Source organism: Mucor mucedo (assembly GCF_025094135.1).
Source record: "Mucor mucedo strain NRRL 3635 chromosome Unknown EV154scaffold_92, whole genome shotgun sequence".
Lineage (NCBI taxonomy): Eukaryota > Fungi > Mucoromycota > Mucoromycetes > Mucorales > Mucoraceae > Mucor > Mucor mucedo.
Window position 1 is genome coordinate 1 of NW_026252376.1, and position 144,179 is coordinate 144,179.

Here is a 144,179-nt window from a genome sequence, read left to right on the forward strand (position 1 = left end):
GCCGTGGTTATTCCATAGTTTTGTATGAAAGCTGCTTTAAAATCGTGGTACAATATAGCTGTGTTTGCGTTGTCTAAAACAAAATCATCCAACCATGCTCTCTGTTCAACTGACAGGCAATATACGATTAACCGTCTCCAATGAGTGTCCAACTTCAAATCATGGGCGTTTAGTATGTCCTCGAACCTCATTAGGCATTCCTTGAGGCTGTTGAAACCAGTGTCAGAATTGGTGGCTGTGTTCCACTTAAATAAGGGCATGTTGTTCGGTACTGTAGAGCGCTTGTCTCCGTTGTTGTCTGCATCACTTTCCTTATCTGAATCTGATGTAAGATTTTGTGCTTCCAAAATTGTCTTCAACACTGATTGTCTTGATTTCACTTCTTGGTGTAAGCTATTTACCATATTGATATCTTTGTTTTTGGCGGAAGTAGCTACGACCAATTTAATGATTAAAGCATTCGTCTCTACTTTGAAATTGTGGAGGACTTCCGTGACATCCATGAAGTTGTCGAGATCCAGATCTGCGAGGGATTTCATATTGGCTGTATCTAGATCCATGTTACTAGAGTTGATGTTGGTGGTCGTTGTGGCTGAAATTTTGCCTGACGCACTGTCATTGATGTCGTCAGCTGATGTGTTGGCATCGTCAGAGACATCCAAAGAAGTAGTAGTAGTAATGGGTTCAATGACACCATTGTTACTAGAATTTGTACTGGCAGCTCTAGACCGCGTAGCGATGGTAGCGTTGAGCATAGGGTTTGTCATTGACAACAGTTTTTTTTTTTTTTTAAAAAATTAAAAATTGGTGGAAAAAGGGGTAACAAACGATAGTTTCAAATTATTATACTCTTCACAAAAAAAAATGTTCTATCAAACAAGATAGACAGTTTATAAGATAAAGAAAAAGGTAATTGTGAGACTGGGTAAATTGAATATCGTTTTATTATTGAATTAGAGGATGGTTTATATAGGAATTGACAAAGTCCTTTCGGTACTTGTCAATTAATAGAGCAGGCTGAGAGAATGATTTATAATGTGAACATATTGCAGTAAGCATGTGTGGACCATGCGTGCATTGTAAGCTGTGATATTATTTATAAGTTGTTTTTATCATTTGTTAATGCAGATGTTGCGTGTAAACCGCGTGTACGTGAGGTGACACAAAATAACTATTTCGAGTTTCTTCGCTAAAGTAACTCACAGAATAGTGCTTGTATACACTACGAGATATTTGTGTATACAACATCGAGGAGGAGGGGGACACCATGTTGTCGTGCCAAATCGTAACAAACAAGATCATGTTGACCCAATTGTAATACCAACACCACCAAGCAACCAAAATATGTCAGCAGCTCATCCCCATCAATCACCTGTGGTAGATTCATCAGATGACAAACCTGAAGTGGTGAATCAACAAGCAGATGCTTCGAGACGGGCGGGTCACACAAAAACCCAAGATGAAGAAGAAAAATGGTTCGAGGCTATGGAGGCAAGTAACATGGACGAGGTAGTTGATTCAAATACCGAGGTAAAGCAAGATACCATCAAGCAATACGATCCACTATCATCATCGTATAGACCGGATGAAGAGAAGGGAGCTACTGGTAGTAATGATTTTCAGCATATCCTAGATGGATACGAAAGTATATCTTCTGGTGACAATATCATCGATGAACACATTTCTGAAGCCAGCTCGCAAGGTCTAGAATCGACCCATTCATCACCCAAGAGTAAGCCAGCTAGGAGAGAAACTACTGAGGACAGCATATCACACACTCAAGCAGCACCAGTAGCAGCACAAGTTGAGGAAAAGCCCGTAGCACAAGTAGCCAGCTCATCAAAGGAAAAACTAGTTACACCTGGTAGTCCACACGCAATTAAAATGCAAAGTAGTGTCGATTTTTTAAAACAAAAACAGGCCAAGAAACGTGTCACACCTACAAAAATAATGCCAACCAAGGCCACTCCAGTAGCAGTACCTATTTGTGTACCCACAAACTACCCAAGTCAACCGAAAGAAAAATTCAAATTGCCAAAGGAATCAAGTTTCACCTACAGGTCAAAACCGCTATTGCCAGCAAAATTCCATGGTAATTCAGCAAGTATGGGCACTCCAAAGAAGTTTTTAGCCAAGCCAACTACAAACTACAAGGACACAACTAGTAATGAGTGGGGACACTCAATGGTCTCGGAAGGGGGTATTGTCGGTCCTGAAGATCCACAGGTCATAGCAAATATACCGCGTAAGCTACAGACGCGTCCTAGATTTAAGCCAGTAACGCCAGCGCGTTATAAAAGACAGCGGCTATTGAATCTCGTCCTTGTTCCGGCTCGGCCCTATTAAATAGTACAGTATAAATACCAAATGCGCATAAATAAATAAAATCATCTTTCGTCTTACTTAAAATACGACTGTACTCATAGTAGTATCTTCCTGCTATATATAGTACGCGTTTAAATAGTAGCTCTATACCTACGAATAAAAGACTGACAGTATGTCAGGCCAGCCAATAGACCAGCACTTAAACATACTAAGCCTGAGTCACTCCTACTTTGGAGAAGATCAGGACTAGTTTGATATATTTATCTTTCATGCTTCTATGGATTTTTTTTTAATTTTTTTTTTTTTTTTTTAAGCTCTAAAAAAGTTTTTGAAAAAGCCAAATCACGTGCCCTCACGTGATATTCACGTGAATATCACGTTTCAGTTCTCTGATTGGCTGAAATTATTTTGACTTTAGAAGATTCTTACAAGCATGTAAAATAAAATCAGACCTTTTTATCCCAAAGATATAAACCTAACAAATTACCATACCACCCTAAATTACAAGAAAGCTATTTATAAGCCTTTTATGAAGGATTTGCATCTTAAAGCACGAAATTCTCAATTTCCTGAAAAATGAGCCCAGACTTTCTTTATTAAATATGATTCCTTATTTTTTTGCCTACCGTTCTATAGTAGTTTTATATTTTTCGGTTAAGATTCTATTGAGATATGGCTGTTTTAAAATTACACGGCTTATTTCTTTTTTTAAGAGAGTCTCCTTCCGCGCATAAAAATTGCGCTGAAATTGTGGGGTACTTTCAACTCCGCTGATACTATTAACCTTTCTGGGCCATTGTTTTCTTTTCCCCTTTTTCGCTTCTTTTTTTTTTTATAAATCATCTTTTTATAAATCACTTTTTTATAAATTATTATTAACAAACTAAACAATGGGACCTATTAAAAACACGAGTGCTTACCGCGATTGCAAATGCTCAGAATGCAGAAAAGGCCCCAATGGCTACAAAACAGTTACACGTAACACTCTTTTGAACCATACTAAAGCTGATAAACGTGCAGCTTTAATTCTTGCAAGTATGGGTCTCGGAAATATTTTGACGCATTCACCTAAATTAAACCCTTTCTTTTTTTTTATTTGTTAGGTGACATGGAAGTTGATTCCAGCAACACTTATGGTAAACGATCTTATTTTTTATTTCATAAACATAAGCATAGTTTTTAACGAGTTCTTTAATTAAACACAATTATTATACCAGCCACTACCCCATTTGCAGTTGCGTCAAACCAAGACAACGATGACACCGAGAATGAAAGTGGCGAAGAAGATTTAGGCCAAGAATCTGATGAGGACGATGTTAACGAGGACATTGAACCTGAAGAAGGTAGAAGCGACGTTAAGCCCATTGTAAATATATGCGTTAACTTTTTTTTAAATAGATCCCTTTGTTGGGTTTTCCAACAATGCTCATCTTCCTACCGATCCTTTGGCGTTTATTTTCTTTTGACCGTGTTCTTGTTTCACGGCAAGTATTTAACCGACGAAGGTTGTGAGCTTTTGATGGTGATGCTCAATATTGCATTAAAGCTTGCCAACAGCGAGTACAAATTCCCTGTTCGTGCCGAGACATTTGTTTCTTGGTGTAATCTTGGTGCCACTGTGTATCATGGAATGAAAGAGCACGTCAGCTGTACCGTATGCCATGCCGTTCATCCTTATGACACCGAAGTTGAAAAAAATCGATTGATTGGAAAAAACTGCTCTTCAGTCGAACCTTTTCCTGGATCAACTCGCTGTGGCAATAAACTTTTCTCTGTCAATAACAGAAGCGTACTGAAACCAATTCGATCATTTTATTACAACTCACTTGTATCAACATTACAGGCATTTTTTTTGCGTGAAGGGTTTGTGGATGATGTGAGAAGATGGAAGTCAAGAACTGTTATTCCAGGAATTATGTCGGATGTTTATGATGGAAGCGTATGGAGGGACTTTAAGATGGATCCTACTGACGATATGCCATATGTCCAACAATCTGATTTCAATTTGATGTTGACAATTAACTGCGACTGGTTCCAATTGTATACAAACAGCGTATATAGCTGTGGTGGAATTTATTTAACCATTCAGAATTTGCCTCGCGACGTTAGAAATTTGAGAAAAAATGTTGTTCTTGTTTGTCTTCTTCCTGGTCCTGGAGAGCCAAAAACATTTCAAATGAATCATTATTTGCGTCTTCTTGTTGATGAATTGCTTTTGTTGTCCAATGGTGTTGAAATACAAACGAGAAATCACGGTATTGTTACTGTCAAAGCTGCATTGACAATGGTTGCTTGTGACCTTCCAGCAACAAGAAAAGTGATTGGTATGACCTCTCACAATTCAACCAATGCCTGTAATTACTGTACCCATCTGTTCGAATCAATTCCAGGTCATACTCACCGAAGAAATTATGCAGATGCGCCTCGAAATGATGATTGGATTGTTCGTGATCCAGTCACTCATCGTTTGGATGCCGAAATTTGGAAACGTGCTACCACTGCCACCGCTAGAACCAACTTGGAAAAGGCAAACGGTGTCAGATACAGTGAATTACTTCGACTTCCGTATTTCAATCCCATTGAATTTGTTGCATTCGATATTTGCCACAACACCTTCATGGGAACGGCAAAAAGAATGATGCGTAACATCTGGCGTGAAGAAAATAACTTGGTAAACAACCGAACAGAGCCATTGATTACCAAGGATCATTTAAAAGAGATGTCAAAGTCCAGCTCCCAAAACTTTGTGCTCCCTTTTGGATACGACGGCCTTTCGATGAGTAGAAAAATGACGGTCGGTGATGTCGGTTTTGGTCATGTCAAGAGTGACGAGTTTAAGACTTGGGTTTTGGCCATGTCGCCATACTTGTTATCGATGAGGCTGCCTAAGGAATACTATGACAACTGGATGGATTTTGTTGCAGCAAATGTTTATTTGTCTAGTCCGATGATCTCGCTGGAAGAAGTTGACCTTATGCACCACCATATGAAAAAATTCTTGAACGATTTTGTAACGACGTATAACGATCCAACTCTTTTCGTCAGCAATATGCACTTTCACAGTCATTTGCGTGAAAATTTGTTACGTTTTGGCCCCGGTCCATCATCTTGGATATTCAATTTTGAGCGATACAACTGTGATATAAAGTCCATCAAAACGAATCGTAAAGGCGCGGTAGAGAAGACATTTATGTTGAAGTTCTTACGTGCAGTTCATGCCAAAGACTATTACTCGACGCTGAACTCACACTTGATACTTGCATCGGATGACAACAAAAAAATAGAGAGATTGTTTTCGGGTGGAAATATTCACGGGTACGATGATGTTCATCCATGGGTAGAAAATGAGTACGTGGATTCCCTCAATGCTTTTTCACTTTACGAATTTTTGGCAATCAACCACGGCCATCATTTATGTTACGGTTATGAGCAGCTGCCACCAAGCGCACTCCGACGTATGAAGGTCAAGGATGCGATCCTAATGGATCCTGCAATTTTTAATCACTTGTTGGACTATTACACCGAAGTGTACAATTGCACCTACTCTGCTCCCACCACGGACAGAAACGTGTATCCTTTTGTGACACTGGATTTGTTCGGGTCTGTTTACAAGTCAATTGAATCATCTTGTACGAACGCACGTGGATCATACATCCGTGCGTTCTACCGCTTAAATTATGACAATGATATCATCATTGAAAATGAGACAGTTGGGGATCGTGCTGCTCGGCATTACAAATGCCTGTCAAATTCTGGTGTTCTTCGACCTGCGCAAGTACTGATGTTTTTTCGTCATTCTGCAGATGTTTTGGGAGATGATAATGTTGTCGAAAAAATAATGCACACGTTTGCCCTTGTGAGGTAATATGTACTGTCTTTTATTTTACTTAAAGTTTCTAATGCATGATTTTTTAATTAGATGGTTTAAGGAATCAGATATTCAATTGGGCTCTTTCGCTCATCATAATATGAGCGTTTATGCAAACGAATTTGAAGACATGTCTTACGAGTCCATCATTCCTGTTCATGTCATCCACTCTCCTATTGCTATCAAGATATCACATTTGACTAATATCAACATCATCACTAATTTAGCTCAAACATTATTCTTTTAAATTCTGGTAACATGCAATTTTTTTTTATAAACCTTACAATATATATTTTTCTTTCACATCATTTTTAGGAATGAGATAGCATCAAAGATGTTTTTATTAAGGCGTATGTATTATTGGAATAATTCAAGAATATTTAACTCGTATTGAAGGAGCCTCTCTGTCTATGACTTTGCGGTAATGAAGAAGCATATGGCATCAATTTGTCTTAATTATATATCACCGTTACTGCACCCTAAAATACAGACAACAAAAATCGTCGATTTGGGGTCTGCGGGAGAAATCACTTCGTTTGGCAACTTGGAATGAACAGTTACCATGTAATTCACTTTACACGTGTTGGGTCGCTTGTATTAAATACTGGTGTTGTGTTGAATGAACGCCTGTGATTCCTACAATTACGAAAATTATTAGGGTGACTACATGTAAGAGCGTTTTGGGGAAAGGTATTTGTATACGATTGGGAAACGCAAAGTAGAAAGTCGGGTTCTGCTTCTACAGTTTCAAGATCTGGAGATTCATGTGTTGACTGTTGGCCATGTTAATGTTCGTGGTAATGTCGAATGGTGGACCTGATTTAAACTTGTAAGAAAATAAAACTTGAAATAGTAATAAAGGAGACTAATATTTTTTTCATGCAGTTATCTGAAACATGATGTACATCACCTGCCTAATATGATTAAAGTCAAGCGTATTTTGCTTTAAGGTAATAAAAATTAATACCGCTATTCAATTAATTCATCAATGAAGGTGAGAGAGTATTTTTTAAGGTGTCGTTGATATAACATATTTTAACACGATACATATTTAGAAAAAGAAGAAAAAGAATGATTTATTAATCAAATGCCATCTCGGACGCCCCAACTTGGCAAGCGGCCAATTTGTTCAAAAGGAACAGACAATGATGGTACCTGTCTGATTCTACGAGGTAATGGTCTTCCAACATTTCTCTGCCCAGAAGGAGAATCCAACTCATCAAACATTTCGTTCAGCTATTGTATCATAACCCAAAGGTACGTTAGATCATTATGCTTTTTTTTTATTTAATACTCATTCTTTTTATTTTTACCTGATCGGATCTCCAACTGGGACGAAGGCTGGTGTAAGAAAGGGCTTGACCTTGATCATTGACTTGATCATCCTCATCCTCAGACATGTAGCCTTTTACAAGAAAAGCCCTGCAACTTTCTTTGGGATGAAACTTTTGAACAATGTCTGCCTCATACTTCAAAAAGTTGTCCTTTCTTCTTTTGAATTTCTGTAAAAAGGTAAAATTAGATTTACAATGATGTCAATTAAATATTGTACTTACGGCAGTCAGTCTTGCAGCTTGATTCTTCTTACGTGCAAGCTCTCCAAGTTCTTCTACACTGTGAGTGCGTCTCTTGCGGTCCGCAAACTTCAACCCCTCGAAGTTTCTTCTGATTCTCGTCTTGACAAGTTTTGTTTTCGTCAAGGTCATCTTGTGAAGAGGACGAGCAGGATTAAAGGCTTCTGCCTCCTTCAGTCTAAACCGCTCAAGGATATACTGAAAAATAGGGAGATTAATCCCCTTCATCACAGTGGTTGTGAAATCCCAGCCGTGAAGGCCCTTTTCAGTAATGCAGTCTTGATAATACTGACGAATTAAGGCCTACACGTAACAAAATTAACGACCATTTTTTTTTATCACGTTAGATTTACTTACACATTGTTCAGGGTCATTACCAGTTTTGGTGACATTACTTACAGCGGCAACCGTAGGATTCTCCAAAGCATAAATTCGAGTTTTGAGCCCTGCAATTTCTTGGGCCACAGTATCCGCTCTTGGGCCTCTACGAGCAGAAAAAGAAGCAGTTGCAACGTAGAGAGATGAGTTTGTTGAGGGTTCCATTGATTTGTTTAAATAAAAAAAGGTAAAGGGTATTTTATTTTATTTTCGTTTTCCTTTTAAATGAATAAATGGATATTGTGATCAGTGTATCACTGTCAAAAAAAAAAAAAAAAGTGATTTTTGACACTTGGGGTTGCCTTAATAAGCCAGATCATAACAATCTATAAACCCTAATTTTTTTTTTTTTTATTCTCATTCTTATCTAGGAGGTTTTTTTTTTCTTTTTTTTTTTCCTTTTTCCTTTTTTTCTTAACACTTTTTTTCGCAATGGTTTGCAGTAACTAGTAAGTCTTTAACTCTTCCTTATTATTCTTGTAAGTAACATTGCTCAATTATAGCTTCTAATTACAAAGAAACACTCCACCACACAGGTCCATGTTATAAAAAGTAAGAAAACTCCTTGCCCTTTTTTTTTTCTTTTTTTTTTACTAATGCTTTCTTTTTTTGTTTGGTTTTTTACATTTGTAGCAATAAAACTCTAGTTATGGTATTCTAGAAGCTCCATTGCCAACTGGGTCACTCTCCAAAAGCATGCTGTCTGTCAATTAGGCCCTAATTAGAAGACTGCTGGTTATGCATGTACACGGTCAAGGAGTTACGGCTTGTTTCTTATTCCAAGGGTATGAAAAGAAATACGCGTTTCTTTTCTATTACGTGCTGATAATAACAACTCTGTAGTTTTTTTAGGTCTACATGTACACGTTGTATTTGGTTTCCTCATTTAGTTGTATAAAAGGTACGGTCTATTACCCATTGACAGCCAATGAGACCATTGCTAATTATTTGAATAGTCTCCTATTCCTTCAAGTCTCTTATCAAGAATTTGTATATCTCACAACGTCTCTTAGTGGTATGATACCCATTATTTTATGTTGTTCCGTTTGTTTATTTTTTTTTTCGGGTAGATACTTCCATTGTGCTACGTCTAGTACCCCCATCTCTATCAATACCAAGCCCTGTCTGTCTGCTGTTTCTATTAGCGTTTACTTTGGGTAGGGCATACACATCATGTTGTATCTTGCAATTACTTAACATGTCTATTTAGAATGACAAGCGACCCCATGTCCCATCTCTCTCTCTGTACCAAGCGCGCAATGGTTTTTTGTATGTGACACATTCGGCTTCTCCTTCTATTCATCTCGGGTAAGACATGCATATCACCCATAAGTGTACGTGTTATTAATTATTTGAGTCATAGATTACTGCTTTCTTTATAAACGTTCAAGTCCTTGCTGATGCTCATGCTATAGTATATATGGGTTGTCTTATAGTCTTTTGGGGTAATGTTTACAGGCCATCTTATATAAGCAATGTATTTAAAAAAAATTAAACTATAGACCACGGCACCTCTCCACTTGCTAGTTGACTCCGGGTATCGCATCATAAAACGCCAAGGAAGACACGGTTTCTGGACTGTAAGTAAGACATGCATCATCGTCCGTAGTCAAGTTTACTGAATTCTTTTTCCCTTACCTTTTTAGATAGTGCCGTGCCGTCTAAAATCTCTTTTCTGTCGTATACAGACTCCCTTCTTTCTATTCTGTTCTCGTTTCTCTATTAATGGATCGTGCTGTGATGCCTCAAATTCTATCAAATAAAATCACTTTTCTGACCATAAATCCAATATTTTTACCCTATCCAATTTGTATAGCCCTCCAATCGCAACAGTAGTAGTGATATGGATTTAGGCATATGAGCTATTTTTGAACCAATAATAAAAAACGAAATGTAAACAATCTGTAAAATAAAGCCAATAACGTTCCATCATCTAAACTATATGACGAATATGAAACCAATGATACTATAGCATTACTATGAGCAATCAATAATTGACCCAGTAGTATACATCCATCTATAAAATGAAAACCAATAGATGGAGAATAAAACTCCTGAACTACACCATGATCATTAGATATTTTAACATGAGATCCACCATGATCAGGGTTTATTTATGCAAGATTACATATAAATTTATGCCTGAGAAGCAACAAGCTCATCATAAAATTAAGCCCAAACAAGAGTGCATTTGTACCTTACCTTTGCAAAGATCAATGCAAATTTAACCCATAGAAGTAAATAGATCAGGGTTTTTCTAGGCCTAGATAGGGATAGTTTAAATATCTATCTAGAGACTAGATAGATACTATTGGGGTACGCATCTAGGGAAATGATCTGCATAAAAATTGTAAATATCTAGATGTGCACAAAATAAATATTTTAGATCTTTTGTCTAACCGGGCACAAGATAGACATAAAAATCAGGAAAAATAAGGCCTCCTTCGGGGGAGTGAGTTTAAACCGGTTAACCCGGGCCGGAGAAAAAGACCAAAGAATCAAGTGGATAAAATAGGTTCTGAATCTAAAAATAAATAAAATAACTTTCTTTTCCTTTTTTAAACCAAAGTATAAGTTCCCTACTGACTGATATCTGGAACACATCAGTTTTCGTATTCAGCCTAAGCAATATCGAAGACTGACAAGTATGTCAGTCTTTTATTCGTAGGTATGGAGCTACTATTTAAACGCGTACACACGACATAATGGCGCGTTATGTTAGCAACGTACATGTTTGATATGAGTAAAAATATTTGAGGATTTATATTGATTTGAACGAAGTTCTCGTATAACTAGTGATTGGGGTTAATAACTACTTTTTAAATTCTACTATGTTGTAGAAATAATTAAAAGGTATATTTTTGCAAGCAAAATTATTCAAATTGAATAATTTTTGATGGAGCTATGAACGATAGTAATATTAACAGCATGTAATTTTTGTTTGGGGCGAGAATTTTTGATGTAGGGGTAGATAGGATTATTGTTCATCCCGGAGTTTAAAAAAAGTTTTTTTTTTTTTTTTTTTTTTTTTTTTTTTTTTTTTTTTTACCGCGTACGGTTGATTTCTCAGAGTATGTCATTGTATGCGTTATAACTTTTTGGATTCCTCACTATATTAACATGCATTACACTGCGGCGTAATAAAAAGAATAATTTAACCCTCAAAGTGACTTCCAGTGCGCTGTATTAGTAGAAACCCCATGCCTATTTTTTTTTTTTTTTTTTTTTTGGGGGGGGAGGCGGGTAGCATTTTGAGCTGCGCTTTTTTTTAATTTATAAAAAGCCCAAGTGAGAATCGAAAAGTCTTAAAAATTAAGTGGGTGTTGACTGAGAATCGAAAAGTCTTACAAATTAAGTGGAAAAATAATCACTTAACTATGTGTTCGTTTTATGAATGCTGTTAGTCATAATTTCTGAAATTCAAGCTTGGTTTTACTTTCTTTTCTCGTATCTATTTAGCATGAATTCGTATTGGAATATTTTGTAATTATGTAAGACATATTTATTGGGCAAAAGATGGTTCATCATAAGTTGTTGATATCATCACAGAAGCGAATCCATAGTACCAGGTTTTTATTTAAAGCAGTATTTATAATTTGAAACAGTCAGCACACAACATCTTAAGAATACATTGGAAGACTTCCAAAACTCCAAAATTTAATTTTTAACCGGGATTTAAATATTTTCTCCTTTTTTTGGATTTGTGTAACCATTTTTTAACTTGATTTTAATTTAAAAATTTACAGCCAAAGTTTATTGAGGCCCCCCCCCCTCTACCAAGGTCAAATTTTAACTTTTTTAATTTTTTTAACTTTTTATTTTTTTCTTTGGCGCTTATTCTGTTCATTACCCTCAGAAGAATGACTTTCTTCGGCGGGATTTATCTAAGCATAAAACAATTAGGAACTTTGCCATACAAAGAATGAGTGCTTTTATCGTTCTTACCTTCGCAAGTATTTGACCAAGAAGTCCCCTCATATCATTCACCTATTCCATTTATATAGTTAGATAATCTCATTCAATAATAAGTAATGCGAGAATATAAATTGTTACCTGGCTGCTCATCAGCTCCAAGCTGCTCTCCAACGATGTCAGACGACTTCCATAGACGTCATTACCACCGGCACCAGGAGAGTCTTCTGAGCTCGGACCTTCCATGGTCTTGATGGCCGCAGACATGTAATGAGCAAAAGTGTCTGTGAAATCTTGCAGATTACTTGCCTGCGCGGCCCTCGTCTTTCTTGGTATGGGTGTCGTACGAGAGACCGAACGAGGAGAGGAAGCGTGTTGATCGTCAGCAGCTGCATTCTCCACAGCCTGCTCTTCGATTGTTGGAAAGTTGTTTCCTCCCCCCACTGCCGTGACCACAGTCTCTGCCTCCACATCACCATCTTCGAACTCATCATCAATTCCTCCTAGCTCAGCTTCGGCCGTTTTAAGCTTGATCAGCTCTTCGATCTCCCTTGCCTTTACACTCAAAGGTCCCCTACTTGGAGTACCTAGTGGATGATCAACACTTATTGTTAATAGTTGTAAAAGAGTATCATCAATTAAACCTTTACATACCTGTAGGTGACTTCGCATTTTTGAATCTCCCAAAAAGCGCCTTGAGTGACTTGGAGTCACGGTCGTAGACTTGTACGGCCACTTGATTGTTTCCGGTTCCATTTTGGCTGGCAACTTCAACCATTCTCTTCTTGAAAAAAACTTGTACAAGCTCCCATTCATCAGCACCAGTAGGTAACTTATCCTGAACAGCTTCGAGTAAAACGTCTTGCTCGATGGCTGAAAATCTGTTTGATCCGCTTTTGTTTCCCATTTTGTATGAATAATTGGTTTTTGTTTGATGTGAATTTATAAAAGTAATTATAATAAAAGAACATGTAAATATGATATCAACCATCTCTTAAATACTAAATACTTTCGAGACAGTCCCAAACAAAGCATTCTTTTCATAAATTATATTGTTTCATATATTAAAACAGGGACAGAAATTGATTAAACTATAAAGATTACTTTTATTTATTCGATTCTTTTTTCATATCTTCCTTTAATACAATAAACAAGTATGCCGTCAAGTAAAAAACAAAAATTCAATTTAATTACTACTGCTGCTTTTTCGGCTGCTGTTATATGCCATCTGTACCATTTGGAGTTAAACCGCTGTATTGCGGACCAATCCTACATAAACTCAAGAAGCTTGCGTAATCCTTCCGAATCTGCTGCAACAGCATTAATTAATGGTCGTGATCGCAAATCTTTCCTGTGCCATTTGGGATTGACAGTGGAAGCTTTCGAAAATTTGTATGAAGAGTTTAAGCTACAATATCCTAATGAGTGTCCAACTGGACGGCCTCGTGTTCTTGATGCCAAAATGGTTCTTGCTTTAGTCTTGATGTGGCTCCATAATACAATGAAGCAAGAGACGTTGGGTATGATTTTTGGTGTTCCTGCTGCAACTGTTAGTAGATCCAAGAACATGGGTATTGAAACGCTTTTAAAGGTGTTTAGATCAAAACCAAATGATCCACGATGGAAGATTGGATGGCCCTCTTCAAGCGAAAAGGCCGAGTTTAACGAAATGGTTTTGTCAAACACAACCAATGATTTCGAAAGAGGAGTTCTCACAGGTGTTTTTGGTTTTGTTGATGGACTCAACCTTAGGATCCAACATCCTGAAGATCCTTTGGAGCAAAATGCTTATTACAATGGATGGAAAGGCGACTGTTTTGCTTCTCAAGTAATCGTTTTTACTCCAGATGGATGCATTTGTTATGTCAGGTAGAAAATGAAAACAGTTTTGTTTACAAATGAATACTGATAAGCATGATTACATATATAGATACAACTGTCCTGGTTCATGGCATGACGCACAAATTTCTATTCCTTTATATAGAGATTTGCTCTCTCGTCGATGCCCTGAGCCTTTCAAGATCCTTGCTGACTCTGCTTTTCCTTGCAAAAGGGAATTCGCATCAAAGGTATTGAGCGTTCCCAAGGAAAATGCAATAGGTTTGAACCGAGCTGATCGCGAAACACAAAAGAAGCACGCAGTCATCACCAAACATAGACAAGCCGTTGAATGGGGAATGAGATGTCTTCAACAGTCGTTTGGAAGGCTCCATATGAAGCTTCCATCACACAAACAGGAAAGAAATGACATACTTACTGTTGTGTGGAGATTGCATAACTTCCGAACAAGGCTTGTTGGTATAAACCAAATTCGAACGGTATACTACGGTACATGGAACTACAGAAGAAATGTTCTCGAAAATAGAGTTCGAAGTAATTAAAAAATTATTGTGCAGTTTAATTAAAATTAATTTTTGTCTAAACGTTTTGGAAGCCTTAACGATTTTAATCGGAAAATGCTTTAAGCGAAGTTTAAATTAAAATTAAAATCAAGGGAAAAAAGTTTTGGAAGTCTTCCATTATCCCGAGCCTTTCGCTTAGTTTTTATGCAGTAAGATTGAAGTGAATTAAAAATATTGATATGTCTGATCATAAATCATCAAGTATTACACTCCTCTTCAGTTGAATACGTTCTCACGTTGTAGTCATATCATTTCTTTTTCTTACTGATAATAATGGGCTTTTACTCTACACTAGTTATCAATCTGACATCTTTATCCTCTTTATTTTATAACGAACTGATAAAATTCTAGACTCATAGAGATTATCGTTATTAAATCCTGCGAAATTAGCTCTCGAACTTTACTGCTGGTCAAAGGCTGGGCATTTAAAAGTTTCAAGACAGATACAGTCGTCCGGTCGTGACGAGAGTAAGGAACATTAGGTGTTATTAGGCCTGTTTTGAAACTGTAGCTGCATTTGGAGACAAAAGGCGTTTTGATTTTCTAAACTTTTTTATAATGCTGTTAAAATGGAAGCTCCAATTATTTACGTTTTTGGGTGTAAAGTACATGCTTCTTCAAATCCAATGCAAAGGTCAATAAATTTGTGTTTGTTAAACTTGTAGTGTTCGGGGCTGTGTGTTGTCGATTATAAACATGAGCAAAGTAATGTATGATGTTGGACTAGAAATCATTAAGAAAAAAAAAAAAAGAAAAAAAAAAGGTAAATAAAGACAGGAAAAAAAGAAGTCATATTGGGGGTGTGGGGGGTCAAGCCCCAAAAAAAAAAAAAGTTTGTTTATCTGGCCATAATTATGAATTTTCGATTTTTATCAAAGGGTAATTTCTTTAACATAAAAATACAGAGACGTCTCAAAAAAAATTCCCCTTCTAATGGTGCTAGTTTGGTAAAGATAGCTTCAGAATTGATGGTTTTACATGTTTTTTAATAGATGGGGGGTGTCTCTGTGTCTGGGTTTTATTTTGATTTTGATTTTTTTTATGCCTATGAATGGATACGATAAATTGTCAGTTAATGTTATTTCCCCATACTTTAAATATCCCACGTATATAAAAAAAAATCTCATTCTAATGGTACTACTTTCATCGCGATAGCTTTAAAACTGATGTTCTTGCACGCTTATTATAAATGGGGGGATTGTTCTGAGTTCCAAAAAGTATTGATTTATTAAAAAAAAAGAAAAAAAGAAAAAAAGAAAAAAAGATGATACTACCAGCTCGAAATCGTGAGCCAAAGTCATGGTACAAGACTGATCTCGGGACTCCTAATGCGTAAAGCTGTGATCTACGTCGTATCAAAATTTGGTCATGAAAGGTCAAGTTCCCGTCAAATAGACGGTGGATGTGAGATGTCGGTTTCGTCGTTTGTATGATGGATATGATAATAAAGTTGGATAATACATTATCAGAAAAACAACGCAGTCTTGTTGATGATACATTCACTAGATTATTCAATAGGAAAGATAACTGTCATCAGTGTATAAGCGCCAATAGTGATGTTCATTTTTTATCCTTATCCCAATCGTCATTCCTCCAAGTAACTATAGTGACGCTGATCTGTTTATAGATAAGCAATATTTTATAGACATGGTCTGAATCCGTCGTAATGCCTCACCCAAAATAATGTTATTCAGTCTACTCATTATCCTAATCCAAATACCTAGTTAAAGAAAAAGAAAAAACAAAAAGAAAAAAGGGTGGTTACCTTTCTGCTTCTTACTGATGATATCGCTGCCCATCTTTTGCAATATCGACAATCCGCTCTTTATCATATAGATATTTCTAACTTAATTATCGCACCTACGTTGACTTGGATATACATTATCTAAAGAAAAAAAGAAAAAAAGAAAAAAGAAAAAAAGAGTAAAGAAAAAAAGAATGAAGAAAAAAAGAAAAAAAAAAAGGAACAAGCTTTTAATTGCGTCGAGTATAATAGCGTTGGGAATAATAATCTTACAGAATTTAAAAGAAGCAATCATATCCTCCCCACGATTACACAAGATGTAATTGTTTATAGAAAACTAGAGGTTTTCGTTTTTTTATACGGAGAGTTTTAAGCGCCATTTATACCTAATATTTTTAGCCTGCCAAATCAATAAATGAAACATAACCTTTCCCAACACATGTGTCGACTTTAATCATTGATATAAATTATATTTCAAAGTGCTCACAATTTTAACCCCCTTTTACACATTTATACATTTTATCTATTTTTCTCATAAGCACTAAACATGGCCCCTCCAAAACGGCCATGCTTCTGTGATACGTGCACGGCGGACGCAGATTATGTTATGGTCTGCCAGTCAACTCTCAGACGACATTATGGGAACACTGATAAACGTGTTTGTGAAGAACGACGTAAACAATATTTAATGTCGAACGGAATAACACAAGGTATGTATCTTAAATACACCGTAAATACAACATACACATAAACTGATCTTTTTTTTTTTTTTTTTTTTTTTAATAGTTGATTCTATGAACCGTAATTATGGATCCACTTCTGTCGATGCGGAAGGCGACAGCTTAATGAATGATCCACATGGAGCGGATGATTTTGATGAACATTGTGACGAAGGTAAGACTTGTATATATTCACAGTTTTTTATATCCACCAATATACTAAAATTGTCTTACAAAAAAAACAATAGATATTATACTGGAATCTGAATATGTAAGCGACACTGAGTCCGAGGATAGTACCAACGAAGATGAAGACACTTCTGGTAATACGTCTGGTGATACTCCTGGTGAAACTTCCGGCACTGCTTCTGGTGATACTTCGGATTCACGATTATTTCCTTCGGAACCTCTCGCGTTTGTGTTCTATCTTATGATGCTCTTTTTAAACGCCCATCTTACTGAAGATGCCAGTGAAATTATCATGGGTTTTTTAAATGTCGCACTTGAATTAATGGAGATGAGCTATAGATTTCCACGAAAAAAGTCTACGTTCGAAAACCGATCTGGTGTGAATAGCTATTTGTTCGACGGTGTCAAACAATACGTTGATTGTTTAAAGTGCCACAACCTTTATTCAATTGAGCACGACCAGCTCCGCCGTCAGGCTAACTTTAAATGCAAATCTGCTACCCGTACCGATCAACTGGGTAATGTTTCACGAACATGTGGCGAACCTCTGTACACTGTCACAAAAGCTGAAACGTATCTACCAAGGGCAGTGTACATGTACAATTCAATCATTGAAACATTACGAAAGTTCTATATGCGCGATAATTTTGCCGATTCCGTCAAGGCTTGGAAATCAAGAAATCTTAAAGATGATGACCATTACTATGACGTGTATGATGGTGATGTTTTCAAGAGCTTCAAGATAGACGAACAAGATACGACTCCGTTTGTTGATCAGTCCGACCATAATCTGATGCTTTCTATTGGTGTAGATTGGTACCAAAATTACACCTACAGTTCTCATTCTACCGGTGCCATCTACTTGTCAATCCTTAATTTGCCAAAGCAAATGCGTGACACAAGACCGTACGTTATGCTTGCAGGGTTGATGCCAGGTCCGAAGGAAAGCAAGTTGGATGAAATCAACAATTATTTGGCTCCTCTGGTTGAAGAACTGATGTTATTAAAAACTGGTGTTACTATGTCCTTGCCAGATAATACGTCTGTTTTTGTAAGAGCTGCACTGACTCTCGTAGTTGCAGATCTTCCTGCCGCCGCCAAGCTATGTGGTTTTTCTTTCTTTAACAGCATTTGTGCTTGTCGGAAATGTGATCGGCGTTTCCCTGCTCTCGTACCTGGCCTTCCTGGTCGTGATTATTCTGGCTGGGAAGATCACAATTGGCCTCGTCGTAACAAGGCAAGCAACTTGAGGTATGCCAAGGAGTGGAAACGTGCTACTACCGAAGCTAAAAGGGTCTCTCTGGTTCAGGAGAATGGTACAAGATGGTCTCAGCTGCATTTGCTTGACTATTTTGACCCTGTTCGTTTTACAGTCTACGATAGTATGCACAATCTTTACATGGGCACAACTAAACGAATCTTGTCAATGGTCTGGATCAAAGAAGGTCATCTCACCAAAAATCATTTAAAAGAGATGGCTTTAATGAGTGACAAGATTATTCTTCCGTTTGGTTATGACTCTGGTTCAATCGCGACAAAGATACTGGTTGGAGATGGATTTTCGTACATGAAAGCTGCAGAATATATGGTGTTCACCGTATGTCTGTCTCCCTTGCTCCTGAAGGGACGTCTTCCTGTTGACATGTATGCAAACTGGATGTTGTTTGTCGAAGCGGTACAGCTCATGTCAACAACCAGCATTTCGAAGGAAAATGTTACCAAGGCTCATGGCCTGTTACGAAGTTTTTGCATCGGCTTCACCAGCTTGTATGGTAAAGAGAGTTTATATCCAAACGCTCACAACATGTTACACTTGGCTGAAGGAATAAAAGATTATGGCCCCTTATGCTCTCATTCGGCCTTCTTTTATGAACGATGCAATAAGGACCTCAAGAATGTCAGTACAAACAAAAAGCCCAAGTTTGAACACACGGTCATGTCGACTTTTTTGAAAACTGTCCATCATGTCGACCTGACTCGGACATTCCCTTCATTGGGTCTTGGTAACAATTTGGATACAAGGTTGAAGAATTTGTTTATCGGTGTTGATATTCATGCCACCCGGCAGTATTATGTGGAACATATCTTGAAAGCGGAAATCTTACAGTTCATATCTACTTTCGATATTTTTGCGTTCCTAGCATACGGCGACACAACGAGTCCAAGTGAAGCCTATGGTCATGAAGTGCTGCCCCCAACCACTATCCGGCATTTAAAGTTCAACAAGAAACCATTTCGACTGTCATATGCCCAATTTGGTCACCTGGTTGATTATTATCGCTCTATATCAGTGGAACTTGATAATTGTTTATTGAACGGTACTCAACCCGCAAGTAGGGTAAGCAACTTGATGGTAAAGTTCAATACAATCAGCATCATGGGTCACAAGTACAACTCAAATGAAACAGCTTCAGCCCGAGGTAGTTTTATAAGAGCATATTACAACCCCAACGTTGCTGGTATGTCTCCTCAGTTGCGGCCTGCTCAGATTAAATTTTTCTTCAGACATGACGTACGTCTTCATGTCGTAGATGACATTTATGTCGTCTCCACTTTCACCTTTGCTTTTGTTCATTTTTACAAGCCCCACCAAACGCTGATCACCACGTTCAATTCGATCAACAGTGGAGTTTTTCAAAATACTTTTGAAGACGAGTCTGAACTTTGTATCCTTCCAATTGCAAACATTCACTCACCTATTGGTATGTACTTTGATGTTTTGTCTAATACTAATATATTTTTTACTGTTCATAGAAAATTAATAGAACAATAAAGTTGTTTTATTTTTTTAAATGTATTTTTAATTTTTTTTTTTTTTTTTATACAGCTTTGGACCAAGCAGGAAGTTTTCTCTCAATATCAGGATGCAATGCCGTTACAACCACAGAATCAACTCTATCCTTTTCACCCCATTTTCTTGTTGCTTCATTGTCATGAACTTTGTCAAGTCTTTTGAAGAAATCATTCAACTGAAAAGGAAGGTATCACAAATGTTAGTAATTTTTAAAAATTGTCATATTAATTGGACTTACATTCTTGGATCTCCAAGTTGGCACCTGACGATCCAGCAATGTCTTATCGCCGGGAACGTCCTCTTCTTCCGACTGGCATTCGTCTACCAAAACCTTCAAACATTCGGCAGCCGTTGCGAAAGCAGGTGTTTCCTCAGGATGGCTTTTGTAGATGGCCAATCTACGAGCGAGTTTCTAACAAGAAAAAGGTACTCTTTAGCAATTTTTTTTTATATTATTTATTTTAAAAGTATCACTTACTCTACTTCTTCTCTCATCAACCCTTTTCTCAGCCCTCTTGAGCTGAATCACGTCGGGGGGGGGCTGGCATCATTCTTGGCCTTGACCTTCTTGTTGTTCAGGAAGGACAGAATGACACCTTCCACGATTTTCTTACCTCTTTTCGTGAACTCAGTCTTGTTTGACAGGAGAAATCTGTCAAAGTACGCAGATTACTTGCAATACTTTATGATTTGATCACGAACATGGCTGTTGTCCTTGACCATTGAGCCATTCAAATTGAACGGCATGTTGTCTTGGTTGACGCAACGTTCATATGCATGATGAAACAAACGCTGTAATATTTGTTAATAATCATTCAAACATACATATTTTAATTTATCTTACACCGAGCTCGGTTTGCTTGCCTCTATTCATCTTGGCAACTGGTCCAGCAGCGGGGGCTTGGTCTAACTTGCGCTGCAGATCGGCAACACAGGCAGACAAGCTGTTTACCTTTGCGGCGAGAGCAGCGTAATCTTGCTCTCCTTGATTTTTCTTTTCAAGACGGGACCTCTAGGAGAAGCTGTCAAGACGACGTCAGGTCTTTTTTGGCGGGGAGTATTGTTGTTGCTCATTGTTAATGTTTTATGTAAAATACAGGCTTATTATTTCCAGGGATGATGATCGACTTTAAATGCCAAATTTGGTGTGACCTTGCTTTTTTAAAGGATGATAAAGTTTTTTTTATTTTTTTATTTTTTTTTTACATCTCTTCTTCGACATTTCTATTTCTTTTTCTTTTCCGTAAGTTCATAATAATGCCAGTTTGCTAAGTTCAGTGTGTCGATCGAAAGAGGTAACAAATATACTCACGCTTATACAAGCCATGTTAGTTTCTTCTAATCTGTGTTCGCCCATTTCAATTAGTAGCATTCCTTACCACCCTTCTTAAAAAACTGCCGTCTAATTTCCAGACAACATTGTTGGGTAAGACTCTATTATTTGTCCGTATGCAAAACTAATTCAATTAACAGTAAGCCATGTTTCCATTTTCTATTTTCCCTCAAGCTTTTTTTTCTCCCTGGCTCACAGATAATGGTACATTTTACATGACTCATTCCTAGCTTTACATTAACACCAATACCTTGTAGGCATAGAAGTCAAAGAAGTCGTCTCCGCTTTTTGAGCAGCTTAAAATCTACGTCATTCCCCGTAATCTTGAATAGGTATTGAGAAATTCGAGAGTGATAATACCGAATTAAGAAAAAATGTAAAATTTAACAAAGTGAAATTATCAAACTGCAAAAATAAACTAAAGCTTTATTAAACAAATAAAAGGGGGTCTTTATATACACATTATTTCAGACATTGATCACAGATGGGCTGATGACGGTTATGGGTAGATTTATCCAGATAATACTCGGATGTAATGATCCCATATAGAAAGACCATAATGAGATGTCAATAACAATAACAATAACATTCATTCTTAAACTGTGTATGTCTTGTAGCACAACATTCAGGGGAAAATGTAGTTCTTATTAAAGATAGCTGTGGCACCTCAACGTGGCTGATGTAACCTTCATATGTTTTCATATTATGTTATTATTTAAATGTATGCCTTATACTTGTATGAAGGATCATATGAGATCAAGCCTGTACATAAAGTAAATGATCAGTATTTAATATAAAGTACCAATAAGAATTATATTTAGGATTATCAAATGAAAGATTTAAGAAGTGTAGATAGAGTCATATATTAAGTATATAGCCTCGATCACGACAGGTATAATATTGTAGCGAGTTTTTTTTTTTTTGTTTTCTTTTATTTATTTATTAACCTCATCTTTTAGAAAACAATACACGATACGTATGTTTCAAGGTAAAGCTTCAATAATAGTAAACATACCAATCTTGAGCTAATTTTAAACAATAGATCTTTTTATGCATTTTTTAGTGGAACTATGTGGACCATGTTCCGTCACGGACCTAATTGCAATTCTGATGGCTACCTTGTTTCTTATTAACACAGCTGGTACGTTTGTATGTAAGAGTGGATGGATCGATATAAATTTGGACGACAAGGAAGATCGATGATGGTTGGATCAATGGTTTGTGTAATCAGACATCATTGCCGACAATGAGTGATGCGATAATGGATTCACGTAAGGTGTTTGTAAGTGGGATATTTTAGAGGTATGGACGACACAGTGCGTGGACACTTAAAACCAATGGATGGATGCTTCAAATCAATGAATACACGCTTGAAATTAATGGATGCATGCTTAAAATTGATGGATGCATGCTTAAAATTAATGGATGTACAGTAATTACAGTGATACGAATGGATACAAGGTGATACAAATGGGCGATCCCTATTGTTCTAAATGCAGGGTATGTGTATTCGATTGCAGCCAATTTTCTATTTTTTTTATATAAATAAATCGTTTTTTCATCGTAATCCGTCCAATATGCTTTATTTAAATGTGCCTTCCAAACCAATAGTATAGATTTATGTAATAATTAAGACCCCATTATTAATATTAAAGACCAATAGTATAGATTTATATAATAATTAAGACCCCATTATCATTCCTAAAGACCAATAATAAAGATTTATATAATAATTAAGACCCCATTATCATCCCTAAAGACCAATAATAAAGAGCTATTTCTATTATAAACTGTTCAGAATCAAGGTATTAGACCAATAATAGACGCCATATAGCTCATATAATAGATAAAAAACTACATGCAATGAAATACGATACTGGCAATACCAGACAAAACATTATACATGTATACCTTGGAATGCAGCAATGTAATATACGATATCATATATCCCACAAGCCTAGTTATGTCCTCATACCAAACATCATCTCAGTGTTTGCCGCAGACTCCGTCGTGTGCTCGTGGAATACATAGTATTCTTGGAGCCATTTCGTAAACATACGACATATTATTGGTCGCGTTCATTTAATATATAATTCCATATATCATCGTACTAACTTTTATATCGTGTGCACCACTAGGCCTTTAAAGGAAATCAGGAGATGTTCGTTACATCGAAACATTAAGATTATCAGGAAAACGAAAAAAAATTTTTTTTGGCCCTAGAAATTTTTTCATGAACAAAAAAAATCACGTGATTCTCACGTGTTTTGCCTCTGATTGGCTGACAAAGTCATGACTAGAGAGTACTCTTACTTTTGAGCGCAGAAAAAAGAAATCCGGCCCTGCTACCCACACTATTTGAATCTGACCAGCTAACCACACCACTGTGAGCTACCAAAGTGTCATTTTACAAACTACCTACACTGCTGTGTGCCATGGGCAACAACTCTCAGCACCACTGGTAACATTTTTTTTTTTTTTTTTTTTTTTGAAGAATAAAAATGCGTTCATGTCACATACGGCTTTCGCTTTCATATTGCCCCAGGAAAAGCTGTACAAAAATCGTGCTTACTGCTTGCTTAAACTCGTATAGAATCATCGTTTATTATTTGGTAAAACGTATTGAAAACGTCGTGTAGTTTATTGTAAATGATAGTTTTGCTTGTAAAATAATGTTAAAAATAGACGTTTCCCCTGTCTTGAGTTATTACGATAGTGCTGCTATACGTGCAATTAGTTATTTTATCGCTTGTTTTACAATTGGAAAAGAAATAAAATGGGTAAAGAGAAAATTTTTTTTTCATGAGGTTTTAACCCTCCGCTAATATAAGTGACCTGTTTTTGACATTTGCACAGCAAAAAAAAATATGGCTTTTTTCTGTAAAAATTATGTCCTTGAGAACATAAATTTATGTTCAGAAATATGGTAAAAAGTGTCAATTTTAATGTCTTTTTATTACCATTATTTTACCATATTTTTTACAATATAGTTATGTATACGTAAGTTCCATGTAAATTATGATACTTTTATGTCCTATATTTATGTAATATTTTTTGGATTTATTATATGGTATCGCTATTTCCCCTCCTCCCATCGCCCCTCCCATTTATTCACATTTTTTTTTTTCATTTTATAAACCAAAAATGTTCCAGCTAATGAAGGACCAGTCTTTTTATTAGAAAAATTCTTACATGCATCTGCTTAATTCTGCTGTAAAAATAAAAAAAATAGTAAGCAATAGGGACGCTCAAATAAAATCGAGCCTCCAGGTTCCAGCTTCCAGCAAATTTTAGATAAATTCTATTGGCCAAGCATTTTCCGATTTCTTTTTGTGATTTCATTTGCTGGAGCAAAAAGTGCTCCAGCAAAATAAAAATTAATTCCAGCTTTTTTTTCGTCCAATAACATTTTGGTATTTCGTTACATGATGTAAGGCTATCAAGCATGACATAATTTATTACTTTAGTCTTTTCCACTTCAACAACACTTTTATTATTATTATGCCTCTCTTGTCAACTAAAAAACGTCTCATGGAAGACGTTAAAAAAATGCTGTTTTTCTTCATTACAAAATATGAACGAGAAACCAAGTCGACCGAAGTAGATCGTCGCATAATCGCAATGACAAAACAGAATCTGGAAACAATGGCAGCTTTTTACCTTGCTTTACAAACCGAAAGATACAGCGTAAAAAAAAACTGGGGTACTCGTATTCGTACTGGCACATATCTCGATTTATTAAACGAAGGTAGAGAAAGTGTCTTTAAAAGTAAAATAAGGATGAGTAAAGAAGCCTTCAAAGACGCAGTCAGAGCGTTTGGTGATTATGAGGAGTTCGAGAACTTCACGAAAGAGAAAATTGAGCTCCATTTCTTGATCACTTTTCATCGATTGGGATGTAAAGAAAATGCTGCTTCAATCACGCAGGTATCCGATTACTTTGGTGTTTCTGGTATGACAAAAAAAACGCTCAGATTTATTATGATCTAACATTAAAAGTAGAAGGTACTGTGATCAATTACACCAAGAGAACCATAAATGCAATTCTGGCTAAAGAAGATCAGTATGTTTACTGGCCAGCGGCAGAAGAAAGGGAACATATATCAAAGAAGATAGGCGAAAGAAGCCACTTCAAGTCATGCGTCGGATTTGTCGATGGTAAATTTATAAGAACCGAGCGTAGTCCCAGCTATGCCAAGAATAATTTTTATTCTTAACGTGCGATCGGACTTAAATGTTCCAAACCTTAATTTCATTTCAATATTTTTATTTTCGAAATCGTGACATGGTGCCTTTTTTTTTTTTGAGATGTCTGAAGGTAGGCTTGTACATGCCAAGATCCTCGAAAATAGAAGCTCTTTAAACTCAGTCAAAAATAAAGGAAAAATGAAAAGTTTATTAAATGTTTTCATCAAAAGTTACCTTTCGATGTGAAAGGTAACTTTTGGCTACAAATTTGTAAACATCACCAGCCATCTCTCTACCGTCGTCACACTTGCTGTAGGCATCAATATAATTCATGCATCGCTGAAAATACCGTTTGATTTTGGCGACATCTCCAGCCTTGTCCAAAAACCCGGGAATTTTGGCCTCAAGTGATTTGAATGTGTAATCACAATGAAGACGAGCCTCTCTTTTAGCTCCACCCCAATACATCTCAATCCAATTACATTCACAATGGTACTTGGGGTAGAGTTCAAAGATTTGACCCGCCTTCTCCAATGTTTCTTGAAGCGCCGTTTTTTAGGCAAGAAAATCTGGACGACAGGCTAAAAAATGCCTAGCACAGCACATAGATTTTCTGCCCGGGAAAGGATTCTTGCAATCCACCTTCCAATCCTTCCCCTCTAAATCAGCACCGAACCACTGCTTTCTTTCAGCAAGAATATTGCGAATACCTGATTAAAAAATAGATAAATTATCTCCTAAGTTTATAACATTGTTATGCGACAAATCGAGCGCATTTCCAATTTTTCTTTCTTTTTAAACACCTACTAAAGTGCAATACACCTTTTCGGGTTTGCACCTGTCAAAACTACTTCTTTTCATCTTTTTCTTATCCTCAGATCTGTGACCTCTTAGTAGGCGCAATTACCTCAATCTCTTGTATAAATTTCCCCAATTTCTTTAATTTCAGTGACTGGATTATACGTCCATCACTATAAATAGGCATCCATAAGACCTCTCCTAAATAAAAATCCTCATCTATTATTTTACTCATATTTCAACACTTTGACTTATTAGTTTTATATATTATTCAGCTCTATTATCATTCTGATTGATCCCTTGATTACACTTTTATCATTGTATCTTTTATTTATAAGCATATAAGCTATACTTAAATCCATTTATTTTCTAACAGTTCAGCTTCTGTTTAAATAGCTGTGGTGCTCACTCAACTCGCAATTATAAAGACCTTCTTTACTAAACTCTATTTTATTTAAAGAAATACTCCTTATCCCGCCAATACTACTCGTATACTCTTATTTCATTTGGTGCTCACTAACAGGGTTTTTCTCTTTTAACAAATCAAATCTATCATCTCAAGAAATCTACCCGGTTCCTTTTTTTCTCCCTCGTACTACTCAACCTTACAAGCACCGAATACCGATTCCTGTGTTGGCCGAATAAGTAACTATGAACTCTACTAATACCAATGATAACACTACCTACCAGGGCTTTCGCCCCCGTCTCATTGAATTCCATGGTCATGAAGGAGAGGACTTCCGCCATTTCAAGAATACTCTTGATACATTCTTTTCTATAACCGGTATCAATTCCAATATTCGTCGCTTAACTATTCTTATTTCCCAATTAAGACGCTCCGCTGCTACTTTTCTTTCCCGTCTCATGAAACAAAATGTAAGTGAAGAGGCTATGAAGTATGAAGATGCAATGGATCTTCTCCAATCCAAGTACATCACTCCTGAACTGGTCCAACGCTATGAAATCGCATTCAATGATATGGCACAAGGAACCAATGCATCACCCCAAATCTTTTTATCACGATTGTACGAAGCTGCTGAATTAGCTGAGATAGAAGATGACAATATGATCCATAGCCGTTTTCGCGCTGGGTTAATACGTGATATCCGTATTTTCTGTATACAATCAAGCTCAAGAACTTTTGACGACTGGGTCACCCATGCTGATGGCTGGTGGAATGCCAACAAACCAATTGGCGTCTCTCTCATTGAAAATCCTTTCTTACCTGAAGTGGACAATCGTAATACCTCGGTATGGGAACAAAAGGTTAGTAATAATGTAAGTGGGAAAATGGGGAGTAATGAGAGAAATCGGAAAGTAAGTTTTGGTGAGACAAAGAGTGTAAATTCGAACGGAAGTATAGCGACCCACGATGTAGTTAACTATGAACCAGCGATTGAGCAAATTACTGCCCAGTTGAGGTCATTGAAACTGCATCAAATGGAACAGTTAAAAACCATCGAAACAAACTTGAACTCAAACCAAACAACTGAACGATCATCTGCTATGACTGAAATGGATATCATCAACATTATTAAGCGTACCATCAAGGAAGAACTTAAAAACTCTTCTAAGGGAGCTAGTAGTGCTAATGTACCAGGAAGTAATGGTCATGTTACTCAGGCCCAATTCACCCCTAATAACAACTATCCTTCGTATCAACATGACAACTCTCGCTATGGAAAAGGCGGTTGTGACAATAACGATCGAAAAGATTATGCCAATTATAATTACCCCCGTAACAACAACTACAATAACAACAACAACAATAGTAACCCAAACAATAATAACTATAACAACAATTATCAAAATCGTCGCAGCTATCCTAACCAGGACTCTTATAATAGTTATAACTCTAATTATAGACGGAATAGTTATGGGGAGAACGCTAATGGAAACGCTAGTCAAGAGGTCAAAAAGGTCCCATATGATAATACCAACAACTCCAATGAGAACCAACATGTCTCTCGCCGTAATGATAATGAAACACAAAACCAGCCAAAAAACTAGATTCGACAACTGTAACTACCAATACTGCTAATCATGGTCAGTTGTCAACGAATCCCAATCACAAATCCATGAACAATATTAATCATCACGCCGAACCACTTAATCAAAATAACAACCATCCCGAACTATACGCTGCACGTCGACCTAGTGTCTCCTCTGCTACACAACCTTCACTGATCCCTCAGATACACTCCAGAGATAATCCGAGCAAGGTCAGTAAGGACAGTAAACCTCGTGATGCTAATGGTCGCAAGATCAAATTCACACCTACCATCACCCGGAGTACCCAACAGGACCAGGCCTTACCAGCACCTACTACCATACCTACAGGAACTGTAATGGAACCCGTAGCTTCATTTGTACGGCCTGATCCCGACACAATTATGATTTCAGAACCATTGGAAAGTGTACGGCCTAAGGAGCCGACATTACCCAAGACATTGAAGACAAGGACACTTCGTCAAGCTTTACCCTTGAAGTATGATATTGTAAGCGATGTACTCAACCAAAAAGCCAATATTGATGTAGGGGATCTCATCAGTGTGTCACCGCAATTAAAGCGACAGTTAATTTCGGGTTGTCGAATCTGTGATGTTTGAGATATTAAAAAATAGATAAAACAGAATAAAAAGAAGTAATAAGAAATGAGTCTCTATTAATCCTTTATTAAAGTTATGGAGAGAAAGTCATCGCAAAAGGGAGGACGCTTTTTATATCAAACATCTGGGAGATTGAATCTGGTAAGGAATAGGCAGTGGCTTGTTTCTATCTTCTGAAACATGGCAATTAGAATTACATGGTCTTAAGTCAATCAATACTTTCTTATATTGATTGGCCCAAATTATTAAGTGAAAAATTCTCATTAGCTGACACTTCAGTAACAGATTAATGAGAATCAAAAACAACCAATAATAATATAATTTCCCAATATATAATCTGTAACAAGATTATACTGGTAATATGAGAGTACCACTCGAATATTATAATTTAACCACATTGAAGGTCATTCTATACGATATTTATTGGAGGAAATACGACATTGCCCCCTACCAGAATAGAATTACCCTTCAAAGATATAGACAGACTACTGAATAAACTTCAACAGATCAAAAAAGGAAAAAAAAAAATATTTCAAAAATATAAAAAAATTCATGCCGATCAGTGATCAACAAGACAAAAAAATTGGGGTTGTTGCTTATTTAGGACTAGTAACTCCGCGTTTGGAACGACGGACAGCACTGGAACTTGGGCGCACACGTTTATGTTGTAACGAAGCAACATCTTTGTGAGCACGTTTACGATAAGAACGTTTACCATTTTTACTTGAAGGAGGAGTAGATGGTGCAATATCAGTACTTTTCTCGACGTCATCGTCAGATAGAGTATCCAATACCGTAGAAATAGATCCTGGTGGATTCTTTTTCAGTACATCCAAAGCCGTGGGAGAATTTGTGATCACGTTAGACTTTTTGGGCTTATAAGGAATACCGATTTTTTTCCAGTATGTTCTTAAAGTGTCCGTAGCATTAAACTGATCTTGGTCAATCCATTCATCCCACTCACTACCATAATTTTTCCAACGAACTAAATACTCACGCTTGGTGGGAGTACCTCGATGGTTAAGAATAGCTTCAACTTCGTAACTTTTAATTTCATTACCTTCATCATCTAACTCAATAACTTCTTCGTGTGAAATAAGTTTGAGTTCTCTCGATGTGTAATTACGAGGCACTAATGCTCCGGTATGATCACGTAATATATACGAGTTGCCACGGTTCTTTCGTACAACTGTATAAGGACCAGTATAGGAAGGCGCTAATTGACCAGCTTTAGTAGGTATTCTAATCATGACGTGACTGTCAGGAGGATATTCTACTAATTGATGCTTATTGTCAAATTTAGCTTTTTCAATTTCAATTTGGGCCATGGTTTTAGCTGTAATAGCAGGAAACACGATATCTGTCATGTAATCGATTCTTTTGATCAATTCCTCTTCAGACATAGGCTTACGTTGTTCAGGTGATACAGAAAGAGTTTTACGGAATCCGTATGGCTCGATCATTTTTCTCGCAAACATGAGAGAAAAGGGCGTAGAGTTTAATCTCTTCGAAATACGATTATTTAAAGCTAACTGAACAGCATTTAAATGTAAATCCCAATCATTACCGACACCTCGCGTTGCTTTAGCAAGTAGTCTTTTAACTGATTGAACGTAACGTTCACTGATACCATTTGCACTTGCATGCAGTGGCGTAATGAATCTATGATCAAAACCCATGGCGTCAGCGAGATCTTTCGCAAGACAATGTTTAAACTCCGCTCCGTTGTCTGTTTGTAACACAAGCGGGAATCCAATTATGGAAAACACCTCAACAAGCGAACGCAGAACAGTGGAACTTTTCTTATCAGGAAGGGCACGTAAAATGCAAAATCTAGTGGTTACGCACAAAATTACCATAAAATAATTATTACCAGTAATTGAGGTTGTATTTAATGGACCACCTAAATCAAGTGCATAATGATCACCAGGGAGACAACTATAAATAGGTCTCAAAGGATGATACCCACGTTTTTGTATGTTATGCTTTTGGCATTCCTTACATTTACGTACAAATTCAATACAAGCATCGATTAAATGTGGCCAATGGATCCCTTCACTATGAATTCGTTTTACGATTTGCTCAGCACCATAATGTCCTACTTTATTATGTGCATCATCTAAAAGATCTTGACGTTCTTCTTCAGGAGCGATTAAGTAATCTGCATGGATACTTTGCCCACTTTGAACGTAAAATACTTGCTTAACAGCAGAATAATTCGTGTGATCTATGTCATGTTCGTCTATCTCAGTAGTAACATTATTAACATACACACTATTGTGTTCCTCGATGGAAACGGGATCGTCACAACAATGATTCTCATCCTTGTTATCTGACGTCGATGAACTAACTTCACGAAACGAAGCACAATTACAAGCCACTGATTCATTTTTTCTGATACCGTTGCTAAACTTTATATTATTCACATGACGATTTTTCTTAGAAAGATTGATCTGGTTTGAATGTACATGATTACGACCACGAGACATGATACGTAACTGTTTCGATTTAGGAAGGGAACCTTCACCGTCGTCTTCCTTTGGCGGATAGAGACGGGATAAAGCATCAGGCAAAATATTATCAACACCTTTTAAGTACACAACTTTAAAGTCATAATCCAATATGGTATCCAACCATTTAATCATCATGGAATTAGAATGCTTTTGAGTGTGAAGGTATGAAAGAGCTTTGTGATCACTAAATAAGGTGAAGTGTGTACCCCATACAAATTTATGGAATTGCTTTAATGCAAAGATACAACTTAAAAGTTCACGCATCGTACAAGAATAACGTTGTTCTGACCCAGACAGCTTACGAGAAAAGAATCCAATATGTTTTATGATAGTTTTTTCATTACCATCAGCAGTGGTGGTTTTATATTCTTGATATAAACAACAGCCAATGCCATAATCGGAAGCATCTGTAGCAATACAGAATGGGTGATCTAAATTCGGGTGACTCAGCACCACATCTGAAACTAATATTTCTTTCAGAGTACGAAAGTGCATATCGTGTAATGCAGTCCATTGAAAAGGTCTTCCTTTATTCTTTTGATCGTGAGAACGAAGAAAGTCAAGGGGTGCCATTAACATTGCAGCATTAGGAACATGTTGTCTAAAATAATTGACAAACCCTAAAAATGACTGACATTGTTTGGACGTAGTTGGTCGAGGATAAGTATCAAGGTTGGTCAGCTTTCGAGTATCGATACGACGACCTCTTTCTGAAATAGAAAAACCAAGAAGATAAACCTCTGCTTTAGCAAAATGAGACTTACGAAAGTTAACACGCAGGTTAGCTGTCGTTAAGACTGTAAGTACATGTTTAACATGATGAAAGTGTGCTTCGATTGAACGAGACATTACACAAATGTCATCAACGAACGATCTTATATACTGAACATCCTTAAATAACGAAAGAATTACTGAACTAAACAGTTGACTAATCGTACTGACGCCGAAAGGGCTACCAGCATGCATGTATTTAAGGTTATCAGGACCGGTAAAACTTGTTTTAACCTGATCGTCATAGTTTACCCGAAACTGTGAAAATGCAGACTTTAAATCAATTGTACTGAATACAACACAGCCATCCATGGCAGTGGAAAATATATCATTGATCAAGGGTTGGGTTTCATTGATAGTGGGAAGTGCTTTATTCAGCATTCTTGTATCAAGAACAACTCTGACATCTTCTTTCTTCAAACTACTCAGATCCGAAGAGACTGTACCAGACTCATGGTTCTTTTTAATAGTAACCGTAATAGGAAGGTTCCACGCAGATGGAGTAGCTCTAACTACAATACCATCTCGTACCCAATCGTTGATTACTTCCATTACCAATGGGCGCAATTTATAGGCGATAGGATACTGACGTATGTTGACCGAATAATCGTCAGGGGTTGGTAAATGTAAAACGCTCTCAGGCAAATTACAAAATGAATTAGGATCAAGTTTCTTGTTAGCCTCGATATAAGGTTCTAAACTAGTGTGAAACGCTAATTGTTCCTCTTCACTACCATAAGGAGTAACGTTGGGTGTATACGCCACATCAGAGATTGAATCATCAACTGACTTTGTTGTGTCCTTATATTTATGTGCAACATTAACTAAATGGATCGACAATTTAGGCATAAGATCTGTTCCGACTAAGATTTGGTTATGAGGAGAAGGCATTGCTTTACTGTCGATAACATCGAACTTATGTAAAACAACGTGTTCTACGCCATCGTAATCAATACTTAAAGGTAACACAGACTGTTCACGGGGTATTCTAGTACCATCGTACAAACATAAATGTCCGTCTACTGCATGAAATTGAATTTTATGATCAATAGCAAACTGCTTATCAATAATAGAAACTTGGGCACCTGTGTCAAGGGTACAGTAAGTTTTTACAGAATTAATTATAATAGGGGTGATGGGTGAGTAAGCCACACTTTCGGAATTAAATAAATCATCCGAGCCCTTTAAACTTTTTCCCTTATTAATAAATACATTTCTATCATTGTTAATTTTTATGGCAAAGATATTTTTATTATAAGAAAAATTAACTTCATCATTATCAGTGCAAATAAAGTCGTCCAGGCTTCTATAAACAGCTTGGAATTCGTCTTCATCATCACCAAAATTCACTTCATCATCATCATCGTAGCGTTCAACTTTAGTGCTTCTAGAAGAATTAGAGGAGTTAGAATTAGATTCATCGTTATTGTTAATATGATTAGATAAAACGTTAACATCAGACAAAGCTAAGTCGTCATTGTTATCAATCATTGTATTACTATTTACCTTGTAGTGCTTTCTTGCAGGACAAGTCTCCAAGTGAGCAGGAGAGAAAGGAGCCACTCTGCAGTTCAAACATTTCTTCATCTTGAAAAGAAAATTTCTTTCATCGGCGTTCAAATGGTGGGAAGGCTTGTAGATTTCATCCAAACGAACCAAGTCATAGTTGATATTATGATCTTTTACAGATCCAACCGACGAAGAAGAAGAAGCAGGAGCAGGAGCAGAAGAAGACCAAGGTGGGCTGACACGAGCACCGGAAGAGTTGTTCGTCTTTCTCTTCTTGGACCTTTCATGGCTTGAACCAGACGAGGAACCAGCACCAGCAAAAGAAGGAATCTTTTCTCGTTCTTCTTCCAGGCATTGTTCAAGAATTGTCAGTTTGCGGTAAATTGCCTTGGTTACATTCCCAAAGTCGGCATAGAATTCGCAAAAGGCCTCGTCGGTTGTTGCAGCATGGATACTTACACCTTGCTGGGTACTGTTCATATACTCGGACATTGCATCCATCACCTTCGCCTTGAGTTTTTCGTTCTTCAAGTTCCAGATGAAACACGCCGTGAACAGGTAGTTGTCCTTCGTAGAGATGTTACCATTGATCTCCAAGACGCTGTACTTGAAGATAAATTCCACTAGAGTATCCTTTGGACCAATAGCCCCGTTTTCAAACAGAACCTCATTATCCTTTTGGATCCCTTTATCGGACGAGATAACAAACCGGTCTTGCATCATCTTGACAGCGGACAACCAGTGGAGCTTTTCATCAGCTTTGTACTCAGGCTTGATTACTTTGTCGAACCAGAAGCGAGAGGACAGACGCTTTTCCAGACAGCCTTCCAAGTGGGGATACCAATGTTTATTAACGTTGACATTTACGTTCTTATAAGCTCTCTCGAAAGCCAAAACGAAGTTGCACAACATATGTTCGTCATTAACATCATCCTCACCATTCATCTTGCGGGCCTTCATAGGTCGAACGTTGAATACCGGGAGATCCTTAGCCTTGACAGCGGTATGATCCAATTCCTTCTTCTTCGAACCCTTGATTGATAGCTTGTTCGTACGACTTGTTACTTCAAGTAAACTGGCTTCTTGTTTCTTCAAGGACACCAACGACTCACGAGCACCACTGACCCTTTTATTCAAATAGTCCATCATAGCAAGGTTAGCATTCAATAATGCTGGCAACTCAGCGAAATTACCACCCTTGTTATGCAACAACTCGTCGCCGACGGCAGTGAGTTGGATTATCTTAGCAGCATCCCCGTCAATTTGGGTTTGCAAAGCCTTGATTTGGCCAGCGTAATCCGACCCTTCAACAGAGTCTACGACTGGACTTACAGAAGACGCATCTTCACCTTGACCCGAATGAAGAGTAGCGGGCGTACCCTCGTTATCAACATCCATACTGTCGGAATCGTTACCATCATGGTAAACGACATCAGAACCAGAACCAGAAGAAGATTCTTGACCAGAGCCAGCTTCAGAACCAGAGGACTCAGACTCAGAGGAAGATGAGTAAGTAACCATGAGAGCAGGGGCACCTTGGAAAGCAGCAGCGGGTTGGTTGGTATTAACAGGAGAATTCATTTAAAAAAATGTGATGTTTGAGATATTAAAAATAGATAAAACAGAATAAAAAGAAGTAATAAGAAATGAGTCTCTATTAATCCTTTATTAAAGTTATGGAGAGAAAGTCATCGCAAAAGGGAGGACGCTTTTTATATCAAACATCTGGGAGATTGAATCTGGTAAGGAATAGGCAGTGGCTTGTTTCTATCTTCTGAAACATGGCAATTAGAATTACATGGTCTTAAGTCAATCAATACTTTCTTATATTGATTGGCCCAAATTATTAAGTGAAAAATTCTCATTAGCTGACACTTCAGTAACAGATTAATGAGAATCAAAAACAACCAATAATAATATAATTTCCCAATATATAATCTGTAACAAGATTATACTGGTAATATGAGAGTACCACTCGAATATTATAATTTAACCACATTGAAGGTCATTCTATACGATATTTATTGGAGGAAATACGACAGAATCAAAGGAAAGAAATCTACACTGACACATGGAAAGATAGATCCGTATCTAGGAACCACCAGTCAAACTCACGAACCAAATAAGAAACGTCGTACTATGGATCTTACTTTACTGGAAGATGGTGATGTTGATACAACAGCAGTCTATGTAAATGTCTACATCAATAATACATTAATCTCGGCAATACTAGATACCGGTGCCGCGAGGACATGTATGGCCGCAAGTTTAGCTACTAAATTAAACTTAGCAATTGATGCCCCTTCGGATAGCGTATTTACTATGGGAAATGGAGTTAAGCAACCTGCTCTTGGACTAATTTATGATGTTCCACTCAATATCGGTGGGTTAGCCATTATTCCAGGAACGGTGGAAGTTTTACCCATTTGTCCCTCACATCTAATTATTGGTACCAGTTGGCTGAATAGAGCAAAGGCTAGAATCAACATGGAGAAAAAGCTTGTAGCTGTAAGTTATAAGACACAGAAAGCTGAAGTTCCCATTGCTTATTACAGAAGAAGTGCACAAGACGAAGCACCTTTAATTATTTCTTCCGTACCTACCATGTACACCTCCGAATACTCTGATCCAAATATGATAACAGGTCAAGCGAAACCGACCTCAAATGTTTACTTCGATGATACCGATACCTCTTCTGAAGAATCTTCCACAGAAGAAGATTTTATTGAAAATGATGATATCTCAAGTAGTGAGGACGAAGATCTAAATGTAACACAGCTATTGTCAATCACACGAGACAGCCCTCAAATCAACATTGTAACACATGATAACGAAGAAGAGTTTCGTTACGCGATACATATGGATTCACAGGAAGACGTCAACATCGAACCGAGGAGCATACTTTCCATACCGCTCTCACCCTACTCACAATTCGATAACATTGAAGATTATCGATACCGTATGACTTTCTTTGCTAATTATCAAGTAAACCTCAACCGAAACCAAGACAGTCAAATCAAAATCAAAATTATTGATAATGAGGAGAAATTACTGCTACAAATACATAATGATACCGATGATGATATCATGGTGGACCATGATTTATTTTTGGGGGAGGTGAACGCATTCCCACTTTATAAAGATGATGAAAGCTGCGAATTCTACACTATGAATTGCGACGACACAACTACCATACACCAATTACTATCATGCAGCATTAACTCAGAAGATAAAGAGACATCATTGAACGAACTAGATATAGATCTGCAGTCACTTATAGACATCACTGACACACCAGAATCAATCAAGACTCGATTCCTAATCTTATTGAACAAATACAAACATATCTTCGACTGGCATAACGATTCAATTGGCCATTCTGATTTAATGGAGTATGATATTAAACTGAAACCCGATGCTGTCCCGTATCGTGCTAAACCTTACCGACTATCACCACTGGAATCCGAATATCTACAAAAAGAAATCGACAAATTCCTACGACTTGGTATCATCAGGAAAAGCTAATATTCCGACTGGTCAAGCAATATTGTAATGGTAAAGAAAAAGGATGGCACTTATCGAGTAACTGTGGACTTTCGTAAACTCAATGATGCAACTGTTAGAGCTGCAGCCTGCCACAACTTACCAAGAATTGACGATTTGATCGACGTTTTGGGATCTTCCAAACTTTTTAGCCAAATAGATATGAGAAGTGGATTTCACAACATGAACCTCAGAGAAAGCGATCGCCACTTTACAAATTTCACTTGCAAATTCGGGAGCTATGAATTCTGCACACTTGCCCAAGGTCTCCTCAATGCACCCAGTAGATTCAACAGTCTAGTGAATCTGGCCTTTCACAGTCTCGTAGGAAAGACAGTATGCGTCTATTTAGACGATGTCACCACCTATACTGGTGATTCACCAGAGGAACATCTAGTAGCCATTGAAAAAATGTTCGCTTGTACGGAACTTGGAGGATTCAAACTCAACCCTACGAAGTGCAAATTCTTTGCGAAGAAAATCACCTTCTTGGGATTTGTTATCTCAGGGGAAGGCGTACAGACCAATCCAGCTTTGACAGAGAACGTTGCTACATTCCCAACACCCAAATCAGCCAAAGAAGTACGCTCATTTATTGGATTAGCTTCATACTACCGCCGATTCATATTAGCGTTTGCTAAGCACGCTCGACCTCTACACGAACTAACGAAGAAGGATGCCGCCACAAAGTTCACTTGGACTCCTGAAGCCGACGAGGCCTTTCAAACACTAAAAACAAAATTAACCGAAGCACCAGTATTACGAATCGCCGACTTCGCAAAGCCATTTGTAATTGTAACGGATTCATCCATTGTGGGATTATCTGCAATTCTAACGCAGCTAGACGAAGAAGGTCATGAACACCCTATATTTTACGCAAGTAGGTCCACATCAGCAGGAGAGAAAAATTACGGCATATCAAAATTGGAAATGGCCGCAATTGTTTGGGGACTGAAACTATTCCGCCCGTATGTCCTATCTTCGGAGTTTCTCGTCACGATCATTTCAGATCATGCATGTTTAAATATTTTACTGAAAACCAATAAACCTTCCGGGATCATAGCAAGGTGGATCGAAGATCTATCAGATTATAACTATACCATAGTGTACCGACCCGGCCGAATTAACGAAGCAGCCGATGCCCTATCAAGAACTGGTGAATAAATTATAAAGAAGTAACCACGACCAAAAAGCATGAAGTCATTAAATGCTGTTACTTTACTAATGGCGTGTAGTAATCAAAACTCATCTAGACCAATAATACTGAATGTCTTTAAAAGCTTTCATTGACTACATCAAGAACCCCACTTAATCATCTGAAACCAAAAACAATACAAAAAATCTATAGAATATAATCACATCAAAAAAAATCAAACTATCATGAATATCAGTTTCTCTTTAAAAATCTTAATAAATCAAAAACAATTTAAAATCCAATCAAATTTCATTGACATTCTGTTTACCTCCTGTGAAGTGCAATTATTGTAATAAACCCAACCCAACTCAAACACTTATAATTACTACAAATATGGACACAACTTTAATAATACTCATCGCCAACTATCTAACTACTTTACAGTATCCCCCAGGGGTTACTAAACAACAAAGAAATTATCTCACTCGTAATGCTGATAAATTCGTCATTCGAGAAGGAATCTTATACCGCTTCAACCCTAACAATAATCATTCACTAAAGAAAGTGTTAAAACTCAAAGAATCTTTGGATGCATTCATCATCTACCATCACCACCCCATGGGAGGACATTTTGCCTATAGCAATACCCTCTACAAAATTAGCCTATACTACTACTGGGACACCATGGCCAAAGATATCATGAATTACACCCGTCAATGTGAATATTGCCAGACACAAGGAGGAAAATTCCTAAACGAGAAACTACATCCTATCAAGATTGATGTGTCAGCTAAGCCATTCGAAAGGGTCGGAATAGACGTCAAACACGTAGCCACATCCCGCTCCGGATATAAATACATCATCGTTGCTATTTGTTATTTAACCAAGTATGTCGAATGCCAAGCTCTCACCACCCAGACCTCTGCCGACGTCGCCAAATTCTTAAATTCAGTCATCTGTCGACACTCTGTAATCAAGTACTGTCACACTGACAATGGCAAGCCCATGATATCTGATACCATCAAAGCAGTATGTCATCAATTCAAAATTATTCACAAAACCATCAACCCATATAATAGTCAAGCACAAGGAATGGTCGAAAGATTCAACAGAATCGTAGACCAAGTATTACAGAGAAGGACCACCGCTGAAAAGAAGGATTGGGAACAATACTTAGAGCCAACCATATTCGCCTACCATTCCATTAAACAAGCAACCATCAAACAATCACCTTTCTTCATGATGTATGGGTATGATCCTTCCACCCCCTTCGATATCCAACCATCCAATCTCGATCCTGGGACTACAGACGTCGGTCTCCAAATGAACAACCGACTAAACAATCATATAGCGCTCTTACACCAAGTAAGACGATCAGCACAAAAATGCATTGAGATATCCCAAGCCAATCAAATCAAACCTATTGATAAGACCTTACTAAACCGAGGGAAAGAGTTCAAGCCCGGGCTTTTGTTAGGCGATCAAGTCTACATTTATAAGGACTACCTCTCCACTTCCTGGTCCGGAAAGATCGAGACTCGATGGGACGGACCCTTCATTATTCATCAGATTTTGGGTAAAGGCACTTACCTCGCAAAAAATATGGAACCTACGGACACTAAACTGCGTCGCGTCCACGGAAACCGCCTGAAATTACACTATCAACTCTCCGCCAATTGGGACCATCTTTTGACGAGATTCAATTAAGATAAAGAAAATTTAATTTTTCACCCATCTGTATATAAACGTCCCATCGCCAACACCTTTCCCATTTTATTTATCCTCAACTATCTCACACTACCCACCTAAAAGAAACAAATGGTGTACAATTACCCTCTTTCCGATGATGATGTAGTTAGAGATAAGGTATCATCTACAAATTCCCATAACCCGCCTAGACCTGAAATCCAGATTCGTGGGGTAGCCAAGCAAATCAAAAGTAAGTCGAAAAAAGCTAGAAACAACGACACATCCCCATACAACCTCCCCAGTGATAACACGGTGTCCACCATGGTGAGTGTCAAGGAAGAATTAGAGCTCATTATTGTAAGGGAATGTCGTTCGGATCATGAACTTAAAATGCTGGAACGCGCCTGGTTACAAGAAATCGTAAAACCTCTTCTCAGCTATCTCCATCGCCACAATGTCAAACCCACTACCAAAACTCAACGAGATGCCTACTTATACTCCCGCTTTTTAACCCTGAAGGAATGCACTGCCAATGTTCCTACCCTTTTTTCTCGCCTAACCAAAAAGCTTGCTAAGAATGACACTTGGACGTCACCCCTACATAACCCTATCAAGGATTAACTTTGACTCCGTCATGAGTATAAACTGTCAAATTCTATTGTTACTTTTTTTCCCTCTGTGGTTTTTCCGTTTTTTTTCCTTTTTCCTTTTCCCTTTTTCCTTTCCCTTTCTTTCTCTTTTTTTCTGCCTCTGTTGTTTCTTTATACACGCGAATCTATAATTTTTTCCCTTTTTTTAATAAACCCATTTTTTTCTATACTCACTATTATCTCCATTATGTGGGCATAATGTTACCCACCCCCAGGAAATGTTATGCGACAAATCGAGCGCATTTCCAATTTTTCTTTCTTTTTAAACACCTACTAAAGTGCAATACACCTTTTCGGGTTTGCACCTGTCAAAACTACTTCTTTTCATCTTTTTCTTATCCTCAGATCTGTGACCTCTTAGTAGGCGCAATTACCTCAATCTCTTGTATAAATTTCCCCAATTTCTTTAATTTCAGTGACTGGATTATACGTCCATCACTATAAATAGGCATCCATAAGACCTCTCCTAAATAAAAATCCTCATCTATTATTTTACTCATATTTCAACACTTTGACTTATTAGTTTTATATATTATTCAGCTCTATTATCATTCTGATTGATCCCTTGATTACACTTTTATCATTGTATCTTTTATTTATAAGCATATAAGCTATACTTAAATCCATTTATTTTCTAACAGTTCAGCTTCTGTTTAAACTAGCTGTGGTGCTCACTCAACTCGCAATTATAAAGACCTTCTTTACTAAACTCTATTTTATTTAAAGAAATACTCCTTATCCCGCCAATACTACTCGTATACTCTTATTTCAACATAATCAATTATTTACCTTTAAAGTACCTTTCTTTACGAGTAATTGTTTTCCCCTTTCTGTCTCTAAGAGTACTCACCTTCTCAAAAAAAAAGTCCTGCTTTAAAACCTCTCCGCTAGTCAATGTAACTGTCGTAGGACGAAACTGAAATTTTTCAGTTACTGGCCATATCTTCTCCTTCAATGTCATTCTTGATGCAACCAGAGCAACCTCAGCAAATGCGGAATGGTTTGAGCTGTTGTCAAACAAAAATACGCCAACGCAATCGGGATGGAGCAGCTCAAAAAGCTCAATTGCGTCATCTTTGAGCTGCTCGACCATGTGTTTATAGGTCCACCAACCTTCTCTATCACCACCGGCCTTAAAGTACCTTCTTGAGGTCCAAGCGCCACTCTTCATCGTTCCATGACAAGGGCACTGGAACTCACTGATCATGATGGAAGATCCAGGCCCTTTTTTACGAATGTAGTTTTCGCCGATAGTAAGCCAGAAGTGGCTTTTTCCATCGTTTGCATAAAAAGTGCTTTCATCGTGGGTTACAAAAACAATCTTCTTTTCACCATCTTTCAAAACAGGTTCCAATACCTCTTTTTGGTTGTCACCCTGGTAAAATTCAGAGCGCTCCATGTATTTTAACATGTGTTTACTCCAAGCTTGTCTATATTCGACGACATCAGGTCTCTCGTGACCATCGAAAAAAATAGCGTTTTTGTTTTTACGGTAAGAATAGCCCCATTCGTAAAGATATCTGGCCACCGTAGTTTTACCAACGCTACCAGTAACACCGAGAGTGGCAGGAATAACGTCCTCATCGATAAAGTTTTTAGTATTATCTACTGTTCTGTAATTGGCAGTAGTCTTCTTGATCATATCCAAAACCTTGGTCTTAACGTCGTTATCAGCTAAGAAAGAGACACGTTTAGCATGAACACCTTGACTATGGTTGGACAAGACTTGATTTTCAAGGTATTCATTTGCCCACTTGATAATTGCTTTATGTCTGTAAAATTTGGAGCAATTGGGCCAAAGAGAATTTGCTGATTTCTTAGCTGCCTCGTGTTTTTTCAAACCTTCCAATCGGTTTTGAAAGTATTGCTGAACAGACACATAGCGGATATGATTGTATGTATCCACGTTACTACCATCGAGTGATTTGTTCATTACTGGCTTAGCAATAATTGGCATATCCTTGAACAAAACTCTAATTTTTTCAAGCTCTTTCTTGGTATGAGCCACGCACTCTTCTTTTTCTTCAGCGCGAGAGTCGTAAGAAATAGTGACACCAAAATTCAAAATAGTATTAGCAGGTTCGACAGTCTTTGCTTGCTTTTTTTTTCTCCAAATGGTTACTGCTGAAGTCTTATTGTAATGACCATTTCTAGGTCTTTTGGAAGATGATCCATCATCGAAAAGTGCTTCATTGATGTTTATTGGTGTGGCAATACGCTCCGTATGATTGAGAAGGTCGTTGGTATCCTCTTCCCAGACAATCCAATCTTCTTCGATAGTTTCAGATGTTTGTTCCATAATTTTACCAGTTGTATCTCTTAATCTATTGCGATTTGCTAAAGTTCTTTTACTAGGTGCAGGCATTTTGATGTAGTATGTAGTACAATAAAATAAAAAAGGTTTTTTTTCTGGTCCAGAAATTTAAACGCGAGTTTTGCCGAGTCGCAGTATAAATAATATCAAATCCCTGTTTTACATCATGTTCGAAATGTTAGTATATGACATAAAAAGCTACTTGAAGTCTCCCCAAATAATGTTAATATATGTTTTAACAACATTTCACAAGTTTTATTTTTTTGATATCTTTATTTTTGGAGCTTCTGAAGGCTCTGCAATGATTGATAACCATAGACGTCTCATAATTTGTCCAATAATGATTGATTTTGATTTCAAAATAGATGGATAACAAGAATGTCACTTTTTTACGAACAACGTATAATAAGAATGTTTGAAGAACCCCAAATAATATTAATGTATGTTATATTAGTATGCATCTACTTTGGGTTTTTTGATCCGATAATTTTTTGAGCTTCGGAAGATCATTCAAGACTGACATTCAGGCCTGGTTTTGTTTACCCAGGGAAAAAATTAAGACTACGCCTCTCTTATAAATACCGAAAAAGTAACAATGCATTTGCAATCAAATTGAAAAGGAAAGTAGTAATCCAATTCCCCAAATATCGTTCCTAAACATATAAATATTATTGACCTTCTTTCCGTTTTCAAATATATTTATTTTTGGGCCTTCTGAACGTCTTTGAATATCTTTTCGAAATTAATCCGATTGTTATGACTAAAGCCGGAAATTCAAAAGAATTTGACAGAAAATACTAGAAACTTAGTAACTGTAGGCGCTATATTATTCGTTGTTGTATGTTACACTAACTGGGATCGGTATTTAAATTATTAACACACATAGACCATATTCTTTCAATATTTCCCCCCTACAGCCAAGTCCCAGCCAAAAAATTTAAAAACCGACCAACTTTGAGAGTCTTCAGACGACTCAAAATTAAAGATATCAACTTCGACCTCCCCATTTTTTGTTCATAAACATCTACTTAACAATAAATGGGGAGGTCGAAGTTGATATCTTTAATTTTGAGTCGTCTGAAGCTCTTGAAAAAATGTCTAAAATTTTGGAACATTTAAGTCCGATCGCACGTTACGAAGTTCAATTAGCAGATCAAACTGAATGGGATTCAACGAATTTAGTTGTCGAAGAAAATGAAGATAATGATGAGGGAGATGAGCCAAATAAAAATATCGGGGAAAATAATGATATTGAGGATGAGCCTTTGAATCCTGGAGCAACAGACTCTATTTTATCAAGTGACAACGACTTTAATATTAGATTTGAACTTGGTGAAGGAAGAGTCCCATTATCAATTTTAAAAGATAAGGATAGCGATTTTTTGTCTTTTCTGAAAAAATTTTTTGGTACCAAGATAAAGGGGTTAAATTCCATTTCATATTTATCCGTGACAAAATCTATGGCCAGAAGATTCGATAGAATAGCAGGAGAAAGAGCAGATTATCTATTGTTTATGGACCGCAAGACCCAATTATTGAAAATGAGTTCTAACATTAACACAATTTTAACAAAGCGAAAGAGCACTGATAATGGTAACATGCCTTTTACAGCTAAGGATGTTGGTAACGCAGATAATGTAAACTTACTTTTGAGCAAAGACCAAGCATTCAAGACGTTATCTGGTGTGCGTTCTCCCTCCGAATATTGGAAAAACCAAAAAAAGAATTCAATGGCTATGATTCGACAATATGGTGTGCCAACTGTACTTGCAACTATTTCAGCGGCCGAAATTAAAAGGAACGAACTACTTTGCGTGCTAAAAAAAATTGTTGACGACGACGTAATGACTGAGGAACAAGTACATTGTCTTTTGCCGAGAAAGCAGGATTATTAAAAAGTGATCTTGTTACAGGTGCTAGATACTTTGATCATAGATTTCGTGAGTTGAAGAAAACTTGGGCTGAAAAAGATGGTCCTTTTTTTGGGCATGGAATTTCAGAGTACTTTTTCAGGGTTGAATCCCAACATAGAGGTACGAATTTTATCTCTGTAAAAATTGAGAACTTAATTCATATATGTAAAATTGGATCACCTCATGTACACATGCTATTGTGGTTAAAAGGAACAACGGTATTAGAGGACAAAATATGGGAGTGTTGAGGATATCATAGATATAATAATAAAGTTAATTGTAACATCACATTAAGGATAAATAATAAATATAAAAGTTTATCATAGATCACACATTACCCCGCTTGTTCTCATCCTACCGTTGGAGTCTATACACAGGGAACATCCCTGTGGCGAGTAAATATTTATTCTGCAAAAGCAATACAATCGAATGGGCCTGGACTGTAGAATATTAATAGATCCTGAATACAAATATTATTCTTGTCATTTGATGTTATAACTGTTGATCCCTCTGAAAAATATTTATATACTTAGTAATGAAGGGCTAAATTTAAAGACATGTTAATTATTTACTACCACCAGATTATTACATCATGATCTAATAAGGCGCTTAAAATTCTCCCTAGAACTATCCGAGTTCTTTATATAAATATCCATAGTTTTTTCTCATAGACCATCAATAAACTTTTTAATATGTTTTTTGATTATAATTTTTGGTCCATAATAAAGTGGTATCCAAGTTCTAACAGTATCACTTTTGGTTTATATTTTATTTTATTCTCCATGCAAAACGGTGAGAACGAAACTGAAGCAGACGAAATAAAAGCAAACATTTGCAGCTTTGTTGACAAAACTATGACTTGCAGTAAAAAATGGGATGGTAGTCCACATCATGATGCAGCTTCAAAAAACAATGCCGAAACTTGGAAAGACTTATTACGTACAAGACAGACGCATCGGCATACAAGCACATGTAGAAGAAAACGAAGCGGCAACAAAGTTGCATGTAGATTTAATACCCCTTTTCCACCTATCAGCTGCACAAAAATTATGGAACCGTTGGATTTAATGAAATGTTCAGCTGAAAATATAAAAGATTTTCAGGAATCGAACAAAGGAATTATGGATTATCTCGATATCGATTATAAAGAGCTGTCTGATTCCAATACGTCATTCGAAGAATTTCTGGATCTTGTTGATGATCGATTTTATAGCGATTATGTTCTTGTATTGAGAGTAAATTACAAAATGAACATGCTTTATATTAAAAGGGAGCCAAATGCTATCATAATAAATAATTACAGCCCAAAAATAATCAGTTTGTCCCGATCAAATATGGACATTCTATTAATTCGGGATCCTTACGCTTGCTGTGCATACGTTATGGATTATATCAACAATTTTGATAGAGGCATGAACAAAGCAAGGGAAGAAATATATGTTAATCATAAAAATAATCCTGATACTAATTCCACTGATATGCTGCGATCTTTGGCTGCACAGTACTAATACTCCAGTAAAAAATCTGCACAAGAAGCCGCTTATAATCTTTTTGGTATTAGAATGGTAGAATCGAGTACAGTGACAATTTTTGTTCCTACTGTGGTGATCTGCTATATTGTTGCTACATTAAATAAATCCATATCTATGACATCAATACATTAAGAATGATTAAGGAATCAATTACACAATATAGATAGTTAGTACTATCATATCACAAGGTTACAAGAACACAGTGACAAAGGCTTACTAAAGATATGGAAGTACAATGTGTCTAAGATGACAGTAATTCCAAGTGTAACATATTTACAACATAAGCAGTTAAAAGTAACAGGATACACACTGGGAAAATGATAACAACTTCAAAGATACACTAAAGATAGTGGTACAGCAGATAGTCTTTTTTATATAAATACTTGTTCATTTTATTTCATAATAAAGACAATCTTATAAACAGTCTCAAATTATTCATAAACTGCCTTATAATTTTTACTTAGCTCAAAACACAACACCTACTTCGAGACCAACAAATCGAAACACATTCTTAAAAGTCAAGAGGAACTAGCCAAATTGAACCCTGATTCAATTAACTGTTTTGTGCCTAGTTTAACTGATAATTATACGAATAGACCTGATTGCCCAGAAGACATTAATTTGGCTCAGTTTGCTGCCTATTATGAAATTAGTCGAAAATTACCAAAGAGGAAACGCAACACCAGTCAAGAAGAAAATGATGGTGATGATAATAATGATAGGAACTTTTCTGATATCAACTTACCTGATGGATCTGGTGATGATGGCCCCCCGCTTGATACATTACTTGGGCGGTCCTGCAGGAAAAGTCTTTGTTCTTAAAAATGATTCTGGATTTTTAACTTGTAGAGCCAAGTGAAAAGTTATCCGGTACTACAAATTCAACCTTCAAAAAGAGCCTTCCGAATTTTTTAGAACCTTGATCAAGTTATATAACCCTTGGAGAGATGAAGAAAAAAATTGTTAGACATAATACATGAAGATGTATTCAATGCTAACATAAATTTGGTTATGGAGCGGGAAAAAGAATTTTGTGCTATTGCCGATGGTACGTTGGACATTTACATCGAACAATTGAATAAAGAGACGGCCGATCATATTAATGGTGGTTCTGAAGATGAAGAAAACACTGAAGTACCAGGCGATATCATTAATAATTTTGGTCGATATACTTTGGACATTGATGACTCTAATGAGGGTAACTATCATCGAAGCAACGATCTTGGTGATGATCTTTTACACAATAACTCGAGAGACAACAGCCAAAAAACGTACTTGGAAAAATTCAAGTTACCTGACCGGCTATCTAAGGCTGAATTTTACGAGCTGGTATCCAAGTTGAACACAAAACAACGCGAATATTTCAGTCACATCCTAAATCATATAAGATACAATCGTGATAGAGTGACAATCCGCATGTTTAGTAGTGACAACGAGTCAGTACGTACCTTTGCAACGTTTCGTGATTTTGTTAGTGGTGGTGCCGGTGTAGGAAAACGAATGCCAATTAAATCATTGTATGAACGTATAAATGTGGAATTCGACGGTGAAAGGGATACAGAAATAAACACACCGATTGTTTTGCTTACCGCACCCACGGTAAAGCTGCTTTCAATATCAATGACGAAACCCTACATGGCGCATTTCAGCTTCCAGTAAACCAGTATGGTTGTGGTGGTGTCAACATTCTTTCTGCAGACGTCAGCCACTCCATGGCAGTTGCATTAAAATATTTGAAGATTTTAATTATTTATGAAATTAGCATGGTCGGAAATTTCATGTTTTCTTGGATTGACAAAAGACTTCCAGACATTTTTGATGAATCCGTCCCATTTGGTGGAAAATCTGTTATTGTTTTTGGTGTCTTTTTCCAGCTCCCGCCGGTCATTTCCTCGCCTCTCTTTTCAACAAATTTACCTAAAGACCCTTATCTTGCAGTATTGGGTAATAACTGATGGAAGTATCTCAAAATTGACAAGCTGACCCAAATTGCGAGGCAAAGGGACGACTTGCGCTTTGCAATTGCATGGAACAACAAGGCCATTGGTGGGATGACACCAAATGACATACAGTTGTTCGAAAGCCGAGTTCTCCGCATGACAGAAGAAGAAAAGATCAAATTGAACAATGGCCAACCAATTTTCCCCCACCTGAATGTCGTACGGAATTTTGGTCAAAGCAATGTTGAAAGACCAATATGCCTGTTTCATACGAACGCTGAAATAAGTGTCATGAACAACGCTATTTTGGACAAAACGAACACAGAGGGTAGTTTATCTTTTGGTTTTGATCGTAACATTGGTAATTAACCAAAAAATACGATGTGGACCGTATTCTTGCCTCGGTATCTGACGATTCCACTCACAGTTTGAAAACTCTGGGATTGCTAAAAACATTAATCCTTAAAATCGGAGCAAGATACATGATTGTAGTCAATATCGACATTTCCGATGGATTGGTAAATGTCAGCACTGGTTATTTGGTGAAAATTGATTTTGGGACATTAAGAAACAATCCGGCAAGTGAAAAAAACTGTTACGCAATTGGCTAAAATTCAGTAATGAGAAAAGTGGCGCTATCCTGCGCAAAAGCCAGGTGATATTAAGACAAGTTAATTGCATTTTGGACGATACATGGACTATGATTGAACCTTGTTATCTTATAATCACATCTGACTTTACAACCAAGCTACAAGTCGACAGAAAGCAATTTCCTTTAGGACCGGCAGAAGCCTTAACGACTAACAAGTATCAAGGTGGAACTTACAAAGATGTTGTAGTTTATGATACTGCAAAACATAGAATGAAGAGGTCACTCATTTATGTCGGATATTCACGGGCAACTACCGCTGCAGGACGTACACTTATTTCCAAAAACAAGAAGTTTATCCCACCCAAAGCACTTTCGTCAGAAAAAAATAGCGCTCTTTACAAAGAAATCAAACGACAGCTTTCCATCACTCTTTCTCCCACATTCACTGTCTTAATCACAAGATCTCATTTTCAAGTTATATCACACAATGTCCAGAATCAAAATGCTCACTTGAATCAAATCATCAACGATCCGGTATATTTGTCCTCTGATATTATACTGTTAAACGAAACATGGACTTTATCAACTGATAAGTTTCAAATTCCTGGTTTTCAACTTTATCCATTTTTAAACTGGTCAGGTAATACACGTAAACCCATCGGTAGTTGCTGTTATGTCTCAGATAAAAAGATGTTCCCTATTGAATTACAATCCGTCCCGTTTTAATCCTTTTTTTAAAAATATGTTAAATAGTCTGTTTATAAGTTCAAATCTTTACCTTGTATCAATTGATTTTGCATCTTACTGTCAATCTTTTTCCTCTTTTACATGTGCTGTTCAATGTAATTTTCCCTTTGCCTTTTTGTATGTTAATTTCTGTCATCTTTTTTAAGTGAAGGTTCTCTTTAAAGGATACTATTTTGAGACATCTTTTCTTCGACATGTTGTATTTGGTCTCTATTTTATAGATGCGCGGGCATAACTATCTTAAATAAATATGCAATAAACAACTGTATAAATTACCACTGTTCCTTTTTTATTATTATTAAATTAGAGCATGTCATTTGATTTAAAAGAAAGTTCAATCTTGGGATATAAATCGTTTTTGTTATCATTCTCCCAATTAGGTAAACAATCCTCTCTTCAATTCCAGCTAAGCTCCTCGTAGATGCAACCATTATTTTACCAGTTATTAAGGGCTAGCAAGGATAAACACTGATTAAGGACGGTATCATAAGAAAAAAGAATAATATGAAGCTCCCTTTATAATTTATAAAAAGTGGGGGACAGTTACCACTTTAAAGCTAGTATAAAAATGGATTTTAAAGGCACGGCTTTTTTTGTGATGAGCAGGCATAGCAACGAAATCCAACAAAAGGAATAGGGGTCAATCGGAACACCTATATTAAATTTACATTCAAAAGGGAAGGCTCCTTTTTTATACCGTTTATTTAACATGCCAAGGGTAGTCTGTCTGTGTGTTTAATCCATAGTCTGTATCCCTTAGTACCTGTATATTTAAAAGATGTAGCCTACACGTATAAATTGCATACATGTATATTTTTTTGCCACAATTAACCGTTAAACTAGTCGGTTATAAACAAGAGCATGCTGATACTTATAAAATATGATCCATCTTATGATGGTATAAATCAAACTTTTTTTTTTCGCAAAGGAATAAAACAGCGGCACCAGAAAAGCATTTTTAAAAGACAAAGCAGTGTTGTAAACTTGATAGTTATGATCAGACATGATGGCTTACTTGTAAAATACATGCATGAGACCTGTTTGTGTCCCTATTAGTATTACAGGTAACACCTATTGACTGCACATAGATTTCTGCTGCCTATAAAGAAAAAGAATTAAATACAGCCGCATTATGTAGAGTCTATTATAGATTATAGTGTGCGTGAAATAAGAGGGTATATGGAGACGTTCTATTTTTATTGAGTGTCAGTTGGTATGTCTTTATTAAATATCATTACTCTGTATTTAATATTTATAAACAACTCCCCATTCTTAGCATAAGGGGGAGGGGGATTTTTTATTACTTATGGTAGTCCTCAAAAATAAACTCTATGGTTGCTTCTTTCAGCATGATAAAGAAAAAAGGGATTACAGGTAAGGCATTATACAGCGCATCATCGACATACTCGTATAAAAAATAATAAAAACTATTACCCCTCCAATTTTTAATATATTAATTGTGCTAGTTTTATGCTTTTATAGCCCCTAAGATTAAAGTCATTGAACCAAGTATATATTACAAAAAGCAGGCTGTTCTTTTGTTTTTATTATTTTCATAAACTGATAAAGGTCAGTATCTCCCCTCCCTCCGTCCTTTTTTTTTATTTATTTCCAACCTGAGGTAAAACGGTTTTTATTTTCCCCCCTTTAAATAAATGCGACAGGTAGTATGTGTTTTTATGTAATGGTCTTTGGGTTATATGTGTCGATCCGAACTAAAAGCCAAAGTAATAACTATGTGATTTTATGATTCCATTTTATGGGATGACAGCCAAATGGTTTTTTAAGAATAGGTATTTCATGCATCTTTTCAAACGTATGGCAATGAAAGCTTTAATTTTATTTTTGTTTTTACTATTTAGTGTGGAAGCAAGGATCGTGGAATAGAGACACTAAAGTTACCTTTGGTAATAAAGTAAGAGTAGTATTCAATACCGCACTCGCGCTGGTGTGATGGGAAGACCGCGTAAAAGAACAATGGATTAATTTAATTTGTATTCTTGTATAAAAAAAAGTCGCGTTTTGACGGGTACGCGATCGACTCTTCATGCAATTAAAAAAGTGGCGATTGACTCCGCTTGCATTTAAAAAGAAGCAATTGATGTCAAATTTGTGTTTTTCTTTTTTTTCTCTTTATCGTCAAACGATTAAAATGCCTGAGCCTATGAAGAACCAGCTTAAAAAAATGTTTGATGCATTGAAACAACACTGTAAGTACATGGTATGGTTGTTCATGAAAAGGAAAATAGCTAATTGTATTCTATAGATCCAAACCAACATACTCAAATAATCATGGAATGTTTGGATGAAGCAGAGATTACTTTGCCAGCAAAAGGTTAGCTCTTTTTTATTCTTTAAAAAAAAACGTATATTTGTGCATGTACCTTAACATGTACATAATCAGATCAATCAACAGTATTTCCTGTTGAAGGAAGACCAATGGCAACACCAAGAAAAAGAGTCATAATTGAGGTGACAAGTGCCAGTGGTTCTGGTAAGAAACGAAAAACATACAGAACGATCCCTATATCGATGATGACGCAGAATATTTTGATGACGATCATAAAGACAATGATCGTCATCAAGAAAATAATATTTCTAAGGCCAAAGACAATAATAAAACCAATGATAATCCGGAGCACAACAAGAATGATAAGGTAGATGTAGAGCAGTTGAAACAAACTGCGAAATCACTTCTTCCGGACTTGGAGAAAGTTCAAGAGAATTTAGAAGGATTGGCTGAGGATGTCAGATTGAAGAGGATCGATGTTCCAATTGCACCTCAATTACTTGATGATACTAATAAAGAAGCGGTGACGAAGTATATTGTTGATATCCATCGATATCATGATAACGGGGAACGATATGGAAATCTGGGATTATTAATCCAATACGCTGGTGCATTCCGTTTGTTTTGCCTCTGTGAGACAATCAAGAAAGATTACCCAGGCTTTCATGCTACAGTTGTAGATTTTTTAAAAAGTAATTAAGACTACTAATAATAGTAAAAACAACAACATCGAATTAAAACTAACATGTAAAATAGAATGCAATTATAAATATTCCAAGATCGACACCCTGAAAGCAGCCGGTAGAAAATTCAACTTGCTATTACAGCATTTCAATCAGGGCGCAGCAGTAATTTTTACAGTGTATTCGACAACTCAGATGCGAAGATTCAATGATTGAGACATTCATGCTATCATTGGTTATATTAAGAAAAACAAGGATTTGACGGAGAAGTTACGTGCTTTGAAAATTGATGACAGCACGCTTAAGAATATCGGCGAATTAGCCTATGTAGATTTTAAAGCAATAAAAAATAAGCTAAAAATATAATTAATGTTGCGTATGTGAAATGAATTACTTTTACTTTTTTAAAAGTTGCATCGTTTGATTGATTATGATGATCACACAGTAGAATATCAAAGGGGAGAGCACTTAAAAAGACCGGGTTCTATTTTTTTCCTTTTTGTCCTTTTATTTTTAAAGAGTAACGGCTCTTTACAATGTAACGCACAAGAAAAAGGTAGTAAGGTAATGTGAAAGACTAACGCGGTAAGTCGTTCTATTAAAGTGCCAAGACCTATGAGAAGGAATCAGTACGAGATTCTTCTTCCATGTATAGAGTCATCAGTTTGGGTAGAGGAATTGCAGTCAGCAAAGACAGAGTGAAGTGATAGACAAGGAACACGAACCCCGAGCGTCTTTATAAATGAGTCAAGCTAAACAAGAAAAGGAAAAGGGAGACAGTATCATGGAGGCCTGTTCATGATAAGCGCTGATATAGCGTTAGTACGAATTTAGATTTAAAAAGGGACAATTATAATTATATAACAATTGTGATAGTGAGCACCAGGCTTTTAGTTGTCAACTTAGTTTTATTGTTTATTAAGAGTATTTCTGTAGTGATCTTAGACGATAAAATATATGGATAAGACAATTAAACGCAAATCGATAATAATACAGTGAGAAATGAGAAGAGAATATAGTTCTTAGATGTCAAAGAGAAAAGAGTTTACGACGGGTTTATATAAGAAGATTATGTGATTGTATAATTTACAATAGACAACAAACAGCAACAAAAAGAGGAGGAAATACTACTAGTATCAATTACAAGATAAATCCCAATTTTAGGTGAACACAAAACTAAATAATATATCTTAAAAATGAAAAAAAGGAAGTGTATTTATAGGAAAGATCGTATCCTGTGTAACGACAAGCCGCATTATTATTGGCTGAAACAGCGCATTGGTTGATGGCAAAATAAAGTAGCTTCTTTATGAAGGGGGCTTACTAAAAGTGCAAGGGGGTTGACTTTGAACAGTACTGATAGATTCATTTTGTTTGCACAGAAGGATGATGAGAACGAGTAAAGAATAATACTGCACAGGCAAAAAAAGATTCAATGTGGTATGGTAAAGCAAACAACGCTAGCACTAAAAGGATGTATCAAAAAAGACTGAGAAGCTGATCTTCTTAATATATTTCTTCGTGCAACTTGTAAAGATGAAAGTATAAGATTGTAGTGTATATTATGATTAACAGAATGAAGGCGTGATGGCATTCAATACAAACCATAAAATGCATTCTTAAATAAAGGTTAACAGGAACATGAGCCTGTATATTTTGTTATATAAAAAACGTTGGTACTAAAGTAAGGCATAGGATAAAATAAGTCTTTGTAATGAACAAAGAGCATGTGTATAAAATGGAAAATAGTTGACAAACTTCAGTACTCTTTTTTTTATTTTATTTTTTTACTTGATAGTTTAATTTATATCTAAAGGGCAATACAATTAGAAGGTCGATGTAATCTCTATTAGTGAGAAAATGATGTATGGACGACGGGTCTGTATGTAAAGAAGGAACAAAGGAAACACGTAGCCACATATTATATATCAAATGTGATGTATGCGACGGGCGCAAGACAATCAAAGGCCAGCACAAAATCTCCGCATACGTCATCTATCTGTCATGAACCACATACTTTGCACTTTGCCCCTGACCACGAATACCCGACTATTGGAATGTTCTGGAATCTCATGCTGAGATTCAACAACCCCAGTGTCCACCTGCCAGGACCTTCCAAGACTATCCACGCAATGAACCTCCGCTTCCAAGAGATTAGTAATCATGACTCGTTTCCAAGTATCACCGACGCCAAGCAATTAGTAATCATGACTCATGGGTTTCGGCCACGTAAGCTGAAACCAACACTAAGACTAATTAAGTAAGCCAAGACATTCTTAAATGCAAACCCATGTTATCTGAAAAGATATAAATACTCCCCCTTTCCGTCGCCTTCCCCGTTCCATGTCGATTATCTTGTATCCTTCCCCTTCCCTGTATAATCTCTTTATTATTACTAAATACTTTTAAACCTCTCTTCCTTTGTCTTTGTATAACTAGTAGGTATCTCCTGATATTATTCCTATAATATATTCCTAGCCACGTTCCTGACACTTTCAAATGATCCACAAGACCTAAGGGCTGAAGCATCATTCAAGCGCTCTTTAAAAGAGGCAATTATTTTCAACAATACTTATCATGCAGATTTACTTGAAAGTATAAATAAAAAGGGTAAAACTATCTCAAGCTAGCCACAATCACAACCACAACTACAGCCACCACAACTTGCAGAGGTAAGAAATTTTCCACTTCTTTAAGTGTTCACTCTTTACTCATTTATACATTGTAGATCCAAGAAGAAGATGGGCTATTGTTACAAGGATTGGAAAGGTCTGTGGGTGCAATTATCAAAACCTCAGCTATCTCACTCTATCTTAATTATTATCAAGATAATACATTGAAGCCAATTATTACGTAAGTAAATTATCATGTAATATCTTTAAAGGAAGACACAGTGCTAACTCATACTTTACGTGTTAGGCTTGGTTTAAACAGTATTTTGGATTTGTCGTATAATTACTCGGAAGCTCAGTCAGTGTTATTCACTCCTGATCAGTGGAGAAAGCTGAGAACTTCACTTGCAAGAAAGGGGAATGCAGGGTCACTTGCTATGAAATCAAAAGTCGAAAAGATGCTGTGTAGAGCAGAGCCGTTAGCCGAAAATGATATCATTAAGGCTAGTGATTACATCTACAAGTACTTATATAAAAAAAAGCAAGTTAACACAAGACCAAGCTTTCACTCTGTTTGCCCATGCTTTTATTACCGAAGTTATTGCTCATAATCAATACATGTTTGACAAAAATATTAAAAAAAATGAGCAAGACTTTATTGTCAAATTCTGGGGGCCACTGTTGGAAAAGCTTGTGCAAAACACGGGTTTACGATTGAGATAAGGCGAAAGCTCATGCTCAATGTTGCCAAGCCGCCTGAGGGCTGACGTTCGCGTCATTTACGATAGACAAGAAGGACAACAGCACCAGGAGTACGACATGATGAAAATGGAAGCTAGTCGAATGGATCCTCCGAAGCAAAAGTTCGACTTCGACCATACAAAATTGCTAGTAGAAACCAAAGATATCATTGACTCGCTGGAAAGTGACATCAAGAGGGAAATGAGTTGTTTTCCATTCTGTGGGTTAGAAATTTTTAAATATAGCGTTAATCATGAATTCAACACCATCTATGTCAACAACCAGGTTGATTACCATATCATTACGTCTGATGTCACAAATTTCCAATTCATGAGATCTCTTTGCGTTACCTTGGTAGCTACCCGAGATGAATGGATGAGTTGTAGAAACCTTACCATGAATGCAAAGGACAATGCGAATGTTTCGTATCCAAGCTCGAGCATCAAGAAATTAAATGAGTCAGATGAATTAAAGAAAAGCCCATCGTGGTACCCTCCCCGACCCAACCAAAGAACATCTCCTGTGATGGCTATCCCCGTCAATTTACATTGAAAAATTGATTTTCTTTATTTCTATGATTTTTTTAAAGTCAAGGGGTTTTTTTTTATTTTTATTTCCAAGTATTAAATTATCATTGTTTGTATAAAAAAATTCTGACATGTGTTTTCTATCTAATGATTTAAATTACTGTGATGAAACAAAAAAGAACATGACTTTTATTCCATGTAATTAAACAGTGCTCGTAAACAATAAGGAGTTGAACAAAACCCGATATGCACTTATTGGCAACAGAAAAAAAAATCATTATTGGACAAGCTTCAAATATGTGATACTATAAAAAAGAAAAAATGGAATATAGAGCAAGTGTTGGAGCCAATAATAATATGATTGATTGTTACGCAGGATAGGATACTTCTTATGAAAACTCTTCTTTTTTTTTGTAATAAATGATCTTCTATTTTTTTTTGTGTGTTTGTGGTGTGGCGACACCCAATTCCTCTCCTACCCATCGCTTTGAAGAGATTCCGCAATATCGTACCCCTCGTGCGTCTTCACTAATGGGATATTGCCGACTTTTTAATAGTGAAGGGCGACAAAGATATCATTCTTGTTGTCGTTGACAGCCTCCGTCAAGCACAGAAAACCATGTATAAACTTCGCTCTTCATTATTACCTGCTAATCTTCAGCCAGAAAATAACCTCAGATGTTTTTGTCTCTTGCAAAATGGCAATTTGCTACTTGCGCATGCACAGATCTGTGCTTCAACGTGTTTTTTTAAAAAAACTTATGTGTGTATCTTTTATAATACATGCTTATCTGTAGTTGTCTTTTACTTTTTTAAATTCTCATCATCAAAGTAATAGACTAAAATATTTTGTTTTCTCTACATACGAGCATATGCGCCACAGTCATCATACAGTAGTCGCTCGATTTAAGGGTGACCAAAAATTTCGGAAATCTCACCCTTAAATAGAAAATACCCTTAAATCGAAAAGCGTGACTATTTTAAACAGAAGTCACTACGCCATTTTTAACCGTGAAATACGATCATTACTGCGAAATATTTATTTTTATTCGGACATTCAATAAATCTGATCAAAAAGTTAGAAAAAAGTCAAAAATACACTGTCAAATCGTTGGATTTAAGGGTATGGGGAATCGGAATCTCACCCTTAAATAGAATAGTGGTTTAGTGGTGTTAATGCTGGGGACGGAAGCTGTTTTTCCAAAATCCACCCTTAAATAGAAAATACCCTTAAATCGAACACCCTTAAATCGAGCGACTACTGTAGGAAGTATTAGAGGGTCGAGTGGAAACAGTTTATATCATCATCCGGTTTATTTCTCTTTTTTTTTTCTCTCTCTCTTTTTTTATAAATTAACACCGTAAAACTTAATCGTGGTAAACTTCAATTTAAACCGAAACCTCCGGTCCCGGTCCAATTTTAGCTAATTACCTCTACCAGAGGTTCAGGTAACATTTAGACTTGGACCGCAAAATCAAAAAAACGTAGATGACATAAGAATTGTAAAAAATTGTTATATAAAGATAGCAACCCCGGACGAAATTCGGACCGATAATTGCAAGAACGCTACAAGACGTAACAAAAACGAACTCTTTTTAACGGTACTACTGTGGTCCCAAAAAAACGGTGTTCTCATTGACTTATTGATGTTTTAGTGTCATACACTAGGTGCACTACATCAGTACCCCTGACGAAACATAGAAAAGAATTTCTAAAAATAGCTAAAAATTGTGGCATTTCAAAAATGTATAAAATGACCCCCCTTGGATTGGCTGAAATGTTGTTACACACGTTTAAAGTCAAAAATTCCGATTTTAAGCAGGGAAATGAAATTTAAATCATTTTTAAACTAGATTTTAGAATTAACTTTAAAAATCCAACTAAGTTACACTCTGCGCCTTGAAACGGGCTTTCGAATGATACTAGTTTCAACGCCGTTGGCCAATAATTGATTGGCTGAGAATGTTTTTAAAAATTCAAAAATGGATAAAATATTTCAAACGCCGCTTTTAACTTTGTTTGCTTTTTTCGAGCAAAATAACTTTTTAAAAAAAAAATTTTTTTTAGGTCTTGCTGAGCTGTGATTGGCTTAAAAATTACAACCGTTCAGTCGTTTTGGTCTTTAGGTAGTGTATATTAGGCTCTAGCAATGAGATAGTAGACAGAATGCTGTTATAAAACTTTAATTTAGGAATAATTGCAGAATGATATTAGGGGGTCCCAAACATTAAACTTTTTGTAAAATTATCGGGCGCTTTTTTTAAAAATTCCGGGAGCTTTTTTTGTGTGGGTGACTGTCTAAAAACCTTGTCACTTAGTCAAAGTACACTCTAGCACTTCTCTATATTAGTTCCTCTTTTACTCCTCTTTTACTACTCATTTACTTATAAATCTCTCTATAAACTACCTTTACAATGCCCAAAGTATCAACCAGACAACAAACCTTGAAAGAAATGAAAACTTTGCATAAGCACAGTGTCATCATTGAAGACGATAAACAAGCCGATGAGATGCACGAATTATTGAGCGGGTTAGAAACGAAACGCGTTTTGAACAGTGGAGCAGGCATCCCTAAACTTAACCAGTACCGTGAGTTTTTTCTCAAGTGGGATGACGAAGAGTTTGTCAAGATGTGTCGAATGAAGAAGGAGTCTTTCTTGAAACTTCTTCGCCTTATTGAAGACCATCCTGTCTTCAACAACAAGAGTTTTGTCGCCCAAACGGATGTTCATATCCAACTTGCGGTGACCTTAAGACGATTGAGCCACGACGGAACAGGCAACAGCATCGACCAAATTGCTACTTTGTTTGGGATTAGTAAAGGCTCTGTCACCAACTACACGCAACGCTGTTTCAAGGCAATTAATGACAACCTTGGACATTTGATGCGTTGGCCCAACAAGGAGCAAAGAGAATTGTCGGCCGCAGCAATCAAGAAGTACCACTTTTTTCGAAATTGCATTGGGTATATTGATGGTACTCATTTCCGTCTTGCGCAGAAGCCAACGAAGCATGCCGAAACGTACTATAACCGAAAGGGTTTCTACTCTCTGAATTGTCAAGTCGTATGCGACGAAAGGATGATCATTTTTGGATTGCAAGTAGGACATGTAGGTTCAGTGGGTGACGCCACATGTGTAGAGCATGCCAGCTTTATGGTAAATAAAGATCACCTTTATTTCACATGTGGTAATGGTGCAAACCATGAGTATCTTCTGGGTGATTCCGGATATGCTCTACATCCATTCGTTCTTACCCCTTTCAGGAGACCTCAGGTACTGAAATCCAAGAAGTGCGAAGATTTCAACAAGGTACATTCTTCTGCGAGAGTTGCCGTCGAGAACACGATCGGTGTACTGAAAGGTAAATGGAGGATCTTGAAGAACATTCCTATCCAGATAAATTGCAACGAGGACGTGATGAAGATCGACGAGATGGTGTCTGTTTGTGCTCTTTTGCATAATTTCTTGATTACTGAAAACGACAATTTTGCTGGCGATTTTTTTGAAGACGTAGATGTAGGTCAGTCAAGAAAGGATGTATTGTTGCTTCAATCGTTCGACAACATCAAAAGTATTTCTGGTCGTACACTGAATAGATGGAGGGATTCGGTTGTGGATGTAGTATTGGCAGATTACACTGTACATTTCGCACGAAATAAAAAATAAAGAGATTAGATCGATGAACAGCGCATTATAGTTTTGAAGTTATGATCAAATTTATTATTGTAATGAATGAGGAATTGTAGAAGGTCATTACTGATATAATCAGGTAAATATTAGTTAAAAAAAAGGTTTTATTCAAAAGAAAAAAAAAACTAACGTCTAACTACTTCAGACCCATCATCAGAGAAATCATCGTTACCATCAAAGGCGGTTTCACCTTCACTCTCATCTCTTACTTCGAAGGCTCCTTCATTACCTCGAGCATCTTGAAGAGGTTCCCTCAACGATTGTCGGAACGCCGCAATATGCTGGGCGATCTCCGTGAAGGACGTCGTCCTGAAAGCATTAGTCCGAAGACTCGTCACCAACAGCTCCGTCATACCCAACTCGAACTCCCTCTGGCTGTTCTCTCTCAGCACTTCATCCCTTCTCAACTGGGCTTCACGGTATTCTGAAGAGAAATCCCTCTTCATCCTCTTGTTTCTCATGGCGTGATCGGGATCTACACGAATACGATCAACTGAAGGCATTTCAGGTCGAGGTCTGGACGACCCAACATTCCCACGAGCACCACGAGAACTACGACCACCAGAAGCAGCACGACCACCAGAAGCACGAGTACCATTGGAGCTACCACGAACACCCCGGGAACCAGCATTGACACGAACAGCGTCCACATCATCATCGTCATCGCTGAAGGCATTCGTGCCAAGGATTTCAGCTACTTCTCTGTCTAATGACATGGAACTACGACGAGTTCTAGGAGGATCGTCAGGAACCACAGGAAGAGAAGACGTATTATTGTCACCTGTAGGCTCCACGGACAAAGAGCGAGGAATCATGGATGGTGCAGGAGATGAAGGGCCAACAGAAGGATCACGATTACGAGCTGCAGGTTCCTCAGAGGCAGATCGAGTTGGCTGAGCTGGTTCAAGCTCTTCACCCTCACCAAAAACAGCACGGGTTTGTTCATCAATTGCCGTAATGGTGGGCTCTTTTCTACTGGAGAACGTATACTCAGTACCGCCAGGAGCACCATGGAAAGCTACGCAAACAGGTTGGGTATTAGGCCTATCACCATGCAAAGTCGACAATCGTTCAAATCCAGGACATTCGAAATCACACTTTTGTTCGATACTGGTGATCCCTCCACGAATATCCTTTTCTGTCAAACCAAAACCAGTGCTATTCAACTTTCTCTCTATTTCACGGTACTTGGTGAAAAGACGGGCAACACGTTTCATAAGCTGATCCAGCGTCCAATCGGTGGGTATAGCCTTGTCAGCCAACAGTTTTCTCATCATACCCTTAATGATTTCACGCTTTTTGACTATGGTGGCAGCTCCAGGGGCAGCGTTATCATGTACACCGATGTATGCTTTAAAAAGCTTGATGTTTTCCTCGAAGTAACCAATCATCGCTTTGGCATGAGCAGGACTAGTGTTGGATCCACGTTGGCTATCATCAACAGAAGCTGTTTTGGAAGACGTTTTCTTGGATGATTTAGCAGTAGTTTGTTTACGTTGACCGGGCATTTTAGTTGATATAATTCAGAAAATAATTTCAGGGAAAGAAGGTAAGTCAAATGTGGGATAAACGAGGTTTATATATGATAATTAGATGAGTGGTGACATTTGCATGTCATTTTTTATGACGTAAAATAAAGAAAAATAAACTATTTATTACTTTTTATGGCAATTTCGTCATAATTTATGACGTAAAATCCACGGACGATAATTATCGTCCGTCATTTTTCTCGACCGATAATTATCGTCCGTCGTTTTTCTTGACCGAAATTTATCGTCCGTTCCTGAATTTTTGGCTGGGGAAAAAATTACGGGATTTTTTAAAAAAAATTTCGGAATTTTTATTTTTAATGTTTGGGACCCCCTATTATGATGCTTTTTTCGGCTATTATGAATCTTTACAGCGGCAATTTAATCAATTAGTGTACGTATAGTAGCAAACGTTTTAGGTAACAAATGCTAGACATAATGGTTCATATTTGTTGAAAATAGCCAAGTCCGGTACAAAAAATCGAAAAAGTACGAGGTAAGGGCTGCAATTCAAAATATAATTACTTGGGCATATGTGACAGACCTTACCGATTAATGAACTGGAACCTCGGAATTGTCTCTTCCAATTTTTAAGTCAAAAAGCAAATGCTAAGTATGCACCCTAAGAAATAAAAAGTTTAGTCTTGGAAAAATGACAGGAAAAAGACATTATCGGACATTATTTTGTTATGAAGCTTCTTAGAGCAACAGGCTGTTTTTGTATCCTTTGTTCATACGTTTGGACGTGTCTCCTATTATATTTAAAATCAAAACTTAAGAATTCGCCTCAAGCCGAAATAAATAAACTAAATATTTGCTAGAAATACTGTCAAAATAACATTAAGGGGATACAACTTTTTTTGAGGAAATTTAAAGCGATGGCGTTTTTTTAGTTCTGTTATAAACGGTTTTCTACGTGTCATGAGTTAATTAAAAGTCAAAATCGCATCAAATGAGCTTTAGCTGAAAGAAATAAACTCAATAATTGAGGAAATACATGGCAAATGACGATTGTCTTGAAGGAAACACTGTTTAAGTAACTTTAAAATGCGGGATTCTATAGGTCAATTAAGCATGAACTTGGACGTGTTTCATGTTTCTTCAAGTTGATATCTTACTAACTGACCTCGAGCCAAAAACAAATTTCACTTTACGAGTGCAAGAACTTTAAAAGAACACATATATTAAAAACCAGTAATATAAGGAAAAAAAAGTACAGATATTTAAAGTCAAATTAAATACAGATTAATAACGCTTGCAATAAGAAATTTTAGATATGAAGACAATCAAAAGTTTAGGTATAACATAATCAATTCCATAATACATAGGGCATAAGAAAAAATATATTATAAAATAAAAATGAAAGGGAAAATACATAGAGACAAAAAAAGGTGGCAAATAAAAATAACAAAAGAAAACAAAAAGGCATAAATAAAAGTATAAAAATAATAAAGGTACAAAGTAAAATGAGGAATATAAGTAAACAATGGGGAAAAAAGACTTAAACTAAAAAAAATTCATCGTAAGAGAAGGAAACATAGAGAGATATAACAACATACAAGAACATAGTGGCATATAAAAGGAAGGTCGCATAGTAAAGGACAGTGGCATAGTTAAGGACGGTGGCATAGGTGAAGTTGTGGAATAACTTCAAGATAGTGACATAATTAGCGCTGTAATGGGTGAGAGGAATGGTAATAAAATTATTTAAATCAAACGGCCATTTCGTCTATGATTTCGCGCGCGGACACGGGGAATGGTTCTACCACCAACACGACTACCATGAATTTCAGTGACCCGACGATAGACACGAGGAAAACTTGGGTCCTCAAACTTGTAATCATAGGCATAGTCTTGAAGAAACTGGAATATCTCCCGGGAAACGTCACCCATTGGTTCTAAGAACCAAGATACTTTTCGCGTCGCAATAGTTGTTGAAGATGTACGCCTAAACATCTTAGTAGGACACGACATGGGCACATATTCGAGAATATACACCGATGCCGCCAGAAGGATACAATGTAAGTGTTTGAGAGACCTCGAACTGATATCAGCATGCAGAAAAAGCTCCAAGAAAACAGAGCGGGAACCAAATGCTCTCCATGATCTATCCATACGATCATCCGTCACCAAAGATTGAACCCAGGCCCGTTCACGGTGCTCTTGTTCGACATAAGGAAGCAGAAACGCAACACGCCTCTGAAAGTCCATTTTGACCGTGAGATCCAGCGCATCCCGAAGTTCAGGGTCGAACATGGATTGGTCACCACCGAACGAAAGATTTTCGATGTTGCACCCGGTGTGGCCACCTCCAACCAGAGAAAAATACTCCTCAAAAAAGACTTCCAGGAAACGGACAGCGGATTCGGGCCCAAGACCAAAACGATGAAATATTTGACGGGTTTTTTCAGCGTATCTGACGGTGTCAGCATTGCCAACGTCAAACATTGGGATAGCTTGGTTGGTCAACCAAGTTCCAAGAACACGATGCCTGCTAAGTGGGGTTTTGGAAAAGCGCAGACAAGGAGCGAAGGTCAAGGGGCCCAGAGAAACGGTGTAGCTTACCGTGTTGTTAAGTGCCACGTCATGAGCCAAGTGCACATTTTCCGGATTAATTTCATTAGCGGCAGCCATACGGTCTATTTCGTTGACTAAACGGTCACCATCTACCACCAAAGTTCTGACAAAAGACAAACCGGGAAACATATCCGCCATTCTGGTCGAATCAAAAGCATCGATGAAACGCCACTCGTTAAGATCAAACACGAAATGGTAACTCATAAAAAACAGGTAGTTTTTTTTACAGCGATGAGTCTTGACAAAGTTGTTGCAACAGGTAGATCTCTTATCGGCCGGATGCATGAGGCTGTTCAACAGAAAAACGCAGAACGCAAAGCCAGACACAGCAGGTAATTGCACATCCCGGCTTAACGAGACCATCATCTCCGAGGTGAGATTCAGCAACTCGCGGACATAGGCGAGATACTCGTCGACAAAGAAATGGATAAACGCACCGTTCGATTGAAGGCGGCTTCAAATAAAAAGAAAATGTTAGATTGTATACATAGATATAATGTCAATGATAAAAAGAACTTACTGCAGCCCAACTATTAATTTGCGAACGAGTATGTCGCCCACATCCGCCGCAATCACACGAACCTCCAAACGAGAGGTAAACTGCGTCTCCTGATGCTCATCCAGGCAATGTTGGTAGACGTTCTGTTTAGAGAAGAATGAAAAAAGTTAGGCAAAGACAATACAAATAATACTACATAAACACTTACCAGCCCTTGTCTCCAATGGCCAGTTGCATGGTTGATGGTTGCCCGAGACTTTGACGGGGACCAATCCTCACCGACGGAACCGTTGAAGCCTTGCCTGGCTCTGGTGAACGCAATTTTGACATCATTGTACATAATCATCTTCCAGGCTTCATTAATGGCTGGAGCAGGGTTCTTGCCTGACATGCCACCGAAACGGCCAAGGCACATATCTTGACACTCCGAAACGGTACCATTGCCACCAAAAAGTTCACCAGTTACCGAACAGAACTCTTCTTTTAAAAAACTGATGATTGGACGTTTATCATCATCAGAGACCGCAAAAAAATTCACCCCAATGTCCACCCTAGTTTGGACGGCAGCCAACTGATTCCAGTCAATCATATTACTGAGAATTGCCGTATGACTGAATCTACGCAGAGGAGTCTTAAACCCAAACGCGGAAAGGACAAACCGGAAGTGACGGAACATCGCCAAAGATTGCTTTTCCCGAACTATATCACGCATGATGTCAACGATATCGGAAAGCTCCTCCGTCCATAAAGTAAGAGACAAGGCATTGTGGACACCACGAGCAGCTGATTGTTCGTATGAACTACCACAGCGGTTGTATGCTGAGGGGGCGCGATCTTTGGACACATTTACAGCGGGAAGAAAAAGTTCGTTGGCGAACTTGGCCTGGTGAAACGAGTCAAGTACGGAGGCATCAGAGTCCATTTCCACACCAAGCTCCTTCACGTTTGGAAATATGATATGGATTTCCAGATGGCATTGGCCATCCATCGTAAAAAGTAACGTGTGATGTTAGTCCTTAACAGGCATCTTGAAGTTGTGATGCTCATACGTGCCGTAATCCAAACGAGTGATACAAGTACTAAAGGGAGGGCTCAGGTAAAAGCGCACACGGTTATCCGGGAGCAAGGGAATGTCACGCAAGCCGTAGGTGATGAAGGCATCGACAATAGGGTATAAAGGGATAATTGGGGGTTGGGTTGATGTGTTGCTATGAAAAGAGAGTGTTGGCATGGGAATAGGGTGAGAAAAGTACAAGTGGGATCAGCAGGGAGGACTTTACGTGTATAATAATTTGGATATCAATGATATCATCGGGTCGTGTGCTATTCTACACAATGCATGAACGGCAAGAGGGGAGCTAGGTTTTGATGGTGTGTTTTTGAGCCTACTGGTCTAGTAGTTGGAGAGCAGGGTGATACATGTGTTATAGGTAACCGAGCCCGCTTGCGCATGTTAAATGCAACTTTTCCTTAAATGTGTTAAGTACCAAAATTTTTAAAAATAAAACAAATTTATTATTGAAGAAAAAACCCCATCATATTTTAGTCGATGTTATGAGGTTTATATTCATCGGACGAAGGATAAGTGATATCAAGCACGTCTGACGGAACGGGAGAAACCGTCGTGACATTGCCATCGATCGTGATGTCATTGGCAGAGGGGGTGGAGGTAGTGTTGTATGGGAGGATGCTGTTGGGAAGGGTGCTGCTGACGACGATGTTGCTGGTGTTCGTATTGTTGGCGTCGGTTTTGTTATACGCGCTGGTTTTGCTGGGAGAATGACTGTTGAACTGATAGTCATTGGCGTCAGGAATACCATTGACATCTGGGCGGAAGTAGTGGCTGGTGTTGTTGGTGTAATTGTAGTCACCGTTTTCAACCGGATTGTAGCTCGTGGCGTTGTTGTTGCTTGAGCCGAAATCCCCTTTCATTACCATCAGCATCTGGCGCTTTATATTCAGAGTGTCCTGCATCTACTCAGCAACGCGAGACTGCACCTGGTCCCGTTTCTCCATGGACTCCCACATGTGACCGAAAAACGTTGTCGAATGAGCAACATATTTAGTGAACTTTCTACGCTCCGGCTCTCCATGCTCCAGACGACGTGCCTCAATCTCATTCATAGAGGTGACTAGATACTCGATCATTTGGTCGACCGCTCTACTTTAACTGGCAGCCCCACGAGCCACACCCTTCTCAGCACCATCGTTTTTGATGGCTCTTACTCCTCTAGCACCGCAACGTCACCACGATTATCTATCGTCTCTCCAGAAAGAGAGGTATACACAGTAGTTGGCATCTCACTGTTGGGATTTCCGTCGCATCATGGTAATCCCAGTTTTCAATCGGTGCCATACCAGTTGGATTCAACCTATCATTGCGATGTCTGAAGGCAGCACAGAGAGCAGCCACTTAGAATTTAATGGCCTCGAAGGTCTGCTTCCATTGGTGCCGTTTTTGGTCTTGAATAAGTGCAACATGCACGGTACAACTCATTTAGTTCAGCTAGCGTACGATTGGACTCCAACCGCTTGTTGTAATCAGCATACAATTCAATAAGAGCAAAGGTGCTAGCTGAATTCCCTTTTGAGTGCGTGTATCTGGTATCCGAAACTTAATAGTCGCAGCAGCCTCCGTGGCATGAGCAGTGGCAGCAGCAGGTGCAGCCGGGGAAACGGCGGCAGCAGCAGAAACGACGACAGGAACCTCCTGTTTTTCTGAAACAGTAGTATCATTCGACGGTTGCTACCATAGGCTACACCATTCGGTGTCATTTCAATAAATTGGTGATTGATAGGGTTGTTGTTGTTGTTTTGATTGTTCATTTTAAAAAATTTAAGGTAAGGAAACAGTAATAAAATTTTATTTTGTATTTTGGCATTTTAGTAGTCCATTTTAGGACCGTTTATTTCTGGAGGCTTCACATTCGATGCCCACAGATTTTTCATTTTTAAGCAGCAGATTAATAATAAAATATAGCAACATAATTTTTGACAGGATTCAAATTAGGAAAAAAATATTGATAAAAAAACATTTTTTTAAAAAAAAACCGGAGCTTGTCCATATTAGTACATCTCCTATATAAGATCTCAATCTATTTTGTTTCATTTCGGCAGCCTAAATCATACAAATCTGAGAATTCTGGTCCGTTATCTGCCAAGATCCAATAGGTTTGCGTACTCTGGTCCGTTATCCCTCAAAATCCGTTGATTTCAGGGTACTCCGGTCCGTTATCCCTGAAAATCCGTTGAATTCAGGATACTCCGGTCCGTTATCCCTACAGATCCGATACTTAAGGGTTTCCTGATTACATTAAACTAATGACCAAAATAGAGTATAAGAAATTAGAACGGTTCCGAAATGGTTCAAGAATTCTAAACTAGTATGGGAATGATCTGAGCTATTTTCACATATAAGGTAAGTTACAAATCATATCAGAACATCCTTAAACGTGAGTTCAATTTCAAAAACGGATATACAGCGCCCTCCAATTTATCCTAAGCGTTTGAGGTTTTCGTATTTTGTAATGACACCACATACTAATATCATAGGGACACTTTGCGATCATTTTTAATTTATTGTCTTTTGTTATTATTAAGTTATTGATCCGGTTAAAAGCTCTTCATAAAAATTGTATAAGTTATTATCTTTTATATAAGAAGTGAAACCATTTTTTCCATAACCTTTAATGAAACATTTTTGAGTCTACAGCATATTTCTTTAGTCCGATGCTGCTTTAATGTCATCAGTTTTTTGGAGACTGGTCTAGTATAGGTGTATTTAGCAACCCCGGACAAAACTAGGATCGACAAATTAAAGAACACTATCCGACGTAAAAACATGAGCTCTTTTTAATGGTTCTACTTTTGTCCCAAAGAACGGTGATACCACTGGCTTATTTACGTTTTAGTGTCATACACTAGGTGCACTGCAATATTCTTGCCTCTGAAAGCCCAGCATTGCCGGACATAGCAACCCCGAATGAAAGTTAGAACTACATAAAGTTATATCGAATGCCTTCGTGACTTGCTAATGGCATATTTTCGGGCAAAGCTGATTATTCGGTTTTATGATTTTTATGGGTCCGACGTTATATGAATAGAGTGTAATGTTAGACTCATCGTTTAGATATACGTTTACTAACGTGTAATAATCCAGTTAGAAGGATAATCGACAAGAACATTTGTGAGCAACGACAATTTTTTCTATATAGGGTTATAATAATTAATAAATAAATTCCAGTTAATGAGCGTTCCATTAGCCGCACGGTAACCTTTGGCGAGAAAGATGAGATTGTATCTCCCATCATTAGCATTAAATTATCATCTTGATACCGGAATATTTGAATGGATGAACCTTTTTTGGAAATATTTTTCAAATTGCATAAGATAGTTCGCTTGTTTCTGATGTCTCATTAAAGAACAATTGGCAAATGTCAAGAGCGGAAAGGCGGAGAGGACAGACCGAAAAAGACTTGCTTACACAAACAGAGTAATTAAAGATACTTTGTTTATTATAAGAAAGAGAGAGTAAGTGAGAGAGAGTGTTTAAGAAGAATGGATGTGAGACGGCAATAAAATTATATATCTGATGAAGGGAGAAGAACGAAAAGGGAAAGCCCGGTAATATTCATAGTAACAGGATTGCATATTGATTTAGCTTGAAAAAAGGCAATGACGAAGTTTAGTAAGTCATTACTTACTTACGAATAATATTTGATGATTGATGGCTGGCCTGCAGATGAACAGTTGCCGGCAAAGAATTAACTAAATTAATGCATCTACATGAAACGATTATGACAGCGAGCATAATAGAAAAACCCCCTTCGTAGTAACTTTTGCCAGTACCATAAATCTTTGTCATCTGGATATGTATATCGCTTTATGACTTACATTTTAGTTCGTTCCAGCTGTCATATCTTATTTCGGTCCAGAAAAGCTTATAAAAAAACTGGTTTTGACTATTATACTTTCCACAAACGGGTCTTTGCAATGACTTTAGAAGTATCTAAGTTATTGAAATTATTTTTTTGGTTCTTATTTGGTACTATTACTAGGTTTCCAACTTTATTAACAGTTGTCCCATCTTTAAACCATTTATGTTTAATTCAATTAATTTAAGTAACTCCATCGCCGAAGGCTAAGAAATCATTTTAAGTTATACACATTTTACAAAATAGACCAGTTTCATAATTTTAAATTTATTATAAAAAAGAAAACTGTAAACAAACTAACAATCCTGACTTGGAAATATATTAGTCATAGAGAGAAAAACTTCATAGGGAAAAATATTTAAATATAAGGCCTAATAAAATGGCATGAAAATGATTAATGACATAAAATTAAAAAAGGCATAGACGAATGTAAAATATCAAAATAGTGATAAATATCAAAAGAGCTTAAACTACTATATTTTGGTCATTTACCGATTGCAACAATTTTTTTACGACGCTTAACGCGTGTAAGACGATTAGGTTCTGATACTGATGTATTTGAGTCCCCATTTAGCTTTCTGAAATTATCACTGATGTGAGGAAGAGGATTGGAACTAAGTAATTTACAGACAGATTGGTTATCACCGGAATATTTACGAAGGAAGTTGCATAAAGATATGTTTAATTCCTCAAATACTACCTCAAATCGAGATGCTTTACGAACAAAAAAACACATTCCTGTCTTTTATATATTCTACACTTTATCGAGACTGTCAGATATTTACAAGCAAGAAGACACTGAACCATTAGCAAGGAATGAAAATGAGATAGGACTTCGTAACCGATAAATGGGTTTGCAAATAACTCCAGATACCAGGCCCTGGTTCCAAAAGACTTCCAGTTTAAGTCTATACCTTTTCCATCCATGTACGCAGTCAGTTCATTCTTAATGTCCGCAGGTCTACAGCTGTCTCTATCCGGCAATGGGAGAAGAAAATACATTCGCTCTGTAATACACATTGGTTCAGCCACTCGCTTAGCATCAAAGTTGGAAAGAAAAGCCTTGGTTGGAACATTGGAGAAACCAAGTAGGTCAAAATAGCAATCACCATCCTTCCAAAAAGTTATATATTCGGACCAGAATTGCTCCAAAAAATAGGCGGCAAACTTCGTCCCGAAACCGTCCTGCATTAGACCTTGATTAACGTTATAAACATTTTTGACAGTTGCAATATTGGAAATATCATACAAAAATAGAGGACAATGATCAAAAGGTTTTTAGATTGGCATCACGGAGGCAGTGATCATTTCGAAATACGCCTGAAGAGTAGGACAAGTGACGGGAGCAAGAGGAAAAGCATTGGACATTGTCAAAAGTAATCCTTCTAAGGTTGTCTCGGTATTGTCGAACAAATCATAAAAAGCTTCCGGCACGTTGGCACCTCTTACGTAACCGTCCTGGAATCGACTCGACATGAATTGTTCGGTGGAATCAAAAGTAACTGCACCGGGAAATGCCTGTTGAATACGAGTAGAATCAAAAGTATGCCCAAACATGACTCTGTCGCCATCGACGTCAAACGCACCAGGGAAAAACAGCACCTACTTTTATCATATCTGCTTGATGATACGAAATTGACAGCGTCGGTTAAAGTTCAATCAGAATGCATCACGTTGTTGGGCATGTAGACCAAGAGATATAACCCGGAGAACGACTGCAACAGAACGGAACCAAGACATTTTTCGGCCAAGTCACTTAAAAGATTTACCAAAAGACCAACGTAATGAAGGTAAATACTCGAATCAATGTGGATGAACGCTTCACCAGCAAAAGCAGACCTATCATTAAAAGCAGCATAATTAATAGAGTATCTTAAATGAGGTACCTATAGAAAAACGTACTTTAACTTTGCGACTAAGACGTCGACGTAAGCCGTAGTGGCTATGATCGCGGGGACACAAACCTCCAAACGAGTAGTGAACTGGTGGCTTCGGTATTCGGAAACACGGGCATTATACCATCTCAATTACAATCTTTCAAGTAAATATATGGGAAAAATTTATATTAAATGTATTGCATACCATGTTCTTTAAATGATGACCTTCTTGATGATGAAAAATATTTCTCATTTTCTCGGGTACCATGGACCGGACACCTTTTCGTTTACACCAGAACGGGACATCGTAAACAGATACTTGATATCGTTATATATCATAACTTTTTAAGGCGTAAGAAGACTGCTGGACCGACCTTTTCCCGAGAAGCCACCAAAAGAACCCAAAGACATTCCATAAAAATCTGTCTTTATGGATGGATCATCAAAACGTTTTCCCATATTTTCGACTTTTTCCACTTTAACGTACAATACCAATTGTCGGCCATCCTCGGATTTGGCAAATAGATTCAAGCCAATATCTACAAGGCATCTTTGCGGGTCAAGTTGGGACCAGTCGACCATGGTATCAAGAATGGACGTGTAATCCGGACCATAAATTGGGCTTTTAAACCCGAAAGAAGAAACCACAAAAACAAAATGACGATATGGGGCCAAATCCGCACTCTCCTTCGCAATATCACGCATAGACTTGACTAAGAGCTTAAGCTCCGAACCAAGCAAAAATTTGGGCACCGTCATATGAAATCCAGTACCAATGGCTTCGCCAGAAGATCCACCAGATCGATTTGCACGAGAACAAATCAGAACACGGCGAATGGCCGGAATTAGGAGTCGGTCGGTGAACGTCTTTTGAACAGCAGCACCCAACATTCTTCTAGAATTCTTTACACCAAGCTTCATTTTCTTCATGTTCGAGAGGAGGACATGAATGTGCATGTATGCTTCCGAAAAGGCCTCCAAAAGCAAAGTGTGTGGGTAATTCTTGACAGAGTCCCTCTCACCACGAAACGTGAAGTACCTGAAGTCCAGGCGAGTCAATGCCTGCTTCCAATGGGGGCTTAAAGACAGCTTCAAACGAGTTTTTGGCATGATTTTCAGCTCCTTCAATGGGTACGAAATGAAAGCATCGATGTTGACTTCGCAAAGGGTAGGACTATCCCAATCAGTCTCCAAATCCACAATAATTTTTCTTAAAACTGACTACAGTTCCCCAGGAATGAATCCCTCAGTAATATATTTGTAACATTCTTAACGACGTGTTTAGAAATAGCAGATTTTCAATATCATGATGTAACTTAACACGGAGTACAATATTAGGCCCGGAATTTTTGTTTCGAGCCTAATCCAGACGAGATATATACAATGTCACAAAATAATATAAAACCAAAAACGCTTATACTTAAGGCGTTTTTTTACATAGTATGAAGTAAATTTTTAAGATGAAAAACTTTAAACTGATATATTTTGCTCTAAAAGCAAATGCCACCGGATACTGGTCAATCTTTGCTAAAGATATAATGTTACAAATTGTTACAAATACAAAAATGGCTGTACTAAAGCTGCAATTACAGATTTTTGAACGTAACTGAACGCGCTGAACAACATTAGACTGATATTTTGCTCTTAAATCAGATCCCGAAGAAATAAGGATCAATGTTTGCAAAATATACAATGTTAAAAATCGTAACAAATAAAAAACATCTTATACCGAAGTCAAATTTTCAAAACAAATATGACGTAAATTTAAACGTACACGAACATTAAGCTGCGACATTTTGTTCTAAAATGTAATCCCAACGATACATTGATCATTTTGGTTTTGAATATTTGTTATATTGACAGACAACAAAATCAAAGTACCCGGCCATCTAAGTTATCGAATGTTTACTAATTAAAAATTACAATACATACTTTAAGCTGTACATACCGAATACTAAACGAAATATATATAGGGTGATCATGTATTTACAAAGTAGTGGTAACATTATTGAAAACACCACAGCACGTGAAACATAACGGTTTGGAACAAGAAAAGTACTAAAATAATCTTGAAATAATTTAAGCAAACGATAGAGACTGTTCGCATTGAACATTAGAGAAACTAAAGATGAATTGATGTGATATTCACGAAAGTACCTTAAGAAATAAACAAAAAAAATAAAAGTTTCGTTTAATAATATTATCTGACACATTTTTGAAGCAATCAATATTATGCAGATAGTTAAATGAACGTCTCCCAATCTGTTCTTTAAACAATTGAAAATAAATTCAAGAGAACCAAGTACACTAATTTCACAAAATATTCGCGCACTCACGGAAAAAATTTCGTTCATCTTCAAGAAAAAATTTCGTTCAGCGACGAATTAAATTATCGCTCAAAAATTAATAAATAATTCGTGCAGAGTCTACGAACGAAATGAACGAATGAAAATATATTTTATTAAATGGGTTTACCATCAAGACAATCATCAAATTTTTTTGTAGAATATCTACAAAAACCTTGGAGGTCACTGATAAGTACATTGTTACATGCATCTCTTATTCTCATTGTCAAGGTCTCTTCATCCAACAGCTTTACCGGCTTAAGTTTGCTCTTACAAACTGACCGAAACTGTTCGATTGGATTCAGTTCAGGGGAGTAAGGAGGGAGATAGATACAGCCATACCCACGTTTTTCGATATATGTTTGTATATCTTTGTTGGTGTGGATAGGCGCATTATCCATGACAAGGTAGTGGTTCTTAAACTCCTCGTGTCGATCCATTACGTCTAGTGTGTTGGAAATGAAGTTAAAATAATGACCTGTAACGGTCCCGCCTTTGATACTGACAGGCTTTCCTCCTTCGGCTTTTCTTTTTTTTGAAGAGGCTGCAACTCTTGGACGTCGGATACTGACGTTGACAACACCGTAAGGTGAGATGGCCCCCAAAATAGTTGTTGTTTTTGCTCTTGTTTTAGGCACAACAACAACCGCACGTTCTCCCTTCTTAGACCATGCTACGCTACGTTTCATATTAATATGAAACGCAGCTTCATCGATAAACACGCAATTACTATTGTAGTCCATATCAGTACTCATCCATCTAATAACCCATTGACGTCTCTGCTCAATTTTCTCAGGACTATTTCTTTCGACAGAGTGAAAGTGGGCTCTTTTCAAAGATATGCGGCATTTCTCGGTTACAAAATTATAGAGTGCCGTTTTGGAAATGCTGAGGTCACTGAACTCATTTGTCAAACTTTCCATCATCTCATCCAAAACCAACCCAGCATTTTCGTCTACAAGGTTGACCAAAAAAGCCTCGTGGTTTTCATTTAGCAATGCGGGTCTACCAACTGGTCTTCCACTGCCGGGTCTTCGCATGATTGTGTCCTGGGGATCTTTTTCATTTTGTTTTACCCATGTTTGCGCTGTTGAAGGAGGTATATTCAATTTCTGAGCAATTGCTCGGGTGGACATATCTGTCTGTGTGTAATAATAAAAAAACTTTTCTTTATCCTCGTCTTTATAACGTCTATAAGTCTTTCGAATAGGCATTTCAGGGTCGGTGCTGCCAGTCTCAGCTTCCACAAACTCTTCTTTCTTAACCGCTTTTTTCTCTTTCTCGGTTGGCTTGACATCGACATATTGATCATACTCTGTAGCGTTTTTCAAGGGAAAAGTCTCGTAGTCGACATCCATTAACATTTCAACAATCTCATTTCCCTGCTCATCAATTGCGCCTCCTTGACCATCTTCAATAATAATGTTATCCATTGCAAATGTAATTTTGTAAACTAGCTCCAGAAAATGAACGAATTTTTCACTTTTAAATGCGCGTAATTTTTTTCTTAATTGAAACGAAATATTATTGGGGCGCTGAACGAAATTTTATGGTAAAAATGAACGAATTTTTTTCCTGGAGTGCACGAATAATTTATGAAATTAGTGTACATAAACCCAAAAATACTTATTGAAAAATAAGTATACTTGGACTGACACAGTATTTGGCATTGGTGTAACAGTTCTAGTATTATATAAGGTGTTCAACTAGGAATTCCGAAGAAAGTAGAACAATAAACGCCTAGATAATCTGATTTTCGGCAAACAAATCCGAAAGATACAGAACAATTGTTCTTTATACCATAGGTTTAAACAAGTTTTAGAAATAATTTTAGCATAGACTGGTTCGTTTCGAATTATGACATGAAGACCTTACATTCATTGGTGAAAAACCAATTCCAAAATTGCTAAAGAACAATATGAATCTAGGTAAGTATATTTTTTGGGACAAATGCTATAGTTGGGAGAACACTTGGAGGGGTCATAGTACTTGCTAGAGAAACTTTGAGTAACTTATACAAAAGAGTAACCAAATAATGAACAACCATTGGTGAAATTATTAAAAACCACAACACTTGGCAACCCTTGAAAATTACTATCACAGAAATAACTGAAGGATAATTGAAATCCTTTTACAAGCCATACAAACACTGCATACATTAAAAAGGAAGTAAACGGAAGAAGAATTGACGCAGTAATAAACAAAAAACTTTCTCAAGTCTATAAGAAAATAGAACATACATCCCATGAATATTCTTGAAGCCGGTTTTAAATACCCAAAAGTGTATCCAATGTTTAAATAACATTTTTTACGTTACCCTTTACTATATAAAAGAAAAATACAACGATTTCGTCCCAAGCGGAAAGAAATTGCAAAAAAAGAACGCATAAGACAGATTTGCACAAATAATTATCAGAAATCGAAAAATATTTCTAAAGACTTGGGAATTCATTTTTTAACTATAGAATAGATCTATTTAAGCAAGGAAACATTTAAAAAAAGTCTAGCCAAAAAATAATCAGTTTATAAATAAAAATGCGATACTATAGGAGTACAATGTTGGGATTTATTACGGATTCTATCGAAAATAAATTGTAGCACGCTATAAAGTGAGCAGTAACGAGATAATTAGCTAGACCAGAAGGAGATTACTCCTACGCCAAACAACATATTGGAATTTATTAATTAAACGATCACCGAGTATAAAAATGAATATCCTCAAAGCGTGAATAATAAAGAGACTCTTTCGGGATATTGCAGTCCCTCTTTTAACCAAACACAAACATCTTATGATCATTTTGCGTTTAAATGGTGGTGGAAACAATAGATACAAACCATAAACTATCAGACGATTTATTTCAGGATCTTTTAAGTAAGTGGGGAGTTTCAGAAATTATTTTTTTGTAGTCTCTAAACACAATGCACATAGCAAACAGAAAAAGATACACTGCAAAACGGTTCAGCAGCTAATGAATTGAATCCGTTTTAAACTAAGTCACTCATAGAATAAGAAAAAAGGACAATATCACTAAGTATTACTTTCTACGAGACTTTTAAACGACTGCAACAATAGATGTTAAAACAGCACTTTATACAATGCCCAAAAGAGTTTGGAAACGAAATACGTCGATATCCTGACTATCTGAAAGAAATTGGACAAAAAACGAAATTGGAGGTAAAGATGGAAAAGTAATTTTCAAATGCCGAAAAAAATTTTCTAAACATATCAGAATAAAGGTAATAACTTTGAAGTACTCTGCCCTATCTACTTAATTCCAGAAAAAAACTCTAACATCCAAAATGGTGAAGTACCTGACAAAATTCTCAAGTCAAAATAATAAGATCATACACTCTTGTACTAAATATAAGAAAAGAATTGCGATGATATAAGTAAATGCCTGCCTAACAGTTCTGACATGCACTAGCGCAGCCTTTTATAAAATATAGTAAAGATTAAACATATAAAACAAAATACGAAAGGAAAAGAAACTCCAATGTAATTGTTAGAAGATATTCTTTTCTTTAAAAGAAGCGTGTCTATAAACGGTATTGGTAATAATTCCATGGTAAGGCAGAAAACAAACCCACCAAGTACAATGAGTCTGCAATGATAAACTAGTTAGGAAGTCTTTATGGGAAAAATACTGAGTACGGGATAATGTCTACATTGATTGCATATAGTAAATGATATATTCTAAAGAACATCTAGTCCTTACTGGCTTCTTTGCGCACAAGATTTAAAAAATGTTCCATTAAAATTCTAAAGTGTAAATAGAAAGACTAAAACTGCGAGAATGACCTCAAACTAGTTGTTTATGACAAACACCGAAACAGATGCATAATCCGAATGGATTTCAATTAAAATAGAGAATACAGACACGGCACATAATGAGACAAAAACCCAATTGACCTAGTATGGGCCTAAGAAACTTTAAAAAAGACAAGAAAAGAATTAAAATGAAATAATACTTTCTACGACACTTTTAAATCACGAGAACTTGGCAAATCACGGACCCATGAGATGCTTTCAGTCCAAAATAGATTTAAGTGTAACCAATTAAAAATCTAGCTCGAGCTCAATAAAACCAGAAAAAGTCAATAATGTTTTTCATTATTATAAAAAAAAACATTGTAGAAACCTCGAATAACTTTATGGGTTCATGGGAACAGTGTTGATATCATAATAATAGGCAGTAGTATATAAACAAAACGCACGATTAGTCAAGGTACAAAAAAAGATAAATTATACAACATTATGTCAAACCGTATAAACAGATAGCAGTTGTTGAGATTAACGAGAAAACAATCATACAAAGTTATTTCCGGACTTTATGTAAAAACTCCAATAACATACTTAGCTTGACAAAATACGAGGATACGAACAATAAGATACAAGCAAAATATTAAAAACAACAAAACGTTTAGGACAGGATAAAATACAAGATATCCAGGAAGCTAAAACAACGGATCCAATACGATGAGGATGACAAGACATCGAAGTATTCGAGAAAAAAACAATTGCCAAGACGACACAGAATTCAATTTACGGAGTAATGAAGGCAGCAAAATATGTAAGGCAACCATGTACATATCTAATACAACAAGATTACAATGATACCAAATTGTCGACGAGAATAAATAACAAAGGCAACCACTTAACTAAGGCAAGCAGGTGGGTAGGACCAAAAGATATATAAGACAAGAAGTTGCTAAGAAAAGAAGATGTCTATAGCAACAACATATCGAAGACAGCATGATATCTTAGGTAACGTCATATATAAGACACAAGATATCCAAGCCAACAAGATTCCTAAGAAAACAAGGTCTCCAAGACAAGAAGATATTCATGACAACAAATGCTTTAAGAAAAAAAAACTATACAAGACAACGTAACCAAAACAAAATATCTAAGATAACAACGTAACTAAGACAAAAAAGGAACGAAGGCAACAAGATAACTAAGACGACAATGTCTTTCAGACAATAACGTAACTAGGACAATAACGTGATCAAGACAAATGTTACTAAGACAACTCGATTTTTAAGACAATAATATACGTGCGACAACGAGATAGCTAGGCAACCTGATATCTAAGAAAATGAAGAATCCAATACAATATCATGTCGAGGACAATATGATATTGAAGACAAGCGGGTATTCAATACAACCAGCTAGTTAAAATTACAAAAAAACTTAGACAAACCGATATTGTAGGCAATAACATATGTAAGACAACCTAATTTCTACGACAAACATATATTTATGAAAACCAGATATCTATGACAACGACATTTCTTAGACAGCATAGTATCAAAGACAATTTAATATCTATGACAACATAATGTCACAGACAATTTAATATCTATGACAACAAGTTATCTGGGTTACGATAATCTCTACGACAACATTATATGGAAGATGCAAGATGTTCAGGTCAGCGATGTAACCAAGATACCCAGATAGGTCAACCAGGTAACTAAGCTAACATGATATACAACACAACGAAGCAACCAAGACAACAGCATATAAAACAATGACAGAAAATACGACAACATCGGATCCTAACAACATAAAAACGATGACAGCACCCAAGTAAAACAGCGAAGTAGTAACCAGACAACAAACTATGTGAGACAACCTCATATCCAAACGACAAAATACCGATGATAAAGTTGTATCCAAGACAACAACATACTTACGGCAACCAGATATATGATACCACTTGATATCTAAGACAATTAGGTATCCAAGGCAACAAAGTGACTAATACAACCGGATATCTAAAACAACGATATATCGGAAATGACTGGATATCTAAGACAACAACGTGTCTAAGACTACAAGATACCTAAGACTACGCCGTGATTAAGACAACTATATTAAAACCACAAGTATGTAACTAAGGCAACATTATACTGTATCCAAGGCACATTATATCCAAGGCAACATGATCTACAACAGCATAACGTAACTAGGACAATAATATGACTTACATTACATGAAATTACAGACAACCAGATTACTAAGATAATGATATCAACAAGACAATCAGATCACTAAGACAACAAGGTACGTAATACAACCAGTTATATAAGAGGCTTCCTGAGAAATATGCCGGCCAATATAAATTACTTTTTATGAAAGCCCTGGAAATTCTGAGCAAGAATATGCTAAAGAGAAAAAAATCGCACCGCAGGGTCTCGAGTAATTGGCTGTCAAAGTTTAAAATATGCTTGCTACGTGCACCTTATCAAATCTCAAAGCCTAAGCCTGGGCCCTATTAAAAAAATAAAAAAAATAATAGCAATAAAACAAACAGGTACTCGTGTGTCGAACATACACTCTCGTTCATGCATGCTGCTCGCTTTCCCTGTTTGGCCACGGAGGGCTTAAAGATTCACTGTTCAAATACTTTATATTGTTGGTATGAATATAATATCGGCAGAAATTGACCAAAGGGTATAAGGGCTTTTTTGGGAATAATTTGATAGTTCTTGATATTCTTTTATGTCGCTGATTTACCCGTAAAATGGTAGGGGTTGATGCTCTATTACTTGGTTTTCTGTCATAGTTAAGCTTATACGGTGGACCTCGGAGTTTAAAACATTTTTAATTTTAAACTGTCGGAGGTTCAATTTTTTGGTGTACTTTGTGTGTTTGCAAACAAGTTATTTAAAATTTTTGTGGTATTTGACAAAATATTACATAGAAAAGTAATGACATAAAAGTATATTTTTATTAGGGGTAAAAGTAGACTAAAAGAACTCTGCTGCTGTGAAATAATTGATCCTTTTTATATGGCACAACTCTCCTGAGTTTAATGATGAGCCAACCTTTCTGGTTTTGGAATAGATCTATACTTAGTTTTCCGCCTTGAATTATATGGATACTACTCGTTAGAATTGTTTCCAAATAACGTTGTCCCATATCAGTGGATCGGGAGCATGAGTATTCTAATAAATCTTTAGGATTACGAGATCTACCTCCAAATTTAGAATGGATTCTTACAATAACAAAAAAAACAAATCAAAAAAAGAGACAACAGCAGGCACTTAGTGATACATATAAGGAATATCAGCAGCAGTTCCGTCAAAATGCAATTTAAAAAACCACATGCAAAAAATATCAGCGAGAATACAAACGTAAGCATCGCACCAGAGTGGAGAATGTAGAAGATTCTGATGAGCAACCCGACCCACAAATGGAGGATCAGTCTGAACCTATTATCGAAGAAGTAATTGTCGATCAAGAAAGGGTAGAAAGAGAAGATAACGAAGAAATGGAAAACAGATGGCTATGTGGAGGACGTAGTGTATGGCCACTTGATAATGGTGTGTACAGCAATCATACCAACATTACAATCACAAAACTGGAATTGGCAAACATTATTTTCGCGCAAATTGCAAAACTTCGTTCAAAAATAATAAGATACCAACAATTGCATTGAGTAATGGTTTAAACTTTCTGGCGAAAGTACCTTGTGTTTTGTAATTAACCAGATTAAAGTAGAGACTTGTGGCCCCAAGGCATGTCTTTCAGTCTATTAGACTCACAATGGTGAATATGGACAGTTCAAGAGTAAGGGAGGAATTGTAAATGTACCTGTAAACGTAGATACTACCGTCAGTTGTTTACCTCGTAATTACGATGTATCCGGTGTAGTTCACTTGAGTCTTGCTAGAAAACTTATTTTTAAAAAAGATTATATCAGAGGAAATCTCAGCCCCCATAAGGTATGGAGTGCTGCAAGGTATTTGCAAACTACTCCATTGTATACCGAATACGAAGTTCAATTAGCAGACCAAACCGAATGGGATTCAACGAATTTAGTTGTCGAAGAAAATGAAGATAATGATGAGGGAGATGAGCCAAATGAAAATATCGGGGAAAATAATGATATTGAGGATGAGCCTTTGAATCCTGGAGCAACAGACTCTATTTTATCAAGTGACAACGACTTTAATATTAGATTTGAACTTGGTGAAGGCAGAGCCCTATTATCAATTTTAAAAGATAAGGATAGTGATTTTTTGTCTTTTCCGAAAAAATTTTTTGGTACCAAGATAAAGGGGTTAAATTCCATTTCTTATTCATCCGTGACAAAATCTATGGCCAGAAGATTCGATAGAATAGCAGCAGAAAGAGCAGATTATCTATTGTTTATGGACCGCAAGACCCAATTATTGAAAATGAGTTCTAACATTAACACAATTTTAACAAAGCGAAAGAGCACTGATAATGGTAACATGCCTTTTACAGCTAAGGATGTTGGTAACGCAGATAATGTAAACTTACTTTTGAGCAAAGACCAAGCATTCAAGACGTTATCTGGTGCGCGTTCTCCCTCCGAATATTGGAAAAACCAAAAAAAGAATTCAATGGCTATGATTCGACAATATGGTGTGCCAACTGTACTTGCAACTATTTCAGCGGCCGAAATTAAATGGAACGAACTACTTTGCGTGCTAAAAAAAATTGTTGACGACGACGTAATGACTGAGGAACAAGTACATTGTCTTTTGCCGAGAAAGCAGGATTATTAAAAAGTGATCCTGTTACTGGTGCTAGATACTTTGATCATAGATTTCGTGAGTTGAAGAAAACTTGGGCTGAAAAAGATGGTCCTTTTTTTGGGCATGAAATTTCAGAGTACTGTTTCAGGGTTGAATTCCAACATAGAGGTACGAATTTTATCTCTGTAAAAATTGAGAACTTAATTCATATATCTAAAATTGGATCACCTCATGTACACATGCTATTGTGGTTAAAAGGAACAACGGTATTAGAGGACAAAATATGGGAGTGTTGAGGATATCATAGATATAATAATAAAGTTAATTGTCACATCACATTAAGGATAAATAATAAATATAAAAGTTTATCATAGATCACACATTACCCCGCTTGTTCTCATCCTACCGTTGGAGTCTATACACATGGAACATCCCTGTGGGGAGTAAATATTTATTCTGCAAAAGCAATACAATCGAATGGGCCTGGACTGTAGAATATTAATAGATCCTGAGTACAAATATTATTCTTGTCATTTGATGTTATAACTGTTGATCCCTCTGAAAAATATTTATATACTCAGTATGGAAGGGCTAAATTTAAAGACATGTTAATTATTTACTACCACCAGATTATTACATCATGATCAAATAAGGCGCTTAAAATTCTCCCTAGAACTATCCGAGTTCTTTATATAAATATCCATAGTTTTTTCTCATAGACCATCAATAAACTTTTTAATATGTTTTTTGATTATATTTTTTGGTCCATAATAAAGTGGTATCCAAGTTATAACAGTATAACTTTTGGTTTATATTTTATTTTATTCTCCATGCAAAACGGTAAGAACGAAACTGAAGCAGACGACATAAAAGCAAACATTTGCAGCTTTGTTGACAAAACTATCACTTGCAGTAAAAAATGGGATGGTAGTCCACATCATGATGCAGCTTCAAAAAACAATGCCGAAACTTGGAAAGACTTATTACGTACAAGACAGACGCATCGGCATAAAAGCACATGTAGAAGAAAACGAGGCGGCAACAAAGTTGTATGTAGATTTAATACCCCTTTTCCACCAATCAGCTGCACAAAAATTATGGAACCGTTGGATTTAACGAAATGTTCAGCTGAAAATATAAAAGATTTTCAGGAATCGAACAAAGGAATTATGGATTATCTCGATACCGATTATAAAGAGCTGTCTGATTCCAGAACATCATTCGAAGAATTTCTGGATCTTGTTGATGATCGATTTTATAGCGATTATGTTCTTGTATTGAGAGTAAATCACAAAATGAACATGCTTTATATTAAAAGGGAGCCAAATGCTATCATAATAAATAATTACAGCCCAAAAATAATCAGTTTGTTTCGATCAAATATGGACATTCTATTAATTCTGGATCCTTACGCTTGCTTTGCATACGTTATGGATTATATCAACAGTTTTGATAGAGGCATGAACAAAGCAAGGGAAGAAATATATGTTAATCATAAAAATAATCCTGATACTAATTACACTGATATGCTGCGATCTTTGGCTGCACAGTACTAATACTCCAGTAAAAAATCTGCACAAGAAGCCGCTTATAATCTTTTTGGTATTAGAATGGTAGAATCGAGTACAGTGACAATTTTTGTTCCTACTTGGAGACCAACAAATCGAAGCACATTCTTAAAAGTCAAGAGGAACTAGCCAAATTGAACCCTGATTCAACTAACTGTTTTGTGCCTAGTTTAACTGATAATTATACGAATAGACCTGATTGCCCAGAAGACATTAATTTGGCTCAGTTTGCTGCCTATTATGAAATTAGTCGAAAATTACCAAAGAAGAAACGCAACACCAGTCAAGAAGAAAATGATGGTGATGATAATAATGATAGGAACTTTTCTGATATCAACTTACCTGATGGATCTGGTGATGATGGCCCTCCGCTTGATACATTACTTGGGCGGTCCTGCAGGAAAAGTCTTTGTTCTTAAAAATGATTCTGGATTTTTAACTTGTAGAGCCAAGTGAAAAGTTATCCGTTACTACAAATTCAACCTTGAAAAAGAGCCTTCCGAATTTTTTAGAACCTTCATCAAGTTATATAACCCTTGGAGAGATGAAGAAAAAAATTGTTAGACATAATACATGAAGATGTATTCAATGCTAACATAAATTTGGTTATGGAGCGGGAAAAAGAATTTTGTGCTATTGCCGATGGTACGTTCGACATTTACATGGAACAATTGAATAAAGAGACGGCCGATAATATTAATGGTGGTTCTGAAGATGAAGAAAATACTGAAGTACCAGGCGATACCATTAATAATTTTGGCCGATATACTTTGGACATTGATGACTCAAGTGAGGGTAACTATCATCGAAGCAACGATCTTGGTGATGATCTTTTAAACAATAACTCGAGAGACAACAGTCAAAAAACGTACTTGGAAAAATTCAAGTTACCTGACCGGCTATCTAAGGCTGAATTTTACGAGCTGGTATCCAAGTTGAACACAAAACAACGCGAATATTGCACGCACATCCTAAATCATATAAGATACAATCGTGATAGAGTGACAATCCGCATGTTTAGTAGTGACAACGAGTCTGTACGTACCTTTGCAACGTTTCGTGATTTTGTTACTGGTGGTGCCGGTGTAGGAAAACGAATGCCAATTAAAGCATTGTGTGAAAGTATAAATGTGGAATTCGACGGTGAAAGGGATACAGAAATAAACACACCGATTGTTTTGCTTACCGCACCCACCGGTAAAGCTGCTTTCAATATCAATGATCAAACCCTACATGGCGCATTTCAGCTTCCAGTAAACCAGTATGGTAGTGGTGGTGTCAACATTCTTTCTGCAGACGTTAGCCACTCTATGGCAGTTGCATTAAAATATTTGAAGATTTTAATTATTGATGAAATTAGCATGGTCGGATATTTCATGTTTTCTTGGATTGACAAATGACTTCCAGACATTTTTGATGAATCCCTCTCATTTGGTGGAAAATCTGTTATTGTTCTTGGTGTCTTTTTCCAGCTCCGGCCGGTCATTTCCTCGCCTCTCTTTTCAACAAATTTACCTAAAGACCCTTATCTTGCAGTATTGGGTAATAACTGATGGAAGGATCTCAAAATTGACAAGCTGACCCAAATTGCGAGGCAAAGGGACGACTTGCGCTTTGCAATTGCATTGAACAACAAGGCCATTGGTGAGATGACACCAAATGACATACAGTTGTTCAAAATCCGAGTTCTCCGCATGACAGAAGAAGAAAAGATCACATTGAACAATGGCCAACCAATTTTCCCCCACCTGAATGTCGTACGGAGTTTTGGTCAAAGCAATGTTGAAAGACCAATATGCATGTTTCATACCAACGCTGAAATAAGTGTCATGAACAACGCTATTTTGGATAAAACGAACACAGAGGGTAGTTTATCTGTTGGTTTTGATTGTAGCATTGGTAATTAACCAAAGAAATTTGATGTGGACCGTATTCTTGCCTCGGTGTCTGACGATTCCACTCACAGTTTGAAAACTCTGGGATTGCTAAAAACATTAATCCTTAAAATCGGAGCAAGATACATGATTGTAGTCAATATCGACACTTCCGATGGATTGGTAAATGGCAGCACTGGTTATTTGGTGAAAATTGATTTTGGGACATTAAGAAACAATCCGGCAAGTGAAAAAAACCGTTACGCATTTGGCTGAAATTCAGTGATGAGAAAAGTGGCGCTATCCTGCGCAAAAGCCAGGTGATATTAAGACAAGTTAATCGCATTTTGGACGATACATGGACTATGATTGAACCTTGTTCTCTCATAATCACATCTGACTTTACAACCAAGCTACAAGTCGACAGAAAGCAATTTCCTTTAGGACCGGCAGAAGCCTTAACGACTAACAAGTATCAAGGTGGAACTTACAAAGATGTTGTAGTTTATGATACTGCAAAACATAGAATGAGGAAGTCACTCATTTATGTCGGATATTCACGGGCAACTACCGCTGCGGGACGTACACTTATTTCCAAAAACAAGAAGTTTATCCCACCCAAAGCACTTTCGTCAGAAAAAAATAGCGCTCTTTACAAAGAAATCAAACGACAGCTTTCCATCACTCTTTCTCCCACATTCACTGTCTTAACCACAAAATCTCATTTTCAAGTTATATCACACAATGTCCAGAGTCTAAATGTTCACTTGAATCAAATCATCAACGATCCGGTATATTTGTCCTCTGATATTTTAATGTTAGACGAAACATGGACTTTATCAACTGATAACTTTCAAATTCCTGGTTTTCAACTTTAGCCATTTTTAAATTGTTCAGGTAATACACGTAAACCCATCGGTAGTTGCTGTTATGTCTCAGATAAAAAGATGTTCCCTATTGAATTACAATCCGTTCCGTTTTAATCCTTTTTTAAAAATATGTTAAAGAGTCTGTTTATAGGTTCAAATCTTTACCTTGTATCAATTAATTTTGCATCTTACTGTGAATCTTTTTCTTCTTTTACATGTGCTGTTCAATGTAATTTTCCCTTTGCCTTTTTGTATGTTAATTTCTGTCATCTTTTTTAAGTGAAGGGTCTCTTTAAAGGATACTATTTTGAGACATCTTTTCTTCGACATGTTGTATTTGGTCTCTATTTTATAGAAGCGCGGGCATAACTATCTTAAATAAATATGCAATAAACAACTGTATAAATTACCACTGTTCCTTTTTTATTATTATTAAATTAGAGCATGTCATTTGATTTAAAAGAAAGTTCAATCTTGGGATATAAATCGTTTTTGTTATCATTCTCCCAATTAGGTACACAATCCTCTCTTCAATTCCAGCTAAGCTCCTCGTAGATGCAACCATTATTTTACCAGTTATTAAGGGCTAGCAAGGATAAACACTGATTAAGGACGGTATCATAAGAAAAAAGAATAATATGAAGCTCCCTTTATAATTTATAAAAAGTGGGGGACAGTTACCACTTTATAGCTAGTATAAAAATGGATTTTAAAGGCACGGCTTTTTTTGTGATGAGCAGGCATAGCAACGAAATCCAACAAAAGAAATAGGGGTCAATCGGAACACCTATATTAAATTTACATTCAAAAGGGAAGGCTCCTTTTTTATACCGTTCATTTAACATGCCAAGGGTAGTCTGTCTTTGTGTTTAATCCATAGTCTGTATCCCTTAGTACCTGTATATTTAAAAGATGTAGCCTACACGTATAAATTGCATACATGTATATTTTTTTTGCCATAATTAACCGTTAAACTAGTCGGTTATAAACAAGGGTGTGATAATTGAGAGATAAAAAGGGAAAAGTAATTGGGAAAATAAAGCAAGTAAAGAAATGAGACTCTATAATCCTTTATTATAAGTTGGAGAGTTTGTCATGATAAAAATAGAGGTCCTTTTTATATTCAATTATTACTTCAAGATTTTTCCTGCGCAGATCGAATTGACTATTTACCCGCAAACTGGGAAATGGTAGAATTAGATTTAGAAATCAGTTACATATGAAACATAGCTTATTGTTATATACAAGGAGCTAGTTGACCCATATCCGGCACTTCTAGAGCATTATAGTTTATCCATTCAATGACAGGGTCCTTGATTGGATTACTAAAATAAATTTATGAGAAACTAGAAGATTCGGCAGCTACTCGACCAATCCAGGAACGATTATGAAATCTGATCTCAGTTTGACATATGAGGTAGCTGGTACTGTGTCGTACCAATAGGAATGTATTCGCAATATGGTACTTATAATACATAGGTTATATGTATTATAATTGAGTGACAAGATAAGAGTAATTATATTCGTGGAATTAGGCGTCAAATACGACAAAGGGCATGCTGATACTTATAAAATAACATCCATCTTATGATGGTATAAATCATACTTTTTTTTTTCGCAAAGGAATACAACAGCGGCACCAGAAAAGCATTTTTAAAAGACAAAGCAGTGTTGTAAACTTGATAGTTATGATCAGACATGATGGCTTACTTGTAAAATACATGCATGAGACCTGTTCGTGTCCCTATTAGTATTACAGGTAACGTGCCACCAAGCTTAAACCTGATAACTTTTTTGCTCTTTTATAAATCCATTTTTATATGCCAAAAAACATTTTTCTACTAATCGCTGACAGAAGAACGATTGTAACAATGTTTTTAAACAATAATATAAAAACAGTTTACATTTTTAGTTATCAAAAAAATTTGGTGATAGCCATCAAACATTATCGGTGTTGAAATATTTAAGCGGGCGAGTATAGGGGAGGCCCATCATTTGAAACAAACAAAAAGAGCTTAGGTAAATTTTTAACGCCCGACAACCATTTCAGCCAATAAAACAGCAGGAAATGGCTGAAACCGTAACTTTTTTTTAAAAAGCTATGAACTTCATCAGTTTTAATTTTGATAACTTCGCAATAGCTTTAAGTTTTAGATGCAATGTTGGCAACCATTTCTTCTGTGAAGAATTTTTAATTTATTTATAAAAAATTCTATTTACCATCAGAATTGTTAGGGCGCTCGTAAATTTCTGTGGGACGCTAAATAGAGTTCCGACAGTTGGAGGGCGTACCGGATGTCAATCCTATTGAAGCTATCAACTTTATCAATAGAACTTTTTTTACAGATTTTATTTCAGATTACAATAATACAAGTATAAAAGAGTAGTTCTTTTGTCATCGATTTTCAATTTATTTATAAAAATGTCTGTTTATTTTCAGTCATTAGTGCGCTTATATATTTCTGTGGGGGGCAATAAAGTTCCGACATTTAGAGGGCAAATCAATGTCATTTCTATCAAAGCTATCAACTTTATCAATATAGCTTTTATTTCTGTTTTTATTTCAGATTACAATTGTAAAATCATGAAGGATTAACTCTTCTGTCATCGATTTTTAATTCATCAATAAATTAAATTTTTTATAGCAATTTTTTAAAAATCAGGCAGTGAGTATATGTACTAGGGTGGAGTAAAGCGGGAGGCTCGCCTCAAATGCGATTACACTTTCAAGTCTTTGGATAGCAACATGGATGCATTTTTGGATAAGGCAGGAAGAATTGCCAGAATCAGAAGATACTTTCGGCGTGCAATTGAATACATTGAACCCTACAGCAAGTGAAGTGACGGTGCAGACCGTGAAGAAATTGGCGGAAAAAAAGTACCTTCCCACAGAAAGGTTAGAATCCTTTCGGACTTAGACCATGAAAAGAATAATTTTTTTATGAATACACATAAATTAGCATTCATTTGACCTTCAATGCTGAACTTTTTTTTTTTTTTTTGCCTAAGTCAAGGGGAGTAGGGTACTCTTGCCAAAAAAAAAAAAAAAAAAAAAAAAATACTCATCACCAACATCGCAATTGCGAAAAAAAAAAATTTGAAACAAATTTGAAATTTATCAGGTTTAAGCTTGGTGGCACGTTAACACCTATTGACTGTACATAGATTTCTGCTGCCTATAAAAAAAAGAATTAAATACAGCCGCATTATGTAGAGTCTCTTATAGATTATAGTGTGCGTGAAATAAGAGGGTATATGGAGACGTTCTATTTTTATTGAGTGTCAGTTGGTATGTCTTTATTAAATATCATTACTCTGTATTTAATATTTATAAACAACTCCCCATTCTTAGCTGTCGTATTTGGGTATGATTTATTTGAGAATAAACAAATAAATCGAATAAAATAAAAACATGGAATAAAAACATCCTTTAATATTGAGTAACAGCATACACCTGTATACTGCTACACAACGACTCCTACTATGAGTACATATTTCTATATAAAAAGATTGCATGATTGGCTTAAAATCGATATACGAATGACAGTTGGATATAGAATTCTATACCACTGAGTTACGATATCACCGGTCGGGAAGAGAAGCTTCTCCGATCAAATCAAGAAATATAAGAAAGAGAAACTTAATATTAATAGTTCTCTCAATGGATTAGCTACCCATAGAGAGAATAGAACAGCTATTTATATAAATGGTTCATTTACTTATATATTGATAAACCCAACTTATACGACTGTAAGTGTATAAGAGAAGTAGTGCATGGAATATTTGGATGCCTATTTTCTACAACTAAATATACAAACATCGATAAGATGTTCTATATTTAGGATCACATATTTACCCATGTCTTAGATAAAAATAATCAACAGAATGGATAAATGATCAGACATATCTACATGTTCTACCACAGCCAATTAAACACAAAAACCTTATGCATCTTTTAACTAGCCACCGTTACACAATATCTTACTGGAATTCTGTATTTTAAACAGAACAATAAGAGTGTCCCAGATCGGTTGATTCAGGGCGACGTTATTTGAAATCAATTCTAACGAGTAGAATTCATTTAATGTAAGGCGGGAAACTGAGTATAGATTTATTACAAGACCAGAAAGGTTGACTCAACACAACTACCAGGGGAAGTTGTTCAATATAAAAAGGATCAATTATTTCATCGCAGCAGAGTTCTTTGAGTCTATTTTTACCTCGAATAAAGATATACTTTTTTCTCATTACTTTTTCTTTGTAATATTTTTGTCAAATACCACATTAGCATAAGGGGGAGGGGGATTTTTTATTACTTATGGTAGTCCTCAAAAATAAACTCTATGGTTGCTTCTTTCAGCATGATAAAGAAAAAAGAGAATTACAGGTAAGGCATTATACAGCGCATCATCGACATACTCGTATAAAAAAATAATAAAAACTATTACCCCTCCAATTTTTAATATATTAATTGTGCTAGTTTTATGCTTTTATAGCCCCTAAGATTAAAGTCATTGAACCAAGTATATATTACAAAAAGCACGCTGTTCTTTTGTTTTTATTATTTTCATAAACTGATAAAGGTCAGTATCTCCCCTCCCCCCGTCCTTTTTTTTTATTTATTTACAACCTGAGGTAAAACAGTTTTTATTTCCCCCCCTTTAAATAAATGCAACAGGTAGTATGTGTTTTTATATAATAGTCTGTGGGTTACATGTGTCGATCGGAACTAAAAGCCAAGGTAATAACTATGTGATTTTATGATTTCATTTTATGGGATGACAGCCAAATGGTTTTTTAAGAATAGGTATTTCATGCATCTTTTAAAACGTATGGCAATGAAAGCTTTAATTTTATTTTTGTTTTTACTATTTAGTGTGGAAGCAAGGATTGTGGAATAGAGACACTAAAGTTACCTTTGGTAATAAAGTAAGAGTAGTATTCAATAACGCACTCGCGCTGGTGTGATGGGAAGAACGCGTAAAAGAACAATGGATTAATTTAATTTGTATTCTTGCATAAAAAAAAAGTCGCTTTTGACAGGTACGCGATCGACTCCATGCAATTAAAAAAGTGGCGATTGACTACGCTTGCATTTAAAAAGAAGCAATTGATGTCAAATTTGTGTCTTTTCTTTTTTTTCTCTTTATCGTCAAACGATTAAAATGCATGAGCCTATGAAGAACCAGCTTAAAAAAATGTTTGATGCATTGAAACAACATTGTAAGTACATGGTATGGTTGTTCATGAAAAGGAAAATAGCTAATTGTATTCTATAGATCCAGACCAACATACTCAAATAATCATGGAATGTTTGGATGAAGCAGAGATTACTTTGCCAGCAAAAGGTTAGCTCTTTTTTATTCTTTAAAAAAAAAAGGTATATTTGTGCATGTACCTTAACATGTACATAATCAGATCAATCAACAGTATTGCCTGTTGAAGGAAGACCAATGGCAACACCAAGAAAAAGAGTCATAATTGAGGAGACAAGTGCCAGTGGTTCTGGTAAGAAACGAAAAACATACAGAACGAATCCCTATATCGATGATGAGGCAGAATGTTTTGATGACGATCATAAAGACAATGATCATCATCAAGAAAATAATATTTCTAAGGCCAAAGACAATAATAAAACCAATGATAATCCAGAGCACAACAAGAATGATAAGGTAGATGTAGAGCAGTTGCAACAAACTGCGAAATCACTTCTTCCGGACTTGGAGAAAGTTCAATAGAATTTAGAAGGATTGGCTGAGGATGTCAGATTGAAGAGGATCGATGTTCCAATTGCACCTCAATTACTTGATGATACTAATAAAGAAGCGGTGACGAAGTATATTGTTGATATCCATCGATATCATGATAACGGGGAACGATATAGAAATCTGGGATTATTAATCCAATACGCTGGTGCATTCCGTTTGTTTTGCCTCTGTGAGACAATCAAGAAAGATTACCCAGGCTTTCATGCTACAGTTGTAGATTTTTTAAAAAGTAATTAAGACTACTAATAATAGTAAAAACAACAACATCGAATTAAAACTAACATGTAAAATAGAATGCAATTATAAATATTCCAAGATCGACACCCTGAAAGCAGCCGGTAGAAAATTCAACTTGCTGTTACAGCATTTCTAGCAGGGCGCAGCAGTAATTTTTACATTGTATTCGACAACTCAGATGCGAAGATTCAATGATAGAGACATTCATGCTATCATTGGTTATATTAAGAAAAACAAGGATTTGACGGAGAAGTTACGTGCTTTGAAATTTGATGACAGCACGCTTAAGAATATCGGCGAATTAGCCTATGTAGATTTTAAACCAATAAAAAATAAGCTAAAAATATAATTAATGTTGCGTATGTGAAATGAATTACTTTTACTTTTTTAAAAGTTGCATTGTTTGACTGATTATGATGATCACACAGTAGAATATCAAAGGGGAGAGCACTTAAAAAAGACCGGGTTCTATTTTTTTTCTTTTTGTCCGTTTATTTTTAAAGAGTCACGGCTCTTTACAATGTAACGCACAAGAAAAAGGTAGTAATGTAATGTGAAAGACTAACGCGGTAAGTCGTTCTATTAAAGTGCCAAGACCTATGAGAAGGAATCAGTACGAGATTTTTCTTCCATGTATAGAGTCATCAGTTTGGGTAGAGGAATTGCAGTCAGCAAAGACAGAGTGAAGTGATAGACAAGGAACACGAACCCCGAGCGTCTTTATAAATGAGTCACGCTAAACAAGAAAAGGAAAAGGGAGACAGTATCATGGAGGCCTGTTCATGATAAGCGCTGATATAGCGCTAGTACGAATTTAGATTTAAAAAGGGACAATTGTAATTATATAACAATTGTGATAGTGAGCACCAGGCTTTTAGTTGTCAACTTAGTTTCATTGTTTATTAAGAGTATTTCTGTAGTGATCTTAGACGATAAAATATATGGATAAGACAATTAAACGCAAATCGATAATAATACAGTGAGAGATGAGAAGAGAATATATTTCTTAGATGTCAAAGAGAAAAGAGTTTACGACGGGTTTATATAAGAAGATGATGTGATTGTATAATTTACAATAGACAACAAACAGCAACAAAAAGAGGAGGAAATACTACTAGTATCAATTACAAGATAAATCCCAATTTTAGGTGAACACAAAACTAAATAATATTTCTTAAAAGTGAAAAAAAGGAAGTGTATTTATAGGAAAGATAGTATCCTGTGTAACGACAAGCCGCATTATTATTGGCTGAAACAGCGCATTGGTTGATGGCAAAATAAAGTAGCTTCTTTATGAAGGGGGCTTACTAAAAGTGCAAGGGGGTTGACTTTGAACAGTACTGATAGATTCATTTTGTTTGCACAGAAGGATGATGAGAACGAGTAAAGAATAATACTGCACAGGCAAAAAAAGATTCAATGGGGGTATGGTAAAGCAAACAACGCTAGCACTAAAAGGATGTATCAAAAAAGACTGAGAAGCTGATCTTCTTAATATATTTCTTCGTGCAACTTGTAAAGATGAAAGTATAAGATTGTAGTGTATATTATGATTAACAGGATGAAGGCGTGATGGCATTCAATACAAACCATAAAATGCATTCTTAAATAAAGGTTAACAGGAACATGAGCCTGTATATTTTGTTATATAAAATAAGTTGGTACTAAAGTAAGGTATAGGATAAAATAAGTCTTTGTACTGAACAAAGAGCATGTGTATAAAATGGAAAATAGTGGACAAACTTAAGTACTCTTTTTTTTATTTTATTTTTTTACTTGATAGTTTAATTTATATCTAAAGGGCAATACAATTGGAAGGTCGATGTAATCTCTATTACTGAGAAAATGGTGTATGGACGACGTGTCTGTTTGTAAAGAAGGAACAAAGGAAACACGTAGCCACATATTATATATGAAATGTGACGTTTGCGTTGGGCGCAAGCACAATCAAAGGCCAGCACAAAATCTCCGCATACGTCATCTATCTGTCACGAACCACGTACTTTGCACTTTGCCCCTGACCACAAATCCCTGACTATTGGAATGTTCTGGAATCTCATGCTGAGATTCAACAACCCCAGTGTCCAGAACCTTCCAGGCCTTCCAAGACTATCCACGCAATGAACCTCCGCTTCCAAGAGATTAGTAATCATCACTCGTTTCCAAGTATCACCGACGCCAAGCAATTAGTAATCATGACTCATGGGTTTCCGCCACGTAAGCTGAAACCAACACTAAGACTAATTAAGTAAGCCAAGACATTCTTAAATGCAAACCCATGTTATCGAAAAAGATATAAATACTCCCCCTTTCCATCGCCATCCCCGTTCCATGTCGATTATCGTGTATCCCTCCCCTTCCCTGTATAATCTCTTTATTATTACTAAATACTTTTAAACCTCTCTTCCTTTGTCTTTGTATAACTAGTAGGTATCTCCTGATATTATTCCTATAATATATTCCTAGCCACGTTCCTGACACTTTCAAATGATCCACAAGACCTAAGGGCTGAAGCATCATTCAAGCGCTCTTTAAAAGAGGCAATTATTTTCAACAATACTTATCATGCAGATTTACTTGAAAGTATAAATAAAAAGGGTAAAACTATCTCAAGCTAGCCACAATCACAACCACAACTACAGCCACCACAACTTGCAGAGGTAAGAAATTTTCCACTTCTTTAAGTGTTCACTCTTTACTCATTTATACATTGTAGATCCAAGAAGAAGATGGGCTATTGTTACAAGGATTGGAAAGGTCTGTGGGTGCAATTATCAAAACCTCAGCTATCTCACTCTATCTTAATTATTATCAAGATAATACATTGAAGCCAATTATTACGTAAGTAAATTATCATGTAATATCTTTAAAGGAAGACACAGTGCTAACTCATACTTTACGTGTTAGGCTTGGTTTAAACAGTATTTTGGATTTGTCGTATAATTACTCGGAAGCTCAGTCAGTGTTATTCACTCCTGATCAGTGGAGAAAGCTGAGAACTTCACTTGCAAGAAAGGGGAATGCAGGGTCACTTGCTATGAAATCAAAAGTCGAAAAGATGCTGTGTAGAGCAGAGCCGTTAGCCGAAAATGATATCATTAAGGCTAGTGATTACATCTACAAGTACTTATATAAAAAAAAGCAAGTTAACACAAGACCAAGCTTTCACTCTGTTTGCCCATGCTTTTATTACCGAAGTTATTGCTCATAATCAATACATGTTTGACAAAAATATTAAAAAAAAATGAGCAAGACTTTATTGTCAAATTCTGGGGGCCACTGTTGGAAAAGCTTGTGCAAAACACGGGTTTACGATTGAGATAAGGCGAAAGCTCATGCTCAATGTTGCCAAGCCGCCTGAGGGCTGACGTTCGCGTCATTTACGATAGACAAGAAGGACAACAGCACCAGGAGTACGACATGATGAAAATGGAAGCTAGTCGAATGGATCCTCCGAAGCAAAAGTTCGACTTCGACCATACAAAATTGCTAGTAGAAACCAAAGATATCATTGACTCGCTGGAAAGTGACATCAAGAGGGAAATGAGTTGTTTTCCATTCTGTGGGTTAGAAATTTTTAAATATAGCGTTAATCATGAATTCAACACCATCTATGTCAACAACCAGGTTGATTACCATATCATTACGTCTGATGTCACAAATTTCCAATTCATGAGATCTCTTTGCGTTACCTTGGTAGCTACCCGAGATGAATGGATGAGTTGTAGAAACCTTACCATGAATGCAAAGGACAATGCGAATGTTTCGTATCCAAGCTCGAGCATCAAGAAATTAAATGAGTCAGATGAATTAAAGAAAAGCCCATCGTGGTACCCTCCCCGACCCAACCAAAGAACATCTCCTGTGATGGCTATCCCCGTCAATTTACATTGAAAAATTGATTTTCTTTATTTCTATGATTTTTTTAAAGTCAAGGGGTTTTTTTTTATTTTTATTTCCAAGTATTAAATTATCATTGTTTGTATAAAAAAATTCTGACATGTGTTTTCTATCTAATGATTTAAATTACTGTGATGAAACAAAAAAGAACATGACTTTTATTCCATGTAATTAAACAGTGCTCGTAAACAATAAGGAGTTGAACAAAACCCGATATGCACTTATTGGCAACAGAAAAAAAAATCATTATTGGACAAGCTTCAAATATGTGATACTATAAAAAAGAAAAAATGGAATATAGAGCAAGTGTTGGAGCCAATAATAATATGATTGATTGTTACGCAGGATAGGATACTTCTTATGAAAACTCTTCTTTTTTTTGTAATAAATGATCTTCTATTTTTTTTTGTGTGTTTGTGGTGTGGCGACACCCAATTCCTCTCCTACCCATCGCTTTGAAGAGATTCCGCAATATCGTACCCCTCGTGCGTCTTCACTAATGGGATATTGCCGACTTTTTAATAGTGAAGGGCGACAAAGATATCATTCTTGTTGTCGTTGACAGCCTCCGTCAAGCACAGAAAACCATGTATAAACTTCGCTCTTCATTATTACCTGCTAATCTTCAGCCAGAAAATAACCTCAGATGTTTTTGTCTCTTGCAAAATGGCAATTTGCTACTTGCGCATGCACAGATCTGTGCTTCAACGTGTTTTTTTAAAAAAACTTATGTGTGTATCTTTTATAATACATGCTTATCTGTAGTTGTCTTTTACTTTTTTAAATTCTCATCATCAAAGTAATAGACTAAAATATTTTGTTTTCTCTACATACGAGCATATGCGCCACAGTCATCATACAGTAGTCGCTCGATTTAAGGGTGACCAAAAATTTCGGAAATCTCACCCTTAAATAGAAAATACCCTTAAATCGAAAAGCGTGACTATTTTAAACAGAAGTCACTACGCCATTTTTAACCGTGAAATACGATCATTACTGCGAAATATTTATTTTTATTCGGACATTCAATAAATCTGATCAAAAAGTTAGAAAAAAGTCAAAAATACACTGTCAAATCGTTGGATTTAAGGGTATGGGGAATCGGAATCTCACCCTTAAATAGAATAGTGGTTTAGTGGTGTTAATGCTGGGGACGGAAGCTGTTTTTCCAAAATCCACCCTTAAATAGAAAATACCCTTAAATCGAACACCCTTAAATCGAGCGACTACTGTAGGAAGTATTAGAGGGTCGAGTGGAAACAGTTTATATCATCATCCGGTTTATTTCTCTTTTTTTTTTCTCTCTCTCTTTTTTTATAAATTAACACCGTAAAACTTAATCGTGGTAAACTTCAATTTAAACCGAAACCTCCGGTCCCGGTCCAATTTTAGCTAATTACCTCTACCAGAGGTTCAGGTAACATTTAGACTTGGACCGCAAAATCAAAAAAACGTAGATGACATAAGAATTGTAAAAAATTGTTATATAAAGATAGCAACCCCGGACGAAATTCGGACCGATAATTGCAAGAACGCTACCAGACGTAACAAAAACGAGCTCTTTTTAACGGTACTACTGTGGTCCCAAAGAACGGTGTTCCCATTGACTTATTGATGTTTTAGTGTCATACACTAGGTGCACTACATCAGTACCCCTGACGAAACATAGAAAAGAATTTCTTAAAATAGCTAAAAATTGTGGCATTTCAAAAATGTATAAAAGGACCCCCCTTGGATTGGCTGAAATGTTGTTACACACGTTTAAAGTCAAAAATCCCGATTTTAAGCAGGGAAATGAAATTTAAATCGTTTTTAAGATAGATTTTAGAATTAACTTTAAAAATCCGGCTAAATTGTATTTTGCGCCTTAAAACGGGCTTTCGAATGATACTAGTTTCAACGCCGTTGGCCAATAATTGATTGGCTGAGTATGTTTTTAAAAATCCAAAAATGGACAAAATATTTCAAACTCCGCCTTTGACTTTGTTTGCTTTTTTGGAGCAAAAAAACGGTTTAAAAAAAAACTTTTTTTTAGGTGTTGCTGGGCTGTGATTGGCTTAAAAATTACAACCGTTCAGTCGTTTTGGTCTTTAGGTAGTGTATATTAGGCTCTAGCAGAGAGATAGTAGACAGAATGCTGTTATAAAACTTTAATTTAGGAATAATTGCAGAATGATATTATTATGCTTCTTTCGGCTATTATGAATCTTTACAGCGGCAATTTAATCAATTCGTGTACGTATAGTAGCAAACGTTTTTGGTAACAAATGCTAGACATAATGGTTCATATTTGTTGAAAATAGCCGAGTCCGGTACAAAAAATCGAAAAAGTACGAGGTAAGGGCTGCAATTCAAAATATAATTACTTGGGCATATGTGACAGACTTTACCGATCAATGAACTGGAACCTCGGAATTGTCTCTTCCAATTTTTAAGTCAAAAAGCAAATGCTAAGTATGCACCCTAAGAAATAAAAAGTTTAGTCTTTGAAAAATGACAGGAAAAAGACATTATCGGACATTATTTTGTTATGAAGCTTCTTAGAGCAACAGGCTGTTTTTGTATCCTTTGTTCATACGTTTGGACGTGTCTCCTATTATATTTAAAATCAAAACACAGCCGCGCACTCGGTGGTAAAAGGTGGTAAAAAAGTACCAACTTAGACCACCTGCGGTGGTAAAAACCCTTGATTTTTTATCCCAGATGTGGTACAGGTGGTACGATTTCACTACCTCTGGTGGTAAAAAAAACAAATTTATACCACCAGAGGTGGTGCGTTTTATCCAACAGTGGTATCATTATACCACTTTAAATGGTTCAAACACTCCAACAGTAGTATCTTTTTACCACTTTAAACTGATGTATTGTTCCGTCTGTTGCATGTTTTTACCACTTTATATTGATATATTGTTCCGTCCGTTGTTTTTTTTTACCACTTTAAAATGTCTTTTTGTTCATTCCGTTGCATATTTTTACCACTTTAAAATGTCTTTTTAATCATTCCGTTGCACTTTTATTACTTTAAAGCATTACATAATCGAAAAAAAAAATTTACGTATAAATACACAAAAACTGTGAAAAATTGGGGGTATGGAAAACGTTTTTATTGGTATTTATTTTGTATTTTCACTTCGAAGCTACTGAACGTGCATCCATATTATCACCAGAAAAAAATTAAATGGAAATATTAATTAACTTACTATCAACAAGATATAACGGCAAAAAAGTCTTTCTATAAACCTCATAAAGAGCCAAGGGAATCATAAGGTATAACAGCATATAAGACTAAGAAAAAAGTTGGACTTCCCTGAGAAATACAGCCTAAAATAAAAAAATCTAGCCTAAAATAAAAAAATGTAGCCTAAAATTAGAAAATACAGACTAAAATAAAAAAATGCAGGCTAAAAATTTTTTCTATGGCCTAAAAAACATTTCATCAGCCTGGAAGAAGCTTGTCTACATCTTGAAGCCTTTAATATCAGCACAGAAAAAGCTCTGAATCTATGCAACACAGGTAAAAAACGTAATGAAAATGTAATGTTATCTAGTACCTTCACCATATGTCACAAAGCGAATATACAAACTTTCTACGGAACTTATAAGCCAGGAATAGGATGAGTATTTATATATGCTATATTACCTTTTCTTTTTGTTTAGTCTTTTCTACAACCTGCGAGATTGTAATCATATCATAGATTACAAAACTTGGGTTGTGTAGATAAGAATTTACGAAGAGAAAGAAAAGAAAGAGAAAGAGAAAGAGAAAGAGAAAAAAAAAAAAAAAAAGATCCGGCCGCACTCAAGGGTAATCAGCCTTCCCGGGGGCATTTTTCTAATCCGATGTGACACACTTTTCTTAAATATCACATGAGCTTAAACGTATTTGGAACTGAATAATGGATAATGCATATTAAATAATAATATACGTGCTTAAAACGTAGTATATAAGGGTTCATGGTAGCGTGTAAATGAAATGTATAGATCTCTTTCTTAAACAGTGTAATTCCAATTTAAGTTATCAATGTATGCACCATTGCTTGTGGCAGAAAGTTAATCGCAGATTAAATGCCCAATTTTAAATTTTATTTTCAAGAAGGTTGCATAGTTTTGTTTTGTCTGGGGCTTTAAAATTATATTAAAATCTCCAGCAAGAATTATTCATTCGGTTACATTTATACAAGATTCTAATGCAATCAAGCATCATCGTTATTATAGCCTGCTGATATGGAGACTGACAAAACTAAACATCTGCGCATTGAAAACCATTAACTTATATGCCATCTTTGTCCAATTGTTTTAATTGATGTATTATGATGATGGGAGGCATTGGGTTCAGAGAAACAGAATAGTTTATAAAACACATTCTTCCGAAAGCCCTAGAAGAGAGAAAAAGAAATTGATGACTCTTGATCTTTTGAAACTCCGGAATAAAATGAACCAAAAAAGTGGGACACGAAAAAAAGAAAAACAGTAAAATCGGTTTACAGTGTAAAACCCCCTCTGGGGCCCTTTTTTTGTACTTAAAACTCCGGAATAAATTGAACCAAAAAAGTGGGACACGAAATTTTTTTCGCAGAAAAGCTAAAGGTCATTTTTTGAAAAATGCCCTAAAAAAAGTAAGTTTATTAATCCATTAAATTATTCAAAGTGCGAATTCTTTGAAATTTTTAGTAGTTATCTTCTGGCTATTTTTCTTCTAGGGCGGTGGATACGGTCGTCTTCTAAAGTCTGTTCAAGCTCTTCTACACCAGTATTCTCATTGCCGTGCAGAGGACTATTCCGTTCTTCCTCTAGTTCAGCAATAGAGGGAATAGTCTCTTTGTCATCCGACAAAGATCCTGCTTCCCGGGTTGACATGTTCTACAGAAAACGCATTAGAAACATAATAATAAATAAGTGTGATTATTTAGTCATTGTATTACCCTTTTTCCCAGTCTGTTGTGGGCTACACTTGCCAACAACATTTCTGCTCCCCAGTAGTTCTGACATCTATCCAAGTCTATTTTACCTTTCTGGGCTAATCGTTCTAACATGATGATGTATTTCATCTTGATATCACGGGAAAGCTTGCCCCAGGTGCAATTCATCAAAACAGCATTCTGAGATATCTCGATTTTTAACTCTCCCAAACAAGTTTTGGCATAATCTCTCAAAATATGAAGGAGAGATTTTAACTGCACGTTCTTTATTTCTTTGGATTCCAAACTCTCGTCTGGGTTGGGCTTCAATGCTGGCCGAATACATAACATAAACTCCCATAATGATTCGTTGTCAGTTGGCTTGTGAGTGGGATCCTTCTTACCGACAGGGTATCGAGCGATATCTCTACAGCTCAATGGTGCAGTTGTTGGTAAGACTAAATGAATATAAATGTTAAAGGTACATTAGAGTATGTTACATGTCTGATATAGTTACCTTCTTCAGGTGAGGAGGCAGTGGTGTTTTGAGAAAATAAGCGTTCAATAAGAGCATCAAAACGATCGTTTACCTGAGAGTGGTTGGACTTGATGTCATTTTCTAATTTATAGATTTGCTGTTGCATTTCTTGCATGGTTCGAACAATGTCACTTGTATTGTATGCTGGCATTTTACTAAAAATTTGGAATGTTAAAAAGAAAGGACACTTTATATGGTACCATCAGCTATTTATGTACTTACCAAGTCATTATACGTCATATTCTTTACCTTATATTATGCTAGAATCTAAATAATTATTAGCGTTTCGCTGAGATTGAAATGTGGATCTACTAGTAAGCTAATTGCATTAAGTACTTAATGGTCAATTCATCATTACGTCTTTCCTTTCTTTATACTTCCCTCTATTTTTTTAAAAAAATGTCCACACGTAATGTCCCATGCCCCTTATGTGATAGTCTTTTCAATGACGATACTTCAATGCTTCAACATCAACGAAGAGAAAATTGTCGCGTTTTGCCATAAGAAATATGATGAACGGTGACATTAGTCGTTTAAATGGTAATGCACAACATGTCTCTGAAGAATCTGCTTCTGAAGAGTATACTGATAATGATGTTGTAATGGAGGAACTTTCTGGTAATATCAAATTAAGTGAATAGCAAATGTTTTAGGCTAACTTACATTGTCTTGTTAAAACCGGCACACGAAGATATTTCAGTCACGTACGAAGATCCTATCAAGTTTAAGCATTTTGACCATGATTACGACTGGAATACGATTCAAAAGTTTGGGATAGGTCTTATTAAACTTCTTGATCACAATGGCGTCTCCAGACAAGTTCAACGTGACGTGGTAAAGCATATCAATGATAATCTTCTATCTGCTTTTGACCCAGTTGCTGTTACGGGTAAGCGATGTATTTACTTACAAACTTTTTATAACGCTAATCAAAACTTAGACTTGGGTGGTTTGGTTGCTTCCCCCGAAGCTATTCATAGACTCCTTAACAAAGGCAGTATTAATACCGTCCAAATGTATGATGTGTGTCGTGATGGTTGTTATCTTTTCGATGATAATGTAGACCAATTGCATTGTATTAACCCTAGTTGTGGGAAAGGGCGTTACAAAGACCAGAAAAAAGCCGAAGCTTTGATCCATGCTGATAGCAATACCCCTCAAGAAGCCTTCCAGACCATGGCTATATCTTCTGTGGGTGCTTCACTTGCGGAGCTATTAGTTGATGATGAAATCCGAGAAGATATGGAATATTCCCGTCAATTCAGCCAGTATGATGAAGAAGGCGTTTACATTGATATGTTCTCTGGTTCCGTGTATAAGGATTTTCTTCAACGAAACTTGCTTACCCGCAACGATGTCTGTCTTGTTTTGTATGTGGATGGCTTCCCTAATAAATCCAAACCAGGAAGTTCCCAGACATTAGTCCACTGTATAGTTATGAATATCCCTGCGTCCAAAAGGTATACATATTTAGCTGCCTTGCGAAAGTATCTGTTATGTTAGCTTACCTATTCATTTATAGAGCAAAGGAGTCAATGATGATTCCATTAGCTATTATACCCGGTCCTAAAAAGCCCGAATACCTCATGAGTTTCTTAAAACCCATTATCAATGAGATTCAAACATTATGCTCAAGAGGTTTTGTGGTTGAAAAGAATAATGTCGTTGTCCACAAAAGCAAAGTCTTCTTGCTCGGTATGACTGGTGACATCCCAGGTATTGCTGACTTGATCAATCATCGTGGGCATACGAGCAAGTATGGTTGTAGAATATGTCGCGCAGCGGGTAGTCATCCTGAAGGTAACAATTATGGTATGTACTTTTTGAAGGCTGGCGATATGCGAACAAGACAACAGTTGATTGACGGTGACCTGGTAAATGATCCAGAATATGAATCTCAATATAATACTGATAATTTAAATTAAAAGTTTGATATGCTTGGTATTGATTCTTTAATTGGGTCTCTTCCTACCTTCACTGGCACCCCTTTTTTTCTTGGTGACGAAATGCATCTCATCGGTAGAGGACTTGGTACTTTGGTCTATTGTCTTTTGCACCCCCAAAAGAATCAAAAGTTCTATGACACAATAGTTGGTTGCAAAAATTACACGTTCGAGCTGATTACGCAAGACGGAAAAATTTTCGATTCAATCGATGAAAAGGTCAACCAAAGTAGGGTCAATATCCCATCAGCGTTCGAAGGAACATGGAACTCAGCTGTTGGTATCTCCAGAGCTGTTGATTACATCGACTTTCTTTTGTATGTTGTCCCAACAATTATACTTCCACTTGTACGAAGCAGTCAGTCTAGAACAGCTTTAATGAATTTGGTAGAGGGGTGCTCTATAGCTCTTCAATGGCGTATCTCACGAGAGGATATTTCGAAGATGAAAAGGTAATACGAGTTTCTGATTCTACATAAACAAAATGAGACATTGATGCAAATTATTAGATGTTTCTACAAATGGCATACCTTTTTGAATGACGAAATCTGCCATAAAAGAATTAACGCACGAGTCTTCACAGCCAACAACCATTATTTGATGCATTTGCCTTTTTTGGTTGAAAAAATGGGACCGTTGAAATGCTATTCCTGTCGACCTAATGGAGCGAACAATCAAGAAGTTTACCAACTTGATCAAATCTACGCATCTGATAGGGGCCAATGCATCGAATGTTCTCCGTCACCAAGCTAACTACAGCAAAATGGCCGTGAGACGTTTGGAAGCTATTCAGTTCCCTGAATCGATGGATCGTCCTGACACTTATCGGTCTCATTCTTCAGGTGTTCAAATCTGGTCTCCGTTTGTGGCGCAATCCTTGTCAGGTCCAGATGAAGAAGAGATATGCTTTGGGGTCCAAAGATCAAAAGTAATTGACGCATTGTATTCCTATTACGATCGTAAGGATGGTCATGCTATTGAAGCTTTGACCTCGTCGAGAATTGAAATTGCTGGTCGTGCATGGAAAGATGATTTGGTGTTTTCTTCTATCATGGACAGAAGTTTGAAGAGACTTAAAACAAGAGCAAACAGTCATGTTCTGTTCCAGGCACCTAAAAGTACGGGCCATAGGTAAGTAAAGACTATATATTAACCATATCGAGGCTTACATTATAAATTATAGAACTCTTTCTGTTTGGTTTGTCGGTGTTGTGCACTGTTACTTCAATCATGTCCAAGACGGCAATGTCAATTTTCTGGCTATCGTTGAGGTGATGAAACAGCAGCAGTTTGACAACTATAATGTCGTGACAGTTGCTCGAAATTCAAGAGGGGATCGGTATAAGAAGTACGCGGTAATATCGATTTCCAACATTCTTGAAGTTGTAGGTCTTGTTCGGTATTCTGCTTCAGATAACCTCTTCAAGGTTGTTTGGCCTTACATCAAGTATACCGATAAGATCGGCCATCGTCCTGCCGGCTCTTTGGGTGATCTTTAGACTGGTTTTCCTTTCTTTCTTCCGCTTTACGAAAAGTTTACAATAAAGCAATTCCTGTCATTGAATCGTCCCATGAAGTGAATGTTCTTTTATTTTTTTATTTTTAATTTATGTGTAGATATGTAAAAAAAAGAAAAAAAAATATAAATTGGAAGTTCGTGATGGTACATTTTACCACCGGTGGTACAATTTCACGTCCGGAAGTTCAAAAAATCAACCGGTGGTACATTTTTACCACCTAGTGCGCCGCTGTGTTACACATGTACGTGGGCCTTTTACCAATCGTACATTGCATTATTATTCTTACAAATGCATCCCTTTTACAAATACACACTTGATATTCCACACTAGTTTATTAATTGTTCACATTAATATCGTTCTTCCCACAACGGCGAACGTTTTGGTTAAATTTTGTTTCCCGAACACAAATTCAAGCCAAATTATTTGGCGTCTCAGGAATATGATCAAAATTATTTTAGCATTTTGATCACTTTTTGTTATATATACCAAACATTTGGTGTAATTACACAAAAAATGAAAATATTTTGGTGTTATCTGACAAATTTTTGGGGTTTTAACATAAGCTTTGATCACAGAACCAGAATCGATCAGAATAAGTTGCGTTTTATGACCATAGTTTGTGTCATAGGACAAGTATTTATGTTGCATGATAAATATTTCTGTAACGATATGCAAATATGTTGTGTTGACACATCAAAATTTTATTAAAAAGTCATATATTTTGGTTATAAATAAAAAACATTTTGGTCATACGAAATATATCATTCAATTGTAATATCGTGTTTTCTCATTTCATAGGTATAATTTAAATTTTAAGAAACGTTTTATTTAAAGGATGCAAATGGATGTGGATATAGAGTATAATATATTTGAATGAGTCAATTAAAGTGTTATTAAGCTAGTGAATAATGTTAGTTATACGACTTCTACGTAATCATACCTTAAATATAGATATATTTGAATGTGTCTTTTCAAAATTGTTTTAAACTAGTAAGGGAGGTTAGTTATACGGTATAGGTAGCATGATATATGTTAGGTGCAAAAAGTACCTTAGGATTCGAGCGTATGATATGCCTTTATGTGAGTTTTTACATATCTACAATAAGTAATACTTTAATGATCCCAATATTCAAGATAATGTAGTATAAAAAGAACATAAAAAGTGGATATTAGCCTCTTAAATCAACATAAAAGATTCTTACATAAAATAAAAGGGTATACAGGTAGGGAATGAGCGAACTCAATAGTATAGAAAGCCTGTAAAATAAGTAACGACATTAGTATCTACATCAAAAAAAAAGCAGGACTTACCGATTGATTAAAGTCTTTTTGAAAAGTATGTAAAAGAAAGAGAAATAATAGTAAAACGACGGATCGCGCACCTTTAGTTTAAAAAAAATAGCCTAGCGTAAATTAGTGTGATTTTTTACAAAATTATTGGTCTAATGAAATTTAGTGTCATTTTAGTAGATTTCATAACATTTATTTATAAAAAAAAAAAAAAAGGAAGGAAGAAGGCACATAAAAAAGTAAAAGAGCAGAAAGAAGAGGTAAATGTAATTAAGTTCTACAAAAAAAAACGTATCAGCAAATGACAACAGTTTTGAACGACATTTATTCTCGCATACTTTTTTGTTCTCTTCGAGCCCCTTGCAGCTTTTTTCCCTCTTCCGTTTGCCTGGGCAGCACGCTTTCTAGGAGCAGGAGGGATGACTTTATCTTCTAGCTCAATCTCCTCCAGCTCACCGTAATCAGACATCTGATCATCCACAGAACCAGAACCGATGTCTTCTTGGATGGCAGTGGGAACTGCAACAGCTGAAACCAGCTCTCCATCGTCAGAAACTTCGGGCTACAATGATTGTCAATCAAAAATAAAATAAAAATTAAGCCAAACCAAAAGCTAAATAACATACCATGAATGCTCTGATATAGTTGTGGTAACTAGTCGAAATCAATGTTTTTGCTGCCCAGTTTTCTGTACATTTATCTAAAGGAAGATTGGACCTTTTAGCCATCAATTCCAAATGATTGACAGCTTCAGACTTAAGGTGAGAAGGAATAACTTTCCACCTAAGTTTTTCACCATAAAGGTTCAAAGCATCAAGCTTACTTTTAAGCTGCATGACACTTGTCTTGCTGTATGAATTCAGCTGCGAAACGAAGGTTTGGATGTTCAACGTTTTCTGATCTCTCACAAGAAGACTGTCGCTCAGCTGGATCTTCAAATCCGGTTTCACTTTCTGTAGAAAGTATTCAATGTAAGCTGACTTTCGGTATTTGCTGCCTTTAGCCGATGGTTTTTGAATGTCTCGTTCGTGTGAAGACAAAAGGCTATCAAACTCATTGTCTCTACTTTGATAGACAGCTGGCACCGCAGGTTCGGCTGTAAGTGCATTTATGATAATTAAAGACGTTAGTATGAGTTGTAACCGACCATAGTCTATCACTTATAAATGTATATACCTCTTCTGTTTCTTTCGCGATCATCATCACGCTCTTGAAGGAGAATATCCCGTTTTCTTTCCATGCGTTTGACGGTAGCGAGTGTTTCGTTCCATGCGATTTCTGAACGTTGTGCGGATTCACCAAAAGAGTTTACGCTGTAGTTTGGCATATTGATAGGAGTTAAATAATGAAGAAAGGAACAAGACTATCTTATGTTGGCTGTCTAATATAATATGTTAAAATTTAAACTCCTTTATTATTTAAACAATGATGTAATAAACAATGTCATTAAAAATGACAGTAATTCCCAAAAAGTGTCCATACACAAGAAATATACATGGTCCCTAAATATATGCGTGTAAATTCACGTATTACTTACTTATCAACTACACGTTCTTGGGTGATTTTCATAACCAATTTACTGTCGACAAGAGCTAGCATTGTCACTAGTACGTAGATGACGTTTTTTAGTGTAGTCTACAAAGGAGGCTATAAAATCTGTTGGATATAGCATAAATCTAATTTCTCAGTTCTTTATATTTTTACTTAACTTTTTCCATATGAATAACGATAACACAATTAATCCTTACAACGTCTGTAACGTATGCCAATATTCAGCCCCTAATGCTAAAAGCATGTACGTACACGTACAAAAGAAGAGGTGTATTTCTTTAGCCGATGAAGTTGATAAGAGCATCGAATCCTCCCATGTAACTCCAATTGACGGATTCTCCTCGGAAGATATCGATATGTTTGACAGTGCAGATACTCCTGGAAATGATGATGATGTCGACGAAGGTATAGGCGAAAGAATTTTTAAATAACGTGCATTTGACTTACTTTTGCAATACATATGAATCAGTTGTGCAGGAAGAGTTTCCTGACGCAATTTTATATGAGTATTTTGATAGCAACCACGGCCATTATAATAAATTGAGGGCATTTGAAGTTGGATTCCTCCAATTAACTGATCAGAAAGGTGTATCGAGGGAAGTACAACGCCATCTAATTTCATTCATCAACAAAAACTTGCTTGATTGTATCGCACCAGAAGCTTGCATCCAAGGTAAAACAAAAAGCAACAAAGACTTCCATTTCTCATGTTTTTATCTTTCAAATTAGGCTTAGGTGGGACAAAGCTTCGTTCTCCTGATCAGATAAAAAATACAGTGGTTAAGACTAGAGGTATTTGTAAAGAATATGATGTCTGCGTTAATAGCTGTTACCTTTTCATGGATGATGATCAAGCTGTAGATTGCCCTAATCCCAAATGTAAAGAGAAAAGATTCAAAGACAATAGCAAAGTTTCTCGTGAAATTATGCCATGCGTGTCCATCGGTGAAGCATTGACACAGATGCTATTGGATGATGACAACAGGGAGCTTTTTGACTACAAGCCTACGTTTAATCTCGATGATAATCAACTTGCTGATATTTTTTCGGGTCAAGACTTCAAGCGTTTGCATCGTAAAGGGGTTATTGGTGAAAAAGATATCTGCCTTGTAATGTATATTGATGGCTTCCAAAATAAGCACAAACCCGGTCATAGCCAAACCATGATTCACTCTATCATTATGAACCTCGACCCATCCGTTAGGTAATATAGATCCCCCACCTTTTTTCTGTGAAAGTTGTTTTCTTCCTTTCTTACCGTTTCATAGATTTGAAGAAAACATGATGATGCCTTTAGGTGTTATACCAGGTGGCCCTGAAAAGACATACGATTTGATGTCGTTCTTAAAGCCATTCATTGAAGAAGTAGGAGTCTTGAGTACGAAAGGCATGACAGTTGTTAAGAATGGTCGCGATGTCTACACAGGAAGAGTGTTTATTCTTGGAATCACAGGTGATATTCCCGGTATTGCCTCTTTAATGAACCATCAAGGACACCAATCGACTAGTGGATGCAGAATGTGTAAAGTCACTTGTGGTGATCCACCTACTGTTGTTACTAATCACACCATAAAACAATATTAAAATTAAATCTCACTTCATCACCCCATACGTTATTACATCACAACACGAACTAATTTCTTATACATTATATCATATCCAACTACAAGCACTATTTTAGTGCTGTGTAACTTATCCATCAAACTAAATTCATAATCCGATTTCTCTTAACATATATAAATATGCAAACTGATAGTTAGAATAGAACCCTCTCAATCTTTGAATCTACTTTTTACTCTTAATAAAACTTATAAGCAGTCTCAAAGTACTTTATTGTTTTTCTCTTTTAAAATCTATTCTCAACTATCACATCACTGGTGAAAGACCAATTGGAACTTCACACGGCATGTATTTTAAGAAAAAAGGAACTATGAGAACCAAGAAGGAGTTGGTATCACGCAGTCAAATAGCGGTTAGTATATTTGACGTATTAATGGATACAATGTATACTTACGAATAATTTTTTTGATGAAGGAAAACGGAATGTATGGTGTTCCCGAACAGATCAGTCGCTTACCAACATTCAACGGATCTTCTTTTTTTCTTTGCGACGAAATGCATTTGTTACAAAACATTGGAAAGTTGGTATATGCTTTGGTCTCTCCTGCGGATAACGTACGTTACAAAGCGCCGGGTTATAAAGGCTACTCTTTCGGCTTAAGTAGATTACAGACACAGAACAGCCGCTTTTTCGAAGTAATTGATGGCTTTGTTAACGCATCCAGAACGAACATACCCCAGTCATTTGAAGGAAATTGGGAACGCACAAAGGGACACAACCGTGCTGTAGATTGGCATGATTTCCTGTTGTATATTATTCCAACATTCGTCATTCAGCATATACGATCCGAAGAAGCAAGAGAAGCATTGATGAATCTAGTGTATGGTTGCTCCATAGCCATCCAATGGTCTATATCCGATGCTGACACTAGGGACATGAATAACAGGTACTGTATTCATATATGAAAAATAGATGAGGTTTTGCATTGGAAAAATTAACTTTCTTATTTACCTAACCACCTTTATGATAAGATTTGACCAATGGCATACATTTTTGAGAGACGAGATCTTAGCGGAGAGATTAAACGTTCGTGTTTTCACTGTCAACAATCATTATTTGTGTCATCTGGAGTACATTGTCAAAAATGCAGGACCTCTGAAAACCTACTCTTGTCGCAATTTGGAACGTACAATAAAAAAATACAGCAATCTGATCAAGTCCAAAAGCCGTATTAATGCCAATGCTTCCAACACCATCAGAAGTCAAGCAGGCTACAACTCACATCATATCCGAGGTCTCACGTCTGGCTTGGTTTCTGGTTCTGGTTGCAGCCCATCCTCGTATTTGGATCACCCATCAGGCTTGCCCGATTCCCCTCAACTACTGGCTCCTTTTATGGATGACACCCTGTTGGATGACACTTGTGCGGAACTGGTATGCTGTGGCTTCATAAAGAGCAAAGTTGTCAGGGCCTTGCGACATTACTATATGCGTACAGCAGGTTATAAAGCAGGAGAGCTTGGAAGTATGGACGTAGTCATTGCAGCAAGAACATGGAAGGACTCGAAGCAATTCTCTTCAGAATTCGATCGAAAGGCCAAGAATTTGCATACAAGGGCCGGTCACATCGTACTGTTTGATGTCAGTACCAATAGAAGGTAAAAACAAAAAGAAAGAGAGAGAGAGAGAAAGAGAGAGACGAAAAAGAGATATTAAAACAATGTCCTTAGCTCGACCCGAAATGCTTGGTTTGTTGGAAAGGTGCAGTGCTTTATTCAGCATAAGCAGGAAAATGAGGTTGCCTTCTTGGCAGTGATTGAGGTGATGGAGCAGCACAGTCTTGACAGTCATGGTGTTCCTGTTGTCCTTGAAAACACAAAAGATAAAGCCTATCGCAAGATTGCTGTGTGTGATGTAACCGACATTGTTGAATGTGTTGGCCTTGTGCAGTACTCGGCTACAAAAAGTAAATTCAAAGTCGTGTGGCCAAAAGCACAATTTCATAAAAAGCTTGACCGAAAACTTTGTGGCCAAACAACTGATTACTAGTAAATAGAATAAAAAAAAATTTAGACAGAGCTCATTATTTTCAGTTTTTGGAGTCTGGAATTTGCAACATGTAAAAAAAAAAAAAAAAAAAAAAAAAAAAAAAAAAAAAAAGAGGACGGTAAAAAAAAAAAAGCGCAAGATTTAAAATATAATTGCCGGAAAAAAAAGATTTGTGTATTTCTTGACAAATTTGTGTTATGCGACCAAAACTTTGGTCTCCCGACACAAGTTTTGGTTTTTTACATAAATAGTTCGCCGTTGTGGTCTTTAAAAAATAAAGGAACAGATATTTTAGTAATCTGCAAAAACTTTATTATTAATCATTCAAATTGGGTCATTTAAAAAGCAACGTCATGGATTTCAGAAAAAGATTTCTTTTGGAAGTCTGAAGTAACCTTTCACAAAAAAAAAAAAAAAAAAAAAAAAATTTAATGTCCTTAATCGGGATCTTTAAAAAATAGTTTGATGTGCTTGCGAGGGCCCTAAAACCTGCGAGGCGTAGCAGTCTCCTTTCCATCCATTATAGTAAGCATTTTGCTCCAAAGGGTCAGCAGGATGCTGTATTCTCAGGTTAAGTCCGTCAACAAAACCAAAGACCCCTCTTAATACTTCTTTTTCAAAGTCGTTGGTTGTGTTTGAATACACCATTTCATTGAAAACCTTCATTTCATCCTCAGTAGGCCAAGAGATGTTCCAACGGGGGTCTTCTTTGTTCTTATTGAATACCTTCAAAAGAGTTTCAATACCCATATTTTTGGATCTGCTAATTGTAGCAGCAGGCGCACCAAAAATCATGCAAAGTGTTTCTTGCTTCATTGTACTGTGTAACCACATAAGAACTAGAGCAAGGATCATCTCGGGGTCAAAAACTCTTTTACGTCCAGTCTTGAAAACATTAGGATATTCAATGAGGAATTCTTCGTATAATTCATCAAATGATGCGGTGGTTAAACCAAGATGACACATGTAAGCATCATCTTGACGAGCCATAATCAATTTTCTAGCGGCTGATTCGGAAGGTTCATGTAAACTTTTGGATGTTGTGTAGAACTGTTTATTGATACGACGGCCAGATTCAAGTAAATTCATATACTGAAAAGCAGCAGCAGAAAGAATAGCAATATGTGTATACAGTAATAATGTACGTTTGGTTACTGGAGGCATTTTAAATATATAATAAAACCGTGAAAAAAATTTTATAAGGAAAGAAGGGGTAGGGGGGTGGAGGATTGTATTCAGTTACAATAGACCCCGTCCCAATAGATTTCCATTACATATAGTCACAACTTAATGATAGGTCAAAAGAAGTCTGAAAAAAGAAGTCTAACACATGCATTATGAGATTCGCTTAACGACGAGCTATAAAAACTGAGTTACCTGTTTATGAAATTATTTTTTTTCTGTCAAAACAATTTATTCAAACAAAAATGGGAAACGTTCCAGGAGCCGTAAGATTCACTGAAAATGACAAGCTTTACTTGCTCAAAATAGTAAAGAATGTTCTACCATCTGGAGCTGATGAATGGAACGAAGTGTGCCAAATGTACATGGCAGGAAAAAAGAAGCAGGTCGCAGAAGAGAATGAGGCCATCAGATTAAGTACTGGAAAGAAAGGAGTCAAGACTGCTTGTGAGCGTACGGTTACGTCTTTGAGGACTGTATACAAGTCTTTGAAAGCAATGAAGGGACCCACAGGTAAATTAACATAAATCTGATGCATACGTAGTAAAACCTTATTAACAATGACATATGAAAACAATTCCCTGTTAGGAAGCCCCGCCTTGACCGAAACCGTCAGAATCGCAAGGGAAATTGAGGAGCTCATAACCATCAAGACTTCTAAATTGGAATGTGGAGCTGATGAAAGTCCAGTACCAAACAATGCGAATCCTGTGGAAGCTGTCTATGGTGCTAATGGCTTTCGGTCAATTGATGAATTGGCTGAGGAGAGCGCCAAGGCGTGCGATCAAGATGCACCATCTCCTCGTTCGGTTGCAAGAACTGTCCCAATGCCAAGAAAGTCCAGGGGGGCACACCAATATATGGAGGACTTCAATAGTCATTTTGGTGTCCTGGCAAGTGCCATTGCTTCGTCTCTTGGGCAGCAAGAGAGCCCTGCCCCTTCCTCCTCCAGTCTGAACAGTATGAACGATATCAATCTGGAGATGATTGACAACCGTCTTGGAGGTGTTGACAATGCCTTGGAAGATGTTAACATTCGACTGGAGGCGGTCAAAAATGATATGAAGAATGAGCTGAACGATGTCAAGAAGGAGTTCAGCGAGTTGAAGGAGGCGGTAATATTTAACTATACTTTCATGAATTTAAAATTTGAGCTAACCGAATCAAACATAGATGATGACGATGTTTGATTACATCAAAACATCAGTGGCCAAGGTAATATCCATTGTGATATATTTTAGGTCTTGTATTTACTAAAAAATGCCTTTTTTTTTCATTTTTTTAGGAACCATCTCCTACTTCTTCTGAAAAGGGTAAAAAAGTCGTTTCAAATAAGCGTAAAAGAGTACAATAAAATTATTTTTTTATAAACAAACTCTTCGCAATACATTTATTTTACTTTCATAATCCTTAAAGCATATTGCATGCAAAGTTTTAAAAGAAAATGTAAAAGAGATTTTTTTTTTTTGAGTTAATTTTTTTTTGAAGTTAATTTTCAAGTTAATTAAGGGGGGTGGGGGGTGTCAATTAACTTTTCTCCATTTAAGCAGTAGAAAATGTCTTGAAATTAAGGTTAATTTTTGGTTACACATCATAAAAAAAATTTTTAAGTCCGTTTAATTTTGATGAATTAACAGCTTTGGAAGTCTTCCAATAATTAAATAAAAAATATATTTAATATAATAAAAACCTTTTGAAAACTAAGCAAGTCTATCTGTTCCCCTCATGATGTTGTTTCTTCTTAAGATAGACATTGCCTTAATACGGCGCATACCTGCAGCATCAATGGTAGCATCGGTACCGAGGAAAGGAAGCGGAGGTTCGAAGTTCACTTCATTTTCAAATTGGTTTCTACGGTCTGCCTCTACAAATCCCTCAAAATCCAAACTTCCATCCAAAATTGCCTCTTCGATATCATTTTGGTTTACACAAACGTTTTGCAAACCACAGCAAGATATGACGGTTTTAGCCATTCTATCAACGCTGAGAATATACAAGTGCTTCCAAAGGAATCTCCACCTGAACGTGAGCCCACCAAATGCTTGTTCAATTTTAATTCGAGAACTAGAAAAGGTTGCATTGAAAATTTTTTCTTCCGCAGTGCTTTCACGTCGGCCATGGAATGGAACAATGAGATTTGGCAGCAAAGGGTAAGCCGAATCTAGGTCTCATCGTTAATGCTTTGTATACCTTGAAATAATTAATGAACTTACCTCCCAAAATATAAGTCTTTGCAAGACACCATCTGGCCGCATCCTACAAAATTTTGATACATCACGCTGCTTGTGATTACTCTAGCATCATGGTTTTTGCGATAATATAATAACAAACGGTAAGCTGCTGTGTCATTTTTTTATCCTTCCACATGAACTTACCGGAATGCCCAGTTTCTACGTACATAAACCGAGTACGGGCATCACAAATTGCCATCGAATTCATGAATGCATGACTCTTTCTATCGACATACGCGTTTCCATTTATTGCTGGTTTTTGGATCACAACCAGTTTGCCATCAATTGCACAGAGTACACCAGAAAGTCTCGTGGCACCAGGTCCACCAAGTTCTGCAAACTCACGAGCATTGTTCAAAGCTCTCTGTCTATCTTCGATGGGCCATGTTATAAGTTCGGGAGTAATCTCCAACATGGCATCAATAAATCGGTTAGTGAAATTATTGAAAGATCCGGCAGTTACTCCAAGATGAGTTTCGGCAATTCGATAACCAAAATGCGTGTTAGCAAATCTCCAAAGCACATACGCAACTTGAAGTTCTACAGAGTAACCACCTCGCAGAATTGACCCAAGATAAGCAGCACATCTACTCAAACGATTGACGAGCCACTCGAAGGTCGACTTGTTGACTCGATAATGAGCTCTATAGCTATGGCGGCTGTTACGATCGTCGTTCAAGTGGGGATGTTTTATCGTCCAGTATGTTTCGTACGTGTCCATACGCTCGGTTCTAACAACCCTTCTGTGCGATTCTCGGGTCATCAGCCCGGGGTTGCTTATGAAGATGTAATAAAAGATGTCACAGTTGATTAAAGTGGCTGCATGCAAAATTGTTTCTCTAACCCGAAGTTGGAACAAGGAATAAACGTCATAGTTGCCTTCAAGACGAGCATAGTCGCAATAATGTTCTCTTCGGCAATGGCAACCTCTTGTTCAAGCATTTCCTCTTCTAAATCGAACTCTTCGTCAATTCTAATGATTTCTTCCATCACGGCATCGAAGTATTGATCTTCGTCTTCAAAACGGTCAGCATTTCCCATCCAAAGTTGCTCTTGCATTATATCGAAAAACGTTTCGTCAATTGGGTTCATGGTAAATAGGTACTTTAAAAAAAAATTAAAGATAAGCCAAAAGGAATATTCCGTTTTTTTATTAATAAAATCACGTTAGGTCTTTTAGTAAATTTGAAAGTGAAGAACCGTCACGGCATCACCTGATCGATGAAATCATTTTTTTGTCCAATTTAAAAAAATCCGTTCACACCCAAAAAAGGGGTCCACCGGCTTTTCGAATTTTACCTTCAGATCACCTAATATCGACAGCACCAACATCCCGAACAGCAGAAATAATTGCGATCACGTTGATTCCAATAATAATGCTCATAGACAAACAACCCCGGCTCCATCAATTCATCGTTCATCAGCAACAGGTTCCACAAATAGAAATGAACCAGTAGATTAGACGGATGCATTGGCAGACATTCGTGAGCTTCATGAGCAGATGAGAGAAGAATTACAGAATTCAACTAGGCAACTTGTTGCAGCCCTTCTTGGATCGGACGAGGAAAGGGCCCTGAAGAGGGCTAGAGAAGAGGAGGAGATGGTGATAATTCGTCGACAAGAACGAGACCGTCAAGAAGAGATGAAAATGCTGCGTCGACAAGATAGAGAAAGACGAGAGGATATATTGTATCGTAGATCCCGGGATGATGCTTTGCTTGCCGAAGCCAAAAGAGCAAATGACATTTACGAATCTAGATCAAATCAACAATAAACGTTCAACTATATTAATTTATTCAAGTTCATTCCGGACTTCCGTACGTCTTTCTTCAGCTTTTCTTTTCAGTTCTCGCATGAGTGTACTCATCTCTCTTTCACTAAAATCACTTTCAGATAGATGACTGATCGTGAACTCGGCACCATCATTATTATCGGATAATTGAAAGGCATCCAACATTCCATCATTGGCGTGAAGCATTTCACCGTCATCAATACACAAATTATGTAAAACGCAGCACATAATTGCTCTACAACATCTGTTTACGTCTTTCAAGTACAAATGCTTGAAGAGAAATCTCCATTTCATTAGCAGATCAGAGAAAGCATTTTCAATCAATTGTCCTGTTGTTGAATGTATTTTGTTGTAAAGTTTTTGACTAGCTGTGAGCCCGCGTGATGACTGCCTGCCGCGAGATGCGATATAGGGAGTTAGCAGCTGAGGCAAGAGAGGATACGCTGCATCTAAACTATAGAACCAATTAATTAAAAATTAGAGAGATCCTTAACAATAATTTAAAAGTATGTACCTCCAACTATAAAAGTTCTCTCCAAGCATGTGGTAGATTCACGGAAGATTAGATCGTCGTAAAGAGGACTTCTTTTAAATACTCGTGCATCGTGAAAGCTGCCTAAACACATCATGATAATTAGGTAAGACGTACACACTCCATTTTCTAAACTTACCTGGTAAGCCTGTTAAAATATTGATGAATCGTTTCTGGTCATCGCAAACTGCCATAAGACTCATACTGATTCCACCTTTACGATCGGCATAACAACACCGTCATTGGCCTTTGAAGGCTTATGGATCGAAAAAAGTTTTCAATCGATGGCACCAATAACTTTTTCCAATCTTCGGTGTCCCTTCTGGGTATCTTTTGCAAATCCATTCGGAATAGCTCTAGTTCTTTGAACAGTCGTAGACCATGTAATCGCTCTGTCCATTATATCGGTACTCATAGCGCCGATGAACCTGTCCGTGAATTTGTTATAGCTACCGTGACTACAACCAAACTGATCCTTCGCCATTCGATATCCAAAATGAGTGTTGCAAAATCTCCACATAACAACAGCAACTTGCTTCCACACAGGCCAATTGGTATCTCGCTCAGAAAGGTTCGCGTACTGTTAAGTTTCACTAAGCTAATTAACAAGCAATTGGAATGTACTATACTTAAGGTAACTCGATAGTGTTCCTTAAACGTACTTTGTCGCACTGCTCTACCACTGCTGTCGAGAAGAGGTTCGTCGGTCAAGCTAGGTTGCACGATAGTCCACCATTGTCTCTCCGTTCTACCATCATTACTTCTCCTTCTGACTAAAGTAGCTTCCATATGTTGGATACCACCGTTATAAATACAAAATAAGACATCGTAGTTCATAATCTGAATGGTATTGATAACATTGTGTACAATTCGTTGCAGCAAAATTATTTTACATTTGTTCAACTTCTCCTCGTCATTCACTTTTTTTTGTTTAAGGTAAAGTCGTCTTTTTCTTGCTAGTCTCTGCTGCTTCAACATTTCGTAGTTTTTTCCTCTTCCTCATCTGGAAGGGAGCAAAAGACTTTAGTAGTGTTTAAACGTGAAACAATCAGGCGGTGTTCGTCCATTGGATTGCCGGAGTAGCTGGTGTTATAGTTATTATTTATTTTGATATAATAAATTGAAAGAAAGATCAAATTAAAAGCAAAAGCCTGTAGGCATTTTAGAAAAATGCAAATGATCCGGGTACCTGACGTCAGCCAAATAGTTTATTTGTAGTACGGATTGCCAAAAATTGAAAAAATCGTTTTTGGAACAAAAACCGTCCGGACGCCTAAAAACCGTCTGGACGGTCTTGGTGTGAAGGCCTATTGTTTCCACTTCTTTGACTTTGTATTATTTTTAGTAAGTGGTACGAACTTCCTCTTCTGATATTTGGTCTTCTTTAGCCTGATTTCAAGTTCTACCGGAATATCCATGTCGATGTCCGTGTCAAACGGAATGGTGCGGGTCGGACTGCTTGGTACTTTTATCGTAGGCATATATACCATTTTGGTATTGACAAATCTATCAGTCTTGTAATAGGTTAAGTAGTGTATATAAGATTCAACTCTCAGTGGTTAATCAGTAAGTAAGCAAGCAAGTACTTGAAATTATAAAATAGAAGATAATGTTTATTTGATACAAAGCTAGGAGCTATTTATACTAGTTTGGGGAATTAAGAATGTGATAATAATGTGATAATATAATAGGGGTCCTCAGTCGTCGAGGTTTTAAAAATAATATTTTTTGAATAAAAATAATTAGCCAATCATAAATATAATTACATTTTTACGAATGAGGACCCCAAAATATATTTTGAGTTTTAATGCTTCATCAATGACGTAAATATGACATCAGTCTGTGCCTGACAAACTTTATTTTGACTTCTTATATAAAGCTTATTAGCTTGTGAACAATTTGAGGCCACTGCTTATACATTTTTATAACAATAAACTTAAAATGAACTCTGATAACATGCAACAATACTCTGAAAATACAATTGGTGTCTCAGGTGACAAAGGTAAAGGCAAAGAAGTCATTACCGTTTGCGAAATCAATGACAATGAGAAGCCCAAGGAGACTACCCCTAAGGTGACAGTCAAGAAAGGTGGAGGTAGACCTAAAGGATCACATAACCGCCAAAAGGAGCCCAAGGATGACAAGGTCACAAATGAGGTTGGTAGCAAGGAAACCGAGGCCAAGAACACCGGCATGACCTTAATCGCGGTCAAGGACGAAGCTGCTGTCACCAGTTACCATCCTTGGGAGGCAATTGATAAGCATTGCAGCGATAACATTAGCTATGATGACAGACTTATTGATTTCCTCTTTGAAGACGGAGGGATCAATATGCGCAAGTACTTGGGATCGACTAAATCCTTCAACAAGGATGGGGCCAACCACGGAAAGGATGGTGAGACTCCGGCGGCTGTTCTTTCTCGGTGTGTGAAGTACTTTGTGGACCGAAACGTATTATGTCGAACAAGTTCTAGCATCCGGTCAAGAATTCGTAAGATTATGTCCAACTATCGTGATGCATATAGGAAGGATACGCAAAGTGGCGAAGGTGCAATGGGTAACACCGGCGAGTCTGGAAAGAAGGAATTCGAAAGTAAGTAAAAATATATATTATACATTGTCAGCCACATAGAGATATTAAAATTATCGTTTCATTTCAACAGATGCATTGAACAAATTTGTCCCCATTATTATCGTATCAAGGAGATCATGGGTGATTGATATACCGAGTCTGCGTACCCTAATGGCTCTGCTTATCAACTTCCTTTCTCAGGTACACGGGGAGCTGCGGTGGTAATCGTAAGTGATGATGAAGAGGTCAGTTCCGCAATTGATTCTTCGGATGAAGATGTTAAACAGGTAGAAGTACCTAAAAAAGAGGAATCTTCTTCTTCGAATGACAAGAAGAAAAAGAGAAGCAAGTCGGTGATTTCCTCGACAGCCACGAAAGCAATCCGGGAAGATGCAGAAAAAGCATTTCAAAAATCAACAGATCGTTTTTTTGATGCCAAGACTCGTGCCGCCATTTCAAGATAAGATTGGATGGGTTAAACGCTTTTGCTTTGGCTAAGAATTGGGGCTTTGATGAGTTGACTGAAGCCATCAGAAAGTTGCAAAATGAGATTTTCGGTGATAATAATAATAATGATGATGATGATATCTAAATTATATAAACTTTATTAATAAATTTTTTTTTAACTACTACGTCTTCTCATTTCTTTTCTTTGTTTCATCTCCTCCAAAACAATGTTTTTGATTGCTTGGTATTTTTCTTTTCCACTTTCGGTGACGTCGGTATTGTTGCTGGTTTCATCGGAAGAGGATTGAACTCCATCTTCTAATTGCTGCAGTTCCAATCTTTCTTTCTCTTCAAATTGCTTTTCCAAAATAGCGGTAAAGCTATCGCTTTCACGGTCGATCAGAAAGTTATTAAAGCAATACAGACACGAATCCATCCACTGGCATAAACGACATCATCTTTTGATTTGATCTTCAATCGTAATTGCTTCAGACTTTGGAATCGAGCTTACAGAATCCCAAAAGCATGTTCAATTTTAATTCTCATTTGAGAAATATATGTATTGAACTGCTGGTCATCATCGGCTGTCGTTCCATTTCTTGGCTTCTTGCTCACAGGTACCAGGTAGTTTGTAGGAGAGTATCCTCCGTCACCCAAGACATACTCGTTTCCAACACAATATTTTGACGGGTTTTTTCCCATATCACTTTCGGCAAGTACACGCATGTCATGGGAACTTCCAAAGTAACCAGTCTCTACGTACCGGATTCTTCGTTTATGGTCACAAATCGCCATTGTCTGAATGGAGTGACTACCCTTTCTGTTGTAAAATTCGTTTTCTCTCCAAACAGGTGCATCCTCCAAACAAATATGTGTACCATCGATAAACCCAAGACAGTCAGGGAAACCCAGATAAGATTGGTTAATGGTTTTGATAACCACTTTTTCTTCAGGTGATGGCCAGCTGACAAACTGATCTTCCATTGACAGAATCACCTTAAAAAAACGAGTAGTAAAAGCTACAACTGCGCCCTCTATTGGCAAAAGAATACATTTTAATTTATTACTGCATACCAATTTATTTCACTGCAATAATGACTACATACCACTGACACCAGATCGTCTAGCAATTTTTTCAATTGAAGAACCGTTTCCATATGTTCCCAAACGTTCTAAAACGATAGCCAATTGAAGGCGGATATCTGTTTGGCGATTTCGGGGTGTATCCTGATACAATGGATGGTCCTGGATCAGTTTCAAAAGCGCAAAGAATGAGTCTTTGTCCATTCTGACTTCGTTAACAAATCCACTGTCGTCAATTTCGTTGAACAGGAAATCCAACCTTCTTTCTTTGGTCACCAACTTTGGAACTTTGTTTTCTCTACTAGCTACATATCTCTTGGATCTAATATATTCCAGCATTTGTTTGTCCACATCATTTTTCAAATTTTGACGATAAAAAGCAATTAAATCATTAATATCTTCCTTCTCAGCATCATCAAGAGTAGGATTCTTTGCAAATTCTTTCCATAATGCGATTTGTTTTCTGGTGAGTTCTTTTTTCATATATAGCTATTCTTGTAAGCGTTGTATTCTCTTTGCTTGGTACTTTGACGAGGCATAATTAATGTTTTTTTTTTTTAAAAGAAAAAGAGTTGAAAGTAGTGAAAAAGAAACTTAATAATGCATTTTTCTCATGATTTTTTATTGTTTGACATTACCTCAATTTCAGTTACACTGGAATTTTTACGTCGTTATGACGTAATTTTTTATTTTTTTATTGTTTTTTTATTATTTTTTTTCAATGAACAAGAAAAAAGTTGCTCGTTCGAATAAAAAATTCAAAAAATTCTGATTGGCTAATTTTTATTCAAAAAATATTATTTTTTAAAACCTCGACGACTGAGGACCCCTAATATCAGCTCATGTTATCCTCTGTATCTATCTGCGAAATTATCTGTGTTCCTTCCCGCTACCCCAAAGATGTCCGAAACGAAATATGGCCGTTCCCAAGCAAACTTTATTTTCAAAAACAAATCGCTCGATTTGTAAAAAGGTTTGGTCCCCCCAGTATAAGTACTAGCTTATAATTTTAGTATACTGAGAATAGCAATGTGGCCCATATACAACCAGTAAATAAGACAAGCTAGTTTAGTAATTAGAAATATTTTTTTAAGTCATGTCACACTTGTTTTTACTTTTTTGTAATTTATAGCCCCCACCTAGGAGGGTATAAATTACTAATTTGTAAATTGCCCAACCCCCCATACATTTTGGCTGGTAAAATGTTTTTTTATAGTTTAAATTACTATTTTGAGCTAAATACTTTTGTTCCCGAAACGTAAAAAATGTTTTTCTTGGGAACGGCCTATGACTAATAGTCTGTCTTTGTTAATCTGATCCCCTCAACGTTTGTTTACCCAATCTGTCAATAAAGATAAATAACAGCATGTTTATTAATTCTTATTTCTGTATTCAAGATCTTATCTATTTTTCCTGCTCTTCTGAATAAACCTTTTTCTACGTTCGTTCCTTTTTATATATGTATTAATACTAATAGATGTATAATGTCTGTTTCTTTTGTCCTCACCCTAATAATTATTCCGTTCTGCTCTTGCCCCGATCCACTCCTCACAGGCCTACTAATTGAACAGGTAATCATGATTAATTTTGTTAATAGATCTGTTCAATACACCATTACTAGAACCAGACTCCAAAGCAATGACACCATTAGAGCAGCATTGGACTAAACGAAAATGAGGTAGACTCAAAAATGGGTTACATGTTTAGAATAAAAATGTTTCAGTAAAGGTTATGAAAAAAAAGGGTTTAACATCTTATAATAGTGATAATAGCTTATATAATTCCTATGAAGCGCTGTTAACCGGATCCATAACTTAATAATAACAAAAAACAGAAAAATAAAAATGTTTGGAAAGTCTCCTTATGAATCAGTATGTGATGTCATTACACAAAATACGAAAACCTTAAACGGTTACAATACTTTGGAGGGCACTGTATATACGTTTTTGAAATTCAGCGCACGTTTAAGGATGATCTGATATGATTTGCGACTTACCTTAGATGTGAAATTACCTCAGATAATCCCCATACAAGTTTAGAATGCTTGAACCATTTCGGAACCGTTTCTAATTTCTTATAATGTATTTTGGTCATTAGTTTAATGTAATCAGGGAACCCTTAAGTATCGGATCTGTAGGGATAACGGACCGGAGTACCCTAAAGTTAACGGATTTTCAGGGATAACGGACCGGAGTACCCTAGAGTCAACGGATTTTCAGGGATAACGGACCGGAGTACCCTGAAATCAACGGATTTTGAGGGATAACGGACCAGAGTACGCAAACCTATTGGATCTTGACGGATAACGGCCCAGAATTTTCATATTTTTATGATTTAGGCTGCTCACATCAAACAAAACATATTGAGATCATAAATAGGAGAGGTACTTATGTAATCAAGCTCCGTTTTTGTTATTTGTTTTTTTAAAAAATATTTTCTTATCAATTTGTTTTCTAAATTGAATTCTGTGAAAAATAATGTCGCCATAATTCTTTATTATTAATTTACTGCTTAAAAAAATCTATGGGTATCGAATGTGAAGCCCACTGAAATGAACGGTCCTAAAATGGACTACTAAAATGCCAAAAACAAAATCGAATTTTTATTACTGTTTCCTTACCTTAATTTTTCTAAAATGAACAATCGAAACAACAACAACAACCCTATAAATTTCCAATTTATTTCAGTGGCAGCTAATGGTGCAGGCTATGGTACCAACCGTCGTATGCTACTACTGTTTCAGAAAAAGAAAAGGTTCCTGTCGTCGTTCCGGCTACTGCCCCCGTTTTCCTGATGCACCTTCTACTGCCACTTATAATGCCACTGCTGATGCCACTGATGGGCATGCCACGGATGCTGCTGCCACTATTAAGTTTCAGATATGAGCTACACTCGCTCAAACTGGAATTCCGCCATTGCCTTTGCTCTGATTGAATTGTATGCTGTTTAGAATAACCGGTTGGAGTTCACTCATACGCTAGCCGAACGAAATGCGTTGTACCGTGCCTTGTTGCACTCATTTAACACCAACAACAGCACCAAGGGAAGAAGACCTTTGAGTGCTTCGAGGTCTAACTGGTCTGCTCTTCGTGCTGGTTTCAGACATCGCAATGATAGGTTGAATGCAACGTGTACGGCACCGATTGAAAACTGGGTTTACCATGATGCGATGGAGAACCCCACCAGTGAAATGCTCACCGTGATCCCACACACTGTGTATACCTCTCTTGCTGCAGAGACGATAGATAATCGTGGTGAAGTTGCCGGTGCTAGACGAGTAAGAGCTGTTAAAAACGATGGTGCTGGGGAGGGTGAGACTCGTGGGGGTGCCAGTTAAAGTAGAGCGTTAAACCGAACGATCGAGCATCTGGTCACCTCTATGAATGAGATTGAGGCACGTCGTTTGGAGCATGGAGAGCCGGAGCGTAGAAAGTTCACTAAATATGTTGCTCGTTCGACAACGTTTTTCGGTCAGATGTTGGAGTCCATGGAGAAACGGGACCATGTGCAGTCTCGCATTGCTGAGTAGATGCAGGCCAGTCTGAATATCTAGCGCCAGATGCTGATGGTAATGCAAGGAGATTTCGGCTCAAGCAACAACAACGCCACCAGCTACAATCCCTTTGAAAACGGTGACTAAAATTACACCAAAAACACCAGCCGCTACTTCCGCCCAGATGTCAATGGTGTTCCTGTCGCCAATGACTATCAGTTCAACAGTACTTCTGCCAGCAGCACCAGCGCGTACAACAACACCGACACCAGCAACATCGTCGTCAGCAGCACCCTTCCCAACAGCATCCTCCCATACAAGCCCGTCTGCCAATGATATGACGATCGATGGCAGTGTCACGACGGTTTCTCCTGTTCAGTCAGACTTCCTGGATATCATTTTTCCTTTGTCCGATGAATATAAATTTCATAACATCGACTAAAATATAATGGGGGTTTTTCTTCAATAATAAATTTGTTTTATTTTTCAAAACATTTTGGTACTTAACACATTTAAGGAAACGCTGCATTAAAGATGCGCAAGCGGGCTCGGTTACCTACAACACATGTATCACCCTGCTCTCCAACTACAAGACCAGCAGGCTCAAGAAACACACCATCGAAACCTAGCTCCCCTCTTGCCGTTCATGCACTGTGTAGAATAGCACACGACCCGATGATATCATTGATATCCAAATTATTATACACGTAAATATGGAATTGTGTGAATCTCCACTGAAGAACGAACTTACCAAAAGTTCTTTCAATGGCCATTCTTCTGACTGAATGCGAATAGTTGACTAACCTCTTGCGCGGATCCCGGAAACATTCAGTTTCAGGGAATGTTGTAACCAAATGGCAATGGTCGGATAGGCCGAATCACCGAGAAAATAAAATTCTTCAGGGAAGTAACGCCCAAGATTGTTCGTGATCTTCCAGCTGAGATCACTGGAATTATAGGCTGAGGCATCTTGACTTCTGCGTAGTGTATTCAAAGTAAATTAGTTTCCAACTCTCATCTTTATATTGGTCATTTGTCAGGAACGTGGCTAGGAATTTATTATAGCAATAATATCAGAAGATACCTATTAGTTATACAAAGACAAAAGAAGAGTGGTTTGTAAAGTATTTAATAATAATAATAGATGATACAGGGAAGTGGAAGGAAACAAGATAATCGACATGGAACGGGGAAGGCAATGGAAACGGGGGGTATTTATATCTTTTCAGATAACATCGGTTTGCATTTAAGAATGTCTTGGCTTACTTAATTAGTCTTAGTGTTGGTTTCAGCTTACGTGGCCGAAACCCATGAGTCATGATTACTAATTGCTTGGCGTTGGAGATACTTGGAAACGAGTCATGATTACTAATCTCTTGCAAGCGGAGGTTCATTGCGTGGATAGTCTTGGAAGGTTCTGGAAGGTTCTGGACTCTGGGGTTGTTGAATCTCAGCATGAGATTCCAAAACATTGCAATAGTCGGGAATTCGTGGTCAGGGGTAAACTGCAAAGTACGTGGTTCATGACAGATATATGACGTATGCGGAGATTTTGTGCTGGCCTTTGACATTGCTAGCGCCCGTGCGCATAAACCACTTTCTTATTATACTCTTTGGTACTTGTTTGGTTTGTTCCTTCTTTACATACAGACATGTTTCCTATACACCTTTTATGAGTCCTAGAGGTTACGTTATTTTTCCAAATTTTATGGACCTTTAGATATAAATTAAACTATCAAGTAAAAAATAAATAAAAAAGAATACATCCACTTGCCATCTATTTTCTAGTTTATACTCTTGTCCTTTGTTCCTTACAAAGACGTATATCTTTACTTAGCGTCAACTTTTCTTTTAAGATAAAAAAAAAAAGAGACATGCTCTTGTTCCTGTTTTCTTTCATTTAAAAATTCGTTTTATGCTCCGTGTTTAACGCCAATACGCCTTCATCCTATTTATCATGACATACACGATAGGAGCATACGTTCATCTTTACAAATTGTACCAAGACCTGTATTAAAAAGATCAGCTTCTCGGTCAATATTTGATACATCCTTTTACTTCTAGCGTTGTTCCCTTTAATATACCCCATTGAATCTTTCTTTCTTTGTTCAATATTATTCTTTACTTGTTCATCATCCTTCTGTGTAAACAAAATGAATATATCATTACTGTTTAAAGTGAAACCCACTTAATAAAGAATCTACTTTATTTGGCAATCAATCAATGCACTTACCATGACCAGGCCACGATGATACGTTCTTTCTTTTTTTTCTTGTTTAGCTTGACTCATTTTTGAAGAAGCTCGGGTTTCGTGTTCCTTGTCTATCACTTGACTCTGTCTTTGCTGACTTCAATTTATCTACCCAAACTGATGACTCTATACATGGAAGAAGAATGTCGTACTGATTCCTTCTTATAGGTCTTGGCACTCTAATAGAACGATTCACCGCATTAGTCTCTTTCACTACATTACTACCTTTTGCTTGTGGGTTACCTTGTAAAGACCCGCGACTCTTGTTATTGATAAGAAAGGAAGAAAATTTAAAATAAAATACTGGTCTTTCGTATAAATATTTCATTTTGTCACAATTAGGATCAATGAAACACTACGACCTTGAATGAAAGACAAGTAGCCAAAATGAACTTCTTTATTATTTTGAATATCATTGCAATAAATGTAGTCGCTGTCTTTATAATATATGTAGTGTAATTCTCCAGTTTTGTCCAAGAAAGTGGAGCGAAGCTGAAGATCTTGTAGTTCCTTGGTAAGGCCTTATCCTGCTTGATAACACTAATGAACTTCTTGAATTTTTCCCTGCTCCATCGTTCAAAGGCTGCAACTTAGTAAGGAATTACAATAGCAAGAGCCCCGTACTTAAACTCCTTGAACAAGACATGGAGTCTTTTACCAGCAGCTTTTAATAGTCTGGTCTGGTACTTACTATGTTGACCGTCTATTGAAAGAAGGTTAAATTTTTAAAGTATGCAATAGGCCATCTATGTTTTACCTTTAATTGTTAGCATGTGTTTCTTGTGTAATCCTTTGCCTTGTAATTGTGACTCTTCGAAGAAACAAAAAAAGTAATAGCATCCAACGTATTGTATACACTTTCGCAACACATAGTATGTCTAACCGGCATTAAAATAAAAGAAGATGTCTTTTAAAAACTTGTCTATATCTTCGTGCTGGGTAGTTTAGGGCAGAGTAGGCATTTTTAATACTCTAATCGCCTTAAGTGGAAGTTCCTAATTTAAGATAAGGTGCTCTCAAGGTAAAATTCGAAAAGCCAGTGGACCCCTTTTTTGGGTGTGAACGGATTTTTTAAAATTGGACAAAAAAATGATTTCATTGATCAGGTGATGCCGTGACGGTTCTTCACTTTCAAATTTACTAAAAGACCTAACGTGATTTTATACGTAAAAAAACGGAATATTCCTTTTCGCTTATCTTTATTTTCTTTAAAGTACCTATTTAGCATGAACCCAATTGACGAAACGTTTTTCGGTATAATGCAAGAGCAACTTTGGATGGGAAATGGTGCTGACCGTTTTAAAGACGAAGATCAATACTTCGATGCCGTGATAAAAGAAATCATTAGAATTGACGAAGAGTTCGATTTAGAAGAGGAAATGCTTGAACAAGAGGTTGCCATTGCCGACGAGAACATTATTGCCGACTATGCTCGTCTTGAAGACAACTATGACGTTTATTGCTTGTTTCAACTTTGGGTTAGAGAAACAATTTTGCATGCAACCACTTTAATCAACTATCACATCTTTTATTACATCTTCATAAGCAACCCTGGGATGATGACCCGAGAATCGCACAGAAGGTTTGTTAGAACCGAGCGTATGGACACGTACGAAACACACTGGACGATAAAACATCCCAACTTGAACGACGATCGTAACAGCCGCCATAGTTATAGAGCTCATTATCGAGTCAACAAGTCGACCTTCGAGTGGCTCGTTAATCGTTTGAGTAGATGTGCTGCTTATCTTGGGTCAATTCTGCAAGGTGGTTACTCTGTAGAAGTGCAAGTTGCGTGTGTGCTTTGGAGATTTGCTAACACGCATTTTGGTTATCGAATTGCCGAAACTCATCTTGGAGTAACTGCCGGATCTTTCAATAATTTCACTAACAGATTTATTGATGCCATGTTGGAGATTACTCCCGAACTTATAACATGGCCCATCGAAGATAGACAAAGAGCTTTGAACAATGCTCGTGAGTTTGCAGAACTTGGTGAACCTGGTGCCACGAGACGTTCTGGTGTACTCGGTGCAATTGATGGCAAGCTGTTTGTGATCCAAAAACCAGCAATAAATGATAACGCTTATGTCGATAGAAAGAGTCATGCATCCATGAATTTGATGGCAATTTGTGATGCCCGTACTCGGTTTATGTACGTAAAAACTGGGCATTCCGGTAAGTTCATGTGGAAGGATAAAAAAATGATACTGCTGCTTACCGTTTGTTATTATATTAACGCAGAAACGATGATGCCAGATTATTCACAAGCAGCGTGATTTATCAAAACATTTTGTTGGGTGCGGCCAGATGGTATCCTGCAAACACTTATATTTTGGGAGGTAAGTTCATTAATTATTTTAAGGTATACAAAGCATTAACGATGAGACCTAGATTCGGCTTACCCTTTGCTGCCAAATCTCATTGTTCCATTCCATGGCCGACGTGAAAGCACTGCGGAAGAAAAAGTTTTCAATGCAACCTTTTCTAGTTCTCGAATTAAAATTGAACATGCATTTGGTGGGCTCACGTCCAGGTGGAGATTCCTTTGGAAGCACTTGTATATGCTCAGCGTTGATAGAATGGCTAAAACCATCATATCTTGCTGTGGTTAGCACAACGTTTGTTTAAACCAAAATGATATCGAAGAGGCCATTTTGGATGGAAGCTTGGATTTTGAGGGATTTTTTGAGGCAGACCGTAGAAACCAATTTGAAAATGATGTGAACTTCGAACCTCCGCTTCCTTTCCTCGGTACCGATGCTACCATTGATGCTGCAGGTATGCGCCGTATTAAGGCAATGTCTATCTTCAGAAGAAACAACATCATGAGGGGAACAGATATGTGATAATTGAGAATAAAAACGGAAATGTAAATTGGAAAATAAAGCAAGTAAAGAAATGAGACTCTATAATCCTTTATTATAAGTTGGAGAGTTTGTCATGATAAAAATAGAGGTCCTTTTTATATTCAATTATTACTTCAAGATTTTTCCTGCGCATATCAAATTGACTATTTACCCGCAAACTGGGAAATGGCAGAATTAGATTTAGAAATCAGTTACATATGAAACATAGCTTATTGTTATATACAAGGAGCTAGTTGACCCATATCCGGCACTTCTAGAGCATTATAGTTTATCCATTCAATGACAGGGTCCTTGATTGGATTACTAAAATAAATTTATATGAAACTAGAAGATTCGGCAGCTACTCGACCAGTCCAGGAACGATTATGAAATCTGATCTCAGTTTGACATACGAGGGAGCTGGTACTGTGTCGTACCAATAGGAATGTATTCGTAATATGGTACTTTATAATACATAGGTTATATGTATTATAATTGAGTGACAAGATAAGAGTGATTGTATTCGTGGAATTAGGCGTCAAATACGACAAGATAGACTTGCTTAGTTTTCAAAAGGTTTTATAATATTAAATATATTTTTTATTTAATTATTGTTGTCAGTAGAAGATGAACCAAGATTGGTATCACTATCGCCTCTTCGAATTGCTGTAAATCTATTCATAATAGTCTTCATATCAGAGACACCTTTACCTCTATCCTCTTCCAAATCGGCCTCTCGTCTACTTCTTGATTCTTCTAGCAGTCGATATCTCCCTCTCGACTCTTGTCGTCTTCTTGTTTGCATATCTTCCAATGCAGTTTTTCGATTACGACTGACCCTTTGCAGCATACTGCCAAGGTCACGAATTCTTTGCTCCCTTCCTTCCCTTTGTACCGCTGCCATTCGGTCCATCATCTCTATACCGAGTTGGCGGGCATGTGCCATATGCTCCTCTGACAACTGACGAGCAGCCTCGATGGGATCAAAAGTTGACGAAGACTGCTCACCAGAAGTACGATTATTTCTCGAAGTGCGGGTTGATCTTGGTGGAGGTGGTGCGGATGTAGGTGGAGGTGGAGGTGGTGCGGATGTATATTGAGGTGGGGGTGTTGCGCCTGTCGATGCTGGTGGTACTGCGTATGTTGATGTTGGTGTTGGTGTTGGTGGTTCGGTTGCTGGTGTTGAGATTGGTGGTGGTGCGGATGTAGGTGGAGGTGGTGGTGCGGATGAAGGTGTTGACGGTGGTGCAGGTGCAGGGGCTGTTGATGATGATGGTACTGAAGATCCTTCAAAATCAACAGAATCTTCAGTGGGGTATCGATCGGCCAAAGCTTTTTGGATCACAAGTAGATGGACTTCCGTAGGTGTCAAGTACGGAGTTTCGGGACCATCCGATCGAATGGCATCCATTAAATCAACGTCGTTTGATTTTCTATATGATTGAATGCCATTCTCCTCCATGTTGACGTTTTCGTAAATTACCTCAGGTTGGATGCTAGGATCATCCTGAGTGATCTTCGCAATTTCTTCATAGTATGGTACGCCTAGGACAGTTCCACCAACTCCTGTTTCTCTTGCTGCATTTCTGGCTCTGGTGAATCTGGCTTTCATGTCTTTCCACTTGCGTTGCATACTGAGATGCGTGACATTTGCTATGAGAGCCCTGATTGCATCGGTTTTTGGATATTCAGCTATCTTTTCTTTCAAGAGAGCTGCCGAATGAACCCAGATAAACTGTTTCAAGGCAGTATCTCCTCTTCTCAACAAGTGATTTTAGGTGCCAGCCATGATCTCAAGAAAGATACAAATTACAACCCCAGGCCATACGTTGTATGGACATGAAGGCCCATTGTCATCTTCGACAGTAGCGTTGTTGTTCTCAGCTTGGTCATTGCTGTTGTTGACAGGGGTGGTGTTGTGCTGAACAGTAGGCTCAACAAACACAAAGGTGCCAGCGTGTCCGACACGTCCGCGTCTACCTCCACGTCCATTTCCACGACCACGTACGTTGTTGGGTGTGTTGTTATTTGCTTCAGTGTTGTTCATAGTAAGGTAAGTGATAAAAAGTAGTAATAAAGTAAAAGGGAGGAAAAAAAAATAAAAAAAATGTGGATTTAAAAACTTTTGTTATTTTATCATTTCCTTTTCAAGCGAATAATTTTGAATGAACTTTGACTTTGATCAGATTTTTATTTCCACCCATATATGTATGTGTGCTATTTTGCACATTTTTAGATCGCTTTTTCAAGCAGTTCTTTTACTATTTTTGTAGAAAAACTGGACAATTTATTTTCGGTTTCCGATCTTGAGAGCACCTATAGACATGTTTTGTCTAATCGCCACTGTGGGCGTTACAATTGCATCAGCCTCCTTTGTAGAGGTGGTAGGCACCTGTACTGGTGTGATCACATCGGTTTCATCGGATTTTTGAATGTCATTTTAAAACGAGGCCTCGTCATCGACGTACGGGTTGATGGTGTACGATTTCTTTTTCTTACCGGAAGAGCTACCGTCTTGGTTTTCTCCGGCCATTCTTTTCATTGGATCTGCCATCGGTCTCCTCCCAATCGGCAAGGCCGTAGATTGTTCTGATTATGTACATCTTATTATATATACATTTTTAAAATAAAAAAAGAGCTCACCTTCTTCGGTTGGTAATTAAATGTTTGACATTCTCAAACCTTGACTAATAAAATGGCATGGTTTTCTGCATCTAACAAAAACATTTGGTTATCTGTTACAAGATGATTGGTTTACCTTGTACGTACATTCGCTTTTGATACTAACATGCACGTTATTTAATTTAGTTATTTATGTATTTTTTGTGTTTGATGTCGAACAATAAAAAGAGTGAGAGATAAAGAAATTTGACGTCCATCATCACCATTCAATATGCATTTTGGATTCGATCGCGTACCTGTCGGAAAGCGACTTTTTGTATGTAGGTGCAAAAGTCGAATTATTCTGTTTTTCTTTTTCGCGTTCTTTTTTTAATAGTAGCCGAGAGCTATATTAAATACTATCGCTACTTTACTATCAGAAATAGCTGTTTTATGTCTATTCCACGATCATTGTATACGCACAAAATGGTAAGAAAAAAAACGATAAGCATTCATTGCTTTACGTTTCAAAAGACGGGTGGGATGTCTAAGTTAAAAGCATTTCGTTGTCATCTTATAGCCTTATATTGGATCGAAGTCGGGTGTTAAAAAATTACTGTCTGCTCTTTTTGTTTCTTTCAAACGACGGGCTTTCCCTATACTCCCCCGCTTTAATATTTGAGCACTAATAATTTTTGATAACTATCAGTAAAACGTTTTTATAACTAAATATTTAAACTAATTGCTTATGTTTCAAATCAATGTTACAATCGTTCGTCTGTCCGAAATCTGTAGCTAAACGTTTTTTGGGGTATAAAATTTTAATTAAAAAAGAGCAAAAAGTTTATCAGGTTCAAGCTTAGGGACACGTTATATTAATTGTTTTCCATGAGAAATGATTCGTATCGCATTATTTGGTATATAAGACATGGTATCGAAATACTTAGTCAGGTTAATTATAATGCGTACAAAATACAACATTAGGACTAGACACCTGTAGTGATATACTTTACAAGGAGTTGCGTAACTTTAACACAGGCAATTATTATGTTGGGTAAGACTTTACAGGAGATTCCATGGCAACCAAAATAGTAAACTTCTGTCTTTTTGGACATTCCTTGCACACGTGATTATGCGGAATAATAATCAGGAGTATGATTATATTAAGTTTATGGCAAAGATTGCGTAAAAAATAATTGAAAATGGGTTTATTTTTCTAGCCATAAAATTTTCAGCTCAATATCCAAATAGGCCTTGGACACAATAATTGACCTTCTGCTATTGCAGTTTTCGTAAATGCTCCATATATTCTGAAATAACGAACACTACAGCCACGTTTTAGCAATTAAACATCGACCAGTCAACCGACCGGTCAAAAAATAATTTAGGAACGGTCAACCTGCCGGACGATAACTGAAAGACGATCGGTCAGCCCGCCGGTTGATAGTTAGAGGACTGTCATGAACCGCCTATGTTTCAGTTGCATATAATCATGCAAAATGTCTCAGACCATTATTGAAACGTAACTAGCCCATTGTTCCTTTTCCACCTGTTCCCCCTGTTCCACCTGTTCTCTGTTCTCTGCCTCCTGTCACACATGTCACTGTCAGACATCACTATTGTATCCTGTCTCACGCCTGTGTTCCAAATAATTTATCCCCGTTGTCCCTTGTGCTTGTAAAACCATTTAACATGCGTTTCTTTGGTACCTCTGCCTTTGAACTTCCTTAGAAAACATTAATGATATCAGCTCATGTTATCCTCTGTATCTATCTGCGAAATTATCTGTGTTTATTCCCGCTACCCCAAAGATGTCCCAAACTAAATATGGCCGTTCCCAAGCAAACTTTATTTTCAAAAACAAATCGCTCGATTTGTAAAAAGGTTTGGTCCCCCCAGTATACAGTGACTTCCAAAACTGGAAACATGTTTTCTTTTTTTTGGTATAATTAACACTACTCCATGGAAAATTAACCGAATCGTATGATTTTTTTTCAAAAAATATATGGCCCAAACTCGACTATGTTACACTAATTTTTGTGACTTTTAAAGTTTATTAAAGTTAAAGAAATAAGGGGTTTAAGACGAGTAATCAATGTTTCCAGTTTTGGCGCCGGTTTGGATTATATCATTTATTGCTTGCACTTAACCTAATATTTGGTCCAATAACCCTTTGCTTTAATGACTGCTTCGCAGCGACTAGGCATACTGTCTATTACAGCCAAACAATCATTTACAGTAATTTTGTTGTACCAAACATCTGTGACCCGTTCGAACAATTCATTGATTCCTTTTGGTGCCGTAGGATAATCATTCAGCTTTCGTTTCAACAAGGCCCACATATGTTCGATAGGATTTAAATCCGGTGATTGCGATGGCCAGTTCATGACGTCATAATCTTGTTGTTTCAAGTAATTTTGTACCTGTTTTGATGAGTGTTCCGGGTCATTATCTTGCTGAAAAATCGTCTGGTTTCGATTCAAAGATAGATTTTCAGCTGTCATATCTACGCTTTTGTCCAATTCGTCACGTAAAATATCCATATAAAGCTCTTTGTTCATTGTACCATCAATTTTACACATCCAGCCAACACCACTGGCACTTATGCAGCTCCAAATCATGATGGATCCACCTCCATGCTTGATAGTTTGCTTTACGTGTCTAGGCTGAATCTCCCTAGTGTCTCTAATCCAAGCCCATGTGCGACCATCGGAGTTGAATCGGTTAATTTTAGTCTCATCGGACCATACTACACGTCTCCAGTCATCAATACTCCAGTTTCTGTGAGCCTTAGCCCACTTAAGGCGGTTGGCGACGTTTGCTTTTCGTAAAAGAGGCTTTTTTGGCTTTTCAATTGCACCTAATCCAGACAATTTTAAGGCCCTACGAACGGTTTCAGGTGACACACGCTTTTGAATGTTGTTCTCCAAGACTCTTGCGACTTGTACAGCGTTTTCCTGACCACCCCTGTTAATTTGCTGTACGCAGTATCGTTTTTCTGTCTGACTTAATAGTGAAGGGCGTCCACCTTTATCTTTTTCTCGATCAGTAACGTGCTCGCGAGCAATTCGATTGATGAGAGTGTGACTAATTTGAGTCTCCAAAGCTACCTGACGGTTGCTTTTGCCTGTTTGAAGAAGTGAAATAATATTTTGTAATTGGTCATTCGTAATTTTGCGCATCTGTAACAAATTTTTTGTAGGTGCTTGTAGCCATTCCCAAATTGAGTTTAAAACTTACCTTAAAATGTAGTTAGCTTTAAAACAGCTGAAAATTAATTTTGGCTCGTTTTTATTTGATACATGACCGAGTTGTGGGTCATTTTTAAATATTTTCATTGCCTTCCAAAACTGGAAACATGTACAGGTCAAGTTCAATTGAATACGGTGATCGCCAAAATGTACGTCTACTTTCCAAAATTATGTGAAAGGTAGTCCATGGGATGTTTATGACCTCCAAAAATTATCAAAGTTTTATCATTTGTTTTCAAAGCATAGTAGTTGCTACATTACAAAATTTGTAAACATGTTTCCAGTTTTGGAAGTCACTGTAAGTACTAGCTTATAATTTTAGTATACTGAGGATAGCAATGTAGCCCATATACAACCAGTATATAAAACATGCTAGTTTAGTAATTAGAAATATTATTTTAAGTCATGTCACACTTGTTTTTACTTTTTGTAATTTATAGCCCCCACCTACGAGGGTATAAATTACTAATTTGTAAATTGTCCAACCCCCCATAAATTTTGGCTGGTAAAATGTTTTTTTATAGTTTAAATTACTATTTTGAGCTAAATACTTTTGTTCCCAAAACGTAAAAAAAGTTTTGCTTGGGAACGGCCTATGACTAATAGTCTGTCTTTGTTAATCTGATCCCCCAACCTTTGTTTACGCAATCTGTCAATAAAGATAAATAACAGCTTGTTTATTTATTCTTATTTCTGTATTCAAGATCTAATCTATTTTTCCTGTTCCTCTGAATAAACCTTTTTCTACCTTCATTCCTTTTTATATATGTATCAATACTAATAGATATATAATGTCTGTTACTTTTGTCCTCACCCTAATAATTATTCGGTTCTGCTCTTGCCCCGATACACTCCTCATAGGCCTACTAATTGAACAAGTTATCTTGATTTATTTTGTTTATAGCTCTGTTCAATACACCAATACTAGAACCAGACTCGAAAGCAATGACACCATTGGAGCAGCATTGGACGAAAGAAAAATGTGGTAGACTCAAAAATGGGTTACATGTTTAGAATAAAAATGTTTCAGTAAAGGTTGTGAAAAAAAAAGGGTTTAACATCTTATAATAGTGATAATAGCTTATATATTTCCTATGAAGCGCTGTTAGCGGGATCCATAACTTAATAATAACAAAAAACAGAAAAATAAAAATGTTTGGAAAGCCTACCTATGAATCAGTATGTGATGTCATTACACAAAATACGAAAACCTTAAACGGTTACCATAGTTTGGAGGGCACTGTTTATACGTTTTTGAAATTCAGCGCACGTTTAAGGATGTTCTGATATGATTTGCGACTTACCTTAGATGTGAAATTAGCTCAGATAATCCCCATACAAGTTTAGAATGCTTGAACCATTTCGGAACCGTTTCTAATTTCTTATAATGTATTTTGGTCATTAGTTTAATGTAATCAGGGAACCCTTAAGTATCGGATCTGTAGGGATAACGGACCGGAGTACCCTACAGTTAACGGATTTTCAGGGATAACGGACCGGAGTACCCTAAAGTCAACGGATTTTCAGGGATAACGGACCGGAGTACCCTGAAATCAACGGATTTTGAGGGATAACGGACCAGAGTACGCAAACCTATTGGATCTTGACGGATAACGGACCAGAATTTTCATATTTTTATGATTTAGGCTGCTCACATCAAACAAAATATATTGAGATCATAAATAGGAGATGTACTTATATAATCAAGCTCCGTTTTTGTTATTTGTTTTTTTAAAAAACATTTTCTTATCAATTTGTTTTCTAAATTGAATTCTGTGAAATATAATGTCGCCATAAGTTTTTATTATTTATTTACTGCTTAAAAAAATTTATGGGTATCGAATGTGAAGCCCACAGAAATGAACGGTCCTAAAATGGACTACTAAAATGCCAAAAACAAAATAGAATTTTTATTACTGTTTCCTTACCTTAATGTTTCTAAAATGAACAATCAAAACAACAACAACAACCCTATAAATTTCCAATTTATTTAAGTGACAGCTAATGGTGCAGGCTATGGTACCAACCGTCGTATGCTACTACTGTTTCAGAAAAGAAAAGGTTTTGTCGTCGTTCCGGCTACTGCCCCCGTTTTCCTGATGCACCTGCTACTGCCACTGATAATGCCACTGCTGATGCCACGGATTGGCATGCCACGGATGCTGCTGCCACTATTAAGTTTCAGATACGAGCTACACTCGCTCAAACTGGAATTCAGCCATTGCCTTTGCTCTGATTGAATTGTATGCTGTTTAGAACAACCGGTTGAAGTTCACTCGTACGCTAGCCGAACGAAATGCGTTGTACCGTGCCTTGTTTCACTCATTTAACACCAACAACAGCACCAAGGGAAGAAGACCTTTGAGTGCATCGTGGTCTAACTGTTCTGCTCTTCGTGCTGGTTTCAGACATCGCAATGATAGGTTCAATGCAACGGGTACGGCACCGATTGAAAACTGGGTTTACCATGATGCGATAGAGAACCCCACCAGTCAAATGCCCACCGTAATCCCACACACTGTCTATACCTCTCTTGCTGGAGAGACGATAGATAATCGTGGTGAAGTTGCCGGTGCTAGAGGAGTAAGAGCTGTTAAAAACGATGGTGCTGGGGAGGGTGAGACTCGTGGGGGTGCCAGTTAAGGTAGAGCGGTAAACCGAACGATCGAGCATCTGGTCACCTCTATGAATGAGATTGAGGCAAGTCGTTTTGAGCGTGGGGAGCCGGAGCGTAGAACGTTCAATAGACATCTTGCTTGTTCGACAACGTTTTTTTATCAGAAGTTTGATTCCATGGGGAAACGGAACCAGGCGCAGTCTCGCATCGCTGAGTAGATGCAGGCCAGTCTGGATATCTAGCGCCAGTTGCTGATGGTAATGAATGGGATTTCGGCTCAAGCAACAACAACGCCACCAGCTACAATGCGTTTGAGAACGGTGACTACAATTACACCAACAACACCAGCCACTACTTCCGCCCTGATGTCCATGGTATTCCTGACGCCTATGACTATCAGTTCAACAGTACCTCTGCCAGCAGCAACAGCGCCTACAACAAACACCGACGCCAAAAACACCATCACCAGCAACATCGTCCTTAACAGCACCCTCCCAAAAAACACCTTCCGCAAGAACATCTTTCCCAATAACACCTTCCCCAAGAACACTGCCTCCATCCCCTCTGTCAGACGCATGGCGATTGACGGCAGTGTCAGACGGTTTCTCCTGTTCTGTAAGACGTGCTTGAAATCACTTATCCTTCGCCTGATTAACATAAACCTCAAAACAACGACTAAAATATATTTGGCATTTTTTCAAAAATAAATTTGTTTTGTTTTAAAAAAATTTAGTTCTTAGCAAACTTAAGGAAAAGCTGCATTAAAGATGCGCAAGCGGGCACTGTTACAGATAACACATGTACATTAGTCGCTCGATTTAAGGGTGACCAAAAATTTCGGAAATCTCACCCTTAAATAGAAAATACCCTTAAATGGAAAAGCGTGACTATTTTAAACAGAAGTCACTACGCCATTTTTAACCGTGAAATATGATCATTACTGCGAAATATTTATTTTTATTCGGACATTCAATATATTTGATCAAAAAGTTAGAAAAAAGTCAAAAATACACTGTCAAATCGTTCGATTTAAGGGTATGGGGAATTGGAATCTCACCCTTAAATAGAATAGTGGTTTAGTGGTGTTAATGCTGGGGACGGAAGCTGTTTTTACAAAATCCACCCTTAAATAGAAAATACCCTTAAATCGAACACCCTTAAATCGAGCGACTACTGTATCACCTTGCTCTCCAACTACATGACCAGTAGGCTCAAGAACCACACCATCGAAACCTATCTCCCCTCTTGACTTACATGCATTGTGTAGAATAGCACACGACCCGATGATATTACTGATATCCAGGGTGTTCTCAAGCAAAAAAAATTTGTGAACCCCTCTTTTTGTAAAATCTTGGAACCCCCTCCATAAGGCAATTATAACCTTATATTTTCATACTCCTCAGCCAAAAAACGTCGAAAATTCTTGCTAACCATTTTAAAAGATAAACCACCATCAGGGGGTGGTTTAATTACGAAAATGGATTTACGAACCCCTCTGATGTAATGCTTTCATCATTCAAAAAATACTAAAATGCCCCCACTAGTTGACAGTATGATCATAATAATTTTTACTTTGTTGTTTTCTTTTCTTTATTTTTTGATATTCAAAACTAGCAAATAATATTAACTTTACCTTTATAAACAATGTTCGGTACCATCAACTTCAACGCCCCTTCCAGTTCAACTGCTTCCACCTCCAGTGCTCCTATTGAGGACGACAGAACAAGAGGTCCAAATTGGAGTGTAGCAGAAGAATGCTTGTTAATTCAAATTTATAATAAACATTTGAGTTCTCTTGAAAAAACCAAAAGTGATCACGAAAAGGGGGAGAAATACACGGAGATGTCGATTGAACATAATCAACTGGCTCGCCTTCAGAATTTGAGAAGTCGACCATCAGAGGAGCAAAAAAAAAATGGAAGCGTATGGTGAAAGATTTCAAGGAAGAGTTTGCTAGACGCCAATCAACGGGTGAATCAGGTTTCGAACCTGATGTTATCTATGATAAGCTGGAAGAGATCTTGACGAAATTTCCCACCATCTTGCCACCACACACGTACTCATCCCATTCCAGACAGTTCGTTGACAATACTAATGGTGGAAATCAAGGATCATCTACAGCTCCAGCTGAATCTTCGTCTGTACCTATTGCAGAACATGAACGTCCTGCTCCTCCTCAGGAATCGCAACCACCTTCTTCTCGCAGAAGAGTGGAAACACCCCCTCCCGATCACGTCTCCAGTACTCCTCCTCCTCCTGTCAATCCTTCTACGACCTCACCACCCAATCCTTCTCCCGCCCCTCAACCTACCAATCCTTCTTCTGCGCCACCTCGTCGTCCAAGATCAAACGTAGGCTCTACACCATCTACCACGACCTCTGACACTGAAGCTATGCTTAATCGCATTGTTGATAGAGAGCACGAGCTTCGTAATGGAACATTTCGAGAGTTCAGAGAGTATATGGATTCACGATTAGGAAGAAGAGATCCTACGGGAGAAGCAATCATTGCTTCTTTAAACCGAGCTACAGCTGCTTTGGAACGAAACGGTGATAGATTAAACGAGTTGCATAATCGTATGCATCAACAAAGACCCAATCAATAAAGATATTCTTTTTTTAATACATATGTTAAATTACATTTGGTACCTCTTTATTGTCTAGGTTGAAACCATCGGTTCAACTCATCTCTTCTTGTACGAACAGACTCTCGAGCTGTTTCGCCATTCCCCTCTTCATCTTCATCCATCTCGATTCCCTCGTCAATTTCAAAATCTGGATCCCCAATGTTGATACAGAAATTGTGTAAGATACAAGCCGCAGTAATGACTTGGCATATATCTTTAATCTTCTTCATGTAGACGTGTTTTTTTATGAACCTCCATCTAGCTGAGAGTATTCAAAAGCCCTTTCGATGGTCATTCTTGCTGAAGAGTGGACCTTGTTGAATTTGCGTTTGGCAACGGCCTCGTCAGAATTGCCTGATACTTCACTCAAAGGATATGGAACGATTACATTACGACAGAGAGCATATGCAGAATCTAAAGAGGGTGTGTAAGTAAATTATATGTTAACTTTATAGTCAGTATATAAATAACCTGCAAGAATGTAACCGTCCAAAGGGAAAAATGTTGCTGGCTGTCGTAAAAACTGGGTGTACACTTCAGTCCACTTGAAAGCACCTGCATCGTGGGTGCGACCTATAAATACATATCAGTAAGGCAATCAACATGTTATGAATATTTCGCTATTACCAGAGTCACCGACACGGATATACGTGAAACGGCATTTGTTGTCACAGATTGCTGTCAGTTTCATCGCAAAGTTACCCTTTCGATCACGCCAATGTTCTGGGTGATCTCTAGGACACTCAATTACAACATTTTTACCATCGAGTGCTCCTATTGCTTTGGGCAAACGACGGATAGCCCCTTCTTCTTGACCATGAGGCCATTCAAAACCCGTTTGAATTTCCTCAACCCTTTGCTGATCCATGGGCCAGTTGATCAGATCTCCGTATACCCCTTCGATTGCAACCAAAAATCTTCGGAAAAAGTTGATATAACTACCATGCGATACACCAAAAGCCATGTTACTAGTTCTGTAACCAATATGACAGTTTGCTAAGCGCCATATAGCACATGAAATCTGGATGTATGCGGGGATGCTGTTGTGGGCTAGCAGATCAAATGCTGTATGCTGACTGAGGTCGTTGACAAGTCTTTCGAAGCTGCTAAGATTCATGCGATACATTGCTCGAAAACTAGTGCGTGGATTGTCATCGTCAGCGAGAAAATGGTGCGTGATTGTCCAGTAGTGATAGTTGGAAAACGTTCCATTGTTGTTTGGACGAACTCGAGTTGAACGTGTGCCAGTTAATAGGAAGGGTAAGGCATGAAAAAAGGAAGGTACATCAAAAACTGAAGAAAAATAAAAAAGAAAAGTTTCGTGAAGCAAGTTGATCTCCAACTGACGTTGTTCCATATACCACTGAATTGCGGCTACATTCATGTTAATGAGCGTCATTGATTCTTCGTAAACAGTTGTAAACTCATTGAGTGATTCTTCGAAAGTAGACATTTTGGCAAAGATAATAATAAATTTATGGGAAAAAAATAATAAAAAGAAAAAAAGTTACAGGAGGATAGTAATCTGACAAAAATCTGCCCTGATGTCATACACTATACCTAATTTGGGGGGGGGGGGTTCCAAGATTTTACAAAAAGAGGGGTTCACAAATTTTTTTTGCTTGAGAACACCCCCAAATTATCATACACGTAAATATGGAATTGTGTGAATCTCCGCCGATGAATGAACTTACCAAAAGTTCTTTCAATGGCCATTCTTCTGGTTGAATGCGAATAGTTGAATAACCTCTTGCGCGGACCCCGGAGACATTCACTTTCAGGGAATGGTTTAACCAAATTGACAATGGTCGGATTGGCTGAATCACGTAGAAAATAAAATCCTTTAGGGAACTAATGCCCAGAATTGTTCATGACCTTCCAGCTGATATCACTGGAGTTTTAGGCTGAGGCATCGTGACTTCTGCCTAGTGTATTCAAAGTAAATTAGTTTCCAACTCTCATATTTATATTGGTCATTTTACCAGAGTCTCGTACGCGAATGTAAGTAAACATACAAGTATCGTCACAAACAGCAGTAAGTTTAATGGTGTAATTGTTTTTTCTGTCACGGAACCCTGCTCCATGAGCGGCTGGAGTTGACTTATGAATGGTAACGTTTTTGCAATCAATAGCACCAGTTGCATCCAGAATACTCACACCAGAACCTTTGTGGAATCTAGCAGATATAGCACTCACCATGGCTGAATTGTTAGGCCAATCAATCATATAGATAAACACATCCTTGATGGCCTTCACGTTACGCCTCGTAAAATTGGTATAGCTGCCATACGAAACACCATACAGGACGTACATGTTTCTATATCTAAGATGACAATTGGCCAGTCTCAAAAGACAGGTAGCTATCTGAATGTAGATAGGAACGTGGTTTGGTGTCTTAAAATCAAATTCGGGATGAGTAGACAACCTGTTGACAAGCCAATTGAAAGAGTCCCTTCTCATTTGATATGTCGCACAGAAGCTATCTACTAGGTTTTTGTCGTCGTCGTTGATTTGGGATGTTGTACCTCCCAAAACGTGTATCTTTCAGACACTCTTGTGGCACCCACACCGACAGTTCGTGTT

General features: G+C 37.0%; 19 protein-coding genes across 19 annotated transcripts; 11 read left to right on the forward strand and 8 right to left on the reverse strand.

Moving 5' to 3' along the window:
- Window positions 1–1,241, reverse strand: EV154DRAFT_322985 (uncharacterized protein; the record flags this gene model as incomplete). Its single annotated transcript, XM_051594956.1, has 1 exon — window positions 1–1,241. A coding segment is annotated over exon 1 (767 nt), but the record flags the coding sequence as incomplete, so codon positions are not given.
- Window positions 1,242–1,251: 10 nt separating this feature from the next.
- On the forward strand, window positions 1,252–2,496 carry EV154DRAFT_322989 (uncharacterized protein; the record flags this gene model as incomplete). The annotated part of the gene is made up of 2 exons (XM_051594957.1): window positions 1,252–2,349; window positions 2,430–2,496. A coding segment is annotated over one exon (1,095 nt), but the record flags the coding sequence as incomplete, so codon positions are not given.
- Window positions 2,497–7,276: 4,780 nt separating this feature from the next.
- On the reverse strand, window positions 7,277–8,310 carry EV154DRAFT_566740 (uncharacterized protein; the record flags this gene model as incomplete). The annotated part of the gene is made up of 4 exons (XM_051605972.1): window positions 7,277–7,429; window positions 7,507–7,695; window positions 7,750–8,070; window positions 8,125–8,310. 4 exons carry the CDS (start codon window positions 8,308–8,310, stop codon window positions 7,277–7,279), a joined length of 849 nt encoding a protein of 282 aa, XP_051454472.1.
- Window positions 8,311–11,960: 3,650 nt separating this feature from the next.
- EV154DRAFT_484459 (uncharacterized protein) lies at window positions 11,961–12,964 on the reverse strand (the record flags this gene model as incomplete). The annotated part of the gene is made up of 4 exons (XM_051598655.1): window positions 11,961–12,029; window positions 12,091–12,132; window positions 12,199–12,644; window positions 12,712–12,964. 4 exons carry the CDS (start codon window positions 12,962–12,964, stop codon window positions 11,961–11,963), a joined length of 810 nt encoding a protein of 269 aa, XP_051454473.1.
- A 6,966-nt stretch (window positions 12,965–19,930) lies between these two features.
- EV154DRAFT_554148 (uncharacterized protein) lies at window positions 19,931–20,779 on the reverse strand (the record flags this gene model as incomplete). Its single annotated transcript, XM_051605168.1, has 5 exons — window positions 19,931–20,080; window positions 20,144–20,317; window positions 20,520–20,538; window positions 20,579–20,697; window positions 20,750–20,779. 5 exons carry the CDS (start codon window positions 20,777–20,779, stop codon window positions 19,931–19,933), a joined length of 492 nt encoding a protein of 163 aa, XP_051454474.1.
- A 336-nt stretch (window positions 20,780–21,115) lies between these two features.
- Window positions 21,116–22,877, forward strand: EV154DRAFT_554149 (uncharacterized protein). Its single transcript, XM_051605169.1, has 8 exons — window positions 21,116–21,331; window positions 21,379–21,442; window positions 21,571–21,614; window positions 21,710–21,770; window positions 21,856–21,919; window positions 22,198–22,226; window positions 22,302–22,387; window positions 22,539–22,877. Exons 2-8 carry the CDS (start codon window positions 21,385–21,387, stop codon window positions 22,701–22,703), a joined length of 507 nt encoding a protein of 168 aa, XP_051454475.1. The 5' UTR covers window positions 21,116–21,331; window positions 21,379–21,384; the 3' UTR covers window positions 22,704–22,877.
- A 3,998-nt stretch (window positions 22,878–26,875) lies between these two features.
- Window positions 26,876–28,234, forward strand: EV154DRAFT_566746 (uncharacterized protein; the record flags this gene model as incomplete). The annotated part of the gene is made up of 1 exon (XM_051605973.1): window positions 26,876–28,234. One exon carries the CDS (start codon window positions 26,876–26,878, stop codon window positions 28,232–28,234), a length of 1,359 nt encoding a protein of 452 aa, XP_051454476.1.
- A 68-nt stretch (window positions 28,235–28,302) lies between these two features.
- On the forward strand, window positions 28,303–28,833 carry EV154DRAFT_566747 (uncharacterized protein; the record flags this gene model as incomplete). Its single annotated transcript, XM_051605974.1, has 1 exon — window positions 28,303–28,833. The coding sequence occupies one exon, from the start codon at window positions 28,303–28,305 to the stop codon at window positions 28,831–28,833; it is 531 nt and encodes a 176-aa protein (XP_051454477.1).
- Window positions 28,834–33,342: 4,509 nt separating this feature from the next.
- EV154DRAFT_518844 (uncharacterized protein) lies at window positions 33,343–35,321 on the reverse strand. Its single transcript, XM_051602675.1, has 2 exons — window positions 33,624–35,321; window positions 33,343–33,504 (listed from the first exon to the last, which is right to left on the reverse strand). Exons 1-2 carry the CDS (start codon window positions 35,205–35,207, stop codon window positions 33,496–33,498), a joined length of 1,593 nt encoding a protein of 530 aa, XP_051454478.1. The 5' UTR covers window positions 35,208–35,321; the 3' UTR covers window positions 33,343–33,495.
- A 267-nt stretch (window positions 35,322–35,588) lies between these two features.
- On the forward strand, window positions 35,589–37,151 carry EV154DRAFT_566749 (uncharacterized protein; the record flags this gene model as incomplete). Its single annotated transcript, XM_051605975.1, has 1 exon — window positions 35,589–37,151. The coding sequence occupies one exon, from the start codon at window positions 35,589–35,591 to the stop codon at window positions 37,149–37,151; it is 1,563 nt and encodes a 520-aa protein (XP_051454479.1).
- A 2,971-nt stretch (window positions 37,152–40,122) lies between these two features.
- On the forward strand, window positions 40,123–40,614 carry EV154DRAFT_566752 (uncharacterized protein; the record flags this gene model as incomplete). Its single annotated transcript, XM_051605976.1, has 1 exon — window positions 40,123–40,614. The coding sequence occupies one exon, from the start codon at window positions 40,123–40,125 to the stop codon at window positions 40,612–40,614; it is 492 nt and encodes a 163-aa protein (XP_051454480.1).
- Window positions 40,615–51,833: 11,219 nt separating this feature from the next.
- EV154DRAFT_566757 (uncharacterized protein) lies at window positions 51,834–53,361 on the forward strand (the record flags this gene model as incomplete). Its single annotated transcript, XM_051605977.1, has 9 exons — window positions 51,834–51,891; window positions 51,948–52,016; window positions 52,086–52,175; window positions 52,226–52,663; window positions 52,728–52,819; window positions 52,901–52,981; window positions 53,066–53,098; window positions 53,174–53,218; window positions 53,266–53,361. 9 exons carry the CDS (start codon window positions 51,834–51,836, stop codon window positions 53,359–53,361), a joined length of 1,002 nt encoding a protein of 333 aa, XP_051454481.1.
- Window positions 53,362–54,997: 1,636 nt separating this feature from the next.
- On the forward strand, window positions 54,998–56,465 carry EV154DRAFT_518851 (uncharacterized protein; the record flags this gene model as incomplete). The annotated part of the gene is made up of 3 exons (XM_051602676.1): window positions 54,998–55,011; window positions 55,770–55,946; window positions 55,998–56,465. Coding segments are annotated over 3 exons (659 nt in total), but the record flags the coding sequence as incomplete, so codon positions are not given.
- A 6,998-nt stretch (window positions 56,466–63,463) lies between these two features.
- Window positions 63,464–65,820, reverse strand: EV154DRAFT_594652 (uncharacterized protein; the record flags this gene model as incomplete). The annotated part of the gene is made up of 3 exons (XM_051606978.1): window positions 63,464–64,787; window positions 64,854–64,975; window positions 65,041–65,820. 3 exons carry the CDS (start codon window positions 65,818–65,820, stop codon window positions 63,464–63,466), a joined length of 2,226 nt encoding a protein of 741 aa, XP_051454483.1.
- Window positions 65,821–68,732: 2,912 nt separating this feature from the next.
- Window positions 68,733–73,438, reverse strand: EV154DRAFT_484470 (uncharacterized protein; the record flags this gene model as incomplete). Its single annotated transcript, XM_051598656.1, has 13 exons — window positions 68,733–68,827; window positions 68,968–69,038; window positions 69,536–69,696; window positions 69,803–69,918; window positions 70,259–70,480; window positions 70,552–70,951; window positions 71,060–71,368; window positions 71,440–71,605; window positions 71,669–71,730; window positions 71,786–71,800; window positions 71,849–71,961; window positions 72,018–72,864; window positions 73,373–73,438. 13 exons carry the CDS (start codon window positions 73,436–73,438, stop codon window positions 68,733–68,735), a joined length of 2,643 nt encoding a protein of 880 aa, XP_051454484.1.
- A 17,693-nt stretch (window positions 73,439–91,131) lies between these two features.
- On the forward strand, window positions 91,132–92,954 carry EV154DRAFT_484471 (uncharacterized protein; the record flags this gene model as incomplete). The annotated part of the gene is made up of 10 exons (XM_051598657.1): window positions 91,132–91,200; window positions 91,310–91,336; window positions 91,516–91,554; window positions 91,599–91,620; window positions 91,690–91,742; window positions 91,844–91,856; window positions 92,093–92,161; window positions 92,232–92,485; window positions 92,552–92,810; window positions 92,875–92,954. The coding sequence occupies 10 exons, from the start codon at window positions 91,132–91,134 to the stop codon at window positions 92,952–92,954; spliced, it is 885 nt and encodes a 294-aa protein (XP_051454485.1).
- Window positions 92,955–95,149: 2,195 nt separating this feature from the next.
- Window positions 95,150–96,618, forward strand: EV154DRAFT_518863 (uncharacterized protein; the record flags this gene model as incomplete). Its single annotated transcript, XM_051602677.1, has 3 exons — window positions 95,150–95,163; window positions 95,922–96,038; window positions 96,151–96,618. Coding segments are annotated over 3 exons (599 nt in total), but the record flags the coding sequence as incomplete, so codon positions are not given.
- Window positions 96,619–118,082: 21,464 nt separating this feature from the next.
- EV154DRAFT_566779 (uncharacterized protein) lies at window positions 118,083–118,642 on the reverse strand (the record flags this gene model as incomplete). Its single annotated transcript, XM_051605978.1, has 2 exons — window positions 118,083–118,385; window positions 118,445–118,642. 2 exons carry the CDS (start codon window positions 118,640–118,642, stop codon window positions 118,083–118,085), a joined length of 501 nt encoding a protein of 166 aa, XP_051454487.1.
- Window positions 118,643–131,589: 12,947 nt separating this feature from the next.
- Window positions 131,590–132,506, forward strand: EV154DRAFT_518880 (uncharacterized protein; the record flags this gene model as incomplete). The annotated part of the gene is made up of 2 exons (XM_051602678.1): window positions 131,590–131,705; window positions 132,140–132,506. 2 exons carry the CDS (start codon window positions 131,590–131,592, stop codon window positions 132,222–132,224), a joined length of 201 nt encoding a protein of 66 aa, XP_051454488.1. The 3' UTR covers window positions 132,225–132,506.
- Window positions 132,507–144,179: the final 11,673 nt, after the last annotated feature.

What these genes read in the sequence shown, in the direction of transcription:
- EV154DRAFT_554149 (XM_051605169.1), top strand. Translation starts at nt 21,385, where the DNA reads ATGTTTCCATTTTCTATTTTCCCTCAAGCTTTTTTTTCTCCCTGGCTC. An exon ending in ATACCGAATTAAGAAAAAAT is followed by an intron (nt 21,615 to 21,709) that starts GTAAAATTTAAC and finishes ACATTATTTCAG; the next exon opens with ACATTGATCACAGATGGGCT. An exon ending in GGCACCTCAACGTGGCTGAT is followed by an intron (nt 21,920 to 22,197) that starts GTAACCTTCATA and finishes CTCATCTTTTAG; the next exon opens with AAAACAATACACGATACGTA.
- EV154DRAFT_518844 (XM_051602675.1), bottom strand. Translation starts at nt 35,207, where the DNA reads ATGAATTCTCCTGTTAATACCAACCAACCCGCTGCTGCTTTCCAAGGT.